The 144,179-nt window shown below is 35.5% G+C and overlaps 1 protein-coding gene and 1 long non-coding RNA gene across 9 annotated transcripts; both read left to right on the top strand.

Moving 5' to 3' along the window:
- The first annotated feature begins 25,791 nt into the window (after positions 1-25,791).
- On the top strand, positions 25,792-101,420 carry LOC131062389 (E3 SUMO-protein ligase SIZ1). 8 transcript variants are annotated; one of them, XM_057996032.2, is made up of 19 exons: positions 25,792-26,192; positions 26,461-26,555; positions 46,381-46,461; positions 48,894-48,936; positions 50,501-50,579; positions 54,325-54,487; positions 56,977-57,110; positions 57,840-57,908; positions 62,822-62,909; positions 67,779-67,854; positions 69,223-69,296; positions 69,561-69,668; positions 73,185-73,349; positions 84,797-84,901; positions 85,020-85,100; positions 85,194-86,508; positions 86,787-87,002; positions 87,104-87,172; positions 99,987-101,420. In XM_057996032.2, the coding sequence occupies exons 2-17, from the start codon at positions 26,529-26,531 to the stop codon at positions 86,942-86,944; spliced, it is 2,766 nt and encodes a 921-aa protein (XP_057852015.1). In that variant the 5' UTR covers positions 25,792-26,192; positions 26,461-26,528; the 3' UTR covers positions 86,945-87,002; positions 87,104-87,172; positions 99,987-101,420. The 8 variants fall into 8 exon arrangements, with proteins under 8 accessions (XP_057852015.1, XP_057852014.1, XP_057852008.1 ...); XM_057996031.2 differs by having other exon boundaries at positions 26,297-26,555; XM_057996025.2 differs by lacking the exons at positions 25,792-26,192; positions 26,461-26,555 and having other exon boundaries at positions 46,351-46,461.
- On the top strand, positions 50,587-54,313 carry LOC131062390 (uncharacterized). The gene is made up of 3 exons (XR_009110886.2): positions 50,587-50,869; positions 53,463-53,547; positions 53,671-54,313. It is a non-coding gene; the product is annotated as an uncharacterized LOC131062390 (long non-coding RNA).
- Positions 101,421-144,179: the final 42,759 nt, after the last annotated feature.

Below are 144,179 nucleotides of genomic sequence, written 5' to 3'. Positions count from 1 at the left end.
TGAAGTCACAAAAGGTGACTTAGGCAAGAAAACTTGAGGCTGTATGCAAACCGGAACCTCATTGGCAAACAGGGAAAGAGACTTGATGCTAGCACAACAAACCGACAATCAAAGGATGAACCGATAATATAGAACGTAGTGGTATACCGGTACACTGGTAAGGCAGAAGGTAGATAGGTGATCACCATAAATCTTGGAGTGGTGATCGGTTATTCAGTTGCGGTGGCAAAAGGTGAGTTGGTGAGCTTGTGTCTACGCCAAATTAAAAGTTAGTGAAGTCAACTTCACTTATCATGCAGTCAAACCATGATTACTTACAGATTTTTTGGTTCACACTTAAATGACTGAACTCGACCCAAAAGTCACTATATTTTAGGGGATGTGGTGGCAGAATTAGTTGAACAGTTGGTGGAATTGTTGCAGGGTGCGTAGAGAAAGAGTGAGAGATTTTGAATTTAAAATCTTCTGAAATCTGTGATTGCTTTGATTGAGGAAACATTTGAAGGTGATGGCAGAATGTATAAAGCATTTTTTTCATTCAAAAATTCAAGATCGTAAAATTTGCAAAAAGAAGATCATATAGAAGGCGATCCAAAGTGAAGAGTAGATTGAGAGGAAGTGCTAAAAATATTTAGTAGAGCAAAGAGTGTATGAGGTAGATCGACAAAGTGCAGAGACGAGGGACATAGGACAGAGAGAGTTCAAAGCCGAGGGAAAAAGGATCGGCAGAGTGCAGAGCCAAAGGTATAAGCAGAAAACCGGTGTTGTGCAAAGCAGACACAACTGGTGTGGATAGAGTATGATTCTCATTATGATTTGATCAAGTTATCAGTAGCTAATTCAGCAAATCATCTTTTTGTTGCTTTCTAACCATTGCAACTAAAATCCCTTAACCGGGTGGACTTTAACAGCTCCCTTTATAAAATCCCTTAACTGGGTGACATCTTAATTGATGTTCTTAAGTCCTTTAATCGGGATACCTTTAACAGGGTAAAGGCACTAACGGGCCTTAAATAAAATCCCTTAACCAGGTGGCACCTAACAGTGTCTTTGTAATCCCCTAACAAGGATGGCTCCTCACCGGGCGTACTCCAGAAGATAAATTTTTGTGAGTTCCTACTCACACCTTGGTTTTCTCCCATTTGGGTTTCCATGAGATATATCTTGGTGTCACTATATATCTTTTCATGCATGCATATTCTTCTATAGTAATTAAGTATATTGATGAATATTAAGTAAGTGTAGATTTGAGTTAAAAGTTTTAATTATGAAAAATTGATAAAGTGTTGATTCACCCCTCCCCTCTCAGCACCAGTTGGGACTAACAATTGGTATCAGAGCCCAGGTCCTTAGATTTAGAAGAAGCTTAAACAACTTAAGGAAAGATCCAAGATGATGTGAAAGGAGGGTCCTAAATTCTCTAAGGAGAATTACACCTTATTGTGTGGAAGAATGAAGCTTTATCTAAGATCCCTAGGAGAACATTACTGGAATCATGTAATCACAAAGTACAATGAACCTTTAGGGGTTCTCACTCCATATCAGATCAAGGAAAGGCAAGACAATACTATTGCTATGGATCTAATTGTTAGCACTCTTTCTGATAATGAATATGTCGAGGTTCAAGATTTGAAAACAACTTTTCATATGTGGAATAAGCTGAAAAAAGTCTATGGAGGAGATCCTCGTGTTCAAAAGGCTAAAGTAGACATCTTGAGAGGAAAATATGATGAGATGAGGATGCAGGAAGGAGAAAATATAGAGCAGTATAGCAAAAGAATAAAGGATGTAGTAAACTCCATTAAAAGTGTTGGAGGAAAGCTTGAAGAGGATGATGTGGTTAGCAAAATATTGTGATTCTGCCTACGAGATCTAATCCCCATTGTGAAAATGGCCATGGTGATGTGATGGGTTGAAGATCTTGTGTTGGTGCATGAATAAGGTCTCCATGCATTTGGCATTGTTTACACTTCTGTACATACTTGTAAGCATCTTTTTCCATGGTTGGCCAGTAATACTCTGTTCTCAGCAGTTTCTTTGACAATGGCAGACCGCTTTGGTGAGTCCCACAGATTCCATCATGGACTTCTTTTAAAGCAAGGTGTGCTTCATTCTCATCCAGACATTGGAGAAGAGTTCCATCGAAACCCTTTCTATACAGAGCATCAACTATGATGGTCTATCTAGATGTTTGATGAATAAAGGTCTTCTTTTGATTTCTGGACAAATCTGGTGACATGTATTGGGTATTCAAATATGTATATATTTCATTGTACCAAGGCAATTCTGGTCCCACAATTGCACATACTTAGTCTGATAGGGGGGTCTCATATGCAAGTAGCATTAACTATTCTATGATAAACTCAAACTGAGTTTCATTAGCAGGCATATTCAGAAGAGACCCTATTGTTGCCATTGCATCTGCTACCTTGTTTTGTATTCTAGGGATTTGTTCAAAGGTAATTTTGCTAAAGTGCTCCTTGTAATCTTCGACCAACTTCTTATAAGGCATGATTTTGTCATCCTTTGTATTGTAATCATCATTAACCTGGTTCACAATCAACTGCGAATCACCATAGACTTGTAACTCTTGTATTTTCCATTGCACAGTTGTACGAAGTCCTATGAGGAGAGCTTCATATTTTGCCATATTGTTGGTGCATTGGAAATTGATCCTAAATGACTTAGGTATAACATCCCCTTAAGGAGTAATGAAGACAATACCTACTCCGGATCCGTGATTTGTATATGATCCATCAAAGTACAACTTCCACATTATTGAGGTAGTTAGTGTAAACACGGATTCATCTGGAAAGTCTATCAGCAATGGGTGACTGTCTTGTATAGGAGCCTCTGCTAATTGATCTGCTATGATTTGTCCTTTGATAGCTTTTTTGTCTATGTATTCTATATCAAACTCGCTCAAGATCATAACCCACTTAGCCAATCGCCCGGTCAATGTTGCTCTGCTCAATAGGTATTTGAGTGGGTCAAACCGTGCAATGAGTTGTACCTTATGACTCAACATGTAGTGTCTGAGCTTTTGGGATGCAAAGATTACTGCTAAGCAAGCTCTCTCTATGGGGGTGTAATTAAGCTCATAGCCGATCAGAGTCCTACTTATATAATAAATGGCTCTTTCTTTTCCATTTTTGTCATGTTGTGCCAATAGAGCTCCCAAAGCTGAGTTTGTTGCTGATATGTACAACAATAGAGGTTGTCCTGGAATAGGGGATATTAACACTGGTGTGTTCAAAAGAAACTCTTTTAGAGCTTGGAAAGCTTCCTGGCATTGTTCTGTCCATTTAAAAATAACTCCTTTCCTGAGTAAACGTTGGAATGGGTGACACTTATCTGCCAATTGTGCTATGAATCTCCTTATGGATTGCAATCTCCCTTGTAACCCTCTGAGTTGTTTAAGTGTTGATGGAGGTTGCATATCAATGATTACCTTGACCTTGGCAGGGTCTATTTCAATTCCTTTGTTTGATACTATAAACCCTAATAGTTTACCTGTTGTTACGCCAAACACACGTTTCTTTGGGTTTAATTTGACATTATATTTGTTCCAACCGATCAAATATCTATGCAAGAACTGCAAGGTGACTTTCTTTGGTTTGCAATTTAGCCAATATGTCATCCACGTAATCTTCCATTATGTTATGGATCATGTCATGAAATAATGTTGTCATGGTTCTCTGGTATGTTGCGCCAGCATTTTTAAGACCAAATGGCATCACATTCCAGCAGTACGCTCCCCATGGGCATGTAAAGGTCATTTTATGTTGATCTTCTGGTGCAATTTTAATCTGGTTGTATCCTGAAAAACCATCCATTAAGGATAACATCTCATTTCCAGCTGTTAGGTCAACTAGCATGTCGATATTAGGTAGCGGGAATTCATCCTTAGGGCAAGCTTTATTTAGATCTCGAAAATCGGTATAGATTCTGATGCCTCCCGTGGGCTTAGTCACAGGTACCAGGTTTGATATCCATTCCACGTAGTCAATAGGTCTGATAAAACCTACTTCCAGCAACTTTTGTAATTCTTTTTTAACCAGTAATGCGATACTTGGATGCATTTTTCTCAATTTTTGCTTGTAAGGTTTAACTCCTGGTGTCAATGGTAAATGATGCAACACTAATTCAGAATCTAAGCCCGGCATGTCTAAATAGGATCAAGCAAAGTTGATAGGTCATTGTTTGAAAAAATGAATGAATCTATCTTTTTCTTCTTTGCTCAATGATTTTGCCAAATGGATGTTATGTACAACTTCCCCTTCTGCTATGTTTACTTCTTTTGTTTCCTCTGTAAGTAATGCCGAACTTTCTCTTTCCATAGGAAGATTACCCAAATCACTTTTGTCATTATGGGTAGTTTGATTCTTATCTTCTACTTGAGAAGTACTTTCTTCTCCAAAGTATGTCATTCTATTTAGGTTTATAGCAAACCCTGCTTTATGATCACCTTGCGGAAATCCTTCTCTGACTCCTAGAAATTCTGAAATTGCTTCGTTGTTTTCAAACCAATCCAGCGTTGGTTTTCCTTCTTACCCCCAATCAATCAAGTGTGAATGTACTAGGGGTAAATCATTATTCTCTTCTGTAGTAGAGTCTGATAACATGAAGACTTGATTGTTTGATATTACACTTTTGGGTGGGGTAGAATCATGGAGTGATAAGAATTCATAGTCATGAGAATCTATTTCATTGTCAATATATGTTTCATCATATGGGCTATCATCACTTATTTCTTCTTGTTCCTATCCCCGATTCCGTTGTAGATTGACTGGTCTTCTTTGTACATTAGTGACTCTTCTTAAGCTAGGTATAAGCCTTTGCAATCTTTCTTCATCTGTTTTGTTAGGTTGACCCTGAGTTGCCTCTCGTGGTAGAAGTAGTGACAATAACCATGGGTGGGATTCAGGTGGTGGGGGTAATCCTGCATCTGTTGCCACATTAGCTTGTATTGTCGTGTCAATAACTGCATCATTTTGTAACTTTGCGATAGGTTCTTGCAAGAGTTGTCTCATGTCTTCCCCATCTGATTCTGCACTAGGTGATGTAGGTGCCTGATTGCCTATTTGAGATGAAGATGGAAGAGCCTGTGTGGACAAATTCCTTTGTGATATGTAATCTGATGATTTGCTTGGTCGATTTAGTATATCAAGGGTACGCTATCTGGCTTGTGTGATATGTTGTACATGCTTGTATCCCAATCATTGATTTCCTGGATTATCATTAGGAACAACAGGTTCTAGTCTTCCTTGTTTTTGAAACCCCGGGCCTGTGGTACCATCATATCCATGTCTTTGGAGTATTTTGAATCCATTATCGTACTAGACTGTATGTATCCTGGGTGTTGTCATATGATCTTCTTCTCTATGTATCCAATGGTTAACATCTTCATTCAAGGATTCTTCCTCTAAGTCTCCCCATCTAATGAAAGAGCATGAGTGTGAGTATCTGACAATTTCTTTTCCTCTGTCTTTCTTTTGTATTGTAGTATGAGGTTTCCCAAAGGACTTAGGAGAAAGAGATAATTGTTTCCCATTTGAAGTGTTTGCAATAGAGTACTCTCCACAACCCATATCCTTTATTTGTAAGGAGGATGTCGTAGGCATATCTTTTTGTGTTTCTGTGATCTTTAACGTTTCCAACTGTGTAGTGAGAGGTGCAGTCTGATTGATAGGTACCTGATTATCTACACTGTCTTTTAGATAATTACAATGTTGGAATGGATTTGGATCATCCTTTATGGTAATTTCAATACCATTGTATGGGAATTTGACACACTAATGAAATGTGGATGGTATTGCTTGCATGGTGTGGATCCATGGGTGGCCCAGTAACATGTTATATCCCAGTTCTCTGTCCAAGACTTGAAAAGCGACCTTTGTCGTTATTGGTCCTACTTGTACAGGTAATGTTACAATGCCTTTAGATGGACGTTCTTCATCATCATAAGCCTTGATGTTTATCCTTTTGGAGGAATCAATGTGAAGTTCATAATATCCTAATGCTTTGACTAGCTTTAATATACAAATGTTCAGACTGGCTCCCCCATCTATAAGTACTCTTCTGATCCTTTTCTTGTGAATGTAAGCTTCCAGATGTAGTGGGTCATTATGAAGCATTTTATCACTAGGAATATCTTGCTCTGTAAATGCAATATGTGTACCTTGTGTCAAATTTCCTACCATAGACTAGAAGGCACGTTCATCTATATCTTTGTCTACTACTGAATCTTGGAGTGCTTTGTCCATTATAGCTCTATGATTGGGTGAAATACGCAGTAGTTCAAATAAGGATATTTGTGTCAGAGTTTTCTTAAGCTGGTCAACTACATTGTAAGTCCCTACTGCTGGTGGATGATTTTGTGGTATCCCTTGTAAGGTTACCTTTGACCTACAAGTAACGACTGCACAGTCTCTGTCTCTGGGAGTAATTGTGATTGTAGCAATTGTATCATTGGTATCACAAGCTGTTTTATCTAGATTTATATTAAATCCTTCTTCATAGTCCCAATGTGTATGTTTGACATTCATAATATGTTCAATGAGTCCATCTTCAAACCAATCCAAGTGAGATGGTTGATCCTACCCCCAGTCTTGGAGACAAATATTCGTATCCTCATCGTACTTTGGTCCTTCAGATATCATGAAAATTTGGTTGTCATCTTTATGAGTGTCTTGATATTGGTCTTCCTGATCAGATGTTTCTTATGAATCTTTGTTTGTCATATCTCCTAAACTAATGGCATGAATAGTGTAGTCGTATGAGACTTTCGTGTAGTTAGACATGTTGTCTTGGGTACCTGATGTGGTTGCTTTTCCCTTGTCATGCTTAACAAACAGATCCTTAAAAATTGTATGATTTGTGTTTGCTGAGGTCTTATCCGTATTAATTGTGATGTCCCCTCGGTCTATCATATCTTGGACCAAGTTTTTTAGTTTGTAGCAACTTGTCATTTTGTGGCCTTTAGTCCTATGATAATCGCAGAAATCATTGTCATTCCACCATGTGGGTTTGAACGAACCTAGTTCATATATTCTTACCTCAGATAGAGTGATCATGTTTGTATGTATTAATTTTTTGAGCGCCGACTCAATAGGTTCTCCTAAAGGTGTGTAATTTCTTCTTGGAGTGTTTACCCTAGGGTATCTTGTGTTCATATTTTTCGTAGCATTTACATTGGTGTTATTCCCAGTACGTGGATTTGTTGACTAACTTGTTCCAAATGATAAAACGGGTTGGGTTCTGTTTATAGTTCTAGCGTCTACAATACCATCATTGGTCACGTTTTTGTTTTTTGACCAAAACTTAGATTTGTCACTATTGTTTGTGTTGCCATACTTAATAAGACCTTGTTCTAGCAAGCCCTTGTCACATTTGAGAGCCTTTTCTATGATTTGTTTGAATGTGGTAAGGCACTGCATTTGTATTGGATACTTAATCTTTGGAATCAAGTTTTTTGTAAACATATCCACTTGCTCTGTTTCTGGGATAACTGTCTTGCATCTTCTGTAGAGAGCCCTCCATCATTGTATGAAGGTTGCAAATGTTTCATTCTCGTATTGCTTAGCTGCACATAAATCCATCAAAGTAACTGGGGTGTCAATGTTGTGTGAGAAGTTTGCAATAAATTGTTCAGCTAATTCTCCCCATGACATGATGGTTGGTGGTAGATGTGAAAACCACTCTAAAGTCGGACCTCCCAGACTTTTAGGGAATAGTCTCATTAGATAAGTATCTTTCGAGGCAAATTCTATACATGTAGTAAAAAATTCTCTGATATGATCTCTAGGGTCACCCTTCCCTCGATATCTATCAAATTTGGGTGTTTCAAAGTGTTGTGGGAAAGGTGGCATGTATACCGTGTGATCAAATGGATAAGGACGTAAGTCCTGCATTGTGTAGCTCTTTTTATCGATACCAATTTGCATGGTCGTCATCTATTGTTGCAAACTCTGTATTTGTTGTGTCAAAATATCGGTTGATGTCAAAGGTATACCTTGTGTGTTTATGTCCCACAAAAGGATTTGTGGTTGCATAACTAGAAGGTTGTTGGAATGTACCAAGATTATAACCTTGTGTGTTGTGTGTTCCCGTAGGTACTATAAAATAGGTGATATGTGAACCCATGTTTGGTTGACTTGTACCTATTGTATTGGTAGTACCTAGGTTTGGATTTTGATAACCATGTGTGGATCCCATAGAATAGGAAATTGAAGGTTGGTTTACACTTGTTGCTTGCATTTGAATAGGTGTTGAGATACTTGACATTATCGGTAGGCTCTATGATGGTATACTAGCATTGATCACTGAAGATGACACGCTTGTTTGAAAGTTTGCACTTGTGTTGACATTTGTTGGAAGAGGTACGTTTTGAGGAAGACTAGAGGTCATTGCTTGTATTTGCGTCAAGGGTAATGTTTGATTGTTATCTTGACCTAAAGTTTTTCCTGGTGGTAAAATCTTTGTGACATCAAAATCCTTAGGTAATTTTGCCCCATTTTATATTAACAGCGAAAGATACTTGTCCCTATCACTATGTATAAGTGCATCTAGGATCATGAGGACATGTGGGTCTTGTTGTGCAGACTCAATTTCTTCCTTTGTCAGATGTTGTTGTAATTCGTTTATGGTGGACATTGTCTACGTACCTGAGTGTTGACCTGTTGACATGTCCATGTTCCAAGTAGGGTTTATAGACTGTGTGTTGTTCGGGTCCATTATTCCTTTTGCTTTCTAGGACCTTGTGACGGGCATCTAAAAATGTCCTATATGATGATGGTTCTATGCAAGACGATGACCTAACACTAGACAGTAGACATAAATATAAGGTGTGCAATACTATACTAGACTCTCTATTGAGGATTTTGATGTGAGACCTTTTTAGCCTTTCTAGCTTTCTCTAATGCAAGTCTTTCTATTTGTTGACGAAGTTGTTCGGCCTCAATCTCTCTATCAATCTTACGGGCAATCCTAGACTCAATATCTATCTTGTATATAACTCCCATATACTGGGGTGTGCTTCTTCTTAAATCCCAAGCTAAGTTAGCTAGACCATCAATGGTTTCTTGTTGACCGCTGTTTGGAACTAGATTAGGTTGCTCGAAGGGTAGCAAGCCATCACCTGGGAGACCCATGAAGGCACATGCTATGGACCTATAAATGATAATGGACTTAGACGTATATGAGGTCTAGGTGCAGACGTGTATGAGGACGATAATGCAAAAAACTTAGGGCGATAATGAGGACGTAAAATGGGACTATGCAAAAGACTTAGGACGATAATGAGGACGTAAAATGGGACTATGGAAAAGGCTTAGGACGATAATGAGGACGTAAAATGGGACTATGCAAAAGACTTAGGACGATAATGAGGACGTAAATGGGACTATGCAAAAGACTTAGGACGATAATGAGGACGTAAATGGGACTATGCCTAAGATCACAAGTATGTAAGGACATTTTGAGAATCAGTTTCAAAATGGACTTTGTTTTTGGTAACTTCGTGTGTAGGACAATGTTTTGCAGTTTTCCAAATCTGAGAACAATGGTTGGCAGGTATGTATAGCTAACTGACTCAATTTTCAAACAATCTCAGAAAAATCGGAGATACGTGGGATAGGGCTTGAAATAGCCCAAGGGATTGACTCAATACTGGTCCAGTACAACGATACATAAAAAAGCACGGAAAATAGTCTTAGGCTGGATATTGGACACCATTCAGTGAGGCCCTTACAATAAAATACCGAAACAAAATGAACAGATAGAGAGTCTGGCAGCACTGGCTCCACTCCACGGCACACACTTCTCGGGCATGCCAGTCTCTCTTACCCCGAAGATCCGAAGATCTTTTAGTTGAGGGATTCCTGTATCATAGTGTAAGGTACATGAAGGGTATCTATGGGGTACGATACACACTCCCGAAACCACTAAATGTAGGATTTTTGGCAACTAATTTGGTTCTTAGTATTAGGTTTTGAGGGGTCCCAACCCAACGATGGATTCTCAGAGCAAGCCACTTAAGACTTTAATTGAGCTTATCGGTGCAAGGAAGGCCCCCACATATGTCGAATTCACTCAACACTCTAGCCGCTTGACCAGTATATTTATATAGTGGCTCGAAAAACCCGCTCGAGAGTACGTTGGGAGAGATGATATCCCCAACACATCCCAATTTGAAGTACCTCTGTGGGGTGATGAAATCCCTAGTCAAAGATACCCCTCACTACGTAGAACAAAAAGAAAATTTGGATGTCGTTGTCACCTTCCTTCTTTCTCCCATAGGCCCGATGGCGGGTAGAAAGGCAGTTAGTGCAACAGTAGGTCCACCCCAGACACAATAAAAAGTTCTTTTCCCTTAAGAAAATGAAAAATGATTTAATCTAATGCAGCCTGATTCATGTTCTTTTTATAACCCAAATTTAGGTGTTAGATACGCATGTGCATGTTAATTTTAAACACCAAATCCAAGAATGAAGGCATACATGTCAATTTTAACCATTTGTTGATTTTTTAAGCACCAAAAACCAAGTGTGAGATACACGCATGTCAATTTTAACTTTTGTTGATTTTAAGCACTGAAAATTGAAGTGTGAGGTGTGCATGCATGTCCTTTTTAATTGTTGTTGATTTTAAGCACTAAAAATTGAAGTGTGAGGTGTGCATGCATGTCCTTTTTAACTGTTGTTGATTTTAAGCACTAAAAATTGAAGTGTGAGGTGTGCATGCAAAATTACTAATCTAATCCTCTTTGCAAATCCACCACAGGCTGTAAACAGAAGATTAGTAGTAAAATTAAACCATCAAAAAATAGAAACCCAAAACTTGATAGAGGCGATTGCGTGATAATACCTGAGCGGATGCGTAATACTTACTGATCGAATGCGTAACCTTGACAGACCGAATGCGTGACGATATATGCGCGATTGCGTAGCAATGATAGCTCGATTCATGACAGAATGTAGACAGCAAAAAAAATTAAATAAATTAACCACTAGAGAAAATTAAACTCTATCAGGAATCTGCACAACCAATTGTGAAGCCCTAACCAAATCTCGCATCATCCACTCGATATTGATTAGATCATATTTAACTGTATAGGAAAGAACTAGGCTATTATATCTGTCTAAGGTCAGTTGTTCTTTTAAATCCTGTATCAATTTTTCTGCTTGGAGAAATTTTTGATATCGTTTAGCTTCCCTCCTTTGTTTTTTCGTCCTTCTCGCACCTGAAATTTTGAATTGAACTTTTCTTGCCATAAAATTTGTTAATCAAATCCTGAAGTAAAAAGAAATTTTGATTCCGGATTACCCAAATTTAAGATAGAATTATACAGAAGCACTGACAAACAGAAAAAAAATAAAACAACAATTAACCCAACGAATGCGTAACGCAGAAAGGTCGATTGCGTGATCTGGACAGGTCGATTGCGTGGCCCTGTCTGAGCGAATGCGTGACCTCGAAGGGTCGAATGCATATTTTTGTCTATGCGATTGCGTGACGATGTAAGTTTGATTGTGTGACGGAAAATCTTTTCTTGAAATTCGTGCAACCTGCAAAAAAAATAAAAATTCCATGCAATCTGCAAAAATCACACAGAACACAGAAAAAAAGGTTAAATTGTTGTTAGTTCACGTCGGGTTCACCAAAATGTAACGCATGCTAGAATTCATCTTCAAATAAACAAAGCTATCAATTAGAAACACCAGGGAAATCACGAATCCCTGTCTAATTAACAAATCTAACAAACTAGACAATGAAATAATGCAATCATCAAGCAAAACAAGAATTAAGAATGAAATCAATTCAAATAAAACTCCCTATTCAAAGATGTGCATATTGCTTCCATTGCTCTTCTTCTTTTTGTGGTATGATGACTCTCAGATATTGCGCTGGTAATCTGCAAGTGACACAATGATTCGAAGTTCGTGATTGTTGAAAATGGAGATTAGATGCTCAATTTATAGAAAATTGGAGAAGATTGATTGAAAGGTGGAACAAAATGATCAAGAGGTGTAAACTCAAGTGAGCTCAAATGCAATTTGATAGTTGAATTGTTGATTGTAGGAGTGGAACTCAATAGATTGAATAGATTAAAGGAGTCAACTGATTGATGAAAGAGTTAACTGAAGGAAAAAAAAGAATGATTGGAGGAAATAAAGAGGATTACACAGAGAGCTAAATTTAGAAAAAGTTAACTGAAGGATGGAAATAGAAGTTGGAGAGATAAATGATTTAATTGATTAATTGATTTAATTAATTAATTTAGCATGTGCTTGCATTTAGATTTAAATTATTAATTTAATCTTTGCATGAGATATTATTCAAATAATTGAATTTATTAATTCAATTTAGCCTTTGAATATATTTAGAACTTGACTTTGATTTTCAATTTGATTTTTGAAATCATGCACATGTGATGAATTTGGAAGAATTTAGAAGAATATGAAATTAAATGAAATTAGAATTTGGGAATTTGGAATTGGAAGAATTAATTAGCTAATTAAATAATTTAAAGAAACTATTGAATTATTTATAAATGGAATTTAATTAAATAATAAAGACTATTTAATTTGAAGGATTAAATCACAATTAATTAAATAATTAATATTTAAAAGAGGGTTGAATGATTAGATGATTAGAGATAGAAATTGAGTAATTAGTAATTTATTTAAATAATGAAGATTATTTAAATTGGGAAATTAATCAGAATTAATTAAATAATAAATATTTAATTAATATTTAGAAAATGATTAAATGATGAAATGATGATAGAATAGGAAATAGAATAATTAATACGGTGATGAGGAAATATGAAATTAGAAGAATTTAGAAGAATAAGTTTAATTGACTTAATTAAATAATAAAGATTATTTAATCAATTAGAAGAATAATTAGTACATGATCAATGAGACATTTTTAGGTGTCTATAGTGTTGTCATTGATGTCAATCGATATAGGCATGATACCGATATAAGAGATGTATGTGTTGCATTGTCATGGATGCATACAGAATGAGATATCTTTGATATCACTTTGTGTTGCAGTGCATCGGTAAGGTAAGGGAGAGAATGTCATTCAATAGAATGACCTTTGGGGTCATCGGTATACAAGTCAATGTTTGACTTGTGTGGAAGAGATGGGCAGGTTACCGGTATAGTCTGTCACTGTTAAGGAGAATATGTCAACTCGTAAATGATGTGTTGACATGGAGAAGATAAATCAACCAAGTGAGTGGTTGCCAATCGAAAAACTTATGACCAATGTACAAGCAGGATGAGGAAAATGTTGAACTGTTGATTATGATGAAGAAGCACAGTATTATCTAAATAACATCAACATAGGAGGAGAGGAATGTACAAGTCACTGGTATGTTGTGTGGATGTCAAACAACAAGACTCCCACCGAGATACAATCACCATGTGAAGATATGACTGATAGTGAGTGTGCCCCAACTGGATCACATGTACCTGTTTGAAGATATGTTGCGCAAAAAGGAAAGCCACATGATTGCATTGCAGGATGCAGATGACAAGGATCCACTCCCACTGGTAAGTAGAGCTTATCTTCTATTATGAATAGTGTGCATCATAGTTCAGTGAGATAAGGAAGAAGAGGTAAAGGCAGGTGTTTGAAGGGTCACACTAGATCTACCAATGAATCAAAGAGATGCCTCAGGTGCATGAAATCAAAGATGTGTGCTGGATCAAAAAGGATTGGCATATTGTGCCACCGGGACAGAAAAGGAAGATTAAAGAAGTGATGGGTTTGTCACCTTGACAAACCGACTGAGATGATGTCTGGTCTAATGATGAAGAAGGCAAAGTGGAGCAACTGCAGATGGAGAATGCAACCAACATGCAAATGCCTCAGATGGAAACAATTGAAGGTTGATGACATGGTGTCATCAAGGTGCCTACCGATAAGTATGAGAACCGGTAAGAGAGCAAAGAGGCTAAGTGATGAGCTCCTACCTGATGAGAATGTGCATGCTACGAATAAGCTTGTCTAGCGATCAATTAAAGTGTTCCACCAACAGATCAACAAAGTGTAGACATGAAGGATAACCGATAAAGTGTGAGATACCGACAAGGTTAGAGAACCGACAGAAAAGAAGGATCGGTCATGTGTTGATTGTCGGTGATCGAGTCTAGCCAACATAGAGATCTTTGTTGATGTGGATATCGATAAGGATGCCATGTGGAGTTAAATTGGCAAGCTCACAGAGGTTGGTGAAGTGTCGTGTCAGTGAGGTAGTTGGTCGACATTAAATGTTAACTGCGACAATCACGGAGGAGTTGCAGAGGGTTTGTGGCTCGATGCAAACCAAATATCTGAGTGATGCCATGATCGATGAAAGATATTCTACTGCAGATTAGATTTGGTAAAGGCAACTATGAGATCACTAAATGTGATTGGCAAAAGTAGGTCGAGGAACAGGACAATGTTTGCTAAATAGAGCAAACGTGTATTGGAAGGTACGTTAATGGTGGTGATGTGCAGGTAGTTATCTTGGAGATTAGATTGAATGAGATATGATTGGATTCAATGTGCCTTGTGATCAGTGGAAGAAACCCTAAAGGCGCCAAGTTCAAACTCACGTCTTGACGGGAAAATTTGGCTATAAGTATGCAAGCCAAAGATATTGTTTATGTTGTTGAATGACAGAGTGTTGTTGCTACGTGAGAGAGAAAATCAGCCAAGCACTCTATGAGAATCAAAAAAGAGACTGAGTGTGTGAGGGAGAAACGAGTTGAAGAGGTCAACCATCAACAGTGAGGCAACTGGTAGTCAACCATTAAGTCTGACAGAGGAGAGAACCGACAGAGTTCAGACCGACAAAGAAGAAGTGAAGAAGACTGCAGAGAAGGCAGACATAGAACTAGAAGAGTGTTGTATCGGTGGAGAGCAGGGGTGCAACATAGAGAGGAGAGAATCGACAGAGAAGAGAAGAGGCTGAACCAGCCAAGGTTGCAACAGTCTGTGGGTTAGTAGAGAACCGATAGTGAATTGGATAGAAGATCCAACAGAGAGATTTGTAGAAGAGTTATAAAATCCATTTGTAACTAGGTTATTAACTAGTAAATGATTATGTTTTGGATTCACTAAGTTGTAGCTCGATGTAGGGGTTGTAGCTCCTTGGGTTGGTGCCCTAAAATCAGGGGTTGTAGCTCCTTGGATTTCTGCCCTAAATTAGGGGTTGGTGGTCCTTGGGTTGGTGCCCTAAATATTGTAATTAGAGATTTACTGTTAGGCTGGATTGGAGAAGTAGACTCCAGCAACATTTCTCACCAAGGTTTTTCCCATCTTGGGGTTCCCTTGTATATGTTGGTGTTACGTGATGTCTCTTTATGTGTGAATGCATTTGTGATTAGTCTCCCCACTAACCGACAAGTTTGCATTGGTTAGATCTGATAACTAGTATACACACATAGGATAGTTAAAGGGAAAAGATTGAGAACCACTGATTCACCCCCCTCTCAGTGGTGCATTGAGTCTAACAATTGGTATCAGAGCCTAGGTTCCCGATTGATAAGCTTTCTCCAACTTGGGTAGATTCTGGTATTAGGACGCAATGGTTTGTTTAGTACAAAACCATGCTCATGTGTTTGATGGTTCAAACTATTCTATTTGGAGTCGTAGAATGGAAGTCTACCTGTCCTCCCTAGGGTTTGATGTTTGGATGTCGGTTGTAAATGGTGTCTCTCGTCATGTCAATCCTCCCACTAGTCCTGAGGCAGAAAGAAAATGCAGGTGCAATGATGTAGCAATGAAGGCTATATTTTGTGGGCTCTCAGAGGATATTTTCTCATAGGTGGACATATGTAAACCAACAAAGAGCTTATGGGATAGATTAAAGAAGCTCTATGGAAATGAACAACCGTAGGGTCAGTTTTGAGAATAAGACTAACAGTGCAACAAATTTATGTGTAAGTGTTGAAGGCAGATCTGTTAGCAGCTGTAGCAGTGATGATGATGAAACTCATCTCTTCATGGCACGAGAAACAGAAAGTGAAGTGCACACATCAGAAGGTGACAAGGCAGACAGATCCCACCAACGAGATGTGTGGCAGTGACAGTGAATGTGAAGAAGAAGATGAAGTTGCAGTAAATCTTGAAGCTGAACTAGTAAGTGCACTTTAGGAGCAGAGTAAGAAAATAATATAAGTTGTTTAAGAATGCTGCTATTGTGGAGCAAAACTGGTTGATCAAATGCCTTGAAGAATCTGAGAAATGTATCTCAGAGTTGAAGACTCATCAAGAAGACACCAAAGAATGCATGTGCAAAGATCTAGAATCTGAGCTTGAGGCCAAGGATAAAGAGTATCAGCAGCTAGAAGGAGAAATGGAGAATCTTTGAAATGACCTTGAGAAATGTCAGGATGAGCTCAAGGTAAGGATTCGGTATGATGGCAACACTGAGGCCTTGGATAAGATGTTAAGACAACAAAAACACTCCAAGAACACTGGTGGATTAGGATGTGGTACCGATGAATGCTCCACAAGCAAGGAGATCTCTCTCAAAGACATTCAATCTATGTCCTCTAATGGAAATGGTAAGGGTCATATCTTCAGGGTTAGGAATGCTCCAAGGAAGAAGATTGATTTGTCTACAACCGGTGAAGACATAGAGAGGAAGACCGGTGCTGCAAAGAGAAACAATTCACATCCTAAAGGAAAAGGGAAGCTAAGAGAAGATTGCTTCACCGGTAGCAAGGATATGAGAAGGCATAATAGAAGACGTCCTGCTGGCAGAAGACAAAAGAGAGATGCTTATGCCCAGCAAGATAAGTATGGAAGAAAAGAGGATCGGATGGAAGAACTATAGAGTGTGGACAATCCAAGATGCATCCCCGAAGAAGTAAAAATGGAGATAATAAACCGGTAAGATCTCCTCGTGTATGGCAAAATAAATTTGCAAGTCATATGTCATTCTTTACCGGTTACTACTTCTCTTGCAAAGATTATGGTCATAGGGCAAATGAATGCATAAAGAGGTCTAGAAATAAGAAATGCAAGTTATGAATATTATAATAGCAATGGATTTGGGCACAAAAGTCATGAATGTAGGAACAAGAAAGTTCGGTCACACGACAACAAGTATAGCGGCTATGCTCAACATGGAAATGGGTATATAACACATGAGAGACAAAGGGCTACATGGAACAAAAGGAAAAATGCCCTTGCAAAATCAAGAGGTCCATTGGTTTCAGTTGCAGGATACAACATCATGACCAGAAGAAGGTGGTCAAACTCGTATGTGAGAAGGTTTCCCAATCATGAGGTTGGGATGGATGTTGTGTGCTACTATAACACTGCTCCCGATCATGTGGGAGAGTCTAGTAGAGCAAGGACCAATCTGCAAAAGAAGACAAAACCTCCTCCCAAGACTAAAAATAGGAAGAAGAATGAGACCAAGCAGGTATGGAGGAAGAAGCAAGAGGATGCAACCATGGACCGACATTGTGCATTCAATGCACAGGTGATATCTCCTAAGGCTTAAAGGAAATGTAGGACCTTAGGGAGAGTAGTATACTAAACTTATCATTCACCCCCTCAGTGAAGAAGGACACATGGAAGAACAAGATGTTGTCGATATGAAGGATGGATATGAGAAGATAAGTGTGTGTGGAGGCTGCCTTGACTACACACCTACAGATGAAAGATGGGTCACTACTGATTTGTAAATTGATGGAGATTAACAATTGGACTCAAAAGCAAAGTGACACAAAATGACAGGAGTTACAAGAAGGTGCTCCAGTAGTGATGATGGACCGGTACAAGAAACTAGTATGTGCAGGATGTTACCGATATGATGCTAATAGGTACTTGCAAGTTATGTAAGACAATGAAGTTGGAGATCATTGCATTGGCCCTGGTAACATGGAATGGGGAAGTTATGTCTCAAGTGGTGTTGATGAAAACCTGAATGACATATGTTGGCTTGATTGTTGATCATGTAGGCATACATGTTTTTGGGCTAATCAATTTGATTTATGGCATGATGATGACATTGTATGGCATTGTGTACATCCAGGATCATGTCATAGGCTGTGGTGGATATAATGGAGCTGAAAGATCATTAGATGATCACAGTTGCGCAACTCAACCGGTATATGGAGATGATTGGTGCCTCGGTATTGGACCTGATTGACATTGTGGACCTGAGATGCATGACTCAGGGGGAGTTGACAGCCGTGTTTTCTGACTAATATCAAACTTGCTAGACATAGAGGGTGTGCAAGTGTCTATAGTTGTACTAATATGTTTGTGTCTTTGGAGGTATCCAGGATTGTGAGATATTTCAATGTCTATCCAATTGAAATCACACCAGACCACTAAGAGTGTTTCCTGCAAATAAGAAAGGTTACCTGCACAAGAGAACATGCATTTGGTATCAGTGTTAGCTTCAACACTTGGTATCAACATCTTGGGGTCAAAATAACTTCTGCATATCAAAGGGGAGATGATGCAGTCTGACCGACAGGTAAGCAGTGATTCATTGACACATCCTTCTGAAATTGAGTGCTTCAACAAATGGTATCAAATTTGCATACTCAATTGGTGTTAGTTGGTGGTTGAGTTCTCCATCTCAAGTGTTGTACCTTGAGAAGATGTAACAAGTGGCATCAAAAGAGGAGATGCATCTGATAAAGATAGAGGGGGAGAAACATTTCTGCCAATGCCTGTTAGATACAAGGAGGAGTGAAGACCCTAATAGTGCCCTTTGCCATTGTTGTCAAAGGGGGAGAAAGATTTTGTAGTATACTGCATACTACACAAAGGGGGAGAGGGACTATGTAGTATGCCGAATACTACGTGTGTTGACATCAATGCCAAAGGGGGACATTGTTGGCATTGTGTTGTCATTGATGTCGATTGGTATAGGTATGATACTGGTATAAGAGATGTATGTGTTGCACTGTCATGGATGCATACATAATGAGATATCTTTGATATCACCTTGTGTTGCAATTCACTAGTAAGGTAAGGTAAGGTAAGGGAGAGAATGTCATTCAGTAGAATGACCTTTGGGATCACCAGTATACAAGTCAGTGTTTGACTTGTGTGGAAGAGATGGATAGGTTATCGTTACGGTTTGTCACCGTTAAGGAGAATATGTCAACTAGTAAGTGATGTGTTGACATGGAGAAGATAAAACAACCAAGTGAGTGGTTTCCAACCGACAAACTTATGACTAGTGTACAAGCAGGATGAGAAAGATGTTGATTATGATGAAGAGTCAGAGTACTATCTAAATCAAATCAATACAGGAGGAGAAGGATGTACAAGTCACTAGTATGCTGTATGGATGCAGAACAACAGGACTCCCATCAGATAGAGATGTAGTCACCATGTGAAGAGATGATTGACAATGAGTGTGCCTCGACTGGATCACATGTGCCTGTTTGAAGATATGCTACACAAATAGGGAAGCCACATGAGTGCATTGCAGGATGCATATGACAAGGATCCACTCCCACTAGTAAGTGGAGCTTATCTCCTATTATGCATAGTGTGCATCATAGTTATGTGAGATAAGGAAGAAGAGGTAAAGGCAAGTGTTTGAAGGCTCACACTAGATCTATTGGTGAATCAAAGAGATGCCTCAGGTGCATAAAATCAGAGATGTGTACTGGATCAGAAAGGGTTGGCATATTGTGCCACCGGGACAAAAAAGGAAGAATAAATAAGTGATGGGTTTGTCACCTTGACAAATCGGCTGAGATGATGTTCGGTCTGATGATGAAGAAGGAAAAGTGGAGCAATTGCAGATAGAGAATGCAACCAGAATGTAGATGCCTCAGATGGAAATAGTTGAAGGTTGATGACATGGTGTCATCAAGGTGCCTACCGATAAGTATGCGAACCGGTAAGAGAGCAAAGAGGCTAAGTGATGAGCTCCTACCCGATGAGAATGTGCATGCTATGAATAGGCATGTTTGGTGACCGGTTAAGGTGTTCCATCGACAGATCATAAAAGTGTAGACATGAAGGGTAACCGGTAAAGTGTGAGATACCGGTAGGGTTAGAGAACCGACAAAAAAGAAGGACCGATTATGTGTTGATTGTCGGTGACCAAGTCTAGTCGACACAAAGATCTTTGTTGATGTGGATATTAATAAGGATGCCACGTGGAATTGAAGTGGCAAGCTCGTAGAGGTCGGTGAAGTGTCGTGTCAGTGAGGTAGATGGTTGTTGGTCGACATTAAATGTTGACTGTGATAATCACGGAGGAGTTGCATAGGGTTTGCGACTCGATGCAAACCAAATATCTGAGTGATGCCATGATCGATGTAAGATATTCTACTATAGATTAGATTTGGTAAAGGCAACTACGAGATCACAAAATGTGATTGACAGAAGTAGGTCGAGGAATAGGGTCGTGTTTGCTAAACAGAGCAAACGTGTATTGGAAGGCACATTAATGGCGGTGATGTGTAGGTAGTTGTCTTGGAGATCAGATCGAATGAGATCTGATTGGATTCGATGTGCCACGTGATTAGTGGTAAAAACCCTAAAGGTGCCAAGTTTAAACTCATGTCTTGGCAGTAAAATTTGGCTATAAGTATGTGAGCCAAAGATATTGTTTGTGTTGCTGAATGACAGAGTGTTGCTATTGCATGAGAGAGAAAATCAACCAAGTACTCTACGAGAATCATAAAAGAGACTAAGTGTGTGAGTGAGAAACGGGTTGAAGAGTTCAACCGTCAATAGTGAGGCAACCAGTAGTCAGCCATTGAGTTTGACAGAGGAGAGAACCGACAGAGTTTAGACCGACAAATAAGAAGTGAAGAAGACTGCAGAGAAGGAAGACATAGAACTAAAAGAGTGTTGTACCGGTGGAGAGCAGGAGCACAACAGAGAGAGAAGAGAGAACCGACAGAGAAGAGAAGAGGTTGAACTAGCCAAGGTTGCAACAGTGTGTGGGTTAGCAAAGAACTGGCAGTGAATTGGATAGAAGATCCAACAAAGAGATTTGCAGAAGAGTTACAAAATCTATTTGTAACAAGGTTATTAACTAGTAAATGATTATGTTTTGGATTCACTGAGTTGTAGCTCGGTGTAGGGGTTGTAGCTCCTTGGGTTGGTGCCCTAAATCAGGGGTTGGTGGTCCTTGGGTTCGTGCCCTAAAATCGAGGGTTGTAGCTCCTTGAGTTGGTGCCCTAAATATTATAAACAAAGATTTACTGTGAGGCTGGATTGGAGAATTAGACTCCAACAAAATTTCTCACCGAGGCTTTTCCCATCTTGGGTTTTTCTCATTTATGTTGGTGTTATGTGATGTCCCTTTATGTGTGAATGCATTTGTGATTAGTCTCCCCACTAACCAGCAAGTCTGCATTGAGTTAGATATGATAACCAGTATACACATATAGGATAGTTAAAGGGAAAAGATTGTGAACCACTGATTGACCCCCCTCTGAGTGGTGCATTGTGTCTAACATATATATATAACTTTATGAATATAGTTTGGTGATATGAGTTAATTTAAATGATAAATCATTTGGAGTTGCTATTTGATTATGTGTCAAGTTCAGTAAAACTAGTGAACAATAAAAAGACCCATATAAAGGTGCACTTTTACATGTCTTAGTGTTTTTCTTGGTTATTTTGTTTTTTTTGTTCTATCGTTTTACTAGTTAAAAGCATGATGCCAATATAAATAGTTGTGACTTGGAAGGGTGTGTCAAAATATTCATGGATATTTTCATAATTTATAGATGTAGGTATAGTTGTTTTAAGTTTTGTGGTTGAGTAATATTTGTATAGATTGACATGACCAGCTATTTCATGTATTTCATTATAAAATGATATTGAATGATATTTTGTAGTTCCTATATTTATAGAGATTTAATTATTTAGTAGTTGTATGTGCTTATTTTTCAAATGTAACAAAATATTTTGACACATGGAAATTCTTAGTAGGTGTAAAGAGATGGACAATACATTGTTAAGAATGATGATCTGTGTGGTCGAGAGGAAATATATGAAAGACTTGAGGTTATAAGGTTGAGAGACACCATAGAACCTAATCATGACTTAGGTATTCACATTCTCCAACAATATAGATCAGAAGGAATACAGTCTTTCACTTGGCAACCCATCATGACCATCTGTAAATGTCATCCGAAGTATTATAATGCACGAAAATGGTTGGAATTATTGTAGGAGCTACTATTGGTAGATCTTCTTATATTATAATTTGAGCAATACATCCCTACATTAAACTAACCGATGTTGGGGAAATGGGGACAAGGCAAAAACAAAGTTCAAATGTTAGTTTCCAATCATAAAACCAAGATAAATAACTAAAACCATTCCAAACATATCAAGAAAGATTAAAAAGCATGTAAGTAAAGCAAGATAAAAGAGGAGAAGGAAGAGAAATCTCCCTAAGATGCTTCCATGATGCTTTTTGACGCTTCTTCCTTGTTTCTCCCCTCTCGAAGTCCCAAATGAGTGTAGCTCTCAACTTTTAGCACTATCCATGGATGCCATATGGAGATTCAAGATGGTTGTAGATGATAAACAAATGTTATGCAAGTGTAAAAGGGTTGTTACGAGAAAGCTCCTAATGTCTATGTAAATTCCACCATAATAACAATGCTCTAATGCTCTCTAATGCCTTTTTTTTGCTTGAGGAATGAGGTCCCTTTATAGGGAAAAATGTTGATTGAATGACTAAGATTGAGTGAGCTTGTGAAGGGTCAAGATTGATGGGTTTAGGATCCATGTGATGGTTTTCAACCCAATCCCATGACGACAAGTGTCAACATGAGATGGCTTGAGAGGAGAGGGAAGGAGCATTTAATGCTTAAGGAGACATGATGGTAACCTCATATGGGTTGGGTTATTGGATAAATCTATTATCCAAGGGATAAACTCTTGTGCAAGAGTAAAAGGGATAACCATGGTCAATGAATGCTTGAAGAGACCCATGAACTAAAGGATGGTTGAGTTAGAGAGCAAGTGGATTTGTTGGGTGAGAGAAAATAGGAATTTATAATAAAATCTATTTATTTGTGCAACTTGCATTTGTAGGAAAATGCAAGTGGGGTGAGATTTTAAATAAATATTGATTTATTTAAAAAAGGGGAATTCGATTTGTGTTTTTAAATAAATGTTAAATTTATTTAAATGAGAGGAATGAGGGAAATTAAATAAATTAGATTTATTTAATAATTGGGTTATAGATAGAGATTTTTAATTTAAATAAATTTATGTAAATTATTTAATTAAAATAGCAGAATGGGGGTGGAAAGAATTAATTAAATGTGAATTTAATTAATAGAGGAATATTAGTACATTAAAATAAATATTAAATATTTATTTAATTAATAGACAAATTTATGTGTCTACACTAACCATATATTCCCATCACAAGCCATCAATATATTGGCAAAGGATATCGAGAAGATCATCATTGGTCTACCAAAACCATGAGCCAAGTCTTGGTCCAACTAGTCCAAGTTGGAGCCACGTGACCTCCTCTATAAATAACTACTCTTATAATACAATATAACTCCTTTTTTTTCCCATTGATTTATTTCTCCACTTTCTCCTCCCCCACTAATTTCACAAGTGTGTACCTTCAAATTAATATTATTTTTCCTCTCTCACTTTGGTGCATTAATCCACACCCTTTTAGTTTATCATTGTATCATTATCAAGCTTCCTCATTTTCCCTCTCTGGCATCTCATACCATTTATTGGTTAGGCAAAGCATTTCCACGTCATTTTTATGTTAATGCTGGATTATTATTGGGTAAGCCTCGCATTTCCATATTTTTTATGTTAATGATGGATTATAGAGAGCAATTTGTAAAATTACAATGTGTGATTTTTATCAAAAAAGTCACTCAATTTTGTGGATTAGAAAAACTTAATGTTCTTTATTGAGAATTTGTATCAAGCAATGTTTTTAGGTTCAAAAAAAGATTATATATTTCCATTGTACACTCAGTATACATTCTTGCATCATTTTCTTTTATGTATCTTGTTAAATTTTCAATCAAACCTTTATAGTGCACACAAACTCACGAGGGCATATTATTAATTATATTTTCAATTTATATGCATTTTTCATAAGTTTTTCCTTTTCCTTCAACGATATTTCAAGATGGAAGGATGCATGTTCCATATTGATTACAAAGTCTACAACATGCTTGTTCCCATTTGCTCAATTTTTGTAGTCTAAAAATTTCACATCCTTTCCATGGCTCCTTATTTCTTTCTAAATGTAAGAAATAAAAGTGCATGGCACACTTTTATCCCTTTGTTTACACTACTTTGTGTGGATGTTATAAATGCAGTCTTAACACTCAATTTGACTCATTTGATACACTAACCCTACAAATTTGTAGAGTTGTGCATCCTTGGACTAAACCACACTAGTGGTTTCGTAACTTGGACAAAACCAGATTTTAAATTTCCCACTTCCCAAAACTTCCACAAAATTTGACTATTAGTTGTCAACTTGCATGCCAAAGGTCTAGAAGTATATATCTACGAATTGTATTTGAGGACATTATTTTAGATCATTTTAGTCATCAATTCTCAGAACAATGCATTAATAAAAACATCCCTTCATAGTCACATCAATCAATCTTAGTCTCATATTAGTCCTATTTTATTCAATATGAGTTGCATTAGCATTCACTTTCTTTGCTTGTCAAGTTTTCAACCTTGTTACATCAAACTATAAAAGATAGTTGACGATATTTGCTTTACCTAATAGATCAATATGAGCTAGTTAGTTTGCTTCCTCAAGATTCCTCCTATTCTGTTTTGCCTTGGGTTTGGTTTAGAAGTCCCATCAATGTTTAGTTTATACCAATCTTTAGAGGTGGCTCTCAAGTATATTTGGAACCAATTAAGAAAGAAGTAAATGAGAAGCCCCATCAACGTTTAGCCTATACCAATCTTCTGAACCTAATGAACAGTAAGTTTGTATAATCCACCAAAATGAATGATTTTTTTTTGATAAAAATCACACATTATATTTTTATAAATTGCTTTCTATCATCTATCATTAACATAAAAACTATGAAAATATAACTTACCCAATAACAATCCATCGTTAACATAAAAATGATATGAAAATGTAGTGCCTAACCAATAAATGATATGAGATGCCAAGAAGGGAAAATGAGGAAGCACAATAATAATACAATAATAAACTAAAGGTATTAAATTTATTTAAAACAATATTTGAAATAAATTTCTAAATAAATTGATTTAGCTGGTTTTCCGGGCCCTCGTGGGGTGATTTTTTAATCTAACCCATTTTTTGTGAATAATATACTTTTAAATTATTAATGATAATACTCATTTAAAAAAATAAATACCCAAATCGCACTTTTATTCTTCAGCCATATTAAATAATAAATAATAATAAATAATAATTAAAACTTAATTCTTCGCGAAAATATAGCGCACAATTGTTCTTGTTGGCGGCAGACCGCGTTAGAGAGACTGGAAATTTGACTAATGGAAATGATTAATTGGGCACAAACACAATAGTTAGCAGTAATAGATTCACTTAATAAACGTATGGGCAGAATCTCCACAGCAATCACTCGTACATTTGTGCGATAAGGCCAAATGTACCAACACCGTCAAAAAAATCAAGAGAAAGGAAAAGCACCGCCATATGAAATGTTACGGTCTAGAATTTACAGTTACACACCATTTACGAACGGCTGGTTGTTTTTCAGCACAAAAATTCCAGCAGTTAACGGGAAACGAAGTTTATAGGCAAATTACATTCCTAACTACAGCTAAACGATAACATCAAAATCTGGGCAAAAAGTGGAAGAAAAAAAATTCACGGACCACACAGCACGCTAACCGCGGACTTGAAACCCCGTTCAATTCCAATTAATGGAAAGCATCTTTGTTGGCGTCTGTATTCTTCGTTCGGGGCGATGCTTGGAAAAATTTGGTCAATAATATTTTGTTTGGGAGAAGTAAGGGAGGAGAAGAGCAGAGTTTCTACGTCTCTCTGTGCGAAAAAATGAACGATCTGCTACTTTGAGGAGTTTCTGTGTTGGCAATTGGCGTCTGGTTAAGCTTCACCCTTGGTTCATCCAACCCTTAGGTGTCAGAATCGCTGAAAAGCCTCCCGCCGGGGTGTTGCATCGCTGCCCTTTGATCGAAGTCCGCCGTTCCAGGTACGGAATAGATCCTTTAGATTTTTTATTCTTCCTAGAACCTTCCAGGACATTGCAGAGTTACAAATGTTTTTTATAACCCTATCGTTTGGTCGTTCCATTAGGGTTTGATTGAGAGCCGTCCTGATGACTCGTTAAAATTTAGCGTTTAAAGCCTAAATTCAGGAGGTCTAGGGTTCAATTCTCATCGAGGGGACTTGCCGTAGAATTTTGCCTAGGGTTTTAAGGACTGCGGGCTACACTTAGCTTTATAATCGAGATTATGCAGAGCGGCTGGGGCGGCGGCGCAAGATAGCAGGAGGCTGGAGTGATTTTCGTTTCAAAACTGCCACGGCCATGGACAACTTAGTCTCTCGTTGCCAGGTATGTTGAAGTTTAGGTTATTACGTGATTATACCCTTATATTTAATTGATTTGGATGAAATCGTAGAGATTCAACCTGTTGAAAAGTGGAAATTGGCTGTAAAATTTCGTAAAAGGAAAATAATTTATGGTCGATCTTAATATTTGTGTCATCTTGTTGATCTCTATTCTCTCATAAATAGCTTTTTTCAGAAGATTTTTCTGAAGGAAATAGACTATGGAACGTTAAAGACTGTTTCTTAGAACGTTATAATTCATTCTATACTTATTCTTTTATAAGGGTATTTTTTTTCTCAACGATATGGACTGTGTAAACTTAAGAAGCCGTTAGAATTTTACTTGTAATTTGCTTTCTAAATCTGCTTTAGCCATGGACATTTTAGTCTCTCGCTGCTAGGTAAGTTAAAAGTAAAACCCGCCTCCGCTTTAGATTATTAACTTATTAGGTGACTGAGTGCTAATATTTCATAATTTTGGAAGACACCCTGGGGAATAAGCCCACCATATAAATAGGTTATAAAATTTGATAAATGGAAGACATTATATAATTGACATCAATTTGATGAGTTATCTTGCCTTGTTTTGTTTACGACTCTTATTTCATATATACGTTTTACATTATCTGGTAGAATAATATAGAAATTTATCATTTATGTTCATAATCTGCTATGACTGTGGACGGATTAGTTTCTCACTGCATCTTTGATCATGGGCATGGACAAATTAATCTCTCACTCCCTGGAGCTTAAATTACTCTTTCACTATAGGTTATTGCATGATTGGATGCAAGCATTTAATGAGTATTTGTGAAGCCTGGCAAAATGGTCCCTTTTTAAAGTAGGGACTGGTTATAAAAAATTCTACACGGAAAGCTTTACAAAGTTGATTTCATTTTCATGCTGAGGATGGATCACAAAGGTGCTGTGAAATATTGACTTTTTCTATTACACATTTTCTAGAAGCTTTTTTGATTTTCTTAGTTCTTGGCAGTATTGACTGTGGAAGCTTTTAAAGGTGTTATGATATTATAGCATTTTCTATTTTGTGTTCAAAATGTGCCATGGCCATGGCCAGATTAATGTTTTGCAGCCAGGTAAGTTAATCCCCTGTCCAACGTAAGTTATAAAATGACTGAATACTAATAACTAAATAGTTTCAGGAAAACTAATAACTAAACAGTTTTGGGTGAAATACTGACAATTAACTATTAAGTCCTTGTAAACACAGAAATTGAGTATAAACTTTATAAATGGAAGGTTTTAAACTTAATATTTTGTACACAAAATCTTCCACAGACACATGCACCTTAGTCTCTTGCTGCCAGGTAAGTTCAACCTTCCTTCCACTTTAAGGTTTTTACATGGCTCAATGCTAACACTTCATAATTTTGAGTGAATCCCCAGAAAAAGTACTTATAAACATATAAAATTATAAATTGATTTATATAAATACTATATTTTAATTAATGAAGAAATTTATGAAGCCAGTCTCAGTTCTATCCTGGTGATGTGTCATGTGGCTTAATGCTAATACTTATAATTTTGGGTGAAATCCCCAGAAATAAGTACTTATAAACATATAAATTGATTTATATAACTATTATATTTTAATTAATGAAAAAGTTCATGAAGTCAATCTCTGTTCTATCCTGGTGATTTGTCATGAAGGTGACACAAAATGTTGATCTCTCTCCTATACCCACTACCCAGTTTTTCCAGAAGATTTTTTCTAAATCTTATGGGCTCTGGTGTCTTGATGGCGGCCTGCAAACTTCGCGTGAAACAAAAGCAGCACTCACGCCCGTGATTTTACTGTTAAAACCCTCGGATGACTCTGCATGATCTTCCACAAGCTCAGACCTTCAAAAATCCTTCGATTAAAAGCCATGACCTTTGCGCAAAAAACCTTGATTTTTGTCTGCTGGAGAGACCTTCAAAAAACTTGATCAGAAAAAACAATGAAAAAAAACACCTGCCTTCTGCAGATAAGACCTTTTGATTTTTAAAAGAAAATATGATTTTATTTTTAAAAAATCACCAGAAATTTTCAGCTGGCTCTGATACCATGAAATGGTAATTTGATAATTAACCAATAAGATGAAAGGCTCCTTAAATAATAAATTACTTAACGATGTTTCTATAAGAAATAATTGTGAACAAAAGAGCAGAAATAGAAAGTTACTAAACTAACATACATGGCATAATTGACCGTTAAACAACTACAACAATATTACTTTAATATAATGTTGTTAAGACCAACAGAATATTTTAATTTGCGTTCAAAAGCCGACACACTCACTGATAGCTTAGTCTCTTGCTGCCAGGCAAGTTAAAGCTCCCTTCCATGTCAGGTTTAGTTACATGGCTTAATGGTTATCTTAATGAAATTTGGCTAAAGTTGTGATGAACAAGCCTTTTGTAAACACATGAATTTGGCATGAAGTTTTATGAAAGGAATTATTTTTAGGACAAAAATCTACATGATATTTTGATTTGAAAATCTTCATGCATTTAGTAGGTTATGGAATGGAACCCAAAGCTTTTTATGTGTAAACTGTCAGAGTTTTTTAGGTTCGCTCAACTGAGTTCTATAGACAGAAATTGTAGTTGCTCATCTTAAATTGCTGATATCCATTACATATAGTTGGAGCTGATCTGCATCACTCTATATTCTATACAGTACAGATAAGTTATTGGATGGTCACATCCAAAATATATAAACAGGTATTCATTACCAAGAGCTGCCATGAAACTAGTGTAGAGTCTTAAGCCTTTTCAAAATCAATGAAGGACAGTAGGAATTAGAGGTTTAATCACTACAATTTATGGGCAAAACCCTGATGGTGGAGCTCTTTCAAAGTTTTGAATTGACTATAGATGTCTTTGCAAATTTGTTGATTGCTATGAAATTTTCTTTATTATATGAGGAATACCACTATTCATCAGTTTGACTCCAAAGCTGATAAATGTGTACTTGTAATTACAGTTATCATATCTGATTCAGCCTGGACTTTTAAATCGCTGCAGAATGTTTTCTGAATCTTTTGAAAAATTCTGGATTTCTGAAACTATTTGGGCCTTTTGAATGAATAATATTTTTTGAACTCGATAGTGATGTTTATAAACTATTTCGCAAGGTTCGAGTTCAAGTTCAGCAAAGGTAAAGTTTGGATTTAGTTCAGCAAAGATAATATTTGAAAAAAATGTGATTAAATTTGATTAATATATATATTTGTGATTTTTTAATGTAAGAAAAAAATATAGTACAGTGAATTTTAAAATAAAAAAATATAAATAACTTCAATTTTTTTAATTTAAATATTGTAAATATGTAAAATATTATATATTAATACTTGAACATTTTAAATTATTAAAGTTTAATATAAGAAAAAAAAATAATATTATCACATTTTACATTCTAATTTATTAAATTTTTACTAAACCCCCCCCCCCCCCCCCAAAAAAAAAATCCTAAACAAAAAGAATAAATCTGGAAACAATTTTTTTTAAGGGTGGTAGAGCTTTGCCTCTTGTAGTTGTAGCTTCCCTGCATTAAATTATAATTAGTTCCTAATGATCTTTAGATGTGCAACATTTCAATTGATTCAAAGTAGGGAGGTATCCTAAATTTAATTGGAAAATGTTCGGCATAGAAAGGGTGGTTCAAAGAGGTATGGAAAAATTCTATGTAATAGGATCCTTGCATTGACATCACAAGGTTCACTAGTAGATGCCTTGATTGTCGGGGAGCTATTAGAGGTATAAGCAGCCAATGTTAAACTTACATTGTGAGCAACCGATAATCCAACAAATATCACATAAGTACTCATGATTTACTAGGGAAGCCCACAATATTTTTTTCATGTAGTCTGGACTCTTTTTATCAAAAATAATTAAAAGCCTTAATTTAAGATGTATTTTTAAAATATTATTTAAACTGGGCCCTTTTTTGTTCAAATTTCAGGGTGAACTAAAATGTGTTTTTAAAAAGTTCTGTTGGATTTTAGACTTTATGGTTGGAATACAGTGAACCTTGTGACATTGTATAAACATATGAATTAGATATAAAGCTTAAATGAATTATCCACTGATTTTTTTGTACATAATGTAAATCTAGCTCTCAAATAATAATTATTCTTCACTCTTTAGCAACTAATCATATCAAGTGGTAGGCGCTTGGACTAAAACATTGGATAGTACAATCATTTAGACATTTGATTCAATTTTCTTTTTATAATACATAGTTGCTCAATTTAGATTATGTTTACTAATTTTGAAAAATTGGCATTAAATTTGATGGTATGATTTCGTATTCAATAAAAATCAAACAATTCCATCTAAATAATCAACATACTTTGAGAAAGTCAATTAAATTATTTGTATAGCAAATTGTTTTTTATGATTATATTAGTTTATACATCCTTCCTAAGAGTGAGTGATTCTTTTGTTAGGAGGAAAATCGTTTTTGAGTTGAAGGTTACACACACCCATTTCATTGTGTAGGTTGTTTAATTTCATTGCCTTCCTTTTTTAATACATTGTCCTTAAATGATTTTGTATTAATATGAGCAAATGTTTGTTAGGAATCGTCCGATTTCTTTCCATTTTATTTTTGCTTTTATATTCAAAGCCATGGCCACAAATAAAAAATTTAGTTCTAAGTTCGTAGTGTGGAAGGTTGTAGATTAGAGCAAATGCACAACGTATATAGAAGTATAACTATATACATCTTCATTGAAGTTGACACTCCAAATAATCAACTTTGATGATCCAGGTTTTGTGTGATGAGATCTAGGAAGGTGTTGGGAAGAACATCTTGAACCCATAATCTAGTTAGTAAGCTATTGTATTATAATATGAACATACAACTAAAAATGCACAATAAACTATAGTCTATTACATTTTAATGAAGAAATTATAAAGCAGAATAATGGGCTGTTGTTTATTATTAGTGAGGTTGATATGCATGTTTTCATTGAACTAGAAGAGTGGGAATAAGAATTCCTATTGTCAAAATTGTGGTTAACATGCTCTAGTTGATTTATTTAGTCAAAGGACCCAAGAACATAGGATATGATCACTTGTTTCTTAGGGTTGAATACAAATGTGTAGAAAATTACCATAGAGATGCTTACAATCCAAATTGGGCATAAAGTAAGGGTTTTTTTGCCATTTTGGTGGTTTGCTTTCTTATAGATATGTTGGTTCATCTTTCATGGTTGGGTTGCGGGAGGTGGTCCTTTGTTGAGGTGCAAACCATGGAACCAATGTTTAGAGTGGCATCATGTGGTGCTCAGGTTTGATACTAAGGCATTACGTGTTGAAATCCTTCGTGCTATGTAAACTTATGTAAAACTAATTGATCAGGGTGTCAATTTGGTATTTATTGGAGGTGTGGTGTTCTTCTAAGATGATGCTACCAAGCTTTTGATACTAAGGCATTACGCGTTGAAATCCTTCGTGCTATGTAAACTTATGTAAAACTAATTGATCAGGGTGTCAGTTTGGTATTTATTGGAGGTGTGGTGTTCTTCTAAGATGATGCTACCAAGGTTTGACAATAAGCGATATTTTTGGGAATGTTGTTTGTATTGTGCATTGCCTCGAGTTATGTCAACCAAGTAGTGTGCCAACATTGAGGTTACACCTATCTAGGGAATCCATTTAAATAGCAAATGGTTGAATGTAGCCAACTAAGGTGGGCCAATGAAAGATAATATACATTGACTAGTTGCTTAGTTTGCACACTTTGTGAGTAATCTTTGAGTTGTTGAGTACTGTCTATTTTTTTTTTGCTCGTCGAGTTTTTACAAGTTTAATTCATGAGTTTTTATAGACACAAGAAAAATGTGGGTAAAATACTGGTTAAAACACATTTTTCGCACATTTTTTTAGCTATAAAATTATGCATTTTCTCTTTTGAGCTGTCAATTTTTAATTTAATACATTTTGTAATTGAATTTCCCTCCCCCAAAAAACTGTTTTTTTTAAGAAATTTGAAGTTTTAGTACTTTTTAAGCTGTGGAGTATTTGCCAAGTCCTTGTCGAGTTGTAAATTTTGGACTTGAGTACTCTTTGATTATGATTGTGTGAACTATGACTAGTTGGCATGACATTCATTCACGGTGATCCAATTGGAGTTCTATTAGTGTAGAGGTCAGTTTAGAGGGTGTTGATGTAAGGTGATTTGATTAGTGAACATAAAAGGAGCATTGAATTAAAGTGAGCTAATTTGTTAGGTGATGAGCTAGGGAGAGAAATTGTACTAGTGCCGGTTTAGAGTTTAAGCAATTAGGGTGGCATTGATTAAATGATTGCAGTCTAATTTGTGAATAGCCAATTAGATTGTATGGGATTTGAGATAACTAAGTGAGAGCGGAGCTAGTTGGGGATGTTGACCATGGAATACTAATAAGGTTGGTGCATTGTGGTGTATATGTTAGCACTATTTCTAGTTTGTCTTATTATTTGTTTAACAATGTTATTATTTTGTCTATGAGTATAACCATTAGAAACATCTTGCATGTCTAAGCGATGTAAGCAGGGAAGGGCCTTGATCCCCATACAGTTAACAACACAGAACAGCCAACCACAAAACAACGACTAGAACATAACAGCTAGCAGCACCGACCAACCATCAAACATACATAATAAAAAACAGATCAAGTACCATTAAAGATAGCTGCTAAAGTAATTAACTAATCATTGAAACATATAAACGACATGCAGGCCAAATAAGATCATAACCATAAGTCTTAGAGAAACCACCATATACTAAAGACAACCAACAGTTAATCACATCCAAAAAAGCAAGCAAACCTTGGATCAACAACCTATTTCTTTTGGTCTCTGATTAGACCCTGGTTCTTTTCCATAATGTGGAGGTTCTCCTTCCATTCTTCGGCATCAAGGACACAATTTCAGGAACTTTCCCTTTCTTTTGCTGTTTCTTCAACTTGCTCTGCCCCAAGACCACACCCATCACCGTTTTCCGCATAATTCTTTTAGCGATCAGGGTAAGGGAATTGACTACCTTCAATAGGAATTTTTTGTTAGCTTTGAGGCTCCCCATAATAGTTTCTAGGTCCTTCAGTCTCACTTGCATATCAGCAGGTTGGACTTTAAGATTAGCCATCATGTCATTAGTAGCCAAAGGGGAATTAACCTGTGCTTGAGCAATTTCATGCATATCTTGTTCTTTCAGAGTACCCATCTCCTGCACTACAACATCATCCTTGACCTCCTCTTCGTCCTCCTGAACAACAGTGGTTTCCTTAATTTCCTCTATATCCATTTCCTCATCGCTATACCTGGACTCTTTGTTGTCTTCATTAAACTCTGGGTGGAATTCTTCTTTGGAAGGTGTCTCAAGATCCTCATCTTCTTTAGGTTTTTCTTTATTTTTTATTTCTTTTTCTTTGAGTCTTGCGAACCTTCGACCCCCCTGCATAGCATCTTGTTTAGCAATGTCTTTTTGGAGAATCTCTTTGGCATCAGTCTCTTTCTCAGTAGTATCCAGGTCTATTATAACATTTTTAGCTTTAGAACGCACAACTGTTTTTTTGGATTTAGACCCCCCAGGTCTAGGGCTTGTAGATTTTCTTTTTTTGGGGGTCAGCTTGAGGAGTTCATCTTCGTTCGTCTCTATGCACCCTTAGTATTGTTGGAATGAGTATTGTTGGGAGGGTTATTCACCCCCAATATTCTTGGATAACTTGCCTTTTTACATATGAAAGTCTCATCTACATGCTAGGTTGTTATAGGAGCCAAATATTGATCTTTTTGACATTAATATTGTTTGTATTGTGTGAGTCCCTTCAACCTATCTTAGTTATTTATGGACATTTAAATATTTATTTCCTTTTCTTCTCCAAGCTCTACCTTTCGAGTCTAGTGTGGAATTTATTTTACCATCTTTATCAAGTCTTAGAAGAGTGGTAAGGGTACAACGTTGGCATCTGAGTTATATTGTTGTACTAGAATATTCCAAGGTTTGAACAACTTGAATAACCCTTGGTTATTGCTATCAATGTTAGGTGAGAGGAGGTGCAAAATGAAATCAATATTCTTGGATTAATTGGCCTTTCTACATATGGGAGTCTCATCTACATGCTAGGTAGTTATAGGAGCAATATATTGATCTTTTTGACATTAATATTGGTTGCATTGTTCGAGTCCCTTCAACATATTTTAGTTATTCACGGGCATTAAAATAGTTATTTCCTTTCCTTCTCTTAGCTGTACCATTTGTCTCTAACATGGAATTTATTTTACCATCTTTATTAAGTCATAGAAGAGTGTTAAGGGTAGCAATGTTGGATTCCAAGTTATGTTGCCATACTATAATATTCCAAGGTTTGAACAACTCGGATAACCCTCGATTATGCCATTAATGTTGGGTGAGAGGAGGTGGAAAATGAAATCAATTCACATGTATCAATTCCCACTATCTTTGCTTGTGGTTAGGGCTAGTTTTTAATACACACACACACACACATGGGGTTTTGGGGGCAACACACCTAGTGGGCTTGAGGTGCACACCAAGTTAAGGTCTTTGAAACAACATAGACCCTCATGACACAACTTTTTCTTAATTTTATAATTTAAGTGAAATTAGGAATTTGGCACTTTTTTGTTAAAATATATATAAAATAGATATTTTTTTCTTTTTTCTTTTGGACAGCCTTGGGTTCCCTTGGGTGTACCTGGATCTACTTCAAGCTTGCTCGGATTGCCTCAAGCTCATTTGGGCACCTATGTTCCTTGTGGGTCCTAATATGGGTCCTAGTTTCGGACTTGGCCTTGGCCTTGTGACAAGAGATACCGATAAGTAGTGGGGATACGGGAGTGGAGACCTTAAGGGGTTGAGGGTTAGCAACCCTCACAAGGGTTTAGGGGCAACACCTATAGTGGGGTTGAGGGGCACGCCAAATTAAGGCCTTTGAAACTACACAAATCTTCATGCTGTAGGCCATTTTCATAGTTTTATTACGTAAGATCACCTAGGGTTCGTCTGAGTTCCCCATGGGTACTTTTGTGGGTTCCAAACTTGGAACTGATATCAAATTGGATCCATACAAATATGGGAGGTTTTGTTGAACCCAACAACTTATTATTTATATATTTATATATATAGGGAACATGGCCTTGTAGAACACAAGCCTGCTACTGAGAGGTGGGGGGGGGAATCAGTAGTAGATATAAATTTTTAGTAAGAACTTCTGAAACTTTAAACTGAAATCTGAAAGTTATAGCAACTGAAACTGAAAGTAATGCAACCACAAAAAGCACAAAACAGAAGATTTTACGTGGAAATTCAACTTGGGAAAATCACGGTGAGGAACACTGCTAGGATCTACTGCCCTAATCCAGCCTCACAGTTAAAGAAGATTACAATATTTCTAGAGTATCAACCCTTCAATTTATTTCAGAGCACCAACTCTTCAATCATAGAGCACCGACTCAATTTATTTCAGAGCACCAGCTCTTCAATCATAGAGCACCAACTCTATTCAATCTAGTTACAAAATATGAATAATATTCTGAATCAACAAGTTTGTAACAATCTGAAGCAAAGTTTGGTCAATTATACAATGTTTAGACACCAAAAAGAAGACTCAATAAATCTTCAGAATTCTTAAGAACAACGGATGACAAAGTGACCGATTCTGATCTACACAGCTGTCTTTTCTGTCCAAGAACAATCCAAAGGCTTTTAAATGATAATTCACAGACGAACAATTCAGATTAAAAGCATAGAAGAAATACCAAATCTGTATTTAATTCTTCTAGTGATTTCTGAAATTAAGAAACAATCTGCACAAATTTTATACCTGAAGTGGATGAGGTAATTACAAAAGTCTTATCTACTGCTGTTCTGTACCTGTTCTGAATACACATATCCTTAAAGAACTGTTATTCTCCAATCAAACTTTCAGTCTTCACACGATTCACCCTTTTCTCAGAAGTATTAGTGTATCAAAGGGTGAAATATGCCAACAGGCCTTTGGATTTGTTTGGAATGCCCTAGGAATTCTGGCTGTTCGTGAAATTCAAGTGTTATCTTTTAGTTGTTTTGGGAGGTATGCTACAAATGATTCCCTCAAGGATCCATATCTATTTCTATATTGGGAACATGGAAAAGAAGAAATTGGTGGAGGTGTGCATTATTTCTTGAATCTGATTTTTCATTTCCATCTTGTAAATTCAAACACTTGCAAGGGGATCAATCATGCTGTTTTATACCACTTCATAGGTGCTTGTTGTTGTATCATTGTTTGCCCTCTAGGGGCTAGGTACCCTGTTCCAAGTCTAAGAGGAAGCAACAAATAGATCTTCATTTCATTTAGAGAATGGTTTGTATCTCAACCTTTTATTTTGTTTGGAAACCAAGGCACTTTTTACTTTTATTATATTAGCCAAGGCTAGATTCCTTAAAATCTTTTATTAGTAATTCCCTGTTAAATGATACCTCATAATATGGCAAGATTCAATATTATGAATGTGATAATTTTCTCATGATCTAATGTATTATTATGAGGTATGTTGACGCTTCCCATTTCTTCTTGAGGACGCTTTTTGATGAACCGAACAAATTTTTTGAGTTTTGGCATAAAAAAATTGGTTGGTTTGGGCATGAAGAATCTATGCCCATGCTTTCATATCCTTGATTTCGGAGTAAAAGTTTTGCGCAAATTCATTTTAAACTGACATTTTGGGTGTATTTTACTTAAAGTTGATCACACATGCCATTGAAATTAAGTATACATTTCACAAATGGAATTGCTTGTTTGCTTTGTATATGGAATGTGAATACATTACTGTTGTATTAGACTCAAAGTTGATCTCACATGCCATTTGAATCAAGTATACATTTCACAAATAGAATTGCTTTTTTGCTTTGAATATGGAATGTGAATTTCAGAGTCTTGTTTGAGATTACATTTTATTTCCAATCTTGAGCCTATCTTCATTTGTTGCTTCTATAATAGAGTTGAATGCTTGCGTAGTTGTGAGGAACAAACGTGGCATGATGAAACAAAGAAAGCAAGTGAATAAAAGGAAACACCAAAGCATTGGCTTATCAAATGAATTGAATTGATTGTTGTGAATGGATTTTACTATGACATCACTTCTAGTGAGTTCAAGGGACGAGTCACCCTAGACAATGATTGTCTCAAACAATCCATAATACAATGCATCAAGTAATCTAGAAGTCATCAAGTTTTTATTTTTTTACCACATAGCCAATATGTCATTTACATTTTCTTCTAAGGCATTAGATTTGATCTTGTTGGTTGCCACTGGTGAAAACTATAGTTAACATACTCGGCCTTACAAGCTATTTTTTGACTTACTCTCGAACTTGACATAAATCTGATGCTTCTAGAATAGTGCGATATACAATCATTTACAAAAAGCACAAGTTTTAGATAAAAGTAGCCTAGACTAACTTTTGCAATAGTCAATTAGGCTTGAATAAACACTAAATCTGTTGAGTCTTTGGGCCTTGTTTAGACTTGCTTGACTATGGACTCACTGGGTAATTGATGAGTTTGGTGACTTTGGTGGGAACTAATTTGGAGTCGTTAATAGGTTCTACCACTTAGCCTATTTGGTTTACTTTCCTTCCTTGATTACTCTAAATAGTTGATGTGTGCCATGACATGTGTGTGTGTCATGGAAGTTTTGATGATTTAATCCATAAGTTTTACATGTAAATGTTCAAGATTCAACTTGAAAGTATGCCAAATGATTGCTAGCTGAAGTGGAGGTAAAAGATATGGCTTAAGGAATTCCATGTTGAATACTAGATGTATATTTTAGTATAAGGATAGATCAAGAACAAATATGTTCTAGTTGCACATGATCTGATTTTAAGGGAAATTGTGAGAGGCTTCATCTTTTGGTGTGTGCTCCTTCTGAAGATGCAACTAGGCTTTCTCACCTACCTTAATATCATGAGGTGTGCATTGAGTGTAACATAGCACTTTATGTTTTTTTCTAGTATTAGCGAGAGAGTTGTTGAACATGTTGGATGTGTCACAGAAATTACTTGACTCAAACTCTTCCTTCTCCTAGTGGATATTGTGTTTGATGGTCCATGATTGGACATGTCAAGGGGTACAATTGACTAGGATTCAAAATAGTTTTGAAATGGACTATGCCTTGTAGAGTGATGTAAGGCTCTATCTTTGGCATGTTGTATGAATGAAAAATTGTCATCCTATTTATGTGTGTGTGCATGCATGCATGCATGCATTGTTGTATGGTACCAGCAAATGGATAATGGTATGATTGACTACTATGTTTGCCCATCTATCTTGGGTTGAAATGTTTTACTGTAATTTAACTGTGCATCTAAGATGTCTTACAAGGGCTGCCAAGAATTTCTATCTCCTTCATTTGTGGTCAAAATGTTGCTGTAATGTCCCTTTTCTGAGATCATCTTGTACCTTGCCCTAAATACACAAATCCAGAATGAGACAAGGGCAAAACATATTTAGAGATATAATCCTCACTCAAGAATAAGATTGAGGTAAGCCTGTTTTGGAATTCTGCAACCAGATTAGACAAGAATGTAGACATAATTCATGAAATACATCCAATTCTAGGTTAGGAAATATATATATCAGTCTACACAACAAATATCAACGATTATATGGAAGCTTAACCATACCAAGGGTTGTGTTGGGAGACTTGATGAGGTGCCCCAAGTATCCTCTACCCTAGGCCCAACAGCAGGACCTTATCCTCTGTGGCCTCATGTGGTCGTTAACCACAATCATGAGGTGATGTACCTAGTGAGGGCTTTACACCGTTCCCCTCCATCATATCAACCTCTCACCTCTTATGATGGATTCACTTCAACAATTGATCAATGTGGAGATAGTAGGGGAGCTGCAATAGGGTGCCCTTAACCCTCATCCCTAGGCCCAAGGTCAGGACCTTATCCTCCTTGGCCTCATGTGGTCCTTAACCGATGGTCCTTAACAGATCAGCTTGCTATAGACATGACTACATTTACTGATGCAGATGTAATTTTGGTTTGATTACTGCCATAATCCTTAAATTGTACTCACAAGTTTGCTATATATCTGCTCATAAGTCTGCTATAATGATCTTCAAATCTGCACATAAATCTCCTTCAGAAATCTGCTATAATTTACACTAAGATCCTGTCTAAACAGAAGTCTAAGATCTTTCCTTTATACTTTATTGGTGAAAGAGTCACCACCTTTCATAGGGATTGAGGCACCACCTTTTATGAGAATGGAGTCACCACTTTTCATTGCTGCCTTTGAGAATAATATATTATTCTACAAACTGATCTGCGTTGGATCCCTTCCTCAAATGAATGTTCTTCCCGTTATATCTCCCAATGTGACGGAGAGGTCACACCTCTTCATCATGTATGGCTTTTGGCAAGAGACACAACCTTTCATAATTAGCACCCTTCTGAGAGAATGCAGCCACTTCCTTATCTACTTCTCATTTCTTTTCTTCTTCCATTAATCCTTCCTTGATTTAAATGCTCCCTTCTTCCTTTCTCCTTCCTCTCCCTCTCAAATGAGGTTCTCTTCTCCCTTTTATATCTCATGTTTGAGGGAGTCACAACTTTTCATTTCACTTCTTTTGACCATTCATTAACTTAATTAAATTTTAATTATATTCTTTTATATTTTAAATTAAATTTTATTTATTATTTAATCACATTTCAAATTGAGGGCATTGCAGTTGCATGCTTCAAGTTTGAAATCTATCCACCATGGTTGAATAAGAGGCATATTTTGAATCAGGCATGCTGTTACTTTTTTATGTGTAATCATAATGGCTATTCTCTAGAATTGATCTAGATGAGAAGCATTTTCATTTTGATGTTATATTGTAGTAGATTAGATAGAGAATCCATGTTGATAGCTTACACAATTTAGTTGTTATAGACAATGGTATACATATTTTGAAGTTCTTTTTGATTTACTTGGCAGTGCAACACAATGTGGATGACTTGATGCAACATTAAATGTTGCTATGCATATGGGGTCAAATGAAATGCAGTTGGGGTGGAGTTAATGTTTTAGTTGCCCAAAAGTGTACTTGTCTTGAAATTGCGTGGATCCTAGATAATCCATTATCAAGGAGTGCTTGGAGGGTTTGCATAGATACCCAAGCTTATAGAAAAGATGGGCAACAATTTGTTCACCTATGTGAGAGTAGGATATGTTTGCATGAAGACAAGATTAGTTGTGTTGAGAGCAATCTAGTTTGATAAGTGGTGTGGCCTCTTGTGTCGGCCATCATGATGACCCTTTGTATCAGGTTGGTGAAACAATTTGTTTGCTTGGTACAACGAGGATTGGTGAGTAACAAAGTTCCCACTTGATCTTTTCAAAAGTACTTCCTTGTAGAGATGGTCATTGGAAAACACATCCTTCACTCAAGTGATTTGTAGAAATGCTCATTGGAAAACACATCCTTCGCTGAAGTGATTTGATTCAAATTCAGATGAATGTGGAAGTCCCAAGGATAAAATTGTGATAAAAGTTTGCAAACTAAGAAAGCTCCGAAGGTCTATGAGATTCTGCCCAATTAGCTGATCTTGCATTACCATTATTGTTTTTTGGATCACTCTTGGTTAAAGATCTAGGTCATGTACTTGGTTTGTGTGGCATTGAATGATATTTGCTTAAGTTGGATTGCAATTGGTGTTGGTGCAATGTTCTAGGGAAAATTTGTTGCATATGCTCCTCAAGGTATTTCTAGTGTTGAGGATATCATCTAAGTGGGTGATTGGAAAAGAGTTGGGAAGGGCCTGAGATGTCATTCATTAGGCTTACTGATATAGTGGGATTGACCATTCATACAATCCCTCTCTTGTGTTGAATGTTTTTTGTTGACGTTTTTAGGAATTGATAGGTAGTTGATGGTAATCAAACTTAAGAACAATCTTGGTGAAATAGCGTGCACCTTGGAGCTGGTCTTGAATATCATCGATATACTAGGAATACCAATTCTTCATCATTTTTTGCTAGGTGTATTTTATTTGTTGTAGAGATGCCCCAAACCATTTTTATTTATCACTAGGATTTTTTGACTACTATACGGGGAAGATCTTGACTTTAATATTTTACTAAAAGGGAGCTCCTATATATGTAGTTTGATCTTATAATTTTTTAAGGTGGACTTGAATAAATAATGGATTATTTAGAGAAGGGGATCCTTGCAAAAGGTCAATTTGATACTTCCATGTTAGAATGCCCTTGGTCTCAACAATATATCTTTGTATATATTTTTTCGTTTCATAGCCAATCCCATTTTTCTGTGGTTTGGAGTTGTTTTTGAGTGAACTATGAGTAGTAATTACATACTTTTGGGTGCGAGATATGAGCTTGTGACATTGCATATATGATTTCAATGATTTCATATTTTCAAACCAACTTTGGTTTTAGGAAGGGGTGTTAAATTCAATCGACTACAAAAAAACAAAACAAAAAAATAAGGAAGAAATCAAACGTTTGCCATGAAAAAAATTATTTCCTCAATGGAAGTCAGTACCAAAGGTGTTGGCACTTGGACACGTTGCATTTGGATAAATGTCTTAAGCTTGTGTGACACTTGATGGACATTGCATAAGCAACAATTGTTGTATGTGACATTCAAAATTGTTGTGGGTGCTTGTGTCACCATATATACACTTGTTTCCTTTTGCCTTTGATGTTAAAGCCTTTTGCAATATACCTTTCACTTGTGAAAACTAGTTGGCCTTTCATGGGGCACTCACAGAGATATTATACTATATATTTTGCCTTGAATATTTCAATTCAACTCTTTAATATTAGCTGTGATGTCCCCAACCTAGTCAGGGGCTTTAGAGTTGATGAGTTAGCTTATTTCCTGGACCCCCGTAGGCTAACAGGGTATGGACAGAGGATCACGGTGACAGTGGATGGAGGATGATGTTCTTCAGTTCAGTGTTGGGTTCAGTTTAGGCTTCGTTTGAGTAGTTTCTGACTCCATTTGAGGGATTTGCTATTTATAGATGGGAAGTTGGCTATTTTTAGATAGGCCCCTGGTCACATGGGTTTTGGGAGCTTTATCTCCAGCTTCTGACGGTTCATCTTTTGGAGTCATATTGAGAGATATATAAATTTTTTTAGTGAATTACAGGATATATTTAATTAATGACTTTTATTATAAAGTCACATTGACTTTTTAATAAAATATTTCACTTAAATTTATTTAACTGACTTTTAATTTTCTCTATAGTTGGGCGCCATATTAAAAAGTGTTTTAACACTAATGAGATATTTATAACCCTAAAATGCAACCCTAAATGCAAATTGTGGGTTTTTGCATAAAGCCGCCCCTTTGAGAAATCAAAGTCATTATTGTTGATTACTTGATATCTCATTCCTCTCTGGGTTTTGGAGCTTGAGGGTTTCAGACTGGATTCTTCATTGGAGAACGTGTATTCTTCAGTGCATGGTAATGGTGAGACTGTGAAAGATCAGTTGAGTTGTTGCAGCTGTGGTTGGCTTCATTCAGAAGTCAAATTGGTGATGATTGCATGCAGATTTGGCTTCTTATAGGGCAGATCTGTTGTAGGTTTTCTTATTTACTGTTACTGCTGTTAATTTTCTGTAGTTTGGAGGCCTCCTTTCCCAAACACACAGCTTGCTTCTTAAATTGGTGCCATCTTCTACTTTTTGGGCGTCTTATTATTAAAATAAGAGCAGATCTGAATTGTTTCCTGAATAAAATCAGAACTTTGTAAGTTGCTGGTTTAATCTTTTCATTTCAATAAATTGGCTAAGGACCTATGGGTATGCTTCTAAAATCCCCAATTTATTGTTTCAGCTGATTATTTCATGTATTATTTTCAATGTGTTGAAGCTTAAGAAATCCCTTCTGCAACTTGTTTATTTCTGAAAGACCATCTTTAATAATAAAAAATACAAAAAGAATTACAAAATTACAGCAGGTTGAAGAGTTGAACCAGCAAGGATTCATCACATTAGCACTGCCCCTTCAGCCACCGCTCCGTCGTCTTTCCTCTGTTGTCCCCTCACCGTCCCCAAATTTAGGCCCTTGGTCCCCTGGTCTCTGAAACCCATCCCCCCATCCTCTCATTAGGAAACTCCGTGGAACATTGGCAATATTTCTGGTGGTTCTCTTTGATGCAACATTTGTTGCATGTGGACAGGAGGGTTTTCTTTCCGAATCTTGCATGTGGCACAAGATAAAGAGGGAGTGAGTTTATTGCTTAGAACAAGAAGGAATTTCATTTAGGTGTGGAATTAAGGGTATAGTTATATGATGTATTTTTAACACCTTACTTTGTCCTTACTTTGTATTGTGTTTGCAACATGTCGTCATTGTGCAAGGTAGTCGTAAAACTTGTTTATATAACCTTGTAATGTTTGATTTTGTGTTGGTACAGTCGCTGGACTTTCATCTACTTCATCCCTAGTCTTTAAGAGGGTAGTATTCTTTGTGTACAATGTTGAACTTCTCTCATATGGTGACATGTATGAGATTTTGCTTGCAATGGTGTTGCAAGTATCCCAACAATGTGAATTTGATGTAGACATGTTCATTAGGTTGAAACTTGAAAGTTAATCATTTTTTATATAAAGAAAATGTTGATATAGATATACACTTCTGGTTGCTGTGTGTTCATTTGAATGAATACAGCAATGTCAATCTTGCCTTGGAACACATGAATGTTTGGATTCACTTCAATCTTTAATTGGTCAAGATACTAGAAAGGTGTGTGGCATGCCAATGGAAGGTTGTAGTGAAATTGGGGAAGCCAAATGCATCACGAGTTCATGAAATTATCTGAAGGACTGCAGTATGTTGCTAAAGAGCATCCTTGATGAGTGGTTGATGTTGTGAGAGTTATCATATTTTTTTCTTTTTCTTTTTCTAGCGACTAGCTATCGTGCTCTTTGATTGATGCTTGTATGATTACTGTGAGAAATTGATTTTATGCCTATCTATTAATATATACATGGGCAAAATTGATTTAGAAGTGCAAATCAAAAAACTTGCTTTGACACTGATGATATGGATCCAAGGGATTGTGGAAATCTAGATGTTTCAGTTTTATAGATGGAAGCAATATTGACAAATCAAGAACAATTAGAAGGAGATATGTTGGAAAAATTTTAGAATGAAAACAATGGACCATATGTATGTACCCTTTTTGACATTCATGATATGATGTGTTTGCTTTTACAATCTGTAGCATTGAGTAAGTGGACTAGTAGTGTAGTAGAAGAGCTTTTTGTTAGGATTGCAGTTACTTTTAGTTAGAGTAAGATAAATACAAAAATAAAGTGGATTAGTTGGCTACCAATCTGTGAATTAACAGACTGGGATTGCCATTGATTTAGGGTTGTGGTCAGTTAACAGTCACTAATTGATGGATGACGTGGTCAGTTAACTGCAATCAATTGAAGAATGGTCTTGGTAGTTAATTGCCATCGATTGAGGAATGGATTGCCTATGATTAAGGAACATAGAAAAAGGAGAAGCATGGAGTTATAGGATGAGTTGGTAAGAATGGGAAAGACGCTTATAAATTAGAAAACATAAATCAATTTTATCCTCAGGAATGTAAGATTGTTTATGGTAACTTCAGTGCCTGGAGATTAAATCCTTTAGGTATGGCAACTAGGCTATCTTGGGGATGGAAACCCTCAGGAAGTAGTCTGAGGTTCTGAGTGTTATAAGAATCATCAGAAGCATTCAAATTTGCATGCTGGGTGTGCCTTGAAGTAATGCTGACATAAACTTTTGTTTTAGCTTGTTCACCACCATTTTACCTATCACCAAGTTGGGACACCAAGCTGTTTTATTGGAACTGATTTTAAATGCCAATATATTTGCCTTTATACAAAATAAAAAACGTGAAATGCTCCTAATATTGATGTCCATAACCTTTACAAAGCAAGTGGAGGACCTTATCCAATAAATATTAAATAATGCATGGCAGTTTGAGTTCTTATATTCTGCGGGAGCCTTTGAGTTCTTATATTGATGCCTTAGCTCTCCAAGTTTTTTTTTTTTTTAATTTATTTCTACCTAGGCAACTTTGAAATAACACATTACTGAAAGTCTGACTTGTCTTGTAACTTCCGTTCATTTTTTGAATCTTATTAGTGTTTTAATGGTTTTTGTGGGGACTAGAATTTAATTTTTAGTTTTTGCAGCATACATCTGAGACATATTTAGATTTCTGATGCTTTTGGTGCTTTTTATATTTCTGTACTGTCTTCGATCTACATACTGAAAATCTTTTTTTATTTCATAACTTCTGGTCATGTCTTGAACCTTGGTGATCTTTCCATGGCTTTTATTGTTACTGGAAATTTGTATTTGCTTTTTCTGCATACAGAGACATGTTTAGCATATATGGTGCACGTGATGTTTTCAGTATCTTCTTTGAGTGTTTCCAATCTGGTCTTGACAAGTTGTTTGGACATATTTTTTCATTTTTGCTCTAGTCCCCTCCACCGCCGCTTAATGGATAAATTCTTAATTGAAAGGAATTTGACATTTGCTGTAATCCAGTGTCAAAAGTTCGACACTAAAGTTGTATAATCAAAGGAAAACACCCACGTCTTAGGTTGAATAAGATAAAATATAACTACCTCTCTAAACTCCCATGAATTTCTAGTCAATACTTAACAGCTTTTTTCAAGTATTTAAAGACTGTTGTGTTTTGGCTTTATTTCTTGATACATAGGTTGTGATTATCTTATTATGAACGATATTTTGTGCACATTATGATGAAGGTGGTACTGCTGGTATTTTTTCAGGATAAATTGACATTCTTTCGTCTTAAAGAATTAAAAGATGTTCTGAGCCGGCTTGGTTTGGCTAAACAAGGGAAGAAGCAGGTATGCACTTGCTGTGATTCTTTTGGTACACTTCATTTTTTTGTTTTGATTTGGTGACTTTGCAAGTTGAAGTGGTTGTGTCTATTACATGACATTATTGCAGTCAAAGTTACAAGATTCAAGTTTGGCAAGGCAAAATTATGTACACGTTTGTCAACTGATAAAGTTTCGTGAAAAAAATTGTGATTAGATATAAATAAAAGTGAATAAATGAATTTAAGATTTAGCAAAAATTCTAAAAAGCAGAACATCTTTACAAAAATTAAATATTAATAATTTCAAAATAGTCAAGATTAGTAAAAACTAAACATTATAATAAAACAATAAAATAAAGGTTCAAACAGAAAATAATAATATCATGTAAATTTGATTTAAGTTAAAAGTTATATTGAAAACAAAATTTATAAAATTATTAAAAAATTCAAATTAACAACTGTCTAGGTATAAACTATTTTAATGGTGATAATTGCATGATGCCCTTTTCTGTTATTTTTATGGACAGTGTTGTAAATGTAATAATTAGCTTACAAGTCCAATACTCGTGCATGAAATTTGGTCATACGTCTCACATCCCTGTCCTTTCTGATCCCAAATTTTGTATTTTTTGATCCCCAAACGTATTTGTTTTTATATGCATACGTGGATGTAGTTGTTTTTTAGGGTCTAAAAAACTCTAACAAACATAAAAACAAAAAACAAAAAATAAAAGAAATAAATAAACAAATTGATGAAATATAAAACTAAGTTCTAATATAGAAAATTGAAATTAATATGATATCAATAAAATTTAAATCTAAATAAAAATCTACAAAATAGAATTACACAAGTTTTACGAATAGTAAAAAATTTAAATCTAAAATTTAAATCAACCATTTATTTATTTTAACTAAAATAAAAATCTGATATTTGACCTTAAAGAAGAAATTCTATAGAAGCTTCATGATTAAAAAAGCTTGGTTAGTTGAGGAAATGAAAGCTATAGCAGGTTGATGGCACCCTTGCCTGGCAGCACTGTTGGCAGTCAATTAATGTTAAATTCGTCATAGAAACAGCAGCGAAGTTGCACTCTCCCTGTTGATCAAATAGCAGTAAACTTGTGATTAAACAACAGTTTGACATCAGATAGCAGCAAGCTTCTATGCAGTAAACAGCAAACAATAGCCACAACAAATAACAAAGAATGGGCATTATCAATTGCTGAACATGAGCTCTAATCTTCTTCTTTGGCATGACTGTACAGAGGCATAAAACATACAAAAGCAAGCAGAAAATTAAAAAATCCTAACAAACAAGCCAGCAAGCAACAAAATATAAATGTAATTAATGACTAGTCTTGACTTCAAATAATTCAAAAACCTTAGCAGATGCAAATTAATTTTTTTTTGAGAGGTAAGCTCGTTTTCAAGGGGAACATACTCCATACGATAACAATGCCACTGAGATTATGATGCAGCCGCAAAAAAGCCTCTCTTCCAGCATTATCCTGAAACAGCATCAACAAAGGGCCAAAATTCCACATAGCCGAGGGGGTTTGAAAAAGCATGAAAGAGGAATGCTGGTACCCAGGCCATCTTCACCAGATGGCACCCTTTAAATAGACATGGCCCAGGAAAAAGAAAGGATTCCCTGGCCCCAGAACTACCATGTAAGCCATCTCAAAATTTCCCATCTCCTCCATGAGACCCACTCTGGATACAGCATGTTCGATAACTTGTTCAAATCCCCCAGAAGACTAGCCCTTAAGATTTCCTCAATCAGAAACTCAAAATCTGAGTTATTCTCTCCCACGACTATGAGTGCAGCCGTGAACAAGGGTGGTATGTTTGAGTTTGCATGGTAATTGAGGCTATCTTACTAAAAAGCCTTAAAAATGATATCAGCCAAAAATATCATCTCTGAACAAATTCTGAACACCCACTTCAGACACTGTTATGCTATTTATTTATTTTCAATAGACGTTAAAGATCTAATATTAAAATCCTTACTTACAGATTCTGTGGAAATTTTGATTTTTTTTTTTATAATTGAAGTAGTTGAATTTTGAGTTTTTACAAAGAAATCTGGCAATCTCTGTGATTTAGATAGCAGTATGGACCAAGTTTGTTTGTAGAGCATAATATTTGAGCTGTAATGTTCTGTTTTGGATGGCATGATTTTCGTCACTGTCGAATTTGTACCTTTTGTTGTGCTTCCAAGATGTGTCTGCTTCATTCATTACTTGTACTTCTCATGCCTACACGTTTTTCCTTTTTGAACATCAATTTTTCTTTACAACAAATTGTCGGACCACTGAAATCTGAATAGCTTTTGTTGGTGTTGTTGGAATTATGTAGCATTCAAATACTTACATTTAAAGATATATCTTTCCTTTGGTTAATTGCTTTTTGAAACCTTTTCATCACTCATATTCATTATTTTACTTCTTTTATCAGGTTCTTCTGGACAGGATAATGGCCATGCTTTCTGATGATAAAGGTGAGGATTGCAATGGTCCCTATTGTCTGATGGTTGTTTGTACATCTTAAAATCTGCCATTAAAAAGGTCTTTAAATTTCTGTGTTTTGGCCAAATTAATTTTAGTGATCAGAATTAGTTAAACTCAGAATTTAACTAAAATGTAAACACACAAGAGATACAAAACACCAAAATACCCTGGGAAAACCTTCCTCTTGGAGGAAAAACCCAGCATCAAAGATCCAGATCAAAATCCTTTAATCATGAGCAAATTACAAGTACAATGAAGATCAGATCACTTATCTGATTAAGTCACCAACCTAGGGCAGAGCTTTGCCCAATCTAAATCACTGATGTACAGGCCCCAATTCGCTGATCCCACAAGTAGGGTTTTGGCACCACAGAAGAGGATGATCGCTGCTCTAAATTAGTGAGTTAGACAACTCAATATCACCCAGCATAGTTGCCCATAATTTGCACAAGTCTGCTCCACAATGGTGATCAGATTCGGGTCTGGAATGGATTTCAGAATGATCAATAGTTCGCTCAGATATAATGTAGATTCACAGCTCAGATTCCACACTAATTCTCCCAGCCACAAGAACAGATTCACATTAATTAGGATGACAAATTCGCTAGTAGAAGACCACGGATAGCAGAGCAAATATTCGCTGATGATGAGTTGTATTTGGTTGACAAGATTGAGTTTTGTTATATACAAGATGTAATCAATCCTTTGCTCAAGTGGGCTGGCCTAATTTGGCCGACTCAAATTCATATTTCCTTTTTCTATATTGGCGCCCAACCTTGGGATAATAAATTGATTACACGTTACATTGTTTTCCAGTTGGGCCCAGCCCAATACTTTATAAGTAATTTGCTCCTGATAATATTATGATTATTACAATATATATTTAAATTTTTAATTGCCACTTAGGCAACATGAAAAATTTAATCCACATAATCCGATTCTAGCTATCAAATTTCAACAGAAATAAGCTTTAAGTATATTTGTTATATCCTTTTGAGCAGTCTAATTTGGATCTGGACTGTTGATAATGGACTAGACTCTATATTTTTGTGTTGTGTTAGGCTGACTATGAGCATTGTATGCACAAGCTCTGTATTAAATAATTAAGTGTAAGGGTATTAAGCAGTTGATGTGATCATATTCACTTTTTAATTGGGCTAGTACATCTCCCCATTATCCCCACCTTTTTGTACACTTTTTAATTTTAATTTTTTGCTTTTTCTGTCAATCACTGCTAATTGTAGCTTGAAAATAGTAGTCTATCTTATTGAATATTTCATCTTAATTGTAGCTTGCTTTGTAATCACTCCATATTTGACCAGTGCTGCACTCATTTCCAACCTAGTGCAGTTCCTTTTATAAATTTTTTCTTTGCAACTGATGACAAAACCGTTGTAAGTATATATTTCAAGAAAAGTAAAAGAGTCTCAGGGTCAGATTCTAATGTCAAACTGGATATCTATATGCTCTGGACTCTGTTGCATTGAGACTTTAGTGCAATCAATATTAATGACTGTCATATATCTTAACGTGCAATATTCTCGTGCATGGCAGGGTCCAAGCTACATGGATGGGGCAACAAACATCTCATTGGAAAAGATGAGGTGGCGAAAATAATTGACGATATTTACAGGTAAATTGATCACTTTTGATTGGTGATAATCATGGGGAGTCCTCAATATTGAATTGAAAAAGCATGGGAAGTCTTTCTCGGTAGCCCGCTGGCAAATATTAGCCCCTTTAAACTAATTCTGTTTTTTATTTGTGCCTTGTCTTACACTTCTCTAATTGTTTTTAACAAAATTTCTACTTTTGTTTTTTGAGAGTCCATGATGAAATGAAAACAGGAACTGCAAAATGCTGTGATCAGAAGAAATTTTACTGATTGATATTTCTTTCCCATTTAAAGAAATATTTTAAAAGGTAATAATTGATTGAATGATGATTAATTAAAAGGGAATGTTCCTCATGCTTTGATTTTTAATTGAAACTTGAACCTATAATCTCTCAAAATCTCAACTCAAAGTTTACAGATGTTTTTAACTCCATCATTCACTACGTATTCACAGTATCATGGAATTTTTTTTGACTAGAGCTATGAACCAGTGAGGCCACATTTTTGAGGGACCTCATCCTTAGATGCTAGGATTAACCCCAGACTATTTTTGTGTCATCCTTTCCTCAATCACCTCCATCTCACCTCCTTATTTCTCCTCTCCTTATCGCTCCTTACTCCTTATCTTTTCTTTACCTCTCTCTCTCTCTCTCTCTCTCTCTCTCTCTCTCTCTCTCTCTCTCTCTATTTATCCTTCTCCTTATTTCTCCACTCTTTATCTCTCCTTTCTCCTTATCACTCCACTCCTTTATCTCTCCTTTTATTCCTTTTTCAACTCCTCATCTCTTCCACTCCTCCGGCAACCTTCCTCCACCTACCTTCTGCATGGATCTGTCGGTGAGGTCTTAACACCTCTTTTTTTGCATTTCTGTCTTTTCATTGTGCAGACGTGGCAACAACTGTGCAGGACTATTGCCGGTCAACCTTCCTTCTGTCTCCGATCTGCCTGCACGCCAACTTCCTCCATCACGTGCAGGTCTAATCACTCAGCTTGTATGCCTGCAGTGAGCCTCAAAACTGCCACCATCTGTATCAGCTACCTTTCTTTATCCACCACGAGTCAGGTGAGATTCGAATTAAGGAAGTAGTGTTGCAACTACCTTGCAACCACTGTTGCACTGAGTGGTCATCCCCAAAATCATGGAAAATTTACTTGAATAATAATAGCTAAAATTGTGCTGTCAGAGATTGTAAAAAAAAATGCAAAAAAGATATGGTTAATCAAGGAGTGAAATAAAATGAATGGTTGATTCAAGATTTCTATCTTTATGCAAGAAAATCTAGGAAATCAATTTCAAAATCCACTTTATGAAGACCAATAATGGTTCAACCAATAATAAAACAAGTGTGATCTTCAAAGGAATCTAGAGCCAAAGAAATATATTCATTAAACAAATTTAATGATAATTTCAATAATTCAAGAAAATAGATTTTCAATTTAAGTATTCTCAGTTCCTACAGAATTTTAAAACATAATGGATTGATCAGAGCACTAACATTCCAGAGACAAGCAACATTTAAAAAAGAAATACTATTTACTAATGCTGTCTTACAAAACAAATATCAGAAGAGACAAGCAACATTTAAAAAAGAAATACTATTTACTAATGCTGTCTTACAAAACAAATATCAGAAGAGCCAGCCCTTGTACAATCTTGGATACCTCTTTTTATAGAAAAAAGAAGGGCTAAATATATCCAATTATCATGAATTTTCTTGTAGTAAAGAGTTCCATGTAGATCTCCTAAACTTTAGATGACTTCCAAAAATAGTTCTCTAACTCGAACCCTTCACAAGTCTAGCTATGCGTTACATTGTACAAGTTCATCCATAAATCTAAAATAAAACATTCTAAAATATAGGAACCACTTAATAAGTTCAGTGACACCCATTTTACATTAAGTCTTTATTGAATTTCAAATAAGAGAATAAATTCAAATTTTTATTTTGCTGTTGTGCCTTCTGCTTCTGCTTGAAGGTTCAAACATTTGTCCAACATTGCACCATCATGATTAGGACACTCCAAAAAATCTACCCTGAATTTTGAATCTTCATACATTTTCTGTGAAATGGCTGATTACTTTTATCCATCAAATCTTTATCTAAACTTTTAAAGTCTGACTTGAGTTTAATCAGTTGATCTGATGAGTTTCCATTTGGTTTGTGTCACAATCCTTGAACTGTCTTTCACACCCTGTGAAATCTCCTGTGCAGACTTGACTTCATGTTTTTCCAAATTAACTAAGTCAGGACTGATTATTAAATTTACAAAGTCTATAAAATTGTCCTTGACTTTATCCAACTGTTCTCGTTCTTTAGGGATCCTTTGTATGCACCAGGCAATCAAATTCAGCTGGACTGCTATTACTTTTATAGTTTTTTCAATAAAATGAGTTTTCAAAATTTCATTGGTCACCAATTCCTTAGGAGACATTTTTTTAACCTCCCTTATCAAAGGAATATTCGTCTTATATGTATCATTATTTTTCCTCATCTAGGAATTGGCCCATTATTTGATCTAATTGATAAATCTGCATATGAAATTCACACCCATATTCTATCTGCTTACATGCTTTGATGAAAGATGTTTATTCAACCATCTAAAGCCCGTGCCTTTTTTTTCATTTCCTGCAATGAATCAACTTCAGCCTTACAAATCAAAACTGGTACATCAGTTGAGGTACCTTTCTGTGAGGCAACTGGAGTTGTCAGAATTTTTAGAAAATCTTTAAGCTGCTGTAACTGCATATTGAGCTCTTTCTTCGTTTTCTTATCTTTCGCTACCTGCAAGGGATTTGAGGTGGAGATGAATATTTACAGTTAAGTGGGCATCAATTATTTATATAGGCTTTGTTGGAGATTGATGGTGGTGACCAGGGAAATTTTTGTTGTGAACTGTAGAGTTTGTATAGCTTTTGAAAAGAGAGAGGAAGGGAGAAATCAATGACATATAAAAGTGCCATCAGATAACCAGAAAGGTTCACTGGTAATTGTAGTGTATAGCAATTAATGTTTAAAAGTTAAAACATAATGCAAGTCTCGACTGTCACTGAATTATAAGGGCTTTGTGGTGGAGATGTATGTTTACAGTTAAATTGGCATGTAACAGACACATTGATGATCTCTGTTACGTATATCTAAGAGTTTCAACTCTGGGCATGGTTCCTTTCTGCTGTATCCTGTGTGATAAAGATGTTGGTGTCCCATTGAGGTAGCCAAAAGCCTGCAGAGGTAGATGTTAGTATCAGAGCCTGCTTGAGGTTAATTTGTGTACTGTGTTAGAAAAAAATCATTGTAACATTGCTGTTGAATTATCTGGATATTCTACCTTTTCCTCTTCCTGCGAGGTAAGGTATGTCATCATGTAGCTCTTCCATCTGTCTATACTTAATATGCTATTGCTCTGGTTCATTTGAGACTCATGAGATGATAGAAGTGAATTTTTATTTAATTTTGTTACTGTGATTTACAAGTAACGATTGGCTAACTCAGCTATTTTGTGCTCCTTTTCATTGTTCAGCCACTTACCTTGTTTTTGTTCTGTTCAATATCCAATTTTATTTTGTCCATTTAAATTATGTGGATAGCCTATATGTGTTATGCATGCTAGATATCTATGAATCTGCATCTTATTATCTGTGAACAATTTTTAGAGCTCATTGATTAACACTTTTCTCAAACAGCGAGGTTTAAAGGTTATCTTGTATAGTATGCATTTGAAAGTTTCAAGTTTTATTATATTTTGCATTTATATTGTTTACAGAAAGATGAATGGCCACGAAGGTTCTGAGTTAGCTTCAAAAAATCGAAATGCCACAAGTATTAATGTTATAGCACGTTCAGAGGATATTCAGGAAATCAACCTACCAGAAGCGAAGACATGCTGCCCCTGTGGAAGTTCACAGGAGAATGGTCACATGATTCAGGTATCGTTTTTTTGTTTTTCTTTTTTAAATGATTCCATTTGATGCTTCTTCTGAAATTATACTGGTACATTTTAGAAATATTGTATACACCATTGTTTAGTTCTATGCATCGCCTGATAAGTGCACATAAACATAGAGGATTTATTCATCTACTACTTTATGCTTCGATGAAGATACTACAGACTGAAATCTATACCTTTCTATTCTATCTTCATCTTTCAAAATTGATCAAAATTTCTCCTTGAAATTACTGAAAGGTAGATTGGAATGTGTCTGTGTATTTTTAATCTAAGACACATGCTTCTAATATGTTTTAGTGGGTTCTAAGTATTTCTCTGTTTTCTCAACAGAAGAAAATGATGAATATTATCTTTAGAACTGCATAAATCTTGTAAGACATGCTTTTCTGCACAATATTGATACTGAAATCTTCTGTATACATTTTGCATGGAGAACATCATTTTTTATGAGGGCTCTCATGAAATCATGACCATGCTAATAATCACATTGTATTGTCCCCTACTGGGACTTAATCAAATCTGCCAAGAATTCTTCAATTAGGATTTAAATAATGCTTGGAAATGGAAATTGTATCTCAGTGTTCTGATATAGGGCCTGCAACCAGGTTAGCATCACAAAATAAATAAACACATAATACCAATATTTTACAAATACAATTCAGATTTACTGCCGTAATATCCTAGATGTACATATGGGATTCCCTTTGAAGTTCTATCCAACCAACTCATCATCACTAGGGAGCACCCCTGTTGGGAGACCATATAAGGCGCCTTGAGATGTTCCACCCAGCCCGGGTACACGGAATGACAATCTCCATTCTCGTCCCACTTGGGTTGTCTCTACTGGTGTGGCTTCCTAGTTGCTTGCAATCCTTCGTATGTACCATGTCTCTCCTCCAAAATGAGATGATCAATTGGATGAGAATTTTAGGGGAATCTTAATAACCATTCTATTATGCAGAATTATAACAAGAACAATAATATACATTGAAATAGATATACAGATTCAAAGTGTCGTTTATGCAATATTCTATATCATATCAATTGAAATATCAATAATAAATCAGTCAGATTATTATGCATTATACTTCATACCACACACTTATATAATTCTAAATGCTGTTGATTAATACATATTTACTGAGTTCTGCTACTGTCATAATATCGAATGCTTTTTAATTCCTTCCTTTATGATGCTCCTTTCTTCGCTTGGTATGATTCTTTTATACTCCATTGGGGGTGGAAGGTTGTGACTTTTCCCTAATCCACTGGAAAGAGAAGTGCCCCTTGACCATCACACAACTTTTTAGGATAAATCTCTTCCTTCATATTAGTGTTATTAACTCTTAACCAATCCTTAATGCCTTGGTGATATTGCTGTCCAAAGTGAAGAAGATAAGATCTACTCTTGTTATGTCTGATCTACAATATCCTTGATTACTGGAGATAGGAGATTGTAGCGTGTGAAGTCTCGTGGTTACTCAGTTTTGTTTGCTGTTCCTGTGATGTTAGATCCGGGGCATGACAATCTGCCCTTCCCAAGATTGCTTGTCCTCAAGCAATTTGAAATTTGGATGATTGAATATCTCTTCTCCTTCGTATGTAGCATCTTCCTCCAGAAACCTGATATTCCTTGTACCCAACTCAAAAATGAAGGATAAAATCTTAAAGGAAGGAATTAAAAAGCATTCGATTTGAGAACAGCGGTAGAACTCAGTAAATATATATTAATCAGCAGCATTTAGAATTCTATAACTGTGGTATGAAGTATATTGCATAATAATCTGCCTGATTTATTATTGATCTTTCAATTGATAAGATATAGAATATTGCATAAATAACACTTTGATGCTGTATATCTATTTCTATGTATATTATTGTTCTTGTTATAATTCTGCATAATAGAATGGTTATTAAGATTCACCTAAATTCTCATCCAATTGATCATCTCATTTTGGAGGGGAGACATGGTACATACGAAGGATTGCAAGCAACTAGGAAGCCATGCCGGTAGAGACACCCCAAGTGGGGCCGGGAGACGAGAATGGAAGTTGTCATTTCGTGCTCTTGGGCTGGGTGGAACAGCTCAAGGCGCTTTGTATTGTCTCCCAACTGGTGCTCACTAATGATGATGAGTTGGTTGGATAAACTTCAAAGGGAATCCCATATGTACATTTGGGATGTTACAGCAGTAAATCTGAATTATATTTGTACAATAGTGGTGTTATGTGTTTATTTATTTTGTGATACTAACCTGGTTGCAGGCCCTATATCAGAATACTGAGATACAATTTCCATTTCCAAGCATTATTTAAATCCTAATTGAAGAATTTCGGGAAGATTTGGTTCAGTCCCAGTAGGGTACATTACACATATCCTCAGCCTGTTCATTATGGTACTTAAATTGTTAGCACATATTTCTGGGGACTAAGAACTTACTAATTATTGCATTTGAATATAATAATGCAGTGCGATGATCCCAAATGTGGAGTTTGGCAGCATCTAGGATGTGTTATCATTCCAGAAAATCCTGTTGAAGGTTTTCAACCAGAGCCACCTCCTCAATTTTATTGTGACATCTGTCGTGTCAATCGTGGAGATCCGTATGTACTTTCTTCTGTTCTCAAATTTCTTTGAAAGTATTTAGGAATGATGTTTATATGTTGGGCACTTAATCTGAACAGTGCATCTCAATAATGTGATGCAAATTTGCTTTTGCTGATAAAAGGCTTTCAACTTGCACTTGGAAAGGTGGATTCTCTGTCTCCAATTTTAAGAAATAAGTTGTTCAAATGCATTTATTAGCTTAGAACCTGATCATTACTAGTCACTGTCTTACTTAAGAGACATTGAAAATGAGGTTTTTCCAAACATAAGTGAGATCTAATTAGTGCAGGTCTTATGTAGAATACCATGTATAAGTCATACATAAATTACCCATGCTGAGGACAGTCATGCCATACTTGCCTCATTCATCATTTATTGCTTCTTTATGATTGTATTGATTACAAACAATTGCTCAAAAAGGCTACTATTGAATCTTTATCTTGGTCAATTGGTCTTTGGCCTTTGAGCTTTTGTGCTCATTATGTTGTTTGATTGAAAATCTTGTGCAATGTAAAATTATATGCTAACTAAAGTAGAATTAAATTGTCAATGAAACATACTATATGTAAATTATGAAATTCGATCTGAATATTTATAATAAGGACCAGTCAAGATATTGTAATTGTTATTTCTTTCTATTTGACTTGTACTATAGTAGATTTTAGGTTTAATATGTTTCTAGTATATTTGATTTTTGACATTAAAATTATATTGATGTCTGGCAGGTTCTGGGTAACTTTGTCGCAACCTGTTATGCCAACAAAGCTCGTCACTTCCCCAATAACTGTTGATGGGTGGGTTTGTAATATTTATTGTGCTTTAAACCTAATTTGCAAAGTGTAGCTAATCTGAGTTCCTGTGATAAAATAAAATGGATGACAAAACAGTGAAATGAAAATTAAATTGTTACAACACATTCAGATTATGGATGGATTGCTTTTTTATGCTCACAAGTGATGGCAATGCCAGGTTTTGCATGTTTGGCTTGAAGCATGTCTCACATGTAAGCATTTGAGAATTTATACCAGTTCCAGCTGTATTCTATGTTGCTGAATTTGTTTCACAACAAGGCAAACTCATTTTGAGCCTAAACTTTCTTTTTTTCCAATTACAGTCTTGATATAACCAGTCAAGCTACACTGCATTTCAAAATCTTGATCTGTTTATTATTTTCTGAGTGAAGATTTCCTGCAAATTGTCTTTGCATTTGAAAATTCAAAGTTGGATTGTTTGGCAATGATGCTTGGATTAAGAAGCATCTGTGATTGCCTTAAAATTGCCATGGTTTTTGTTTTATGCTATTCCGTTCATTCAATTTAAATCAGAGCATAAGAGGATGCACACAAGGGCTAACTAATTTGGAAAATTAATTAATTGTCTGGTGCTTTTATTTGCACAATTGCAATTTGGTATGTTGGCAACATTTCGGTGAGGGAGTTTGTTAATAAGGCCTTTTGTTTAAGAACTTCATTTACAAAAGTTTCTAAAGCAAGACTAAGTAATGATGGGGATGTTGCATGGCTGGGAATAAAAGTGACATCAATAACTTTTTATTGTATCACTTATTAAATATTTTTATATTGAAGTAATCATATGGGGGAATATCTTTCTTACTATGGTGAACTTACACTGTGTACTTTTACTATGATATTTCTTCTCAGTTTAACATGTGGTATCAGTTATAAGTGTTTTGATATTTTTGAGTCATATTGAATGAAGTTGACATGCCCTTAAATACTGGCACAAGAAGAAACAAGATTCTTGTGTGAGACATCAGTAACATCTGACAGACCAATGTGGTAGACCATGGTCCCAAAGCTTATTTTTCTGGAGTTTTTAATGGCTGGAATTTGCTTTAGTGTGCAGTGTTAGAAATGTCGATGCCATGCTGAGTTCTAAAGAGGAAACAAAGAAAGTTGGACTGGTGACAGAAACTTACAGATTTGATAGGCACTCCCATGCCCTTGTATAGGACCAGAGATAATATAGGTAAAATTTGCTGGGGCTGTATTGATCGTGCATGCCAGTGTTGAGACTTTGAGATCAATTCAGCCTGACACCAGCATGAAAGAAGAATATGCACCTGCGTTCTTTGTATTTTATGAAAAGAGGGATCAAATAAAGAAATAACATTGAAGTTCTTGTATGACCAAAGTATGTCATGGGACTCCCAAGAGCGGAGAAAGTAACAACATTAAAACATTGAAAGATCCTAAATAAAAAAGAATGAACCTTGGGTAATGCTAGACAAGTTGGAAAAGTTAAAAGATATGATATGAGTATAAATAGCTGTGTGATATGAATGGTCCCCGGTAAACCAAGTGAAGGCAGCTGAGGCGGACCAAAGCTGGATGGTAAGTTTGGAGACGAAAGCTGGATCTATATTATATTAATGTCTGAAGCAAAAGTCCACTTCATTACCAATCACCATGAACAATCCAAATCCAAGATCTCATGACTCCCTTTAATGAAATACCCTTGGACAATGCTAAGAGGAAGTCGGGTGATTTGGATAAGCACTAAAATAGTAAATGAAAAAAGATAATGGGGATGTTTAGGCACAAGGGCAATTTAAGTCCATATCATACTCCCTTGACATAGACACAGATGCCTTAGGCCTGCTAGTTTCTGCATCATGACCACTCATTTGTGTAGCCATTAGCTTTTTGACCAGGAGGCCAACTAGATGGAGGTTACAAGTAACCAAAGTTGGTGCATTTAATACCAGTATAAATTCTTTCTTGTGAAAAGAGCATGGGATCAAAGAGTAATTAACAATTAAAATTATGTAAACACAGCTAGGAAAGTCAATCTTAAAGTGGGCAAACTCTTGCCACGTGAAGTACAGATCTGAATAACTCTCATTAGAGACAAGGAGCAGCAGAAGGCAAAATTAGAGGCTAGAGCATAATAAAAACTGACAACAATGAACACATACTCCATGATAGTGCTAATTCAAGATTAACAGGGTTCCATAGGAGAATGTTGTGGGCTAAGGTGGTGGCTAGGTCGGACACTCCTAGGGGGAAACAAGGTCCTCCTATAAGATCTCTTAACAACAAAAATCAACAACCTTTGTTTTGATTTAAGATGATAGTGGTTCTACAGGGTACAGGGATCCCATCCCTGCTTAACCCAGAATATGATGTAATACAGTGACAAGCTGAACACATTACCTACAATAAAACAGAAAAATGTGGAACGTCGCTAACTTAACCAGACTAATATCGACTATGACCAAGATAAGTAAACTTGGTAGCTATGGATATCGACCTAGGGATAATTTTAGGGATGTATATCTAGCAATGGAATCTTTCGATTTTTTTTATTGGCATATTTCTGTCAAGTATGTTCAGATTTTCATAACATTTGAAAGCAAAGATTTTCCCCAGTTTCTATGATAAAATATAATTTGTTAAATAGTTTGCCAATTTTGTATGTGAGAAACTTTTAGAATTTTATTGAAACACAAGAATGTTTTTAAGTAAATGTAAATTTGACAATTGAACATCAAAATTAACCATAATTATTACATTAATTGTTATTCCCAACTAACAAATGCTTAAAAGATATCTGTGTGCTAACTGCTAAGTGAGTTCCTCCCTTGCCTTGTAATTATTATACATGAGGAAAAATGTCATGAGTTGAGTCACTATTCATGGATATCATCTTGAGGTTTACTTAAAACACACGTGTGAAATCCCACAAAAAATTAAAAAGTTAGAAAGTCTAACTAAAAATAACCGGTGGATACCTTTAATTTTTCAAATGTGTATGATTAAGTTTATGATGAATGATATCATGTGGAGTGTAAAAAATTATTTGGCTCCTTCAAATTAACCCTAATCTTTTGTGTGAGACACATTACATCTAAGCAATCTCCCAAAGGAAAAGACTAAGCACCTATGGTTAGATTAACAGAAGAAAATTGATAGTAAACCTCCTAACTCTCTACACAAATTAATACTCTCCCTAAATCTCATACCACTGGAAAATTGAAAGTAAGGTGCTCATTTTCCATGTTTTGGAGCGAGCAAGATGGTGGATCCATTTAACCATTAGGAATATGGTGGTCTGACTCCCTTTGTAATTTGGTAACAGATTCTTAGCTGGCTAAGAGATCCTTGAGCCATGGTTAGTGGTCTTGGAGATTGTTGGGACAGATGCGTTTCAATTGTCTGTATTAAATATTTGGCATAAAATGACTGTTGGAACATAATAATATCAGGGGTCAATACTCTATAATATTATTTTATTTAATGCTCGCTTTCTTTAAAGCACCTTGTAACCATTAATAAATTAATGAGCTATTGAAAGTCATTAAATTAATAATTATTAAACAAAGCTAGTTTTGGAAAGTTATATGCAGATCCGTTAATTCCGCTCCTCATCAAGTACTTAGGGTGGAAAAAGGCAGGAGCAACATATAAGGATTATTTGATTAGAGTAGTCAATCATTAGAGACACTGATAGACAGATGGAGAAATATAGTCTTCGAACTTTGATGTTGATACTTAGAAGAATAAAGTGCCGATACACATCTCTGTCTTATCATGACACTGATTCGACATATGACCTTAGTTTGTGAAGATAGAGAATGGCATAAAAGACAATCTTGAGTTGAAGAGGCTGAGCAGAAAAGTCTGCTTAAACAATGCATCATGGAAACATGCTTATAAAAACATTCTTTGAAGATGAAGTAGACTGGGACAAAGTTTGACAAATCTTGATGTTTCCATTAAGTGATATAATCGATGGTTTTGATTGTTTCAGATTATGGAATCCTTTTGAATAAGGTAGAAAACCACACCAACAGGTAGAAATATCAGAGTTTATTACAATATTACTATTATTTACTCTCAAGTCTTTTACATAATTAACAAAATGCATTATATCTTTAATATGATTGTATTTTCCATTCAATTCTTTGACATTTTGGTGAGATAGGCTGCTAGGTGATATGTTTGAGAGTGGTGGTATGGCTACCATGGATTGGCTTAAGTGGTATTCCTCTTTTGTGTATCTTTGACTAGTGTTTATTTTGGGGACGGAACAAGTCCTTCAACAAGTTTCTTTTCTAGCGTAGTCATGGGCTGTGAGTAATTTTTATATATGCAAAACTTATGATTATTTTATTTTTGTCTGTTGGGGAAGAAGTTTTTCTTCCATGTTATTCTTTCGTCACTGATACACCATATATATCTTGGGTCAAGATTTGTCTAGTTTTCCTTCCTAGGTTGTGGAAACTAAGCAAGTTATGGAGGGCTTTTTAGAGAAGATCAAAACGTATGTGTGTTTTCCTCTTGAGCTGTTGCAAAGGACTAGATGAAAATTCAAAGATTGTGGCTAGCTGGTTTTGAAACATCTCTTAATTTTCATAGGATCTGTAATATCAAGCTTGCTAGCTTATCTACTATGTGGAACTCTTCTAGCATTAAATATTAATTCAACAGGCATCTTGGTATAACTTTTGAAGAAAAAATAACTTTGTGCAGAACTATATAATATAAGAATTGGGGAAATATTTGATGCAATTTATAACAGTTTGCTTGAATTGAACTGTAGAGTGGATAGTCTGGCATTTATGTAGATGTAGTTTTGAATTGGATTGGGTGTTTTCTTCCAGAATTGGGACGTGTTTTATGTGCTTTAATCAGTTTATTTAGAGTTGCAACTATATTTATTTTTAAATGGTGTTGTATTTCAGGACAAACCCTTCACAGACTTTGGATAAGACATTTTTATTGACAAGGGCAGATAGAGATCTATTACAGAAGACGGGGTGTGAGCTGCAGGTTAGTTGCAAGAGTAACAGGGAATTTTATTAAAAATATGTTAATTTGCAAGCATAAACACCACTTAATGTATGGCGTCTCTTTGTCTATGTGATTTTTTGAGCTTTATTTATGTATATATCATGATGGTTGAAATTGATCAATTTGGCCAGCTTATTTAGTTGCATGCTAGATAGCTGCAAGTACTGTGTAGGTTTCCTTTTATCAATTTGTAGATTGTTGCATTTTTTTGTTTGTTTTTTTACTTGGTCAACCAATATAGTATATTTCCCAAACACAAGAACATGGGAGGATTCAAGTTTAAGATTCTTCCTTATAAATAATCACTTATGCAAGATTCTAAATTTCTAATTATATTTTTTAGTGACAAAATCAAATTTAGTTGGAGCTGCAAATATGTTTTAGTGACAAAATCAAAGAAAGATTTTGCAATATGTTTTTGCATTCTGCAAGTTTTTAGTGCTCCGTTAGTCAAAATGAATACCACCGATACATATGCTTTTGGCTTGTTTGTATAGTAACTAATTTAAGAACAATACTTATGTAGATTGTTCTGATCTGTATCCATAAATATCGTTAGCTGACATTAATGAACATCAACTCGATGCACAGTGAAGACAGAAATCATAGGACTGGGCAGAAACTCAAGAATTGGGTTTTGATCCATGTTTAAAATGGTTTCTTTTCTTATGTAATATTACACTCGGTTTTAGGAAATGGCACAACTCCCTTTCCTATATCTGTTTGTATTTGGAGTTGAAATTGGCAAAGGATTCTCTTTGGAAACATTTCAGAATCTCCTGAAATGCTTTGAAGCTTTACTGATCTTAAAGTTGAAGACAGTTTCTTTCTTGAGAGTTTTGTTGCACGTGACAGACATGTTGGAAAACCTCAACAATTAGTATAATGGAGATCTTAGGTGTGCTTTTTGGAAGCTACAAGAAGTATGCAATTGTCAAAAGCAATGTCAAGTTGCTCTTCAAGCTGAGGTTTACATGATTATGCTTACGGAGCTTGATGCTAATGTTGCTAATATGGTACCAGAATCTTAGTAGGAAGAAATGCTAGATACTTAAAACCGACAAGCTTAAATTCTCATCATCCTATTGACTTTGATGAACTAGGATTGATAAATAAGGATGGCTTTGGAATAAATCAGTGAACAAAGTTCATAGGTATAAGTTGTTGAGGGGTAGAAATTGTCCGATGACCTATAGTCCACTCACATCCCCCACATGCCATCCTTCTTAGGAGCCGAGACTATAAGTACCCATTTCAGGTGAAATATGGTCCCATTTTGTTGAAGGATCCTCCATGTACCCATGATTTGCACGAGAGAGAAGATGAAGTGACTATGAATGTACACAAGGTTTTTTGCGTTCTTTGAACCTAATCGCTTCTTTAGTGAATGAATAAAACTACAAGTACTCCAATTTCTCTCACAAGATGAAGAGTTGGCTATTTATGAGAGCAATCTTATTGCAAATGATTGCAAGTCAGGGGTTTAACCTCCATGGTTCGACCACCACTCTAGGGCCTTTCTTTGCTTGCATATCATATAAAGCTTTCTTTGAAGAAAAAACACCATCCCCATGTGAAGACTTATTCTGTTAGATGTATCATAAAGCATCCTCACCTTGACCATGAATCTTTTAAATCCCTTCATTGCCTCGTTATCCTCACATGCAGCCCACTTGTTGGTCTCTTGTCTATTATACCATTCAGGATTTAAGGCAGCGATGAAGGTGTGTTAAGTTTGTTCCATATTTCATGTGTCTTTTCTTCTATTAAAAGATGTAAAGAAAGATCTATTCCATTTGTTATTTTCTTGACTCTTTTACACATTGAATCTATTTCTTAATAAATTTCTCCCAAACATGTCTTGTCTGAGTTTGCAAAGTTAATCACCTCACAAATGGGCCTAATAAAGTTCACAACAAATTTAACATCAGCCCAAAAACAGTCAAGGACCATACCTTTCACTGCAACTGCAATCTTTGATGTAGATTGTCTCCAAGTTGCTCATGCATCACTAACTACTATGGAACACAAAGCTCCTTTGACATCACAAAGGCGGTTGGGAAGAATAAAATAAGATGTGAAGTGTGTATAACCAGGTTTCAAAAGTTCAACCTTGGCAAAGTTTTGATAAATGGCTTGTGTGTGGTGATGGTTACATACAAACATTTGTATTTTTCTGCCTTTTTCTATGGGATGTGAAATCCATTGGAACTTGCTAATATCTCTGATTGCAATATTTAGTGAATGCACACAATATTGTGTCCAAAATATATGCTTGTACAATTTTGTACCAACTTTACTATTGCTTTACAAACAGGGGCAGCATCAGTAATAACTTGGACTACATGTGATACACCTACCTCTTGAATGCCGTCTTTTAGCTGGTTATGAAGGAATTTTGCCTTTTTTCTTGCCCTGAATAGTGTATTTATTGCTTTCAAAAAATAAGGCCCTTTGTTGCATGTTACCATGCTATTAAGTAGTGGAAGATTTCTAGTATCTGTTCACCCTTCCATCACAACACATCCTTCTATAGCCAACACTCTTTTCATTGGTTCAGTTTGTTGCTCTAATCAAATTTTTTCTTTATCAATTAGAGTAGTGCCAAGCTTTTCAGAACTAGGTGGTTTATACCCAGTCGGTCCATTATTGATAGCTTGGACCATCTTTTTATAGAAAGGTGAATGAGCAGCATTAAACGATATTCCATTTGCAATAAAAAGCATGCAATCGCTGCTTCAACTGCTTCTTGACCTTGCACAGCAGATAGTCTTCCAATGGGGTTTGAGCTGCCAATTTGTGGTCTCTTGTGAGAATGTTGTGTTGGTACACCTCTTGAAGACACATCTGCCTTTGTCTCTCTATTTTGATTTTGAGCTGCAGCAGTTGCCCCTGTTGTTGAAGCATAGGAGCTCAAATTAGAAATTCTCCCATAAGCCCTTTCTCAATCCCTTAATAGCATCATATTGTTGCACCTCATTTGGACAAGGATGAACACCTTTTCTAGGTATGTGAAGGAAATGAGCTCTCACCCTCGTGTTAGTACCTTGGTTGGACAAATCTTACATGAGATTGTGGCTGTTTGACTTGTATCATTTGGCCTTAGAACACGATCACAATACTTGCAGAATGGGTACAAATTTTGTTTTCACCACCTGACTTTATACATGAAAAAATAAAATAAAAATTAGCAACAAGTCTGCTAACCTCATTCTCAATGCTCATATTCATGCTGGCATGTTCAATATTTCCATGAAGAAAACTAAAGAAAATATTTCCATGAGTGAGCTAGCATGTTCAGTACAAGTTATGAATAAAATTCATTAAACTACAAGAATTTTTAAAATTTAATGAATATTTGCATTCTTGATAAAGGAATGAAAAATATTCAAGTCCAATGATGTGCATACCCTTGTATGTGTAGTAGTGCATATATGCTGAAGTTCAAAGTATTCAACAAACCAAAATACCTAAGAGTTACACATAGGATTTGGGGATAAAGCAATTTTGAATTTCCATGAAATAAATGTGGAATACATGGGGAGCTTAGAAAACTATGAAGTATAAACCTTTCTCATGTCTATTTTTTTGAGATAGTGTGAATTCACCTCCCTATAATGAAAAGATGCCACACGTTAAGTGTTCATTTCATCTTTTAGACTTATATCATTTATGTCTTAGAGTTTTTATTGCATTAAATTTAAAAATTAATAAATATCAAATGCCTTCCCTATGTTGAAGGCTCCTTTCCTACGTCAGAGGTTCTTTTCCTGTGCATATTTGTCTCCTGTGGTCAACTTCTCTTTCCTACAGCCTGTTTTGTTCTTTTGCCTTCAACTTTATTTCATTTAAACCCGTTATACGCTATTTTTTGTGGTGGGAGACAGTGGCCGAGCGTACCCTGCGATCTAAAGTGTCTCTAAAAACGTCTCAGGTATCGGAGACACATCCCATGGGGCGGAAGGTGCATTTCTTAGTAACCTTGGTTATACTATTAATTTTTTAATATGTTAAAAGTAACTAATATTTAATTTCAAATTTAAATATAAAGTATTATAAATTAAAAGTACACATTAATTCAAATCATTGTATTACAATTATTTTATAATATTTTAAATTTAAATGTAAAGTTTATAAATTACAAATAACTTTCGTAGTAGTAAAATATTTATTTTTTATATGTTTGAAATTTCACATTTTAAAAAAAATTCTGGCAAATTAAATACATTTTTCATCTCGAAGTAGTTGTATCCTCAATGTCGTTAGATTTCCACAATCCATTAATCAATATGTATAATGCTTCTGGATTTGATTGTGTGAGTTTTTTTTGCATCACACAATCAAATCCAGAAGCATTATACAGATAGTTGTATCCTATTTTAAAAAAGGTGTATAGTATTTGTATCTCGTGTTAATACTAGTCTCTTGGCAATGGCATTGGTATACTTCGATGTCATTTGGTTTCAATGTTTTTGCATGATTTATCTTTTTCTTTAAAATGGATTAGTTCACTACATTCTTTCGTATGGTTTATCTTTTTTCGTTTACCAAAGATCCTTTTCATCTTCTTCTCATGCATCTTATAAATTTTCAGAACTTTGCTAACAAAATTGTGCTTCCATATTTCTATGTTTTATTATTTATGGCTATCTGCCAGTATGTTGGATGTAGATATTTGCTAGTGAAGGAAATATATTTATCTAGTCTGCTGAATACATCTGGTGGAATTCTTTATAAGTGCATGAGTGAGACATTGCTAAGAACAAAGGGTTGTGCAAGATGATGAAATTTGTGTTTTTTTTGGAGGTATATTAAAAGAAATTATCTTATTGAATGATGTGTTCCTAGGTATGGTGCATTCTCCTAAATGATAAAGTACCTTTTAGGATGCATTGGCCACAAAATGCTGATCTTCGAGTAAATGGTATGATCTAACCCACCAATGCTGACCTTTTTTTTTTTTTGAGAACTTTGATTGTTAATCTTTCAGGCATATTAACTTGATGTCTTTTTATTATTACAAGTTCATTATGGTTTCCATAAGATGGTGCCTTCTGGAAAATTAAAATTGAACTTTACATGTAACTGTTTTCATGTCACTGGTCTTTTTAGCTTACATGTTAAAAAATATAATTCTTCTATTATTAGCAGTATAAACTATAATCTTATTGCTAATAATTGAAAAGATAATCAGAGGAAATTGTTTGTATTCACCACTCTTGAATTTTGTGGATGTGTGGAGTAATATCTGGTTTGATTTGATTTTTAAGGTGTTGGGAAAAGGGTGCATTAGAATTGTTTTTAATTTTGTTTTCCATTAAAAGTCTTGCATGGTCATCTGTATGTGTATGGTCTTTGGATGCCATGTTGTTTTGTGTTGCGGGGCACATATTTTAATTGATTTGGATTGGAGTTTGAAAATGATTGGGAGATGGAACAATACATTTTTGCAATCTGTGGGAAAAAATAAAGTCGTATATATTTAGAGGTGGTCATGCATTTGTATTCATTTTTTGTATTTAGGGCGAGATATTTTAAGTTATGCTAGTTTATTCATGCTTAAATACATAAGAGTGAACATGTAGATCTTCACATTATTTCGGTTATCGCATATATTGTGTTATGGGTTACAAATTTTTCTATCTGCAGTGTTGGAGTTTTGTATTTCTTACAATTTGGGTGTAATAGGATACTATATATTTTGAATTATTGTAAGTAATCTTCTCTTTAAGAAAGGAGGAGCAGAGATAAACTTAGGACATGAAAAAAGGAAAGAAAATAGAGATAATAGATTGTAGGAGGAGAGATGTATTTTGAACCGAGATTATCTTTACTATTTAGAAACTGAACTGGTTAGTAAAGTAGAAATTGCATGCCCAGGATTTACAGTCTATAAAATATTCAGTCTCTAGAAACATGCATGAATGCTAAGCTGGTGCTCTTTTGATGCTATATTGCAGATCAAGCATGAAATCTTAGGGTAGGGATTGAAAAATCTTGTCTACACGGATTATCTGAAGTAGTATCGAAGTCACTTTTATATGTTTATCTTGCTTCAAAAGTTTAGATACATTAACAGAGTTTGTATTTGGATGTTTGCCAATGTGTGAGATTGTTTTGTGGAAGCCCTCCTTTTAGTGTAGATGATCCAAGATTTTCACAAAGCTTTTGTTTGCTGACATTGTGGCTTTTCATATGTTTGAGAAGATGCAGAGTTAGGATATTAGTTTTTAGTTTTCTGTTCTTATATGGCTATGTCAAAGCCTTATTTGAGTTTCGTCTTTTGGTACAGGAATATCAATTAAGGTTACAAACAGACCGAGTGCTCAACTACTGGGAGCCAATGGTCGCGATGATGGTCCTGGGGTGGGTTTCTTTTAACATCTTAAAATGCTACATTTTACTAATTGTCTTTTGCTCATCTTATTTTCTAGCACTCTTAGCCACTAAAGCTCGGAGCAGTTTGTGTCCATTTTGCATACTCTTCATGGTACTGCATTGTGTGATACTTGGAGTCATTTTGTGTTCATTCTTAGCATATCTCTTGAAATGCCCAGTGCGGCAATTTTTTTTATATCAAATCTTTTTTTTTTTTCAATTTGTAACTTACTTCAGTTTAACCTGTTGCAGATTACAGCATGCATCAGAGAAGGAACAAATAGAATAGCATTGCAAGCATATGACCCTCGGTCTTTTGCTCTAGGTGTAAGAATTATGCGTCATCAGACAATTCCACAGGTATTATCATTTCATATGATTAAGATTATGTTTGTTTCTTTGATATACTCCCACATATCAACTGGATAAATTTTTATGCATCACAATATTCATAACAATTTAAAACCGTTGGTTCTATTATCAAGTTGATGCTTTACTGTTATATGGTATCTAACTTCTTAGATCGATTGTCGCCTGATATGTTTAGCACTGGGGTGAAGTCTGTTGTGAATCGTGCCCATATTTTCTTGGGCTCCTAGATGATTGCAAAAGTTAGGGAAATTGATACCATAGCAAGAGAGGATGAAAAGCTGTTGGCTAGGGTTTTCTGAGCTAGTTTAATTTCTATGGCTGCAGACACTGAAGAGCTGCTTGGGTTGGATTTGCTGTTCTTTCAATAGACAGTATTGAGGAGAGATTCAGATGCATTTCAATCTGTGTTTTAATTCTACCTTCCTTATTTTTGATTAACAATTTTTTTTTTCTTCCCGTTATGAGTGTATACCTAAAGCTGTTAGATTGACCGTAGATTACAACTGGAAGACATTATGTATTACAAGTACAATGATTACACGCTGAGAACCAAATTCAATGGGTTGATCCCTACAGTTAAGACAGAGATCTTGGATTAATAATTTAATAAGGTTTGACAATGCAGAATAAGAACTGATCATGTCAAACCATGGCTTTCTCACTTTCAGTCATACAGCTTCACAGACAGACTGCATTTTCCTTAAGTAGAGGATTAAGATTACTATTTTAAATTCTAATGGTAGTTGTAGACGGAGCAGCAACTATATTACAAAAATATTCCTTTTAAAAGTCATGAATTCTGTGTATGGACTTCTACTAATAAATGCTTAAGCATGAGTTCAGTCAAGTGGAAGTCTAGAGGTCAGTTCAAAAAGTATAAAGGTATGGAATATGACTATAAAAATTCCAAGGCCAGAAGTACTCATAGACAAGTCAGAATGATTGAACAATGTTGTGAGAAGTTTCAATACTTAAAAGATGACTTTGGAGAAGGGTCAACCAAGTAACATCAAGGGGCAGTGTGAGTAGTGGAGTCTAGTTGATGTGCTTAATATATTATATCTTAACTATAATTATAATGGGTCATAAATTATTGTTGAGGATTCAATTGGTAATCGTTAATGATGCCTTATGTTTGACTCTGATTTTCCAGTTGGGGCATGAGTGACAACTGTCATGTGTAGTGATCTGTGCTATCATATATATATGTGTGTGTGTGTGCTCACAGCACATTGTATCAATATAAGTTAGTGAAAATATGGTAGATATTCTACCTCATAATTTGTATATTTTCGTTGTGTGCTTCGCTTAGATTTTTCCATAAAGTTCTCTAGATGGTTCCTGATTTCTTGTTATATTTTTTATTTGAAGTTAAAAGTCAAGCACGGTAGGCTTCTTTGATGTTGAGTGTCTCAAATTAGTCATCTTGTGATGGTAATTGAATTTTTGTAAGGGTTCTGGTTGGTGGCCTGGTGCCTAACATCTCAGAGCTTGGGGCTGTATTGGATATTGGGCAATGTGTATTTTATCTGTCCATATACTGGAGAAGGTATGCAATGGATTCTGGACTGTATTATACTCAAACCTTGCTGCAATGAGTGTTTTGATTCTTCAACTTTCTAAAGTCCTTCCCATTAATCTAAGTATGTTGGATAGTGTTTCTAGAGTAAGGTTTCAATTCCTTTTTTCAATACACCTTCCGTAGATGACCCAGTTTTTCATGGGACTAATATTCCCTTGAAATGGGAATTCAGTTTTTATTGTTCTCCCTTCTATTTTCAATCATGTTGTGGACATTTAATCCTTGTGTCAGTAACCACCGGTTCTTTGACATCTAGTCTGTTGAATGAAATGAAATCTTTTGGTAAAATCTGTGTAGGAGATTTACACAAAAATTGTGCAAATTTTAATTTTCATTGTGTGTAGTTTTTACCAAAAGCTTTAGTACTATCTTACAGACTGAAAACTAGATGCTCGTAAATTTTTCAGTTGCTAAACTTTCTGATGCTGCTTTAAATAGAATTTTGGTCATCATACTACACTTGAAATGTGCTTTGGTATTCTTGCAATTGAGATTAAATGAGATTGTATATAATACCATCTGCACAAGCCAGTTTATTCAATGCAGATTTCGGTTATAGCTTGATTGGGTCTTTTCAACCTTAAAGTGTGCTTTCCAATGTATTGGTTGACAAGAGGTTTCCATCTTTGAATGAGATCACAGGAGTTTATTTGAGTATTAAGCACATCTTAAACGAATGTTATGAGTCTTTCACTAATGGATGGTGAGATGCTCAGGCAGAACAAAATCTTAAAGGAAAATATTATTTTCAGTAATGAGTTCATTTAACTCCAAGAAGTCATTTACAATGAAGAATACATATTACCTTCAACCAGGACTGGGGCCTTCTATGACATCTTTTACAATCAATATCAATGTGGTTTATCAGCTTTGGATGTAGCTTTTTTTCTATTTTTGTTACTTATTTTGCAACATGTCTTGTATGTTGTAATGTTCATCTATGATACAGGGCATATTAATTATTGCAATGTTAGCTTGTGCCTTTTTTCTATTTGTATTACTTGTTTTGCAAAATGTCTTATATGATGTAATGTTCATTTATAATACAGGGTGTATTATTTCCTCCAATGTCATTCTTATTCCTGTTGCCATGGGATCTAAATCACATTTATTTTGTTAGACAAAGTTGGTGTAATGTCACAAAAATGGAGCAATAAGAAAGTTATGTGACACTTTCTGAAATTGATGCTCATGAAATGGGCTAACACATTTAGGAGAATCTGTTGTACCATTCTGTAGATTCATGAAATGGATAATTTATCATATCTGGTGGTGTATATTTTCCAAGATGGCTTCTAAATTCAGCTCATATTTGTACACGCTTTTAAAATAAAGTTGGACACTTAATGGAAGGATGATTCAAAACAAGGTTACTACTTCAGTAGTTTTTTAACATTGTTAATGCAAGATGTGTACTGCTGCATCACTACTTAAGTTGGACAATATAGGAGAAGACTTCTATATTTGATAAAGTACCGAAGTTAACAATTGTGAAAGAAGGGGTGTTTCCAAAAATGTATGTCTTGTCAACATAAACATCACAATCACTGTTGTATAGGAGAAGACTACATCGATAATTGATATCACGTACCTAAGTTAACAATTGTGAGAGAAGGGGTGTTTCAAAACAGTGAAGACATGTTGTCTCTTCAACATAAGCATCACAATCACCGTTATGCAGGAGTTTCTCATATATGAAGTTCAATTTAATTTGTCTAATCTAACCAGCTTTTTCAGTTTACAACTGCAGAGTATATGATTCTTTTTATGTTTATATCTTTTAGTTTTACCAATAAATACATTATTATCTAGATCTATAAAGAATATGTAAATCTACAAATCTGCGATTGAAACCCAGTTCTTGTGCATTTGCAATATTATCATCAAAATTCCATAGTTGCTGAAATCAAAATCAATTGCAGGTGATGAGCAAGATCCCAAGTGAGTTAGAAGGGGAGCCTTTTAAAGAGGCCCTAGCTCGTGTTTGTCGATGTGTTGGTGGCGGTGCATCTTTTGGGAAGGCTGATGACAGTGACAGTGATTTGGAAGTTGTAGCTGAGTCAGTTACAGTCAATCTACGATGCCCTGTAAGAACTAAAGTTGTATTTTTATATTTGAAGGTTGTTTCTTTTCAGCTGTCATATATATATATATATATATATATATATATAGACACACACACACATATGTACACACACACACACACACACACACACACACACACACACACACACACATACATATATATACACAGACACACACATAGTTGAACTACTTGCGACTCGGCTCGACTCGCCAAGGCCCCGGGAAAAAAACTCGGGGAAAACTCGGGAAAAACTCGGAAAAACTCGGCAACTTAAAAACACGCTTAAACTTAGTAAAAATGCATTTTTTTTGCAAAATTTAATGAGAAGATGCATCCAATGAGTCAATAAATGATAACACAAAAGAAACAAGCTGATTCTAGATATATTTAAATGCAAAGTGTTTACAAAATCGCATCCTCATGAGGAATGTTGATGGCTGGAAGCCTGGAAGCAAAATAGTAAATTACTAAATAGTTTTTGTAAAAAGAAAAGTAATTACAATTACAACTTCCTCTTCCCAGCTCTAGCAAAAATTTGGGGAGAGGTAGAACTAGAGGGTCTAGACTGTCTAGTCGTATAAGTTTGCTGTGGGATTGGGCGTGATTGTGCCTCCTCGCTCGGTATGGCTGATTGAGACTCATCCTCCATCCTGGATGAAGCTATGTCTCCACCTGCTTCTGGCACTGGTAATGAATCCTCATCCTCATCCTCCTCAATGTCATCCAGCCTAAAACCAAATCCACCCCTCTCCTCCATAGCCTGCCTCTCCAAATCAGTGATGTCAGTGTTGGAAAACAATGGAAGCTGCTCCTGTGATGTCCAATCATTGTAAGGATCTATATCATCCAAGTCAATTAGATCACCTTCTAGTTCTTCTACCTTCCTTATGTGCAATCGAAGACTATATTGCACTTAGACAAGGCCATTGAGCCGTTTCTGCGCTAACTTGCTCCTCTTCTTCGTGTGGATTGCTTCAAACAAGCTCCAATTGCGCTCACAATTGGATGAACTGCAAGGCTGACATAAGACTGAGGGCAAATTTTTTGAGATGTGGGGTGTTTCCACCCCAATTTTACTACCAAGCATCTGCAAAATAAATAAAATGGAAAAGTTAGAAAGCAAAGAGAAAAGAGAAAACATAATTTATCAATCATTTGAGTCTTTAGATCCCAAAATCCAAATGGCAAATGTTATACCTAGGGTTTGAGTGGTTCTTCCTCTCCTAGCCAGCTCTGAAGAGAATAGCTTACCCCTTCCTCCCTCATAATTTTGGAGCTCACTCACAATGAGGTCTCTCTCCTCAACATCAGGTACCATCCTCTCAATGCATATACTGAGGCCCTCCATGACTTCTCCATTCAATTCTAAGTAAGAACCCCCGAACCTAAAATGAGGGTTGAGGAAGTACCCTGCTGCATGAATGGGTTGGTGGAGCTGATTGTTCCACCTCCTATCAACAATTTCCCAAATGGGATAAAATTTGAGCCTATCTCCCTTGTAGTAATTTTTGATAGACTCCTTGGCCCTATCCATGACCTCAAAAAGATATCCCATTGGGGTTTTATCCCCATCGACCAAGCGAAGAACTCGAACCCAGGGCTCTGAAACCTACAATTGAAAAATACAAATTACAAAAAGATTAAAATTTAAATAATGAAGTTACAAATTAGTAATGAGAGACTTGAATCAAGAATAACTAAAATCTAAAAATTAAAGTTTTGAAGTAACAACCTTCACAATCTCTGCAGCCCTTTGTGCAAATTGGCTGTCAAAGACTATGCATGCGACAACCTCTCCTTCAAGCTTCTTTGAATAAGGTGAGTTAAGCCATTCTCCACTCACAAACATTTGTTTCAAAGAAGTCAATGCAGCAAGAAGGCTTTGCAATGTCAAGAAAATGGTTGCAAACCTTGTGACACCAACTCTCACCAAATCTTTCCCTTGGGTGTGCGGTCTCATCAAATTTAGGACCCAAGGGTGATTGTAAATATATTTGGTGATCCTCCTTGCATCTTCCACAACTGGAGTCACCCACTCAAGTTTTCCTATGTCCTCCAAAAGAAGGTCAAGGACATGTGGTGCACAAGGTGTCCAAAAAAGAGTGGGGTGCCTCTCTTGGAGGATTCTTCCTGCAAAAGAAGAATTTATTCTTAAGAAATATGCAACCAAGTAAAACAAAGCCACAACAAATGAAAATATTGCTAATGCCTAAAGGTGATAATTCAAAAGGATTCTACCTGCTGACACATATGCTGCTGCATTATCTGTGATGATTTGCACCACATTCTCTACCCCCACCTCCATGACGACATGCTCCAACATTCCAGCCAATGTTTCTGCATTTTTCGCCTTGTTGGAGGCATCAACAGATTTCAAGAACACTACATTGTCCTTGCAAGCGACCAAAAAATTGATGATGGTGCGGTTCTTGCCAACTGCCTAGCCATCAGAAAGAATTGTGCAGCCATAATTTGCCCATTCAATTTTTTGACCCTCCTTCACTTCTCTTGCCATAGTAACTGCATTTGTGAGCAACTTGTAAATGCAAAGTGAAATTAGGTCTTAGTACACAATTTTGATTTAATAAACAAGAAATCTAAAAAATAATTAAAAATGAAATCAAGTGGACTATGTAGTAATTTACTAACCTCCCACTCAAATTCCTGTGAGAAGGGGCCTTATATCCCTTTCCTGAAACTGTCATAGCAGTCACCAAATTCAGCAAATAAGCATTCTCCGCCACATTGAATGCAATGTTGTTGAAGTACCAAAAATCAGCTACTGCAATGTCAGTTTTCTCATGTACCTCCTTCTTCCATCTAGTGGCCTCTAATGATGGTTGTGCTCCAGGTGTGTTCCTGGGCACAAAATAATCACCTATGGACCCTGGTTGTGGTGATGGAAGTGGAACAGTGCCAGGTATTCTACTAGAGGAAGTAGAAGCAATGGGTGAGGTGATGGTGGGTTTGCGGATACGTGGGCCATGTCGAGAGCCCACTATGCCCTCAAGTGCTTCTTGTTCCTCTTCAAGGTCAACAAAAACACCTTGAGATTCAGCTATGGTTGATCTCATGGCTAGCTTTGCCCTCTCCCTTTGCAATTTCTTCTCTTCCCTAGCTGCAAGTAGGGCATTCGTTTTTCTTTTTATTTCTTCATTGGTCCCAGGGCATGCTCTAGCATCATGCCTATCTATTCCTGCAAGGTGGTATTTGAGGCGTTTGATGCCTCCATGAAGTATTTTCTCACACTTTATGCATATAATTGACCTAGGATCGGGTCCCTCATAGGCATACCTTAATGCCCCATCTCTAGCACCTCTAGGACTGGTGCCTATATATCCAGATGGGCATGGATCTAGTGGCCATTGCTCCCTTGCCATGATTAATGCTTACTTAACCTACGCATACAAAGTGAAAAAAAATTTAACATTTTAGTTAAACAATTTAGCATTAAGCAAACTATCTACATTAGTTTAAATAAATTTAGACGTCATTTGAAGTTTTTTTTTTAAAAAGTAGGGTTTGATTTTTTTTTTAAAACTAGATTCTTAAAAAAAATTGTGAAAATTCAACAAAACTTGTCAAATCTAGTGTTAAATCTTGTGCAAATAACTTAGAAATGATTTAGACTACCTAGGAATCATTTTTAATCAATCTAAATGCAACAAAAAATAAACAAATTGTTTTAAAAAAGCATACAAAAAAAATAAAAAAACTTACTTGGGAATCTGATTTTCCCTTCAAATCCCCTTCGAATCCACTTGGAATCATTCAAAATCACTCCAAATCACCTTGCAAGTCCTTCCAAGTCAACTTCCCCCTTCTCAGCCCAAAACCCAATCAAAAAACAAAAAACTAATGCTGTTTTTGCTGTTTTCGGCTAATGAAGAAACGCGGGGGAGTTTTTGCCAAAAACTTGGCGAGTTTTCCTGGCGAGTAGAAGTCATAACTACTCGCTAGGCCCAAAAACTCGATGAGTTTTTGTCACTCGCCGAGTTTTCGGCGAGTGTGTCATCTATGGTCACACACACACACACACACACACACATATATATATATATATCTATATATCTCAAAGAAACATTAATCTTTTGGGGAATTAATCGGCAAACCAAAAGTAAAAGATTTTTGGAAAAAATTGGGAAAAAAATCAGATCTACAAAAAAATAAAAAATTTGAACAAAAAAAAAGTAATCGAAAAGTTAACTTTTTTTATTTTTTCTCTTTTGTATTTAAGTGTTTTTCCACAGTATAGAGATATTATAAGCAAATAAAACTAAGTTGCCAGTTGAGGTACCACAATTTTTCGTACAAAAAACATATAAAAGTAATAAATATATTCATTTTTACAACCTAAAAAGCAAGAATTAAAAAAATGTAATTATAATATAATTAATTTACATAATTTAATAAATTAATAATATAATAAGAAATATTTAATATAAATTAAAATATTATAATATAATATTAATATATGTTAATTTGAAGTAACAATATAATATCAATAATTAGTTATTATACTATAAATATAATTTATTCTGAACATGTATAATAATCATATTTTATTGAGCATTTATATTAATTATAATTTAAAATATAAAATATTAAACTATTATATTTATATTAATCATCTATATTTATTATAATTTAAATTATAAATTATAAAATTTTAAACTATTAATCTATTACAATGTATTTTTAATATTTTAAACGTTATAAATCAAATTTTGTATATTTTAATAATCATATTAATATATTAAAATTATGTATATAATAAAAAATAAAAAATATAAATTAAAATATTATATATATTTTTTTATATTATAAATCAAGAGACCAAAAAAAAGGGTTTTATACAAATGAGTTCAGGGGAGGTAGGGCCTCAACTGTTAAGCAGCGAAACCAAAAAGATTTAGACGAGTGTCATATACAGTGCACTACAAAAAAGCTCCAAAATAAAGTTTGTGTTTGCTGTCATAAGGCACTAGAGGAGGATTTCATCTTGGTCCTCTAGCCATGTGGTCCACCCCTGTGGTCCTTCCATCCAGACCATCTTCTTCCTTTCCATGATTTGTATGCACATGTCTACTCTGTTGAAGGGGGGAGCTCTGGTATCTTGAAGCTCTTTAATCAGTTTCTTTACTGCACTCTCAAAAGCGGTTTGATTTTCTGTGATCCTTGCCCATTCATACCCATCTTGCATCTCATATATAAACATTGTGGCTCGGCCTTCTTTGAGGAACCGCAGGAGTTTGTTTCGTTCAACATTCATCAGGAAGCAAACCTGTACAACAATTTTGTAATGTGTGAGTTTTTTAAAAAAACCAGTAAGTTCCCTAGCATTACCTTGGAACTTCTCCTCATTTTTGAGTTTCCAAATAAACCAAAGGATAAAAGAAGACAAAATTTGCCAAATTAAGTTAGCATCCTTTTTAAGATTATGGACGAAACCAGTAACTATATCATAAGTAAAGACATGCTCAGTAATAGTTATTCCAAATATTAACCAGCAAAAGGGCAGTCAAGGAAGATGTGCCGAGCGAACTTAGGTTTATTGCAAATAGAACAGAGATCATATGCAGCCATGTTATTCCTAATAGGCAATCTATCCAGTAAGAGTTGCCATCTGAAACACTTAATCTTAGGGGGGATGGGAGATTTCCAAAGGTTCTCAAAGATTTTATACCAAGCGGTGGGGCTGTGGTGAACATTCCACAGGGTGTTGACATAGTCGATCACGGAGGTGTCCTGGTTAAGCAAGTTGTAGATAACTTTGGATTTAATTTTGGGGAGGGGGGAGCCATCCTTCCATAGGAATGAGAGGTACCTATGGGCGTCAACCTGAGTGTTCCTAGGAAGGTTGAGGGTCTTACATGCATTCCTAATCATATTGTAGGTCCGCTTATGCGAAGCAGGGAGATTATATTTACTACTAAGGTCCTCCGAGGTGATGAGGTTGTCGTTATCCAGGATATCCATAAGATACTTGACCCCCTTGTTATGCTAGAATCTAGCAGAACAACCTTGGGTTAAGGCCAGTGGCTTAGAGTTATGGTAGAGGTTCCACCATATCGACCTTTCACAATGTAGAGTGTTATCATAGTCAATGCTAGAATTGCCAATAAGTCTACGCACACGCTCCCAGGCTTTCCAGATGGACTTAAAGACCCAGGTGCCTTGGACAAACACAAAGAAACTTCCAGCAAGTATATCACTGAGTGGGAGGGCTTTCCATGATTTGGCAACCTTGGGGAATCCATTTTGAATGTTGTTTCTGACAAGAATCTTGCAAGGTTCTTGCCCATCTAGTGCATGAAATATCCACTTGGCGGCAAGGGAGATTTCTTGCAACTTTAGATCCTTAAGGCCCAAGCCTCCAAGTTTTTTGTCTAAGTGGCACCAGGCCCATTTCATTGCATGGGCCTTTCTTTTGCCCTTACCATCAGACCAGAGGAAGCGTCTGATAGCCTTTTGGATTTCAAAAATTTGATAGTTGTTAAACATCCAAACCGAAGAGTAGTAGATACTGTACGAGGAGAGGATTTTTTGACATACTTGAACCCTACCTGCTAGGGAGAGGATCCTATTATCCCACTTGTTGAGCTTTCTATCTATTTTCCCTTTGACCCAGGTCCACATGTCTCGAAGAGAGGGAGATATAGAGAAGGGGATACCGAGATACCTGACTATCATATTGGGTCCTCCCCATGAGTATTCGAATTGCTGTAGCCAGTCTGGGGGTTCATCTTTCCAGCCAAGCAGGATAGATTTGGAGCTGGAGATCCTGGCTCCAGAGGCTTTACCAAAGGTGTCAATTTTTAGGTTGAGGGAATCGATGTTTTGCCTAGAGAGCTCCAGGAAGAGAGAGGTATCATCAGCAAACTGGATATTGAGCAATTCAGAGTCATCCGGCAACACGATACCATGGACTCTAGGAGATAGAGTGTCATCTCTAAGGAGATAGAAGAGGGCATCTGAGGCAATAACAAACCGAGCAGGGGCAAGAGGGCAGCCCTGCCTAATGGATCTAGAGAGAGGAATAGGTTGGGACAGGGTTCCATTAACTTCAATCATGGCGGAAGCATCTTTGAGGAGAATTCAGACAGTCACAGAATTCGTTAGGGAAGCCAAAAGCTTGGAGCATCATGAGGATGAAGTCCCACTCGACCCTGTCATAGGCTTTTTCAAAGTCAACAAGAAACATGGCAGCGTCCTGGTTAGAAGTTCTGGCCCATTCCATGGATTCCCAACTAGTGACAAGGTTTTCCAATATGTACCTGCCTTTAATGAATCCAGTTTGGGTAGAGAAAATGAATTTTGAAAGAATCTTTTCAAGGCGGGTAGCTAAGGCTTTGGCAAGAATTTTATAGGAGACGTTAAGGAGGGTGATTGGCCTCCAGTTTTTAATGAGCGCTTTGTCCCCTTCTTTAGGGATGAGTTTAACAATACCTTCATTTATGAATTCCCCCAGGGTGCCATTGTCAAGAGCTTCATTGTATATGTCATAGAGGTCATGTGTGACCCATTCAAGATTGGCTTTGTAGAACTCCGCAGGGAGACCATTGGGGCCTGGGGCCTTATTATCCTTGAGGGCCTTAATGGCATCGACAATTTCTTGTATAGAGACCCTGGCTCTGAGGAGGAGAGCATCATCCTCAGAGATTCTTTTAGGGATGATGGTACTACATTTGAGTCGAGCCTCTTTCGAGGCTTCATTATCTTCTGAGGTAAAGAGAGTTCTATAGAACATTTCGAAGGCCTCTTTGATATCATTGAGTCTAGGAGTTCCTTGTTGTCTATAGTTATTCTATCATTTTTTTCTCTATTCTGCTTCTGCTTAAGGAGGTTAAAGAAGATTTTGGAGCCTTTATCTCCAAATTGGAGCTAGTGGTTGCGAGCTCTAATGAAGGCTCCCCTGATTTTGACTTGTTGGTGCTTTCTGAGGATATCTCTGGCTTTAGAGACAAGCTTGGCCAAGGTAGGTGAGGAGGGATTAGTCTGGATATCTTGTTCTAAGGAGTGGAGGCGATGGGTGAGAGTTTTTTCCATGGCTCTAGAGTCCTTGGCTTTCTTTTGGCCAATAGTTTGGAGTATTTTCTGCCAGGAGGAGACATTCCTTGTCCATCGGAGGGTGCAGGATTGGGGAAGCTGAGGCTGAAGGTTGAAGAGCCTGACCACCTTAATGGCACCTAGGACATCTCTGTCTTTGAGGAGGGAGGTGTTGAGAATAAATTTCTTACTACAAGAGCTGCTGATGGGGATGGCGTTTCTAGTGTTAATGACCGCTAGGATAGGAAAATGGTTAGAAAGTTGGGGGAGAAGGAGAAGAAATATTATATATTATATAATATAATATTGATCTATGTTAATTTGACAATATAATATTAATAACTAGTTAATATTGATATATGTTAATTTGACAATATAATATTAATAACTAGTTATTATACTATAAATATAATTTATTTGAACATATATAATAATCATATATTATTAAACATTTATATTTATTATAATTTAAATTATAAAATATAAAATATTAAACTATTAATCTATTACAATGTATATTAATATTTTAAACATTTATTAAACATGATAAATTAAATTATGTATATTATAATACTTATATTAATAAGTTAAAATTATATATTCTAATTAACAAATAAACTTTTTTAAATCTAAAACTATTAAATAAAAATAGTCTATTTAAAATAATTAAATCGAATCTTAAAATCAGTCAAATAAATTAAAAAAACAAACTATTGCCCGCAAGCATAAACATTGTTTGCTTGCCGTGAAATCCTTTGTTAAGTAAAACTGAATAAATCATCATTTCTTTTCTCAAATTAATTATTAATAATAATAATAATAAAAATGAAAATGTCCTGGAAACCCCACCCTACTTCAAAAAAAACCCGTCGATTTTTAATTCTTTCATTTCGATTTTGCCTTCTTTCTCCTCTGCAACGACTGAAATTTGTGCAGTTTCGTGGCTTATTTCTGCATTTGTGCGGGCATTTTAGGGTTTTCGCGGGCTGTTTAGGGATACCTGATATGTTCACGATTTTTTTTCCGATTAGACGTGTGATTTTTTCGCAGGTAAAACACACCAAAAATTGTTGACGATCGTATATATATATATATATTTGAAATGATTCTGAAACTACCACTCAATGATGAAACATTGGTTGTGTCAGCCAATATGATCACAGTGATTCAACAAATTTAAAAAGAAATGTAAGAATATAACAAGGGGTGACGATGAAACAAAAGTAGCACTGAAACATCAAAACAGAACGACTACTATGCAGCAGTCCTAATTCTCTGAGATTACAAAGCCAAGTCCAAGCCTACTCTACTAGTAAACAAAAATAATTTAATAATTGCATAGAACAAACAAAAAATATATATGTAATTTTAAAATTATTTTTGTTTTACTAGTACAGTAGGCTCGGACTCGGCTTTGTAATCTCTGAGAGTTAAGACTGCTGCATAGTAGTCATTCTGTTTTGATGTTTCAGTGCTACTTTTGTTTCATTGTCGCCCCTTGTTATATTCTTACATTTCTTTTTAAATTTGTTGAATCACTGTTATTATATTGACTGACACAACCAATGTTTCATCATTGAGTGGTAGTTTTAGAATCATTTCAAATTGATATCAAAAGAAATCACATGCTGAGTGGTGTTTTCTTTTGATAGATGAAGAGCTTAAAGCTATATATATAGACTCCCTTTTCGACAAAATATACTTGGAACAATACAAGAGTGCAGATAGATATGACTTAATTCTGCTGCATTAAACTTCTATTAAGAGAGGCTACTCTATTTTTACCAGCTCCTATAACAGAATATGAAATCCTCCTACCCTTAAAAATAGGTTGCCAATCGCCATTACATTGAGTGATTTGTTCTTTTTTGTGTTTTTCTGCTGACTTTCAGTGGATTTTTAAATCTTTAATTTGATTAAGGTCCAAGCACATTGAAATCTACTTGATTATTTTTGACTGTATGCAGTCAATTCCTGACATTGTAAAATATGAGTCTTATTCCGAGCATCGACTTATATTTTTCTTAAGCCATTTCTTTTGAAAATCATGCACCAGATACTGCGTCACATAACTTCGACATCTATGCTGGCATTTCTCTTGTCCTCTATGCTGGCAGGGTCTGGAATCATGGATTCAGTCATTTTATAAGAAGAACTACATTTCACAGCTTGAGCATCTCATTCAAAATTCAATTGAGTTGAAATTAAAAGCCACTGATGAGTTTCATGGTGACCAAATTTCATCCTCAAGTAGTCATGTAATCTTGCTTTAGGAACAGCAGTAAAGTCACTGTCAGATACATGCATTCTTCAAAAAGATCTTGATTGGCTGATATTTATATGAAATTGCCTTCCTGCATTGCAACCTTTCCAACCATGTTTCCTTTAATGTTACATTTGTCACCCATCTCTTTTTTTCCAGCAACACAGATATGAAGTCTTGAGGCCAGCCGAACCCCTAAGTCATAAGCTAGAGGCCATGAGGCTTAGTCAGGGAGGCTGGAAAATTTGGTCGAAAGTTAGATAGCTATAACAGTAACCATTACCACCATGGTCTATGGTTGAGAAACTAAACATCGATAGTAAATGAGGAGAAAATCTGCTTGAGATTTTGCAGCTGCAGACAAAATCTAAATTAAAAACACAGAGATGAAGCAAGTCAACCACAAATTTAAGGACTCCTCACACATCCTTTACACCTCATAGCAGGATATTGAAAACATTCTCCGATATGATGAGTCACATTCTTCCCAATATTGTCAACAGAAAACTAGACATCTCTTTAGTCACATCTAGAGCCAAGTAAAATTTGATAGTGATGGAGGAGGCATTCTTTCACTTGAACTAAGGCTTAAGTACCCAAAATTACCAGACACCTTTAATCCATCTATTAAAATATAAGACAGCTTGATTGGATACTCACTTGTTCTCTAAGATATTTGCTGCCTGGTTTCCCCCTTCATAAAAACATGACAGGATGCGGCACCTGATGACCCCCTGGAAACCTACAAACTCATCAGCATTGAATGTTTATTAGTTATACATTATGGAAATTTCATTACAAATCTATATTTTGCACATTCAGAAAAACTAGACAAGTGAATTTAAATTAATTCTCTTTGCCCATTTATTATAAGTGTTCAGAACAGGGTCTGGAGTCATATTAATTTATTGAAAATTTAAATCTTGATTACACGATTGTTTGCATCTCCATTTATGGCTTTCATGAATATTTGATTTTGTGGTAGCGAGACTTAAATGGGAACACTGTCACTTATGAATTAGGCTTTAGTTTAAATATTACAAATTGTATCCTTTTTGCCTTTCTGTTAGCTGTCTGTTGCATTACTCATTTCAGCATTCGGTATATGGTTTTCATGTAATGGTTGGTTTTGACAGATGACTGGATCTCGTATGAAAGTTGCTGGGAGATTCAAACCTTGTGTTCATATGGGTTGTTTTGATCTAAAAGCATTTGTAGAGCTCAACCAACGTGCAAGAAAGGTTACCTAAATTAGAATATTCAGTATATATTTAATCTTGGCTTGTAATTATTTTCTGTGCCATAGATCAGTTTATTTTAAATTGAGAGTGCATTAAGTAACTTTGTTTCTGCATGCAGTGGCAGTGTCCTATATGCTTGAAGAATTATTCACTCGAGAACATTATTATTGACCCGTATTTCAATAAAATTACTGCTTTTGTAAGTTATTTGTTGCAACTTGCGTCTTCTTTAGAGTTGGTGTCAGGATGGGATGTGGTTGCCTCAGGATTGTGCTAACCGTTTATATGGCAGATGGAAGGCTACTCTGAGGATGTAACCGAAGTTGAGGTGAAGCCAGAAGGTTCTTGGCGTCCAAAGCTAGAAGGCAAGATTGCACTTGCTGAAAGATGGCATCTGCCGGATGGAACTATTGCTCCAATAAATGGAGAATTTTCTCCTCGAAAGGAGCTTCCTGTCAAAGTTAAGATAGAGAAAGAGGGTACATCAGGTCACATGTCATTAAAGATTGGAATCAAAAGGAATCATGATGGCTGTTGGCAAGTGAGTGGAGCTAAAGACATGTTGTCGTCTGGTGTGAATGGCTCTGGTAAGCGTGGAAAACTGAATCAAAAAGTTGTGCCAGCAAGTAGTAGTGCAACATCTACAAACAGAGATGATGAAGATCCTAGTGTCAACCAAGAAGGAAGTGAGAACCCTGATTTCTCAGTAACCAATGATGCTGGCTTTGAATCTCCATTTCTTGATTTTAATAATTTGGACACAGGTGTCAGGCATGGTAGTTCTGAACTTCCAAAGGAACCAGAAGTAATTGTTGTAAGCGATTCGGAGGAAGACAATGTTGATACAATAAACATTAGTTCATCGGCCAGGCAAGCTTTTGGTGTCTCTGATGCTTTTGCTCAAGGGATATCAGTACCATTAAATTCTTCTGAAGTATTACATGATATGGTGAACACTGATTGTGATGGTGTTCCCTTTATACCTACCAATTCGACTCCAGTTCTGGGGTCCTTCTCGGAACCAATCCCACCACAGAGTAGCATTAACTCTTCGCTTGGTTTTTTCGGTGCTACTGGTGCTGAATTCAGCGAGTTTCCAATGCCTAAGTGGTTATCAAGACCTCAGAACTCAACATTTCGTTTGTTTGGTGCTGATGCTGATGTTTCAGATGGTACTGCAAATGCTCATTGTACATCTGTAGTACGACCTACACCTGTCAGCAGTTATGGATTTGATTTGGGGGCAAGAGAGCAGCAGGAAAACACATTAGTGGAATCAATGATGCCTGACTACAACCAGTTACAGGATTGTCCATTCTCTTCTTTGAATACAGAAGGAAATGGCGATTTAGATAATTCTCTGAGAGGTGAAACTGAAGACGCTCCATTGCAGTACTTTCTTCCACCTCAGCCAGCTCGAGCAACTATTCAGACTGATTATAGAGACCGTGTAATCACATCTGATGATGTACAGACTGATTGGATTTCACTTAGTTTAGGTGGTGGCACCAATATAGATAAAACAAATTACAAGGAATCTACTTCAGCAGCATGCAGTAGACAGCAGTCCACACCTGAGGGGGATGGACTCGAATCATTAGCTACAGGTATGAAATGTTGGGGCATTGTATGATTCCTGTTTGTTGTCTAAAGCAGGTCTACACACACACACCCACACCCACATTTTGGTTAACTGGTTAGCATTCATGTATATTTGGTGTGCTTCTCTGCAGCCTTCTTCCAATCTATATTCTCTTCCAAGCCTTAAGCACAGCAGTGGCCTTGGTTTCTCTCTCTTCCTCTCTACAGACACACACACACATATTGACAGCTTTTCAAAACAAATGTAGAGTGGCAAGCTAACTGTTTCTGATTCTTATTGCAGCTTCTGTACTCTTAAATATGAGCGATAGTAGAGCTGAAGTAGCATCAGATGATAATCAGGATTCTGAAAGTCCATTCTCATATCACCAACGCCCTCGTTCAGCTAGGCCTCGACAGAGGCATCGCATTTATTTTTCTGTTAATTCAGATTCTGATTAGCTAGTAGTGTTCAGCATCAGCTCTGTTGCCAGTTGTGCGTGCAGGCTGGAAATTTTCTGTATGTAATAGCAAGGTGTTTATTTTCTTTTTTTGATTGAAAAGTTAAGTTTTACACAGTTTGTACATGGACATGAGATAAGAGATATTTATTTTTAGCAGGCTCCTGGAGAACTTTGGCAGCCATAGTAGCCAGATTAATATTCGGGATGGACTCGGCTTGGCCGAAGAGTAAGAATATTACCCTTTGATTTTTTTTGGAAATATGTCTGCTATTAAAAATATAGAGAAACAAAATATTAATCAAATCTTTAGAAAAACATCACAGCAATTATGCTTTATAGAGATGCATACAAACATAGATCTTGAATGCAATGGGTAAATTTTAATGCTAATTTTCATTAATAGCATCATGTTGTTAAATCGTGTAAACGTCAAACCCAATTTGTATCTCTTTAAAGTTCTTCAAATTCTAAATATAATGGCTGTATTTCAGTGGTTATAATTTGCACTCTAGGATATAGAATGATAGACCCAAGCATAGATACAGAAACTGCAAACATATCACGAACATACAGAAATCCTTAGTTTGTATTTTTCCGCATATTGAATTGCTATTTCTTGAATAAATTGCAGTCAATATACCTTTACTGAAATATTCTGCATAATCATGAAAAAATCATGATAATTATAAAAAAATGTCAATCATGAGAAAATCATGATTTCTAATGATTTTTGACTGTTATTTCCAATTTTCACTTTCATCTGTGAGTTTTTGTCCAGCTAGAGTTTTACACAATTTATATTGGCAAAATCAGAAGTTGAATCTGATTTGCAGTGTTGCAGTTGCTAGGGCACACAACAGAAGGTAGGGCAGTTCTTTCCCGTTGGCTTGCCAAATTTTTTACCAAAAGATTTTTGCTGCTATGGTTGTAACTTGTAAGTACAGAGAGCACAAGAAAAATAGGAATGTTCTAGGGTTTATATGCTCCTACTTATGTGCTAATCCAAAATCTTTGTGCTACTTAAGTCAGTCATACTTTAGGTTGAAATTGATGGTTGCTACAGAATATGGCTGCCATCTACATCTTGTATTCATATGCAACTGCGTACATCTTCACTTGCATGCCTAGAATGCTTATATGGCATATTCCACTCCTTTTATCGTCCTTCCAACATGTAATCGTTCCAATGCACAATACAATGGTACATTGGTTCTTTAGATTCAATATGAGTAAAATATGCTCTCATTTGATATGAAAAAGTGCAATGCTTGTAATTAGCTTAACATGCCAATTATATGCGTGCTGTGCTTGAATTAGTGAAGTAGTTGTGCAAAATGAAAGTAAGTAAATGAATCAAATGCAAATGAAAAGAGAGATTTACCCAAGAAGATACCTTTGAGAGCCCAGTGTGGTGAATTCCACAAGAGCGGGGCTGTATCTTCTCATCTCCATTATCATCTTGTAAGATTCACTAGCCACTTGCTCAATTTGAGCCTTAAAATGCATAATGGCCGTTCTCTAGCAGTTCTATGTGCTGATGCGACTTTGTGGGCTTCCTTTGGCACATCCATAGTGCTACAATCTTACCTTCCTTTGGATTGCTTACTATTCATCATGCTTGACACACTCAGATATAACATCACCTTTTATGACTATAACTCTGTCAAGTCATTGTTGAAATCGCCCAAACTCGGCGAGTCCGAGTCCGAGTCAGGCCAAACGAGTCCCAGGGGCTCGGACTCGGACTCGGCCGAGTTTGGAGAGTAAACTCGCCAGACTCGCCGAGTTGGCGATTTTGGCTCAAAATCGCCAGACTCGCCGAGTCCTGAGCCCCAGACTCGGCTACTGGCTGGGTTAATAAAATGACCAAAAAAAAAAACATTTTAAAAAGTTTTTTTGGAAGGGCGAAATTTGACATTTTGGTCTCTCCGTCAGGATTATTTTATGGAATATAACATTTAAGTATAAGAGACTTATACTTTAAGTTATATTCCATATATACTGTCAGGATGTTTGAGAGTGGTTTCGGGCCTCCAGGAGTTATATTGCAAAATCTAGTTTTTGGAGGATTCTTCAGTTTTCCAGACTTAGTCAAATTTCAGGATCAGGACATTCCAGACTTAGCCAAATTTCAGGGCATTTGAAGATCAGGATGACATTCCAGACTTTATCACTCACCAACTTGACCTAGCTTGGACCTTCAAGAATGATACTCACTCACCAAGCAAGACCCAATTAGCAACAAGAGCAAAACCAGGCCCTAAGGAAGACTCTCAAAGAAACCCTAATTCAGACTTGTAATAAGCATTTTTGGCCTCGCGGGGCGCTGCCCCTCGACCTCGCCCTGTATCGCGACAGGGAGTGCGCAAGGGGCGCTGCCCCTTGACCCCACCTTGGGGGCGCTGCCCCCAAACCCCCGTCGAAAAATATGAGGGAAACTGCGTCGATAGAAGTAGAGAAAATTTAACCTCCGAGTCTGACATTGATTGGATCGACCAAGTAGATATAGAGGTTGAGACTGTAGCCATGGCAGAGGAGGAGTGGAGAGCACGAGCACAGACAGGAGATTCAGAGGCAGATAGTGACACGGATGTTCCTGATGTTGGTGAGTATGGCATGGTGTCACGGGGAGCGGCTATGGCAGTCGAATCATCCAGGACCTACCTTAGATGCCTTCGCAGGGGGCTGGGGCCGGAGAGTGCAGGCTCCTCTGAGCCATAGACTTGTAGTTGTATTTACCTGGTATTTGTATGAAACATTTGATGATGATCATATGATGACATGGATTTTTTATTCCATGAGTTTTGTAATATTGTATACATTTGACAATATTTATATATCTATGTTTGTTATTTTCTTCAGCTACAATTTGCGTTTATGCTTATGTGATTGATGTATACTTGTGTATGTAATCAAATGAGCCGAGTTTGATGATGTTATTGTGTCTTTAAGGTGTATTCAATAAAGGGTGTCTGAAACAAGTTTTAAATATTTAAAAATCTCTAAATTTCTTGAGTTTTTCACTATCCCGAGTCCAGCTGAGTCTGGAGCTGAGTCTGACGCCGAGTCCGAGCCGAGTCCGAGTCCCGTTTCTTTGGTTGAATGCCTTTACATGAGCTCTGAGAGGTATATTTATGCCAAGCTATGAACAGATGGATTATATAGAGGATTTCTAATGCCTACCACATGAATAGATGGAAGAGAAATTGTTTCAATTTTGTTTTGGATGCTTGCTTTTGCTATTTTATCACATGTGCAGTGAGTTCTGCTGCAATCAAATCCATCTGTGTAAGCCTGTTTTCTGCTTGTATGGTTTCATGCCTCTAAAGGTGTGGGTGGGCCCCAAGATGTGATGCAAGGCAAAGTCAAAGAACTCAATGAAGGGGGTCAAACCAAGCATCTTGGTTTGACACATTCTGTGATGCAAAATACATGGAGTGAGAAATAAACTACCGCAGAGCTTTACTGATTCCTAGTGGCAAAGATCATATATAAAGGTGCATAGGCTGATTTGCAACTAACAACGGTGATCTTATACCAAATTTCCAAAAGATGGAATAAATCTTAGGAACTAGAGAGATGCCTACAATGAATTTTAGGATGTACAGGTATACACATCGGTGAGTTTAACAATAGCCCACTACAATCTCCATAAGACAGGGACAACCCTCTAAGCTGGGTGTACTGTTGAAATTACAGCCTATTTGCTAAAGATGGTTCAATTCAGCTGTGGCTTGTTTGAGACATGCTAGGAATTGATTTATGCCAACCAAGATCCACAGTTCTAGTTGGTCAATGGTCCCAAGGCTTGACATGGAGGCATACAATGAATTTAAATTTCAAAACAGAGCAAAAGTAGGGATACCGTCCACATGGTTGAACCTTTACCCTTTTAATCTTTGAAACTGACAAAGAAAAATGAATCTGCCAATACCAAACAAATCTGGCTGAAGGTACATGCAAAAAGAGCTTAAATACCTCTCTATGACTAAGTGTGGCAAGAAAACCACTTCATAGACTATTCTCACCACCACAGAACCATCATAAAGTCCATAGAATCCCATAGAAGTTAGCACAAATTGTATAATAAAATGTCCATGAAACCTTGAAAACAAATGAAATTATAAAAGACAGAATATGTTTGATTAATGCAAGCATAATTTGTGGTTATATAGATCTCTTGTAGTAAGGAAAGGCGACACGTGTTGAAATTGCTTTGTAAACTATAGTTTTGTGGTTATATTATTTTGCAACTCTTGTTATAAATTACTTTGTAAACTATAGTTTTGTATAAGAGCACACATGAATTAAGTAAAAGCACTTAATGATATTATTTTGCAACTCTTGTAAACACTTGGTACTGTTGCTTTTATGAAGTCGGGCAGAAAAAATATGGCCATATATACAATACAGTTAGTGCAGGAACCAGTGGAATCTAATCAACAAATAGAGGACAATCTTACTAAAGACTTGGTATAATAATGGGATACATCTATAAACTAAAATGCATGTAAGGAACTTGAAAGAAGGCAAGCTCCATAGTATACAATCTGGAATAAGTTAGAAGTGAGTGAAAAAGTAGATATATTCAACCACTTGTCCAGACTCCTCACATGACATTTTATAATATTACAAGATTTGGGCGCCAAACAAAACTGTGTGGTATGCAAACAAGTGATTCAACATACGAGGACAAAAGATGACATGAAGAAGAGGAACAAAGCATGGATTTGCATTTTACTTTTTAAAATTAATGGCCTTATACCTTAACAAACAATGGGAAGAGACCATAAAGTAAGACAGTCTAAGACTCAATAGTGAAGCAAGAGGTTAGAGGATCTCTAAGGCTCATAGAATCAAGGGAGTGGAGGAGACAACAATGAGAAATAATCAAAGAATCCATGGTGGTACAAATTCAAAGTCCATCTTGAAGCAGAAGTAATAGGGGGGTGAGTTGTACTTATATTGGGAAAACCAATATCGAATTGTTTCCACTATAAATAATCATATGAAATAATAGTGGGAGGAAATAGCAAGGTACCTTCCATTACTAGACAAAGCGTAAGTCGAAAGATCCCTTCACAAATTGAGGAGAAGTGTATTAGAGCAATCTTTGAGGCATAAAGGGGTCAATCAAAGGAGAAGAAATCAAGCCAAAAAATTGAGGGCTAAGGGTGTGTAAAAAAGAACTAAGAGAACTTAAATGCAAATTATTTTTGCAGAATGTTGAAGCTGCAAAAAGAGTAAAGATTCTCACGTGGTTGAGAGCGCAAGACGAGCACTGGATTTTTCAAATTAAAACTCCTTGACTAATAGGTTCTAAGCACTAGGATTGCACAATCATAAAACCATGGGTGACTCAGCCATCAAGCCCAATGTAGAAAGGAAAATGTTTTCCAAGTTTACAAGCAATGGATCAAAGGATCTTGCAAGGTTTTGTAAGAACATTGAGATTATTTGGACCGCATGTGGTCAAGGTGATAGAGCATATTGACTACAATCTTTTCCAACCACTCTAAAGAGGTATATCTATTAATTTGTATACAAAAAATTGAAGCAGACTCCTAAACTATGAGGTAGAGATTAAAGGCCTATGAAAAATAATTGAGTTGCTTCAAAGCAACAATGAAGATGTGGTAGAATTCTATAATACAAAACGAAATAAACATGGAAATGTAATAGTTTATAATCGTAGGATCAAAGAATTGCTTGTAAAACTAGAAAAGGAACCTATTGATAGTTTAAAGAAAAGATGGTTTATTGAAGGCCATAGTCTTTTACTTGAGGAAGCTCCAGTTAAACGGCTTGTTCCTTTTAGAACACTGTCATGTAATTCTCTATATATACGTTGTATGTTCATGAATAAGATAATTCACTTATTTGAGCAATTAATTTTTCATGGTATTAGAGTGGGTCGATGGGATTTAAGATTTGGCAAATTTTTTAATAAAAATTCTTGGAGGCGCTACTTGGAAGAATTTTCCAGAAATTTTTTTAAGTGATTTTTTGTAATGAAAAAATCTGACTGCTGATTCCAGATTCAAAGGTTTTGGTTTGAGGCAGATTGTTGATTTTTTTGTGGAGGATTTTTTTTTCTATTTGAAGTTTTATTTTTAACCTGTGTTTGCTACTGATGTTTGCGGATTTTGTCTTAAGCTATAAAATCGTGAGGCATTTTTGCTGGGTTTTTTCGTGGAGTGCGTTGTTGTTTTTTTGCAGATTTTGTCCCCACGTTTGTTTTCCCTGGGCAACAAATGTATTTTTTTCGCTACCTGTGTTTTATTTCTGCCTGCAACTTGTTTCTGCGCTGCATGTGCAACCCTTTTCTTGTGTTTTCCGTTTGTGGGTGCCATGTTTTTTTTTTGCTGTGCCGGGTTTTTTTGTGGCGGTCTTGAAGGTTGGTGTTCGGGATTTTTTTTTTGTGTGCGTGTGATTTTCGACAACGACGCGACATGTTCTGCTCAGGTGATTGAGCATTTAGGAGTCATTGTTTTCGTTTTGTGGATTTTTTAAAACTAATGGTTTTCAGTGTGCAGCTAATAGTGGCTAGGGCATGATGTCTTGTGCTTTTTGGGTACTTTGATTTTTTTGCCCTTAATTGCACTCACGACCTAGGGTTTCAGATTTGCAGATTTTGTTAGTGATGGGTTTTTCTAACTTTTTTTGCCGCAAAAAATTAGTGATGGTTTTAATTATTTTGTCCTCAAAAAATTAATTTAGGGTATTATAGTTTTTCACCTCAAAAAATTATTTTTCGGGTTTTATAATTTTTTGTCCTAAAAAATTATTCATTGGTTTTTTATAATTTTTTTGAGGAAAAAAATTATTTTTGGGTTTTTTACAATTTGTTTTCTCAAAAAATATATATTTTGGGTTTTTTATAATTTTTAAAAAATTATTTGTTGGGTTTTAATAATTTTTTCTCAAAAATTATTTGTATGGGTTTTTATAATTTTTCCTAAATGTTTTTTTGTATGGGTTTTATAATTTTTTCCAGAAAAAATTATTTTGGGTTTTCACGATTTTTTCCTAAAAATTGCTTGTGGGTTTTCATGATTTTTCCCTAAAAAGTTGTTTGTAATCGTGTATCATTTGTAATTTGTGATGTTCGTGTGGGATTTTGTTATTCTTAGGTTTTACTTTTTTTTCCACAAAAGCAATGGTTTGTAACCTCAACTTTCAAGGTTTGACTGTCTTTTCCAAAAAAATCATGGTTTTGTGCACTCTGGTTTTGTGTCGCACTTGGAGTTGCTAGTGCAAACATCTGCAAACGTGGCATCTTGCAGTTTGTTTTGAAGTTGCTGGAGCGAACAGTGCTCAGTGCTCATCTGCAAAAGTTATTGCGGTTTTTGTCAAAATTGTGTTTGTTGTTCTTTGGAGGGTTTCTGATTGGGTTTTCCATGTAAATCTGGTGTTCATGTGTTGATGGTTGATGTTTTTAGTGGTGTTATTAAATATTGTTTAGTATTAGTTAGATCAGATTTGAAGTGTTCTAGATTGATTCACCCTCCCCCTCTTAGTCTTGCCATAACAATATCTCAAGTCAATTTTGGATGTGGTCCTTCAAATGCATGTTGAGAGGGTTTTCCCCACAAGCATGAAGCTATTGGAGAAAAGAGTATTGGGGACGATGAGGTAGTACCCTGCTGTATGAATGGGTTGGTGGAGTACTTGTGTGCTATGTCACAAGGTTTGGTGAATTTGATCCATGAAATTCGATATCCAGCAAAAAATTTCAGTCAGCCCTAAAATTTAATGGCTTAGAGTTTTTTTAATAAAAAATGTATTTTATGTATTTAGAAAATGTTAAAATAATATTATATCTATTCTATAATGGTCATCTTAGTTGTCGACTTAGTTAGCTTTTTAGTTTGTTTAGTGTTTTAAGTTCAAGTATTGCTTATTTTATTAGAAGAGAGTTAGCTTTTTAGTTTTTAGCTAAGTTACCGGTTTGGGTTCAGATTCGGCAATTTTTTTTTTCTTGGGTACAGGTTCGTCCGTACACACACATATATATTTTAATTATATATATATTATATATACGTATGTCATATATTATATATATGTTCAAACATCAAAATTATATATGTTCACAGTTCAAACATACAAATATGAAACATACAATGTAACTTTCCCATACAATGATGCATAAATGATAATAGATTTATCATAAATCATAAATCCATAATTGCCAATGTTAATAAATATTTTGATATTCATATATTGTAAATGTAATATCATATTCATAATTTGCAAAAAAGATGATATTCAAGTTTCAAAATGTGAAAATGTCATGACACAATAAAGTATAAAGTTAAACATTCAAATTACAAGCCATCTATGGGATTTAAATTCCATGTTTATCTTCATCTGAAGCATCCAACCCAAGCCCAAGGTCATCAAGTGGTTCAAATTCAGCATTAGTTGAACCAATATTGAATGGAATGCCAATGTCTCTCTCAAATTCCATAGCTGCTTCGTCTATAGAGACTTGGGCAAGTTGTGCAACTGTAGCATCTGAATCAGCACACTCAGGGGCTAGATCCCAATTCCTTGTTACACCCTCACTATATCTAGGGTCCTTATGTGACAACAAACGAAGGTTGGAGTGTACCTAGACCAAATCCTCAGCTTTCTTTGCACCCAAACAATTACGTTTAACTAAGTGGATGAAGGAGTATGTACTCCAATTCCGCTCAGCTGAAGAACAACTTGCAACTTGTTAAAAGTTAAAACATAATTAGAAATTTATAAATTATAAAATATAAATATGATAGCATCAAATGGAATTGGAAAACTATAAAAATAAAAAAGATACATACTTGGGAGTTAACTTTAATTGCAAGAGGCTGCAACTAAACGAAGCCTTGACCATGTACGTACCACCACTCATCAGTATCCATCCCATATCTAGCACTAAGAGCTACAACATCATGATTTTTTGTGGATACAAATTGGCCAAACTCCCTCAAGACAATATTTCTCGTCTCCTCATCTTGATATATCTTTTTAAAGGCAGCCCTATAGCCAGAAGCAACCTCTGCATCTCTATATGGTGGCACCCTCCTTGGTGTTGCAAGCATCTCTGCACTATAAAATTTTGGCCTCAAAGCAAATGCTAAGAGATGTAAGGGGGTGGTCATCTTGTTCCAACGGTTAACAACAATTTTCTGCACAAGTTTGAAATTTTTTTCCGTTGGGTCATTTTCTTTTCTATTTATTACTTCTTTTATTTTTTCCACCATGCAATCCATGCCATCATAAATCTCACCCAAACATGGGTGATCAGTATCAACATACCTGATCATGCTCATGATGGGCTTAGTGGAATTCAAAACATATTCCACATCATCCCACCATTTCTCACTAAGGATCAATGCTCTTACTTTTAGAGCTCTTTTTGTGTGGGACTGCTTCCATACACTCCACAAGGTGTTGATGACCATAGAACTCAAGGCGTCTTGCACCTTCACAAGTTGTCTTACGACGAGTGTGTGAGATACAAATCGTGTTTCAGCAACCTAACATGACATAACAAAATACACAACATACATCAACTGTAAGTCTATAAAAAATGAATTTAGAACTAAAAAATTAAAAAATAAAATTAGTAATTAGTAAATATAATTACCTTTTCAACAACTCCAACTTGGAGAAGGTCCTAAAAATGTCTTGTGACATATGATGATTAGTCACAAACATTTGAATCTCCTCACCCTTCGCATATAGTTTTTTCACCCAATCAATTTGTGTGCCAAGCTTTTGCATGATTAAATTGAGTCCAAAAGATGTGACCATATGTAGCCTCCACTATATCCTTTGCTGCCCTACAATTTTTAGCATTGTCCGTTACAATTTGGACAACATTTTGAGGCCCCACCATATCAATGCATTCTGTCAGGATATTGGCAATGAAACTTGTATCTTTCACTTGCTCCTCACAATCCACTGCTTTCAAAAACATTGCCCCTTTAGGACACGTTGCTATAACATTGATCAATGGCCTATTTTTACAATCTTTCCATCCATCAGAAACAATGGTCACACCTGTTTCCTGCCATTTATCTTTGTTGACCTTCAACTGTGACTCTACGGATGCTTTCTCCTTTGCCAATAAGGTGGTTCTCACCTTTTCATACCCTGGACAAACATAATCAGAAGGTGTATTGCAAAGAGTATGCACCATGTCCCGAAAGTAAGGTGATCTAACAAGGTTGAAAGCAAGCCCATTGCCATAAAGGCAACGTCCAATTTTGGAATCTGCAATCTCTCTTAGTTCATTTTTGAAGGCAAAATCCAATGGGCCTCTTTTTCGTGAAGCCACAACATTCTGATTCTGTACTGCATCAACTGGTGAGTTTTGCATGAAAGGATGTGAACCAACTGGTCTTGTGGAGCCAATGCTACTAGAAGACCTCTTAGACGTCGAGCTTGGATGGACGAGAGGATGATCAGTCTTTGCTTTGCTACTTCTCCTATCAGCTTCCTCTTGTTCTCTAATATATCCCAAAACTAGAGCTTTTGACAGCCCCCTGCCATATGATCCTTTACAAAATTTTATTCCACGCCTAGGGATGAAACAAAGGTGGCCTTTCACTCGAAAGTATGAGCTGGTATACTCAGTGCCACAATGGTCACATTGCCAAACAAAAACCCCCACCACCAGACACTTGCTTGAACATTGTTGTATAATGCCAAAGTGGTGAATCTTGATCAATTTTGAAGGGGTAATTAGTTCGGATGTTTGCAACTGAACTAGAGCTTGCACTTGCACTTCCAGTTCCAGCCATTATGTATGATTATATGAATAATACACCTAAAATAAAAAGAGAAAGCACAACATATTGAAAAAAAATATTAAAATTTTTGCATTATAACTTCGTACTATGCATACAAAGTGTAAAAAAATATACAAGACTTCTACAAAAAAATTTAAAAAAACTTAAAAAAACTTAAAAAAACTTAAAAACAAATTTAAAAAATTTGAAACAAACTTGAAAAAATTCTTGAAAATTTGAAAAAATTCAGATTCACTTACCTTTGATGGCTTAATCTTCCTTCTCCAGTGATTCCTACGCCTTTGATGCGTGTCTCACACCTTCGTAGTCGTCACCTTCGAAGAAAAATGCAAAAACTAAGAAACCTAACTGTAGAGAAAAAATCTTCAAAAATGCAAGTAGAATGAGTTGAATGAATGTTTTGATGCATGAAATGCATCATTAAGAGGCGGATGAGGGTTTAGATGTTAAAATAGGATTAAAAAAGCTGATTTTTATTTGTTTTCTGACCCATGGGCCCCGTTTTTGGGAACCCACGGGCTTGGGTTCACTTGGGTCTTCCTAGGTTCGGCCTGGGTCCCACCCGGGTCCTGCCCAGGCGGCTGGGCAGGAACCAGGTGAGACCCAGGTCGAACAAGGCTCGGACCATGACCGGGCATGAACTACGACTAGGACCTGGGCATTTTATGGAAGAACTGGTATCTGAGGTTTTTTAGCTTTTTTTTTTAAAGTGTTTTTAGCTTTTTAGCTTTAGTTTAACAGTTCGTTCTTTTTAGAACAGTCTTGTAAGTCCCCTGGGCAGGACCCGGGTGGGACCCAGGTCGAACAAGGCTCGGACCATGACCGGGCATGAAATACGACTAGGACCTGGGCATTTTATGGAAGAACCGGTATCTGAGGTTTTTTAGCTTTTTTTTTAAAAGTGTTTTTAGCTTTTTAGCTTTAGTTTAACAGTTCGTTCTTTTTAGAACAGTCTTGTAAGTACTTTATATATGTTGTATATTCATAAATGAATCATTCAAATATTCTTCAGAAAACTTGTTTTCAACCACAGATTTTTTGCAGCATAAAACATGAGTTTCATTGCGGGCTTTACTTTTTTTCTTCGAATATTCGCTGCAAAACAACATTGACCAACTCTTTTTTGTGGCCATCTTTGGTGGGTTTTTCTGTTCGCTGATGCTGTATCCACTTGTGATGGGTTCAGGAACTCGCTCGAAATCTGCAAGTTGCAGGACATGCGTGGCAGGGTTTTGTTTTATCTTTCATTTGTTTTCATAGTTTGTTTGTTTGTTTTTATTTTTTATTTTAATTTTAAATTGTTGTTTTAGTTTTTCTTTTTCGTTTTTTTTTAATACAATTTAACATATTAAAAATGTTTCAACCCTTCCATCACTAAAGCACAATTCTACCTTTCCCTTACCAACAATTGTTTAGTATTGTATCATGATTTTTTAAAAATTTTATGTAATCTTTAATATCTCATATTCAAGAAAAAAAAAAGGTGTAAAATATTTAATTTAAATTATTAATTATCAATATATTAAGCTGAATTTTTTTAGTTTTCAAATAATCTGCTATTATTAATAATAGTACTTCGATGATTGTATGACTATTATTAAAATTGTTATACAATATAATATTTTGTGACTACTTGAAACTAATAATGAAGTCTTTATTAAATTGTGATTATTGTATTAATTAGTTATTATTTAATATTCTAAAATATTTAATTTAGGTTTATTTAATTTAGGTGAATTATTAATATATTAAATTGAATATATTTAATATTAATACACTGAATAAGCTTGCATTAAAGAGCTTGTTTTTCAAGTTAATAGTAGAAATTGGCTGGATGATGTGTGCAAGTGCCTAGGCATTTTGGAATGATTCATGAAGGCTACCAACAAGATTGTTTCCTACTGATATATCATGGATTTGGTGTATGCGTAGGAACCAATGCGAATGGATGCCACGTTCCTGTTGGAACTGTGTTGATGTATAGGGTTTATAAATTGGTGATGTTTTATACCAAGGGATAATCTGCAATAGTGGTTTTTTCTCAAGCATTCTGGTAGCTTAATAGTTTAGCAAATTAATTTTTAGGTTAATTTTCTTGTGAAATATTTTGCGATATGTTTCCTATATTTTCTTCATAACTTAAAGCAGATTGCTTATTGGAAGTGCAGTATTGCTATTCAAACAAATCATGCTGGGCTGAATCTGATGGTATCACTGATAAGAGTTTTGTTTGTTTAACAGGTTTCTAACATAATTCTTTGGACTGACTTTGCGGCTTCAACATGCAGTTAATTGTAAAATAGTTTTGAAAATGCACCAGGTTGTTCCAAATTGTATACGCTACAACTCAGACAATGGTGCTGTGTAGTTTATATTGTTCATTACCATTGTAGATTAAACAAATGTAAAATTTATCCCAATTGTTTGGTTCACTTGGGAGTCTGTGATTGATATTTTTTCTTTTCTACAGTTAATCTTAATGTCTTGGGTTGTAAGAGAGCAAATTTCCAGCTTAAAATACTTGTACTGTTTTACCAATGAATGCCCACCACTCGGGGATTCTTTTTAAGCCTGTAACAACTTGAAGGCAGGGTTTGCAATGATCAAAAGTTAGAAGGTAAGGAAGGAGCTGCTAAGAAAATTATACAGCATGAGCTATCTTGATGATAATGAATAGGATGGTCATGGGCCAGTTTGTGGCCACAAATTTTCACTACTGAGGAAGTTTCTGAGTGTAATTGGATCTTGGAAGCCAAGATGTTCTTGTTATACATGCAGGAAAATTCCAGATTTTGACTCAGTTACGGAATTTTACAAACATTGCTTTACATGCAAGGATCATTTTTGGTTGTCTTGAACTGAAAATTCTGAATCAATATCTCTGCTCTTTTCTCTGTAGAAACATAAATGTAAGATGCTCAAGAGAGGCAAGTAACATCACTTTGCCATGTGGATTCTCTACGGTGAGGATAAGCCTTAGCAATCACAATTGTAGGGTCAAGATAAATAGCTGCAAGTGGGAGCAAATTTGAGCGCTGCAAGATGAAGGGAGCTTATCAGTTTTTAACATGCCTTTTAGCCAAAAGTTCTACAATGGGCTTTCTTCCTGGTGGTATTTTTTTCACGAGGCTTGTGGGTGTATCGAAGTTTCCGGTGGTTTTGTATGTAATTTTATCTTTGTAAAGATGAAATATATAGAATGTAATGATCGAGTCAGCATGATTGCACTTAGCAGCATTTCAATTGTACATTGAATGAAGCTTACAATGATCTTGTCAGCCTGTGTCTTAGTATTCTTAGAAACGCTGACATTATTTTTGGCAGTGTCAGGACTGGTATAAAGAATCTGCAGAGAGCAGTGATGACGTACAGGTGGCTTATATTTGATTAATCAATTTATAGTTATGCAGCACATTCTGACATGCATTTCATAACAATGCTTGGAGTTTATACATTCTTGGAATTGGTTTAAGATGAGGATGTAAAAAGGTGCCCTTTATCATTGACATTTCTCTCGACTTTGTTTTTATGCTACAAAATGCACCTACAGACAGAAGGAAGTCAATGAGCTCCTCAAGCAGAGTAAGAAATGTGAAAACAAACATCCTTGTAGGCAAGTTTTTGGGCTTTATATTTGAATAAGATCAAACATTATTGTTTGGTGTTTTGAAGGGATCTTTTGCATCAAATTTGAACGTTGATTTGTGTTGCAAAGTGATGCAAGCTTATGAGAAGTCTGACGGAATTTTGCCAAAAAACATCATTGAAGAAAATCTTTTAGTTAATTCAAGGTAAGAAAACGTTTTACATGTTTGTGTGGCCTCAACTTTGAGGTGCAATGGTTAGTACTTTCAATGGGGTATTTTATTTTTTGGGACATGTTTTTAAGTGACTGAACAGGGCAACCCATGCAGGAGGGAAAAAGATCATCATAAAGGAAGCAATGGTGGTCTTAGATGCCATAATTGCGAGAAGCTCTTTTCCTTTGTAGCAAAGATCTAGATTTTCCCCCTTTAGAATGTTTGAGAATAGCCACATGGGAATTTATTAACTACACAAATATTGAAGAGCTTGTATAACAGATTTTGCCGAGGTTTCAATATGATGCCTGTGCTAATTTAATGTTTTCTAGATTATTATGGTAGGTGTCAATATGCTACTTATGTTGATTAACGGTAACTAGATTATTATTGCTAGAAGTGTTGTTTTTTTATTTTTATTTATTTATTTATTTTATTTATTTGGTTTATATTAAGGTAAGGTATTAGAACAGTTTGTTTGAGAGACATCGGAAAACAGGTTATTCGGCCCAATACAAACCATATTTACTTGTATTGATTGCTGGATTTTCATGGGGTTTGTGCGAAAGCCCATGTTCTCAAATCTTGAGGAAATCTTGATCACCATGTATAGAGTTATTGGGAAGCATTATGTGGTGAAGGTAAGTAATGTTTCGTCTATTGCAAAAAGAAAAGAAAAAAGTTTAATCATATGGATAATTACTTTGGGCAGGCTTTATTCTGTTTTTAGATGTGAGCACACTACGTTTTCAACTTGTAAAACGTTGAAGGCACTAAAGCGTGATCTGGCATGGGCTTTTATGCAGCTGAGCCTAATTTTGTTAGAAACCTAGCAAAGTCGGTGCAAGCTTTATATTTCCATCTCGACATCTTGGATTAACAATAATAATCATTGAAAACATTTTCGCTTCAGAAGGTTAAAGTAAAAATTTGCATTGGTTCAATAACCTTGTGGGGTTATTTTGGGGCTGAGATCTATTTATTCGGATGTATTAGAGTTGACCTTTAAGCCTACTAATACTGTTACGTTTTTTTACGCGTAATGTTCACCCACGAGGAGTATAAATATTAAAGTTGATCTTTACTATTTGGAAAGATCTATCATTATCAATTTACTTAAAAGACTTGCAATTGACGACACTAAGGTAAATACGTAACCATATTGATGCAGATGCTTTATAGAAGGTAAATTCAGTTGACCGTATGCTTTTGTTGATGCTATGATTTGAAACCCCTTATGTAATCAGTTCAGAGTTGTGTCTCCTGTATAGGCCAATACTTCCAATCATGATGCTTTTATGGGGATGCTAATTTGCTCGTCAAATATGTAAGTGTGACAACAGGAAAAAGAATGTTTAAGACAATGAGAGGTCAGTTGTTTTTCATTCACAATCAGAAATAGAATTACTCATCTTTTGGAGAGCAAAGAAATTGAACATTTTGGTTTAAACTTAAATTGAAACACAAGGGTGACAACAGGAAAAAGAATGTTTAAAACAATAAGAGGTAAGTTGTTTTTCATTCACAATCAGAAATAGAATTACTCATCTTTTGGAGAACAAAGAAATTGAACATTTTGGTTTAAACTTAAATTGAAACATATTGGTTTAAACTTCATAAGTGATCGATTGACGATGTTAAGATAATAATTGAATTAATGTAATGTGGTAATGTGTGGGAGGATGATGGTGGTTAGCATTGGGTAAACCACATTATGTCTATGCAAGAGGTATGCAATTTGAGAATGTAATTTTTTTATTTAAATTTACTTCAACTTTTTATTATTAAGCTAGTTTTGTTATTGTAAATGAGATTATACTAGGTTGTAGGGTTTGACATAGAATCAACCCTATTGGAAATCTAAAATTTAATATCAAAGGATGATCGAAATTTGGGAGCACGCTTTGATGTAAAGACATGTTAAATACACGCGTGCATGAACATGAACATTCTAGCATTATATGCATGCGTTTTAAAAAATATAATAGAAGATGACATATGGTAGAACAAGTCAACAACTATACATAAGTTTCCAAAAAATTTGAATGTTAGATTTTCCAATTCTTAGATTGGAGCTGAAGTTGAGCAAAAGTAACCCATAATAGAATGTAAGGAATTAAAACACTAATATATAAGTCCCTATATGTAAATGTTAAATATTGAATCTTTCCAACTTTGATTTAAATTAATTACAAAATTATTGAGAATTTGCTACAACATTTTGTAGGGATTTGTGTAGGGGGAGAGTTCAATAGTTGTACACCCACTATATGCTTATAATATTCAATCTTACTCATATTTATACTATATATCGTAAATAAATAGGTCACATGTAAGTAAAAACAAGTCATATGTTGGCCAAAGTGAGTGCATGCATGAATATGTGAGAACTTAAGAATATTATATTTAAGACCATAAGTTTATTAATTAACAATTGAAAGAGATAATTTGTTGTTTCAAATAAAATATTATAACTATCCACATTAAGTTTGCTCTTTATAAAATAAGATGTTCATTCAATAAAATAAGATGCTCATTTAAATATGTTTCTTAGTGTGATAAATGTTTTTTCTATGTTTACAACTACTGGGGCAACAATGTATATGTATTGGAGTATTTCATATTGATAATGACTTATCACAAGTATAAAAGGTGAGCACAAAATGCTTTGCATTTTTAATGAATTGTAAAGGATTGTCAAAAGGTTTTAGTGTTCAACTATTGGTCCATTTGAAATTGTATTTTATATAATGATGTGTTGTTTTTGTAACAACAAATAGGTTTGTGTTCAATTATGGCTCCATTTGTGTTAGATATAATAATTAGAGTTAACAAAGATTTATGGTTGCTAATAGGTATTTGGCCCATTTAGGTTGCATATAAGCTATATTTTACATATAAATACTGTTGGTGTAAATAATTATTCATCATGGATATTATTACACCTTACTTAAGTTTACTTAGGAAATGCATTTCATAGTAGCTTGGGTATGAGACACTTGGGTGTTTGTGCCACATTGGGATAGTGTGTGGATTATTATATTGTTTCTCCTCCATACCCACACCTATTTCTTACCTACCCTTGTTTTTTATTGAGCCACATGTCATGTTTGTGTACTCACATATCCATATAGCCTTGCCTATATAAGCAGGCTCATATTCATTGTATATAAACATCGATTGATGATCCAGTTGATCAGTATTTTCTCTTGATAGAATACAGTTTATTCCTATCATCTATTTTGTTCTCTCTTATTTGTGCTTTCCATTGCTTCTTGATCTTGGCAAAATCTCACATGGTATCAGAGATGGTCCATGTCTCACATGGTATCAGAGCCATTAGAGTGTCATTGGTTTGCTAATTGAGAGAAATTTGATGCTATTTGGGGTTTGCATTTTGGATATTTCTATTGCAGGTTTTTATTGAAGCTTGATGGGTCAAATCTGAGGTTACCATTGGATTGAGGAGGACCAAGAAAGTGAGTTTTGCCTTTTGTTTCATTCAAATCGAACTTCGGAGGCCAAATCTAAAGGCATTTGAAGTTTGACGCTGCGGCGGAAATTTTCCAGAAATTATAATTTTGCAGACATTTTTCAAATAGCGATATTTCATTTATCCGGACTCGGTTTTTCAAGCAATTTTTTTTTGTTTTGGAGTAGAATTTCGCGATCTGTACAATGGTGCGGGAGTTTTCTGATTTTTGGATACAGATTTTACGAAAATCGTGAAATCCTGATTTTTACAACTTTGGAGGCTTCATTTGGGTTCATATGGACTCATTTTCAGGTGCCATTTTTTTTGAAAGTGCATATTTTTTCATCTATTTTCATAATCTGCCATATGTTTGCAGTGATTTTAAGTAGAAACTATACATTCACTATTTGGCCATTTTTGGCATATTTGGTACTTGCATTTTGCTTGGATCTCAGTTTAGATCACTAGCAGTATTTGTTGAAGTCTCTTAGATCTCATTTTGAAAAGTTGTAAATTGAAATCAAAAGTTCACTTTGTCTTGTTTTGAAAGTGGCCCATTGTATATGCACTAAGTATAAAGTGTCAAAATCACCATTTTGGGGGGATTTCTTGATTGAGTATTTTGGGGGGGTGTCTTGTGTGATTGTGCCTCTCTCTATCTTGTGTTTTTTCATTTTGGTGCTATGGGTTCTCCTAAATTTTCACTTTTAACTCCTTATATTATGCATCATGGAAGATTAAGGCATGGAGTAAACTAATGGAAAAATGACTCATTCATTATGTAAATGAAACTATTACAGCACCACCTGATCCTAAGGCTGATCCTAATGTTCAAATTGAATGATTTACTAAGAATGCTATGGCATTTGGAACTCTTAGAAAGTGTATCAGATGACCTCATTTTTCACATTGATAAGTGTACAACAATTAAAGAGGCTTGGGATATTTTTAAGAAATTGTATGGTCAAGTTGATGAGATTAAGGGTTACAAGCTTGATAGTGAACTCAAAACTTTGGATCTCAAGGATTTTGATACAATCCAAGATTATGTCGCAAAAGCAACTGAGTTAAAAGCAAAGCTAAAGGATTGTGGAATTGACAAAAAGGATGCTCAATTGATTTATAACTTGTTGGACAAACTTCCCTTAGAGTATGCAGCCTTTGTATCTAGCTTTCACACCCATAGGTTAGCTCAAGGTTCCTCATACACTTCTCTCTCATTTGATTCATTCACGGAGATGTTGATACTTGAGCAATATAAGTTGACCACGATGGGGATTCTCAAATCTTCAAAGTCACAAGCTTTGGTGGCTAACAAAGGGAATCAAAGTAATCAAGGAAAATGCAAGAATCAAAAGCAACCTAAGTCAAAACCACAACAAGATGGAGCACAATCTTCCTCTCCACAACAAGGTGATTCACTATTCTCACCTAAGAGGAAATCATATAAAGAAAATCTTTTTTGTGGATATTGTAAGAAGTCAAGACATGATGAACATCATTGTTATAAGAAGGATATTGATGAGTTGAAGAATCTTCTTGAGAAGAATAGAATCAACCTACCTTCTAGAATGTCTACATCGGCTTCTTCTTCTAAGGATAAAGGAAATGATCACTCTTTTGGGACAGATAAAGGAAAGGGACAAGCTCTTTGTGCTGCTACAAGTCACGATTCAGGGAGATGGCTTCTAGATTCAGGGGCTTCTCATCATATGGCATCTTCGCAGTCTATGTTTTCTACATTTGAGCCTTGCCACATGCCGCAGATTTTGATGGGCAATCATACATACATGGATGTGATTGGGAAATGATCTATTTCCATTGGGGATAACTCCTTCAATGATGTGTTGTGTGTACCCCACTTGACAAATAATCTTCTTTCCATCTATCAAATCACGCATGGGGCAACTAGGAAAACTGTGGAGTTCACACCTGATTCAGTTATCATTAGAGACTTGGAGAGTGGAGCTATCATTGCGACAAGGGTGGTTGATCATGCATCTCCGTTGTACTCTTTTTCAGATTTTGGTCCTATTGTTAAGGTTGGTTCTTCCTATGTTGATGATTCAGATTTTGAGGAGAACTTTGGGCATTTGAACTTGGGGATTCTCACATGTGACCCCGTTCTTGAGCCTTGCATTTCATCTCCTTCTATTGATATCACACCACCTATTGCACCTGATGATGTAGCTAGTGCGACAATTTTGCCTTCTTATGATTCAGTCCAACAGAATATTTCATGTCTTCCAGCTTCAGTTGATTGGGATGCCTACTTGACAGACATTGCAGGTTTGTTTGTGGACTCCTACATTGCAGATTTGGGAGACACCATTCATGACATTCATCTTCTCTTTGATGAAGATGATCCTTCTTTGATTGTTGCGAGAGATCAGTCTGACCCTCTTGTGCATTCTCTACATGATCAATCTTTAGAGGTTGACATGATTGTGGATACTTTTGTACAACACTTGGAGGAGGTCTCTTTATCTTTTGAGGAGACATATGAGTCTTTGGATAATGTTCTACATTCATCTCCACTAGATCTTGGAGTGCCTTTTTCAGCAGTGTGGCACAGTTTACCACCTTTGGAGGGGGTACCTTTCAGCATCAACATGGGGACACTTGAGCAGTTTTCAGAGATTCCTTTCATCATGAGTATTTTTGCTTCATCTTCCCTTCATGGTTGGGGAGACTTCATGGATACACCTTTGGTTTTGTTTCTTCCTAAGGGGAGGAATGTTGTTTGACGTTCATGGAGCAGTTTCTTCATTCATCTTCGAGCTTCTATCATTGGTGCAGATTCCAGATTGAGGAGGGGCTTCCCAGTCTCTCTTCTTCTTCTCTCATATGGGGGGGACTTTTTCCTCACACGAGGTTTTGTCCTTCACATACTTCTATGAGAGTTCTTTATACATTGTTTTCATCTCTCTTTTGGGGGAGGGTTTTTTCCCATTGGGTTTTTCTCTCTTTCCCCGCTTTGTGAGAGATTTCCTTGCATTTTTTTTTGCATGCATTTGCATTTGTACATGGGTACCTAACATGGCCTCGTAGTCGGGACCCATCTTGCATTGTAGACTTTAGTGCATTCCCCTAAGTTGCAATTAAGGGGGGGTGTTGGTGTAAATAATTATTCATCATGGATATTATTACACCTTACTTAAGTTTACTTAGGAAATGCATTTCATAGTAGTTTGGGTATGAGACACTTGGGTGTTTGTGCCACATAGGGATAGTGTGAGTGGACTATTATATTGTTTCTCCTACCTACCCACACCTATTTCCTACCTACCCTTGTTTCTTATTGAGCCACATGCCATGTTTGTGTGCTCACATATCCATATAGCCTTGCCTATATAAGCAGACTCATATTCATTGTATAAAAACATCGATTGATGATCCAGTTGATCAGTATTTTCTCTTGATAGAATACAATTTATTCCTATCATCTATTTTGTTCTCTCTTATTTGTGCTTTCCATTGCCTCTTGATCTTGACAAAATCTCACATGGTATCAGAGATGGTCCATGCCTCACAAATACGATATTCTATCAACAAAAAATGATTTTTTTTTAACTAATAGAGATTTTTAGATTGTTTTGATAATCATTTTTAGATTATTTCACAAACATGCTATTTTGATGAGTTGCATGATGAGTCAGATTTCCAAACCTTAGTTGTAGATAGACAAGTGGTTATTTTACATTAAAAAAATAAAAATAGAGGTCTTACAATATTCTATGTAACAACTACATGTTGACGAAGTTAACCCATACAACTATTGGTCTCTCCCCTAAAGTATGCACATACAATTGAGAATTTGTTGCAACATTTTGTGGGAAATTTTGTGTACATTGTTAAGAGATGTAAATAGTGTGATCAAAAAATGAATTAATTATGATATTTTGATGTTAGGGTTTGAATACAAAGCAATGAGATGAGTGGCAACAATGCCTCATTAATGGGTGAGGGAATTGCCATTGTTGAACAATCTTTAAATATGGTTGGATTTTCCATGAATTTGTAATGTGTTATTAAATATTATGAGTACTTTTTAAGAAACAAAACGATTAGAAGTCAAAGGTTGTAACATAAGGATTCAACTTGTTGATTGTTTGCCAAATAGATTAGCAATATGCATATGTTGGATTTTCTAGGTGCTATCTGTAGGTGAGAAAATCTGATCTGAGATCTTATAAGTGAAGATTCAGAGAGATCAATCACCCAACAATGAAGTACCTGCAGTGAACACACATGCAAACCAAATATTTAAAATTAAAACACACATGCATGCTACACAATCTACTCCATTGCACTCCTATTTCTCAAGATTTCATGTTTTAAAATTATTGCTCTCAGGTGCACTTCTATGAAAAGCTATGAGAAAATCGAGACTCAAGATGGAAGATAAAAAAAATAAAGATAACAAGATCAAGATATGCAAGATGAAAACTAGCTAATGGATGCTAAGAGTGCTCAAGAATGCATAAACAATGAATGGATGCCCAAAATCCCAAGACAATTGATTTTGAATGCATCGTCATAGATCCCCAAAATGGGAGACGAGCTTTGCTTTTATATGTGTTCTCTCGGTGAATCCATGTTGTTGTGCAAATGTGGAATAAAGAATAGGGTTTGAAAGTTTTAATCCCACATGCGTAAGGTGGATTCAAGTGGTTAGAGGAGAAATGATAAATGAATGATGCAAATGCTTATGCATGTATTTGTGAAAATGGATAGATAATATTACCATTAAATATATGGGTGATAGATGATAAATAGGTGATAGAATAATAATATTATTAAATAAATGGATTATGAGAATAATTATGTTTTTAATGGATACACAATAATATAAATAATATTGATGATCATTTGACGGTTCATGCTTTTGAGTCTACTTCTGCTGACTCCTCCCTCGAGGATGTTGTCTCCTCCCGAGATGAGGTTCCCTTTACTGTTGATGAAGCCTTTGTTGATGCTGTGGACTCTTGTGCTCCTTTGGCTCCATCTTCTGTTGCTCCTACTCCTCTGCCTCATTCTTCTCTTGGTGATTATGCTCTTGTTGATGTTCCACAACAACAGTTTGTTGTTGTTTTGCAGCAACATCCTGGCAGTGTTTCTTCGGGGTCCCCCCGCTTGATTTTTCTTTCAATTTTCCTAATGACAGTGTTGCCTGGATGGTGGTTTGTCGCAAGCGGAAGGGAAAATCTGCCTCCCTTTCCCAACCCCCCCTTTGTCAAGTTTTGGGTGTTTCTCCTCACTTCTGAGTTGGGGTGGGTTGTTGTAGGTTTGATAGGTGTTTGACTGTCTGACTTGTTAGTTTGGGGTTTGTACCCCTGCTTTTTCTGTTGCCACCTTTGGGCTGTTTTTAATCAAAAACAATATTAATGGATAAATGATAAATACTAATAATATTAACGATAATATTAATAATGGATAAATGATGATAATATATTATTGATGATGAATTGATAATATTAATGGATAATATTGATGATGAATAATAGATGAAATAATGCATGAAAAAAATGAAGTGGACTCACCTGGGATTAAGATGACAAATTTTATGTCTCTACACTATCCAATATAAAGAGAGCAATTTTTAAGAAACACATGCATTAGAAGTCAAAGGTAAATTGTTGATTATTTGCCAAATAGATTAGTAATGTGCATTTATTGCATTTTCTTGAAAACTTTTAGCGGTTTAGTTTGGTTCAAATCAAAGTTTTGCAAAATAGAGGAGTTGCATGATTTAGATAGTACAATTTGTGTGCACTTACTAATTATTTATGTCTACACAAAATTAGTTTTGTACTAGTATTCTATTTGTTGTTGTAGTGATTGAATCACTTGCTTCACATGAATAAAGAGAACACATCCTAAAAAGATGGTTTAGAGATGTTTCTTATCTTGTAAGGAAGAGTGATAAATGATAACTTCTTGTCTGTAAGGGAATTTATCAAGGAGATGAAGATTAGGTTGTGTTATGCCTTGTGACATAAAAGATGTTGCAGTTGTGCTAATACTAGTAGAAGCAATAAAGTTGTTGGAAGAATATGTTGATGTTGTACTTGATGAACCATTGGATGGTTTTTGACTAATAAAAGGTATTCAACATAACATTTATTTAATTCCAAGATCAATCTCATGATTAAGCAACTATAGGCTAAGTCAAATGAAACATGCGTAATTGAATTGTAGGTGATTGAGTTTGTAAGGAAGAGTGTAGGAAGGGATAGTATGTGTCCTTGCATATACCTTCATTGGTAATTCTAAATAACAAAGGAGCATGAAGGATGTATGATGATGGCAAGATAATAAACAAAATAGCAATCAAATTTAGAGTTCTTATAACCTGGATAAAAGATGCAATGGATGTGCTTGCAAGAGCTTCATATTTTAGTAAAATTGACCTATGGGGTGGCTACTACCACATTTTGATTTGGAATGTAATGAATGAAAACCAACGTTTAAGACTAGGGATGACTTATGAGTGGTTTGTGATACCATTTAGATTCTCCAATGCTCTTGATGCATTTATGAGGTTGATGAATAAAGTGTACGTTATATCATTAAGTATGTGGTAGTTTGTTTTGATATTTAGTAAGATTAAAGAAGAGCACTTGATGCCTTCGAGAATGATAATAGAATGGTTAACAAAGTAAACCTTTGAAAATTCAAAGAAATGCAAGTTTGTGTATACGAGTTTGGTATTATTTGAATTTGTCATTTCAAAGGATGGAGTTAGAATGTATGAAGACAATGTTAATGAAATTGTTGAGTGGCCTACCTTGAGACACATATTAGAGGTGAAGAATTTATGCCTTAGAAACCTTTCATAGAAAATTAATTAAAAAATTTAGCATTATTTTTGTACAAACTTAGAAACCTTTTATGAAAAATTCATCAAGAATTTTAGCAATATTGTTTTACCAATAATATATTGCATGGGAGATATAATTTGTGGACAAGAGTAGTAACACAATTTTTTTAGTTGAAAAAATATATGATAATTTAGATGGTTTTGTCTACAAAACCTAGATTTACTAAAATTTATTATGCCCCTGTTTAGGGCTGCAATTGTTGGTGAAGGCACATGTGCTACTAAATAATCCTCATTGGTGGGGTTTTGCCCCCACATTGTTTTGGGTGTAGATGTGTACTTACTTATTGCGTCTGTCTATATTTTCATAGACCTCTTGGGGATTGTTGTGGGATCCACTAGATGATTTAGGGTTTGTTTGTTGTGTTTAGCTTGGTGCTTCTAGGTTTGGTTATGTTTTTTATGCAAATATTGTTGGTTCAATGGTTCATACCCAATCACCATTGTGAGGAGAAATTGTCCTTCTCCTTGTTTACAATTCTCTCCTATTATGGTTTGTGGATAGAGAATGATAGAAAAGGAAGACTTTTATTGTTTTTAGGCCTTGGTTTGTAGATTCAATAACATGTGACCTTGTATTTCTAACTTATACAAGTGGGTTATGAAATCTCGAAAGCCTCTTAATGGTGGCAAAATTGAGCTATATCCTTGTGTCAAATAATTCTTCATTATGTGTTTTGAATGCAAGTGATGTTTTGTCATTGGCCTCTTGGCATTATATTGTTCAGTCTCTCAACACTAGTGCATTACTACATGGTGTTAGAATGCACACAAGGATTAGCTGACTATCAATGATTTTGATGACAAGTTTTTTAGGATGTCAAATCTATTTCTCGTCTACCCTTGAAATCACACGACCAAGAGGTTTTTTCATAAGGGTGGAGTAGTTGTGATTCTTGCTATTACAACTCCATGACTCTAATTGTGGAGTCCCACTTTGCTCATGCTTTTATTGTCAACCTCTCATTTCTATTGTTATTATTATTCCTTTAGTATTAATGTGGAATATGTTTTCTCTTGAGGTGGTTGTTTGGTGGTCAACATCTATTGTTTAACATTTCTTTGTAGTGTTACACCCATGGTTGCGTCCTTTGAGGGGTTGCCTACTCCCTAGACTTGAGGATTTAGATGATAATATCTCTAGTATAATTTTTTAAAGATGGAATATTTGTATCCTAGTCACACACTTACGAGTTTGAGGTTGGATAGGAAAGAATCTTATATTGTTTAGGTTGGCTCCTTGGGGTCAATTTTATGCTTGACAACTTGGTTGCACTTATGTGTTTTGGTTTGGTAGATTGGCTATACTTTTATCAATTTTGTCTCATCTATGGACTTCTTGTGTTGGTATTAAGTTTAGTTCCACTTTTGTATTGGGCTTATGGTCCCATCAAAAGCCAACTTACCTTGATCAAAACATTGAATTTTTAATTATTATTATAAATAATTGTGAGACAAGCTCCTATTTTCGCATTACTAGACTTCAACATGATATTTTAGGTAGATTGTGATGTTTCAAATGTAGGAGTTAGAACAATATTGAGCTATGAAACAAAGCTAATAAAATTTTAGGTTAAGAAATTAAGTGAGGTCAAGAAGAAGAATTTTACCTATGATGTTGAGCTCTATGCCAATGTATAAGAACTTAGATTTTAGAGGCATTACATGGTGTCTAAGTATTTATTGTGTACAGATTATGAGATGATAAGGTATGTGAACATCCAAAATACGATAAATGACCCACACAGAAAGGGATTCTTTCTTGTAGGGATATACTCTTATTTTGAAGCATTAGTCATAAAAGAAAAAACCAAGTATTCAATGTTTTGAGTATGTGTGTGGTGTTGCTAAGATGATTTGTTCTTGCATGCAAAATATAAATGATGTCACTAGAGTGGAAAACATATTTTAAAAAAAGTTGTTAGATTGTATACTGTTCCAAAGACAATTACTTCAAACAAAAATACACAATTTTGAGGCCATTTTTGAAGGTCTCTACAAAAGAAGTTGGAAATTGAATTGTAATTTAGTAGTGCATACCACACTCAAATAAATGATTATCTACCAAGGTAGTCAATGAGAGTTTGGGAAACTTATTGAGTTGCATTATTGAAGAGAAGCTTGAGAAATGTGACTTGGCTTTATCATAAGTTGAGTTTGTGTATACTAATTTAGCAAATAGATCAACAAAGAGATCATCATTCCAAATTATTATGATAGAGATCCTAAGGGTGTTTTAGACTTGGTATAGTTACCAATCACAAAACAAGTTAGTAATGATGGAGAAGCATTTGATGAACACATACAATAGTTGTAGGATGAATTGAGGAGAAAGCTACATGACAAAAACAAGAAATATAAGACAACAATTGATATAACAGGGAGGCCAAAGGTATTCAAAGAGTGATATTTAGTGATGATATACTTGAGGTGAGAGAGTTTTTTCAAGGGATATAAAAGCCTAACGTTTTAGAAGATTGGAATATGCAAAACTTTGAAGAAGATAAATGACAATGCTTATGAGGTAAAAAAATGTCACAATTTGATATTTTTAGTATTAAATGTAAATTTATAAGCATTCCATGTGGAAGATAATGATGTAGTGGATTGAGATAAGTGGGTATAATAAAGATGAGAGAAAATGTAGATCATTGCATGTTCTATTAATGATAAATTCCTACTAAATTGATTATAATGATTAATGGTGGCTCTTTGATTATGCGAGTCTTAAGTAAACTAGGCAGGGATTTTAATTAATGTGTCCCATTATGAATCTTATTAATGATTTGGCTTAGAGTTTTATTATTAGTATTGTCTTCATGAATCTTAGGATTAGTTGGAGGTAATCTTATCTACAAAATATAATTTTGAATTATTTATTAGAATAAACTTATACCCAATTTGGATACTCAATTATAATTATTTTAATAAATTTTATATTAATTATGCATGGGCAAATGAGAATGGAATTAGTAGGTTAAAAAGGAAAAAAGTTTCTTGAAATTTTTTTTCCTCTAAAAAACATGCATAATAAATAGGATATAATTACATATTGTACAAGAGTAGAAAATGATGTTAGCACTAAGTACTCTTTTTTAATGTCATTTCATCTTTTTGTAAGTAATAATGTCTTAATATAAATTTGTGATTTTTTTTGGAAATTTTGAATTTTCTACCCACACAAACCAATAAGAATACAAATAAATGATATTTTTATAATCATATAAAATAAAAATTGAATTAAAACTATAGAGATTATATCATACTAGCATAATCTTCATTTTAATCTCATAATCTTGCACCATATCATAGCTTTTCATATCCATATCATGCTAAGATCTTAGTTGCACTTGTATTTAGATCTTTTATCATATATCCCTCATTCTTTAGGTAGTCATCCTAGAGATCAAGTGCTCTTCCAAGTTGAGAGCCACCTTGATTTGAAGGATCCTTGAAGATAGAGAACAATGAGACGTGCTTAGAGATTTTGTTTCATTTACTTATGTTTTATGTTTCATTGATCTCTAACATAATGTTTCATTGGTGTGCTTGAGTTGTTTGTGTCTTGTTTAGTAGATTCCACACTTTTTACCATACAGTAATTAATAGAATGCACAACAGTATGCATAACCAAAAAATTCATTACTGGAATGTAGGAGGTAATCAACACAATAAAACTTAGAGTTTTGCACCTATTAGGCAACCTTTAGGAATTGAAAGGTGTAGGCTATTAGACCCTTTCAAGATCCATGGTCCTATACATTCCAATTCCTAGTGACATCAAAGATAAGGTCTCAAAGTGGCAAGGTGACAACACTATAAATGAGAAGAAAATTTGAGATAATTCATCAATATTACTGATGATTTTGAAATTGAAGATGAAGATGTGATGATAAAATTATGTGTGCATTTCTTGGAGGAAATTGTTAGGTGTGGTTTAGGAACCTACCTAATAACAATATCTTCTCATGGGAATAATTCCTTATCATTTTTATAATGAAATATGAGAACATTATTGATCCTTAGTTTACCATCCTTGAACTCACCACCATTAAGAAAAGTTTCAATGAGTCAGAGATAAATTTCAACAATAGGTCCATCTTCAACATGAGAAAGTACCTTAGCAACGTACTACCAATGAATGTATCTCACATTTTATTGTGGTGCCTTGATTCTTAAATAGGATATTTCTTAAGAGTAAAAAACCATCAAACACTTAAATAAACATATGTTATTGCTATTAATATTATGAGTAACATGAGGGCATTTGAAAATCAATTGAAGAGAGTTGATGTGAAATTATCACAACCAAACATGACAAATATAAGTAAGTCCCTCTCAGTTGAGGATAAACTAGATAAGCTAATTGGTGCCATGAAGGACTTATGTTACAAGGTGGTACATAGTGAAAATAGATTATCGCCTCAGGAAGCATTCACACACTTCAATGAACGATGTATGATTGCTTAATTGAATATATAATATTGATAAGTCTAAGATACCACAACAATATAATAGAAGGCGTAATTAGAAAAATAGAAATTTCAAACAACAAGCCTTTTAAGGGGCTTGTTCGAATTGATCCGAGAAATCAAGGTTCGTGTGAAGTTGATTGGATGCCACCATACCTAGGTTGGATCAAATTTAACTTTGATGGTGCATCTAGAAGAAATCCAGGACCTTCGAGTGCAGGATATGTGGCTAAGAACAGTCAAGGACATTGAGTGGCGATAGGGAGGCAATGTCTACCATCCGGGACTAATAATGAAGCTAAAGTGAAAGCAACTTTTCTTGCCATTCAGCTGGTGAAAAACATTGGAGTAGAGAAGTTACATTTGGAAGGTAATTCCCAATTGATCATCAATGCCATTATTCATGGAGGCTCTCAATGTTGGAAGGTGAATTGAGATATAAAAGACATCAAATCGAAGATTTCCTCCTTTGAAGATTTTAAGATTTCTCATGTGTATCGAAGTGGCAACAGGGAAGCGGACAAGTGTGCGAGTAAAGCTTTGGATTTACAAAATGGAGAAATAAGGATTATGGTGAATGAATACCCTTTTTGATTCAAATCAATGTAACTGTTGCATATGCCTGTTGGGGAAGATGGTAGGTGTGAGTAATTGAGGACAATTGGCTTAGTTTTGGCGGTAGTATGGGGTGGCAGGGAGGATATCTTCCCATATCCTTTGTTTTCACAAAATGACTCCTTAGGTAGGATGATGGGAATATTTGGTTCATCCTGGAGGTTGCCGATTGGGAAGGTACTAACATTTATGGTGCCATGGCTCTCTATGCATTCTAACACCCTGGCTTGTATTATCTCATTAATGTGAGGATGGTATCCTTGGCTTCCTTGTTAAGAATCCAATTGGTCTCATTATCAGACAAAGTTTCATTTTATTCTCTTAGAAAGTTGGTGTTTTGGCTGAGAGGGTGTGGGAGGGCTCAGTGTGGCCATGGAAGCAAACTTTTCATTGCGAGCATTGAGGCCAATGGTGGCCTTTTGGGGTGCCATCTCGGATGAATGTCTATCAAATGTTTTTCATTTCGAAGACCAAGACTTCCTTACTCAAGTGAAGATTGTGTTGGGAGAACAATACATGAGAGCGACGTATAAGTATCGTATGAATACGAAGATTGCTTCAATGTTCACTGCATGGTGTTTCGAATTTGTGGGGGTGGATAATGTTCAATGGGCAGTCACAAACAATGTGTGGGAGGATTGGATGAGAGGGTTAGAGAGTTTTATCAGGATGGCTAGGGATGGCAAAGGGTTTGTGTGCCCGAATGGAGTATGACTCTACTCCAATGAATTTCGCCCTCCAATGTGTCTATTCCTATTGTGGGGTACCGACTGTAGCAAGGAATTTCAGAGGGCCTCGACTCAGATTGGAATGCATGGTGTGCAAGAATACATCCACTTGTGGGAGAAGAGGGAGATATGCAAGGAATTGGAGAAATGGGACCCATCGAATGCAAAATCGATTGAGGAAGACTCTAGTTTGGGTTCTTCCACAAGAAAAAAGAGAGGGCGTCCTAGAGGATCAAAGATGCAATTGCGAAGTTGATCCTTGTGGATTGGCTTTCCACCATAAGTCCATGATGATCAAGATGACGATGCAGATCAGCAGGACGACTCCAAAGGCAGGGGAGGAAAAGGCAAGGAGTTGATCATTGCTAGTGGGTCTTAGTCTGGGTTTTTTTGCAAATTATTGTTTAGCTATGTTTATTAGTCTCGGGGGGTAAGCTAAAAACATTTTATATGCATAGGAGGTATTTTGTATATGTGGATATTCTGTTGATTTATGGACTATACAGATAGCAGTAACTCTTTTAATATATGTAATCTTTTGAATATCAATACAAATCATCAAATTACCGATCAAAAAAAAAATTCAAACAACAAGATAAGGATGTGCCCAATCCCATGACTAAGGAAACTATTAACTATCAATATGATGATATATGGTTTGATTCATGTTTCTTTCCACATGATCTTATCAATTATGTTGCACTTTCTTTTTGAAGAGATGAGGAGTTCCCAAATGAAGGCAATTCAGAGTATTATAAGGATAACACTAACTATTTTTATGAGTTAGTTCATTAACATACATTGGACACAACATATCACAGTAGCTCTACTATGAGATTAAATCTTTTCAAGTTGATGTCAATCTTGGTACTCAACCATATCTACTACCAACTCATGTTTTTGAGCAAATGGGATCTCTATCCAACATAGGTATAAGATGACTAGACCTTCAAGCAAGGATATAAAAGCCATCATTGACATAATTATAGTGCAGGTCCAAAATGGTATACAATTTAGGAATAAGACTATTACCATGCAACCATAGAAGGCTAGTAAGTTAAATTTTGTGACAAAAAGTTGATACTAGGAAATAAAAATGAATGTTGATAATAGACAACATGTTCTAGATAAGAAGGTTGCTGATAGTAGAAAAAGTGTAGAGAAACAAAATAAAAATAAAATTATTTGTGATGCTTAGTGTACACCTATGTAGGAAAACGATACCATTGATTATGTAGAGAAGATTGCAAAAATAAGGGAAGCTAGGAAAGAAAAGGCGTTAACACATCAAATGCCTATAGATGCCCAAGATGGAAAGGAGGAAGAGAAACCCATTGATTTGTTTTCCTGGTCAAGTAGTTTCATGCATACCAAATGAATTTGACCATAGCACCAATCACTCCTTTTCCACAATATACCTCAATTGACATGGGATTGATTCAAAGTCAGGTAAGAATTTATATGATTTTTACTAAAGCTCTTACAATCCTAAAACATAGCTCGCCTAGGGTATGCATTTAATTTTAGAGGCCATGAAAGAACCACAAGCTAATCCCTTTGAAGAAGAGAAGAAGATTTAAGATTCCATGGAGGTATAGCTTGGTGTATCAATTGTGAACAACTAGTTGATAGTTGATCCTTTTATGCCACTTTGATCATTGATGATTGGGTTCTCTATAATTGAATGCTTGATTCAAGTGTATCTAGAAATGTCATGCCATTGGAGATAATGAATGAAATTTATTTGCAAGTGACAAAGTCCTATGGTAAGTGCTTTGACGTGGAATCTAGAGAAGTGAATGTTAGTAGATTGGTAAGAGATGTAGAAGTTTGATTGGTTGCTTAACCATACAAGGTCTTAAATAACATGGATGTTATCATGGTGGACTACCATCCTAAATGGGGAATGTTCTTATCATGTAAATATGTATCTTCAATTGGTGGACGCATACAAATGGAGTTGTCGTATGCCACCATTCTTTTACATGGTGATAACGTGAAATTGGATATGGAACAAAGATTTAAGAACAACATTGAAGACAAGTATAGGTCTCTTGATCAGATAATTGTATATGATATTGAAATTGACCATATAGTTACATTTTAAGATGATATTGATTCCCTTTATCCAATAAATTTTATTGTCAAATAAAGATAGGTTTCATCGTGGTGAAATGTCCTCTTAAGTGAAGAATGTTGTTATCGCATAAATGGGTAACTTCCATTGGTGGAAGCATACATATGGACTTGTCTTATGCCACCATACCTTTGCAAGGTGATAATGTGAAATTGGATAGGGAAAATAGATTTAGGAACAACATTGAGAAAATGTATTAGTCCCCTAATTAGATAAAATTATTTGATATTAGAATTGATCATATGATTGGAATTTGTGATGAAATTTATTCCCTTAATCCAATAAATGCTAATAAAGAATTGAAAGATGGTCTTTGGACCATATCTTTGATGGATCTTTCTTGAGGGAAGGTAATGGTTTTGGTGTAGTTCTAATATCTTTACATGATGAGAATCACAAATTATATTTTAGGTTAACCCTATAATGCTCTGATAATGTTACAAAAACTGAATTTTCTTATTGGCAAAGTTAAATATTGCTTATAAGAATGAGCTAAAATGCTCGAAGATTCATGGAGATTCTAAAATTATAGTTCAAAAAGTCAAAGTTGCATATGCAACTAAGGTATAAAACTCATAATATATATGAATATTTTTTGGGACATAGTAGGATTTTTTGATGCTTTTGGAATTCAATGGATAGATAAAAGTGACAATTTTGAGGTTGATGCTCTTGCTATCATAGTGTCAAGGTATAGTTTGAATGAAGATCTTCCTTTTTTTTCAATAGAGCATTGGAGTTTTAACAAGGCTTACCATACTAGACAACACATATAAATAGTAGCTATTTGATGACAATCAACATATTTATAGGTTTATTAATATTATGGATGTTTTTGATAATAAATTCATTTATTAGAAACCATTGATGGAGAACAAATATGAAAAAGCAACTCTATTTCAAAATGAGCTAGTAAAACTCAAAATAAACACTATTCCCAAAGGATGGTTTCCTTAGAGAAGATGTTTGATAGTGAAAATTGCTACAATAATAACATTAAATAAATTCATGAAGATGATGTTGAAGGAGTGAATTTGGGGATAGATGAAAACTCCAAGATGTTCTAAATTGGCAAGAAGCTAAAAGCTCATGAAAAGATGTTATTATCCTTGTTACACAAATTCAAAAAATGCTTTGCATGGTCATATGATGAACTCAAGGCATACAAGGAGGATTTGTTTCAAGACACTATTTCTCTTTAGCATGATGTTAAACCATTTAGGTAGAAGCAAAGGCCTAATAGTCCTATCATGGCTACCCAAATGGAAAAAATAGTTGATGAAGATGAAAGAAGTTAGAATCATCAAAGCTTTTAGAAATTTTAAGTGGGTGCTTAATATTGTCTTGACGAGAAAGAAGAATGGGTAGATAAGGCCATGCATTGAATTTAGTGTTAATCTCAACCTTAGATCTCTAAAAGATAATTGCCCCCTTGCAAGCATAGACCACTAGATGCAATAAGTAACATGATAAGAACTAATGTACATAATGGATGGATTTTCAAGCTACAACCAAGTGGTTATAAAAGAGCTTGAACAACACAAGACAATATTCACAAATTTGTGGGCCACATATGTGTATGTGAGAATATTATTTGGTTTGAAGAATGAAGGGTCAAATTTTCAAATAGAAATGAATATTACTTTTGTTGGCCTTATTGATTGGATCATGGTGGTCAAACAAGATGACTTGACCACATTTTCAAAGGAAAGAGGTGAGCATTTCAAACACCTTGTTTTGATTTTTTCAAATATTTTTGGAGATTGAGATCTCTTTAAATCTCAAAAAGTATAAATTTGTGTTGAGGAAGGTGAACTTATAGGACACATTGGGATAAGGATGGAACAAAATAATTAGGGCAATCAACCTTATCCCTTAGCCCAAATCAGTCCAAGGATTTTAGTCCCAATTTGCTCAAGAAATGATAGTTAATTGAATGGAGTGTTGAGCTAGATGAACAATCAAGGGTGTCAAGAAAGCTATATTTTAGGCCCTTGTTCTAGAAGGTACAAATTATTCTAATCCTTCAAGAATTGGATTGTTTTGATTCATTGAACATATTATAGATGTTGTGTTGTTTCAAAAGACAAAATATGAGTATGAACAACCAATATCTTTCTTTTTTAATTCATTTCAAGTAACTAAACTCAAGGATTCAACAATGGAAAAGTATGCTTAATATTTGCTTAGAGCTACAAGATCTAGGAATACAACATGGAAAGGTTGTTGCAACTAAGAAATATAATTTCATGTAGAAGGATGTCCTCGAGAAAAATATTTTGTTAGATAAACAAGATCTAGGAATACAACATGGACATTTAGACCACTAAGCTTGTTAGACATAAAGGTTTGACCAAGTTGATGACTAATTCTAAGTTGGAGGTAGAAGAAGTAAATTAAGTAAACACTAGTGCTATAGTTATGTGTATTTTATGTGATGATCCATGGTACAAGAACATTTTTTCTATTTGGTAAACATGAGTTGTTCATCTTTCATGAATGAGGACTTAAAGAGAGAATCTCAAGTTGAAATCACAAAGGTGTTTGCTGGTCCAAGGTCAGATGATGTGGAAAAATCATGGAGCCTTTTTCAAGTGATTGGACTATAAGAAGGGTGATAAAGTGATGACATAATTCCATCATAGTTTATGTGGTGGGCATTTAAAGGCCAAGACTAATGTGTATAAAATACTAAGATTATATTTTTGGTGTCTTGTCATGTTTAGGGATGTTGTGTAGTTGATAAGAAAATGTGATGCTTGTTAAAGGTTTTCTAGAATGTTGAAGTTTGTTGGTGCTCTTACTCTATAAATTTCATCAATTGAGACCTCCTTTTAGTAGTGGGGGTTGATTTCATTAGAAATATCAAGAAAAATCTAGTAATAGGTATAAGTGGGTTCTAGTGGCCACAAAATACTTTACTAAGTGGGTTGAGGCTATCCCAATCTATAATTCAACTTCTAAGGTGGTGATTGAATTCTTGATCAACAACATTTTAACTATGTTTAGAGTTTTAAATAGAATTATTATTGATAATGCTATGTGTTTTAGGTCAATATATATGTAAGATTGGTGTTTTGAATTTGGTATTGACCTAGTGCATTCTTCTCCTTACCATCCCTAGAGTAATGGATAGGCCGAGTCTAGTAGCAAGAGCTTGCTTTTTGGTTGATATAATTACTATCTAACAAGCCATTTGATGTATCCCATTTGAGTTGGCTTATGGAGTAGAAGACAAGATGCACCTATCAATGTGAGGCTACAAGTATACCAATTATTGTAGGATATGGATAATGATCAATGCGACACAAATTCCCATTAGGTCATGGTATTGGTTGAGATGGATGAGAAATAAAGAAAAGCTCATGAAAAGAATATTTAGCATAAATAGATCATGAGGAATCTTCCTAATAAGGCATCACCCAGAGAATTCTAGGTTGGTGATTTATTTTTTGTGGAATTTCAAGTCCAAGGATAAGGGAAGCATGAGCAATTTGACCCCTTATGGCTTGGACATTATGGAGTAGCTGAGAGGTATCAACTTAACATGTTCTATGCAATGGATTTTGAAGGAGAACTATTGGAGCTTGAAGCATTACTTCTTATAAGTAATGGAGCTCAAACAAATTGACTGGTTAGTGCATTGTTATATCTTTCATATTTTGATCATGTCTTTGAGTAGTATTGATTTGAGTTTTTTCAAGGCAATGTCTTGTTTTAGTTTGTTAAATTTTTATGGTCTAATTGAAGACTTTAGATCCTTGCTGTACTTGCATGAGACACACATCTTCAGTTAGAGCCATTGTTGGAACTTAAATTCCCAATTGTAAGTTTCTTGAGTCCCTTCCCTCCATATATGATGTTCCATCATAGATAATTGGTTTGAGATATGTCATTAAGGTTACCATGTTTTCTTCGTTTAGTTGAATGTTCCCCTCCATTGTCAACCATTTACGCAATATTTAAAAAAATTGGTTAAGTGTGCGATTTGTTTCTCCCCTCTACATTGTAAAACAACAAAATGGGTATCCATGCTGAAATTTGGGAAAGTTTTTAGAAAAATAAGAGTTATGGTTGGTTGAAGATTTTCCTAGTTTTGGGAACCTTTGTTAGCACCAACAATGGTTTTAGGAACTATTAGAATTGTTGACACATTCTTGGTTCCTTCTCTACATTTGATCATAGACCCTTCTCATATCTTAGCTATTTTTTAAAGGGATTTTTCATGTTCATAATGAGTGCACCAATAAGAAAGAAGACGAATTTCAAGTATTGAAGTCGATAATTTTTGTTTGTTTCAAAACCTACATCATCCCTCGACTTGGTTCCTAGAACCGCCTCCTACATCAATTTTTTCCTATTGGAGTTTTAATCACCAAATTGGATTAAGGGTGGAAGATAATGTGGAAAGAAGTGTAGTGTCCCTCTCTTATTTATCTTTTCCTTTTGTTCTTCGATAGACTATTTTGTCATAGCATAGACCATCTCGTGATGCTTAGATTAGGCTATTGTGGATTTATATGTGGTTTAGATGCTTTATTATGGATATTGGACATATTATATTGCATTTGACATTACTATTCCATTAGGGTGATGACATTAAGGTTGTGATGTCATGGAAATGGGGACAAGGCAACAACAAAGTTCAATGTTAATAAGTTAGTTTCAACCATAAAAACAAAACAAAGAACTAAAAACCATTCCAAACATATCAAGAGAGATTTCAAAAAGCATGAAAGAAGTTTAACAAAATAAAAGAAAGGAGAAGAGCCTCCCTAAGATGCTTCCATGATGCCTTTTGATGCTTCTCCCTTGTTTCTCTCCTCTCCAAGTCCCAAATGAGTGTAGCTCTCAGCTTTTAGCACTAGCCATGGATGCCATATGGAGATTCAAGATGGTTGAATATGATAAGCAAATACTATGCAAGAGTAGATAGTGATGCTATGAAAAAGCTCTATGCTAATGCCAGTATAACAACAATACTCTAAAATGCTTCTCCTTTGCTTGAGGAGAAGGGTTCTATTTATAGAAGAAATAGGGAAATGAAGGGTTAAGATTGAGCAATCTTAACAAGGGTTAGGATTGAAAGTTGGGGATCCATGTGCACAATTGGCACCAATAAAATGGTGACAAGTTTCAACATAGGATTGGGTTGAGAGAAGAGGTTGGAGGCATTAAAGGCCTGAGAAGACCTCATGGTTATCTAGAAGGTAAGGGTCAAGTCTAAATTAAGATTACCCATTGGATTAAGAGTTAATCCAAGGATAAACCTTTGTGCAAATGTTTAAGAGATAATCATGGTCAAAGCATTAATGGCCTGATGAGACCTTTGGGTTGGGTAGAGGTTGAGTCAAAACAAATGTTTTAACCATGTGGGAGGGTTGAATTAACCATTAATGGTTATTGGAGACTTTGGGGATTAAGTGGTTGAAGGTTGGAAGCTTTCAAAGGTTATCCAAGACTTTGAGGGTTAATTTGTTGAACACACAAAGCATTAATTGCTTTTCAAAGACTTTGGAGTCTTTGAGAAGTGACTCCAATTTGCTTAGGAATGTGACAATATTTAGGGGATGGATTAGGCTAATTAGGAAGGGTTTAGAAGAATCTAGAAGGGGTTTAGGCATACAAGTGGATTTTGTAGGAAAATGCAAGTGGGAGAAATTTTGGTATTTTCAATTAAAATAAAATCATTTATTTCAATTAAATGGTGTAAGTTGAATTTGAATAAATATTTAAATAAATATTAATTTATTTAAATGAGAAAAAGAAGATAAAGCATTTAAAATGCTTGAAGACTTTGAGGGAAACCATTAAAGGCTTGAAGACTTTAAGGAAAACCATTAAAGTCTTTAAGAAGACTATAGAAGGAAGCCATCAAGTTTGAAGACTTTAAAGCCATCAAGTTTGAATACTTTAAGGGAAACCATTAAAGGTTTCAAGTGGGTGAGGATAAATAGGATTTTAAATAAATAATTTATTTAAAATAGTTGTGCAACTTGCTTTTGTAGGAAAATACAAGTGGGTGGAGGATAAAGGTGATTTAAATAAATTATTTATTTAAAATAATTGTGCAACTTGCTTTTGTAGGAAAATACAAGTGGGTGGAGGATAAAGGTGATTTAAATAAATGATTTATTTATTTAAATGTGAGAGGTGGGATTTTGGGGGATTTAAATAAATATTAATTTATTTAAATGTGAGAGAAGATTTAATTAAACAAATATGATTTATTTATTTAATTAATGGTATGAATTTGGTTAAGTGAATTAAATCAAATAAATTGAATAATTTATTTAATTAATAGGAGAAGAGCGTTAAGATGAATTAATTAAATATTAATTTAATTAATTATTAATTGATGGTTAAATAATCAAATAAATACTAAGTATTCATTTAATTAAGTGGACAGATTTATGTGACTACAGGTTGTTATATGGGTTATTATGATGATAGGTGTTCATTTGATGACTTATAAGTATCTCCTCCTATGTGTTGTTTATACTCTTTTATGATGATTTGATGATAATTTATGATGTGCTAACTCTAATTCATGATATGAGATTGATTATGATATTACTTGATTGTTTGTGAGTGTCTTCTATTGTCTTCGTGATAGGGATGATGTCACATCACTCATTGCGAGCGGGATATGCCATTGCGATTCTCTATCACTTGCATGTATTATATATTATATATGTTATATCGTGGCTTTTGGATGCAGGATTTGCAAGTACCAGACATCGACTCCACCTAGCTTCACAGGTCTGAGCTTGTCTTATCCCAATGACAAGTTGATTGGAGATGACATAAAATCCTATTCTACACTCTAGGTTTATGATTGATTACCCTTGTCAGTCTTGCGTGAGTTGTAGTTTAGTGTTGAGTGATCTCTCGAGTTGTCTCTTGTTGGTATGTTTGGAGTCTATATGTATTGATTTGGTTTAATTATTAATTTATTAAGTAATTTATTTAGTTTAATAATGTTAAATTAAATTAATAGATTTATATAGTTTATTATAATAAAATAAATAAATATAATTGGCAATAATAAAATAAACAAATAAATATTTGGTAAATGATTTTATAGTCATTAGATGTTTATCGTTTATTATTTTTGGGTTTTTGAAATTATTATGGATATTACTATTAATATGGCTTTGCAATAATAAGGCTTTGATATTTAATTAAATAGCCTTTGATTATATGTTATTGTGGCTTTAATTTATTTATAGCCCTTGGTTAATTATATTTATTTATTGGGCTTTATAGTTAATTGTGCCCATGAGTATTATTTTAATTGATTGATTTATTGTTTACCTTTTGGGTCGATTAAATATTATTCTACCTACCCTTTCGCGTGATTGGTTGAATTATTGGGTAAATAAATTAAATATTATTTTATTCATATTTACCTTGGAGTTTGATATGGGTTGGTAAGGAATATTATTTTGTCTATTATTTTTATTGGCCGACATATTCTATGGTTTTTTTTTGGTTTTCTATTTAATTGCTTTCCTGTGATTTCACGGGGGTTGGCTCCCGAAGTATTTTCATTATCAACTTTTACCATGTCGGAGGATTTATTAATTTTGCATTTTCAGATTTGAAAAGATTGTCTTCTCTGTGCTTTCTCGGGAGTTTTGGGAAAAATATCTTATTTATATAGTTTTGTATAGTTGTATAATTTTATTTATGAAATTTATTGTATAGTTTAACTATATTTGGGGAAACAAATTATTGTTTGCGATTTTATCCATAGCCGTGAATGGCCGACACTGTGAATATATATTGTCTGTATGCTGTTGGCTCCCTGTATGATGATTTTTGTTTAAGTATGAAGGTTTGGTCTTTGTTTTGAGCCTCTTTATTGTGTAATAGAAGTCATAAGCCTATGTCAATTTATCTGTGAGTTTTCATGTCTGGATAATGCCGGAAGTAGTTTTCTCAAATCTTGGTTGAGCCTTATATGCTTGCTATTTGAGCTTGATACTTGATTCTTTAGGTTTGTATGGTGTTTGCGTTCCTCTTGATTGTATTTTTGGGTCTTTTGGTTAAGCCTTTGAATTTATTTTATTCTCGTAAGTTTAATGTTTCCGTCTGAGTATTTGGGTATTTGTGCTAAAACGGCATAAGCGCTAACTCATTGATCATTTGCGCTGTCTTATTTATCATATGCACTGTTTTATCTATCGAAAGAGCTATCTTAATCGCCAAATGTGTTGTTTCAGTTTGAAAGTGCTAATTTGCATCACAAAAGCACTGTCCTATTTGTCATAAGCGCTAAATAGCAAGGTATATGCACTGTTTTATTTGTCATAAGCGCTAAACTGTAGAGTAAAAGTGTTGTTCTGGCTTTTCTTTTGTATTTTGTGTCTTTTCCATTTTTTTTGAATTTAGTTTGGATTTTCCAACTGCTAGTCTTTTTCAAGGGTCTGTCCAGAGGCCGTGTTGTGATTTTTGAATACTCTTGGATGTCCGGTTTAATATTTTGATGCATTATTTGATCAATTGTATTGTTGCAAGAGGAGTGATACCTTGCTATGGATTCTTTGCTCTATGATGTTGTGTGGTTTATGTGATCTATATGGTATACTATATTATTTCTTGTGCTTATATGATGTTCTATCTTGGTTAGCCAGATTTCGTGTTTGTGAGCCCTTTTTATTTGAATAGGAGGAGTGGGCTTCCATGAGTTCGCCGAGGTCACGAGGAATAGACTGCTAGGATTCTTGAGTAAGAGAGCTAGGGTCTAGACTGTTTGGATAACTCATTGGAGGTTTTCCATTATAATTGATAAGTGATAACATAATAATTAATACTAGGTGGGTTAGGTAGAGTAACTCATCTAAGTAAGATAATAAATGCGTTTGTGGTACCCATCTCATGGATCGAAAAACCAGAGTGAGTTGGTAGATTTGGTAACCGGGTAAACCGTATTACCTTGATTTTCTCAAAGGTTGAGACGATTCCGCATGTGTATCCTATGTGGTAGCATGTGATTACACTCTTTGCCTACGTGTTGGTCCTAGTTCCTTATGTCTTGTTGTTGAGTCGCCTCTGGAGATTTCTAAGTTGTTTGGTATGTGTTCCTTGGTTGTGTTAGAGTTGTTTCCTCTTTGGTTGTTAGGTGTCAGTTTAGATCTAGAGTGTGTGTGGGTTCTTGTGTCATCTCCTAGCACAGGGGGTGGTTCCTTTGGTTCCACATGGTCGAGTGGTTGGTGCCTTTCTTCCATTGGGATGTTCTTCAATGGATGCATTTCTTGGATGCTTTGTGTGGATGTGGATCTCTTATCTCTCCAACTCGTGGATGGATATTTGTAGCAGCTTAGTGATTATGATTCATTAGACATGTATATGTAATTGCATTTGAGAGCTATGCTCATTATTGTAAAAGACATTGTACTCATGTATCTTATAGATATTATTAGGGAAAATAATGTGTTAAATATATCTTGAGAATGATTCATTAGTTGGGATTATTGACATTGAAATATAGATGTGTACCTTGTATTTAGATGATGTAATTAGTTCATATTCCTATGGTTATTGAATGGTAATTGGTATCGAAATGTATATTTGATGCTTAAGGAAATGATTGGTTGGGTTTAGGAATATTTGGTATTGGTGCTTAAAAATGAACTTAATGGGAATGTTAGAATATACATAGATCATTCTAGGATAACGTAATAAATTCATGTATGGTTGTGTGAAAGGAATTAATGATAGTAAGTCAGTTTGCATTTGGATTATGGAAGTAAATATGCTATCATGTTTAGAAATGGATAAGTGGTTAGATAAGTAATGTCATTGAGATACCCTAGGGAAGATAGATGATTATTGATGTAATGTGTTTTATTTCCGCTTGCGTATCATGATTGGTGATTATGTTTGTGATGAGTAATTGTATATCATGTTAATGGGTGTTAGATGCATATGAATATGATTATATATGTTGTGTTAGCTTATATGATGTATTTAAAAAAAAATGTTATCTCTATTTTGCATGTTAGATAGTGTATTTCTCTAGGGTATTTTGGCGGGCATTACAAGAAGAGTAAGATAAAGGCACTTGAGGTTTTGGTGGCTTTTGGAACCATTAGAACCTCTGACTTGGTTCTATGTTTTTCCTAAAGGTTTGATCGTTGATGTAGAGGGACCTATTTTGGCATGTGATCATGAGGTAGACTAATGACTTGACCCTAGATAGCTCCTCTTGTTGGGGGTTGATAATATTTAATGCATGTTTCCTTTTGAGGCTAGTTTTGGAATGAGAATATTTTTAATGAACTTTTTTGGGACAATTGAGATGCAATTAAAATTTTAAGTGTTTTTGTAGGTTGATGACTTGCCAACTATGTCTAAAACACATTTTCTTCTCAACCAAACCATTAATTCCTTCCACCGTTGGTGTTCATCTAATTTCTTTTAATGACATCATTTCTTCATCTACCAAATATAATTGTAGATGTTAGTGTTACGTGCAAGGTAAAAGCACAAAGTTGTGTCACACTTTTATAAAGGAAATGGGCAATGTTGATTCAACTTTTTAAATTGAATCAATACAAAGTAAAATATATGTTTCAAATTTTGAAATGATGTAAACTAATAAAATGTATTATTTTTTGTGTATTTATGTTTGTAATTTTTTAAAAAATTAATTTTTTTTTGAATATACTTTCTTATAAAGTAAACACTATAATTTAGTTGTTGATAAAATGCTGAAATTGAAGTTACATGAGGCATCACACTTTATATAGAAAATTTTACGTATTCTTCTTCAATTTTTTTGTGTATATTGATAACTTGCAACTTTAGTGCAAAAATATATTTTTAACTATTTTTTATGTATATATATTTTTCAATAAATTTGAAAAGTTGCTTGTACTAAAATATAACTCTTTCCATTTGACGTCACATTTTTTCTTAATTATTTATCCAAATTAGAAAAGAATTATATCATCTTGACATAGACTCTTTTCTCTAGCGCATCATTTTTTTTTCAAAATTTTAAAACAAATCTTAGCATTTTTCCTTTACAAGATAATCGATCTTATATTTTAGTGATGATGACCTACTTTCAATAAAAATAAAATATAAAATATAAAAAACTAATTAAAATATTAAAAGATAGATATTTTAGAAAATCCACTCATAGATATATAATAGGGTATTTTAACATTTCAATTTTTTTTATTTTTATAAAATTAGGAGTTGTTGAAACATCAAGTTAAAAAATAAATAAAAAAATTGGTAATTAGAATCGAAGTGGTATAAAATATACATTTAGTGGACAATTCCAATTGCAAAAGTTGTAGCCCATATATAAGATAGCTTTAATGAATCTCTATAGACCATATGTTTGATTAAAATTAATTTTTAGTTAGAATTACTTAAATTCACTTGTGCTGATAAGTTAGCCTGAAACATGACACAATTTTATGCTTTTACACTTGTTGGTTAACAGATTTATCACCCAACTCTATATTCCCACGTCCACAAAGGTGACAAATGTAATCACAGTTGAACCAGTTGTAGCATCCTAAAATTGCGACACTTGCAATTTCGACTGCATTTGGGTCTTCACGATGGCAATGCAACACTGAACCTGAATGGAGACCCCGAAACTTGTTCACGACACCAAAAACTGCATTTTTCCAGCACCCTGCTTGATCCCTCCTTGCACCCTGCTGTCCCGGGAGGTGGGACCAGAGCGCCCAGCGCCCTGGTCCTTCAGGACGAGGGTGCCCAGTGCCCTGGTCCCCCGGGACCATGGCGCCCAGCACCCTGGTCCCTGGCCCTATTTTGGGCCCGGTCTCCTATGGGACTTCGGGCCTTTTTGTTTGCAAATTGGAAAATAACATTTCCTGGTCGGCCTAAGGTCGGGAAAATCAGTCTATCAACCCTAATTGGCAAGTATATAAACTACATTTCCTCTCCCATTTTGAGGAAGGAAGGACATATGTGTACAAGATGTGGAAACGATATTCAAACATTCAAGCATTCAAGCATTCCTTCAAGCAATTGATCATTCTAAGTCTCCATTCAAGGCTAGGTGTTGCATTCAAGACAAGGATTCAACCATTGAAGAGGAGATCACATACTACAACATACAACATACAACATACAACAACATCTATACCTTCGCATATAAGGATACAAACATCCTTACAACAAGGTACTAGTACTTGTTTTACATTACAGTCATTTACATTTACAACATTTCTCACTTCTTGGTTAATTCCAAAACCGGGGTTTGACCTAAGGGCAAACCCCTAATCCCTAACCCCCCAATCGTCTTCGCTTTTCTGTGTGTAGGTTGCAGGTACGCGACTGAAATTGAAGATCTGGAATCCTTGTGCAGAGACGAACAAATCCCCCTTCGTTTCGCGGATTTTTCGGAGGACCGTGTGCACGCCGGGCGCCATCGTCCTGTCAACTTTTGCTCAAATTTGCAGGACAGCGCCGTCTCGACATTTTACTGCTAATTCCAGGTCCGCAGCTTCATGTCATATCCCTATCTCTATTTATAAGTAAATCTTTCTTGCTTCTACATGCATTCCTAGTTCAATATTTCTATCTACATTCTTTACAAAAGAGGGTATCCTTGCTATCACAACCCTTGAAACTCATATAGAATCCAATCTTGCATTGCGTGGGATTGGATCTTGTGGGTTTCAACCCCTCTTTTGAATGTAAAGTCCCTCCTAAGTGAAAACCATCAACCCTAGTGACTCTCCCTTCTCTCTCCTTGGAGTTGGGGAGGGGAGAACGACTAGGGTTCGATTTTTCCGCTTTACATTTTGGTGAACCCGACGTGAACATCCTTTCTGATTATTCATAGTTAGATCTGAAAATTGGATTCCTTGATTACATTTCCATGTTTGATCTTTTGCAAAATTTTAGAGGTTGATTGCATAAAAACCCTAAAATTTTTCTTTTTAAGTAATTAAACTTGTGAAATGTTTAATTGTTAATGCTTGTTTCAGATCTGCCCTTCTATTACAAATTATCAATTCATATTTGTGCGTTAATTTTGAAAATTAAGTGGTTAAGTGTCAAAACCCTAATTTTTGAAACCCTCTTGATTCAACCTTTGTCCGACAATTTCACTGATCAAAACATCTCCAAATCGGCTGTAACTTTGGATTCCGCAATAAAATCACAATATTTTTCATCCCTGAAAATTTGGAAAAAAGTTGCGAGGACCGTGTGCACCCCGAGCGCCATCGTCCCCGACATTTTTTCTGAAATTTCGGGAGCTAGATCTTACTGTATTTTTCTGCTAAAATCCAGAATTTTGGCTGATTTTATCAATTTTAACACCTTCAAAATTACAGTCAAAGTTGGTCTAGCGATTGCTTGGATTGAGGCTTCTAATCATTCAAAAATTGTTGAAATTGAAATTTGTGTCAAAATTGTGTTTCTTACAGTCCTAAATTTGAAAAGTGTGTTATCATTCATTCGAAATTTCAGTGATTTATCCAAATTTTTGCAATTTGTGACTTTTGAAATTAAGTGCTTAATTACAACAACTTTGATTTCCGCTTTCAAAATTGAATTTTGCATGAAATTGAGTCAACTTTCAAATTTCAAAACTTGCATTGCTTTTGGTATTCCCTCTAAAATCATAAAATTCAAAATTTCAGGTTCCCTCTCTTTTTCAAAATTCAAATTTTGCATTTTTCGACAATCTTGGTAGGGTTCAATTTTGAGATTGCAACTTTAATTTGGCCTATCTATAGATCGCAAAATCACTCAATTTTTTCAGGTTAGCTGTAAAATCATCATAACTTTCATCCCTGCAAATTTCGAAAAAAGTTGCGAGGACCGTGTGCACCCCGAGCGCCACGGTCCCGGACATTTTTTCTGAAATTTCGGGAGATTGTCCTGATTGTATTTAACAGCTTAAATCTAGAAGATTGGCTGGTTTTACTGAAATTTGCTACCTCTAAAATTCAAAATCTTCTCTCTCTCTTTAGTGCATGAGTTTTACAACAATAAGCCCTACTTACACTATTCCCGTTAGACGAAGCCTTAGAATTAAGTCCTTCCAAGGTTTAATTACTGAGGAGATGGAACATAATTTGAATGGTCTTTTTAACGAGGACATGGGTAATTCCTCTAATCCTCTTAATGATGAAGAAGCTCTCCATGAGGTTTCTGTAGAACAACTTTCAAAATTGGATAACCAATTTGATGATTTTCGACAATGGATGTCTCAAGAATACCCTGATAGTCAAGCTCTTCCTTTAATTGAGGGTCTAAAACATATGCTTCAAAGTGATAAGAATGGAATTGATATTTTGCGTGGTATTGCACACATTGTGGATTCAAATGTGATGCCTATGAAGAGTTGTGTTGAAACCTTAGGTTATACACAACCTCCTACTCAAGACAATCATTCTATTCCTTTGACGACTCCTATTGCTAGTATACCTACTTTTACATCAAACATAATGACTACTTCAACACAAGACATTCCCCCTATGATCACCAGTCATGGGGGCAATCCCTCTTCTTCAATTAACCCTCTTCCTTCATTCAATCCAACTTCTTCATTCATTCCTTCAATGAGTGTTCCTATTATATCACCACAAATGAACATGACGCAAGGGGGCAATTCATTTAACCATTCCATTCCTCCTTGTAGTGTTCCTCCTATCCAATCATCTCCTATGACTAACTATCATAGTGTCCCACCACCTTACTCTCTACCTTCTTTCAATAACATAACACCTCCATCACAATCTAACACGTCTAGTATGAACTCTTCGACTGAAGCGACCATTAACAATCTTGCACAAATTGTCTCTTCTTTACAGCAACAAATTGCCTCTATGAATCAATCTAAGTTTAGTGTGCCCACATTTGATGTTGCGAGTCCACTCTCTTTTGACATTGTTCGAGCTATTCCCCCTAAACATGTTGAAATTCCGCATTTGGAGCTTTATAATGGTAAGGGTGATCCTCTAACACATGTTAAGACCTTTCAAACAATATGTACTGATTTTGCTTATGACCAAAGGTTGCTTGCAAAACTGTTTACTAGAACATTAAGAGACAAAGCCCTACAATGGTATTGCTCGTTGCCTTCCTATTCTATTACTTCTTTCGAACAACTTGCAAATGCTTTCATTCAACAATTTCAAAACAATATAAGTCCTAAAGTTACTTTGATTGATTTAATGCATTGTAAACAAGGTGTTAAAGAAAAAGTGACTGATTTCATTGGTAGATATAAGCATTTGTATGCTCAAATTTCCTTTCCAGTGCCTGACAATGATATTCAAAGAATTTTTATTTCTAATTTACAAAAAGACATTAGAGAAAAACTCCTGTTTTCTGAGTTTACTTCTTTCCAACAGTTGTGCGCAACTCTTCACAATTATCAACTGACTATGAGTCAAATGGAACAATCACATCCTATGGCTCCGAGTGATAAGGGTGATAGTAGTCAACAACCATTTGGGAAGTTTAAACCGAACAGAGAGTCCATTAAATTCAATGAAAACATCATCAACAACAATGTGAATGCAGCATCAGGTGTGTCTCCTATTTCTAAGTTTTTTCAGGAAAGAAAGAAAGTTTACTCCTTTGAATGAATCATTGCATAGTATTATGAATAAGTTATTGGAACAAAATGTGCTTACTCTTCCTCCTATAAGGCAAATAGATCTTGCAAAGATTAATTCACCCTATTTTGATAACAAATCTTTTTGTCAATTTCATCGTCAACCTGGGCATGATACTGAAAAATGTTTTGCTTTAAAGGGTAAAATTCAAGATTTGATTGATAATAATACTATCTCTGTTTCTGGAGTGAATGATAAAGGCAATACATCTGTAGCTCCTCCCAACCAAAATCTTCAGATTTTCACTGATCCATTGCCTTCTCATACCTCTAATGCGATTGATACTACTGATCCCTCTGTCTCACCTGATGATCTTGTGTCTATGACTCCGAATGTGATTAACTTTGTGGAGCAACAGAAAATCCCTAAAGAACCTTCCATCACATTTGATTCCAGTGAAACTATCAGGGCACCTGATGGTCCTTTATATATAGTTGCAAAAGTCAAGAATACACCTTGCCGTGGAGTGCTTATTGATCCTTCTTGTATGGTTAATGTCATTACTAAAGAACTTCTTTTTACTTTGCAATTGAATCAAGTGATCTATGACGAAACAAATGTGGTTGTGAAACTATTTGATGCATTTTCTTCTCCTGCAATTGGTTCTATTACATTACCTATTGAGGTCCATAACAAATCCCTTGATGTGGACTTTGCTATTATTCCATCATCCGAACAATTTCGTGTGAAGCTAGGCTATCCTTGGCTATCTTCCATGAAAGCTATTGCTTCTCCTATTCACAAGTGTTTGAAATTTCCCCATAATGGTGAAGTTGTTACTGTCAATCATAGTCTCTTTAAACCAGCTGAAAGAACTTCTAGTGTTCCTATTGATTACTTTTGGCCTAAACAATTCCAATCTCTTCCTCTGCGAAGTGATCATCTTTTCAAATCTTATCAAAAGTGGAAAAAAGATATGATCCTTTCTCTAAGTGAACCTAGAACACCCAAACTTGACATTCCTATCATTCTTGAGAAGGAAGTTCTTCCTTTGAAAGATAAAACTAATGTCTTTCCTCAAGAAGATTCCCAACCTATTCCTATGGATGTGACTATGCCTATATCTAATAAACCTCCTAAGAGTAGACCTATACCTCCTCGTCATGATGGACTTGGTCTCCTTCCTAAACCAAATATTCCTCCCTTATATGGAGCAGTTCCTCCTCCTTCCTCTTATGGAGAGAAGAGACCTTCCTCTTCTCCTATTATTCAACCTAAGAGACCACAACCTAAACACCCAAGTGATAAGGATGAGAACATTCCTCCTCCTCAATCTTCTCAACTTCCTACTAAGTCTAGACGAAATCGTTCTGCATGTGAACGCCGACGAAAGCGTCGTCTTAGAGCTCAGGCAGCTGCCTCTCAAACTTTGCAATCCCCAAAAACACCTTCAACAAGCATTATTCCATTTTCTCCTCAGCCGACGATTGAGCTGAAATCTCCTAAACATAAGATGCATGATGGTCTTGATCCTATGCGAGTTAAAGATCCTATTTTTATAAATCTTGATGATGATATAGATGAAAATGTTATTCATGATGAAAATGCTACTTCTCCTGTTCATTCTGATAGTGAATATGAACTTGTTGATATTGATAACCATTTATCTAATGAATTTTCTAAAGCACTTATCCTAGCTCCTAGACAAGAACAACGTGGCTCGGAACATGAACATAGCCCTTGTTTGGATCTTGTGATAGCTCCATCTGCTGTGTTGGATGTTCCTCCTCTAGCGTGTTTCCTGCCTTCCCGAAATATTGATCAGCAAGATCGGGGGGTAGATGACGTGCTAGACTAGTTCATTAGCATAGCAGACTCTCTCCTCCTCTCTTTTGTTATTTCTTCTATGTGTTATTCTCATTCTTCTATTTGTTGTCCTTAGTGTTGTCTACTTGAGGACGATGCAAAACATTGAGATCTCTTTTGGTCTCTCTCATGTTGACTCAAAAGACACATGTGTTCCCTTCTTCTAGGTGACCTTCCTTGATTGGGGAATGAAGAACAATTATGCATACATACATATGATATACATGAATTATCATACAGCATACTAACCCCGAGGAAAGCGAAGTCACCTTGTGCTTTGTGTTTTGTGCCTATTATCCTTGGGCTTATCTCACACTTGGGGGCTAAATCCTTGTGATAACGTGCTCCTTTCTCATTTCTTATATGTATCACTACCTTAAAGAAATCACCCCCGGTGAGGCGTGTGCGATCGCTTTAACGTAGGGGGGCATACATCCCGTTCATATCTTTTCAAGATACTTGAAAATTTCTTGGCAAATTTAGCCTTGCCTTGAAAATTTTTGATATCTTTCTTGCATGACTCATAGTGAGGGAACCTTACTACTGACAGTCATGGTTCTCCCTCGTGATCTTCCCTTTTACTTTGTCAATCGAAGTCGTAAGATCCTTAGTCCACTGGGGGCTTGGTGTATCTTGCCTCCTTGACGTGGTGAAAGTTTTTCAATATTGTTTCCTTGTACTTTACCGGAAGTATGAGCGTACGCTTATACTCCCGCTAAAGTGGGGGCTAAATGTAGCGTCCTAAAATTGCGACACTTGTAATTTCGACTGCATTTGGGTCTTCACGATGGTGATGCAACACTGAACCTGAATGGAGACCCCGAAACTTGTTCACGACACCAAAAACTGCATTTTTCCAGCACCCTGCTTGATCCCTCCTTGCACCCTGCTGTCCCGGGAGGTGGGACCAGAGCGCCCAGCGCCATGGTCCTTCAGGACTAGGGTGCCCAGCGCCCTAGTCCCTGGCCTTATTTTGGGCCCGGTCTCCTATGGGACTTCGGGCCTTTTTGTTTGCAAATTGGAAAATAACATTTCCTGGTCGGCCTAAGGTCGGGAAAATCAGTCTATCAACCCTAATTGGCAAGTATATAAACTACATTTCCTCTCCCATTTTGAGGAAGGAAGGACATATGTGTACAAGACGTGGAAATGATATTCAAACATTCAAGCATTCAAGCATTCCTTCAAGCAATTGATCATTCTAAGTCTCCATTCAAGGCTAGGTGTTGCATTCAAGACAAGGATTCAACCATTGAAGAGGAGATCACATACTACAACATACAACATACAACATACAACAACATCTATACCTTTGCATATAAGGATACAAACATCCTTACAACAAGGTACTAGTACTTGTTTTACATTACAGTCATTTACATTTACAGCATTTCTCACTTCTTAGTTAATTCCAAAACCGGGGTTTGACCTAAGGGCAAACCCCTAATCCCTAACCCCCCAATCATCTTCGCTTTTCTGTGTGTAGGTTGCAGGTACGCGACTGAAATTGAAGATCTGGAATCCTTGAGCAGAGACGAACAGATCCCCCTTCGTTTCGCGGATTTTTCGGAGGACCGTGTGCACGCCGGGCGCCATCGTCCTGTCAACTTTTGCTCAAATTTGCAGGACAGCGCCGTCTCGACATTTTACTGCTAATTCCAGGTCCGCAGCTTCATATCATATCCCTATCTCTATTTATAAGTAAATCTTTCTTGCTTCTACATGCATTCCTAGTTCAATCTTTCTATCTACATTCTTTACAAAAGAGGGTATCCTTGCTATCACAACCCTTGAAACTGATATAGAATCCAATCTTGCATTGCGTGGGATTGGATCTTGTGGGTTTCAACCCCTCTTTTGAATGTAAAGTCCCTCCTAAGTGAAAACCATCAACCCTAGTGACTCTCCCTTCTCTCTCCTTGGAGTTGGGGAGGGGAGAACGACTAGGGTTCGATTTTTCCGCTTTACACCATTTTGAACAAACTATCTAATGACTGATTCTCTTCTTATTTTACAAGGTGATAGCTACCTTTAGATGATATTGAATGAATGAGAATTAACTGAAATGCTTTTAACTAGAAAGCAAATAAGGAAAGAGCTTTTAACCAAAAAGATTTGAAAAGGCATGCATAAAATACAAACACTTTTTTAGATTTTACAAGATTTTGAATCAACTAGATCACCACAAAATACCATTCACATATAATATCTTTGTAGCAACAAAAAACAGAAACCATTCACCATCTCAAATATAAATTCATTCACTGATAACCATCCAAAAGAATAGAAAGCATGCACACATCATAATTCAAAGATTACGAATATCTGAAGCCACCAACAAATTTTCTATATTCAAAACTATGTAGGGGAAAAAGTGAGACTAAGCAAACAAACCCTAATCCCACTCTCATGTACAGACTGTGGAATACGAAAGAGCCTAGGGAGGTAACACACTTTGGCTACTTCTTGTGAGGAAGAGAGAGCCAAGGATTGCCTCTTAGGGTTTCTATTCCTTTGCTGTAAATGAGAAGTAGAAGTGATGCAAAGTACAGATTTGAATGATCAACCTAGAATGCAAGTATACACAAGCAACCCTAATCTGAAAATGCAAAACTAAAACCAACTGATGTGCAGCTGAAAAGTGTAGATCAGGAAGTGAATTTAGGGGTGCACCTATACCAAAAATTTGAGTCAAAATGTCCGGGACAGGGGTGCCACGCCCCTGTCCCGATTCTGCAAACAGGAAGCTGCAATTGATAGGTTGGAATCTGAGGGTTCTACATTGTTGCCTTGCCAAAATCCAAAAAATAGGAGGAACAGGGCGCCACGCCCCTGTCCCAGTGATTTTTGCTCAAATTTGACCCTCGGGACTATATCTATGTGCTTTGTCGGTCCAGAAAGTTGCAACGACGATCGAATCCCGTACCTACATTTGTAACTCAAAATAGGGTTTTGGGTGGCTATATGGAGTTTTGCCTTAGTCAAACCCCTATTTTGGTGATTTCCACGTCAACAAATAGCCAATTTGTATAATAAAATAGTGTGTGCAAGACCCTAAATTGATGAATGCAAATAATCTAGAGTAACCCTATGCTTTGAAGAGTAAATCCTAAATGCTTGTAATTGACAAAGTAAATGCTCTAAAATAATGATGCTAAGTTATCTAAAACATAATGTACATCTGCAAATTGATGTAACAAAGCTCATACAAAGACATGAAAACAACGTGAAATCATACCCAACCCCAAGGGAGGGGTACAAGCCAATCTTCAGTAGGTCTCTCCTATTGCTTTTCTACATCTTAAAAAGCCCCCAATTGATGAAAACATTCTTGATGAATGCTTGATGGATGTTGTTTAATGTTGTTGAAGACTCTAAAAGACCTCCTCTTTCACTGCATAGAAGGCTCCTTGTGATCGCTAGTTCTTTCGCCAAAAACTACTTAGGCCTTCAAATGAAGAAAGAGAGATCTTATGTATGAAACCCTAGATATTAATTTAATCTTTAGGCCAATATAGGATTTGAATTTTCCACCAATTTCTTGGGGTTAAGCATTATAATATCATAGAATTATGCTCCCCAAATTTCGGGAAAAATATCGGGGACCGTGCATAACTTGCACACGGTCTGACCAAATTCTCACCAAATTTTCAGGGCCATTAGATATGATGATATTGGATTGAATCTCAGAGTTACAACTAATTTTGAGATGTTTTGACATGCAAAATCGGGCGTTAAAGGTCAAAATAAGACATAATTAGGGTTTATGATTTAATGATTTATTGGAAGAGTAAAATAAAAAGGGGCACACTTAGGGTAAAGGGCCCAACTTTATAATGTATGAAGTGATGAAATATGAATTTAGATTAAACTAAATTAATTAATTAAATTCTTAAAGGGGATTAGAAATACAAGACGCAAAATACACTAAGGCGATTGCTAAACCAAGCGTGGAATTGTACCACCCTAGAAAGGGTGTACAATTTACGATGCTGCAAAAATAGTTAACAAAAATATACTTAAAGAATTTTTTGTTCTTAAGAGTAACACTGAGTTTTCCCAAAAGATCCCTAAAGATCTACTAATCTACTTATTTATAACTATTACCCCCTGTCTTTTTCGATTTCAAGAAAAGGTTTTTTAAATATAACGGTTTTGAAAACAATAGTTAAAACATGCTTTAAAGAAAATAAAAATCACTCAACAAACCCTATTCATGAACTAATAACTTCATACTCATTCCTCTTCATCAGGCACTGGGTTCTGTCCTGCAATTTGACTATCAATCCTGTCTGCCTTCATTTCTTCTTCAATCAACACCCCTAGGACTTTGTTAACTTTATCTTCATTAAATATAGTTGCCTGAACTTAGTCAATCATGTCAAGAAGAACATCATGCAACAAATGTTCGACATCTGGATGGATCAAGAGACCTTTCTTAGCCTTGAGCACCATCTTGTTGAACGTGATTATCCGGGTTTCTTCCTGCTACAAGCTCGCCCTGCAAGCGTTGTTCATGGTTTTCAACTTGCTTTGCAATCTTATCCATTATGGTGAAATTCCTATATTCACTGAAACCAATTCATGCTTTCCATGCAAAAGACCATAACTGTTAGACTATATCCTCCCGCTCCTTCTTTGGCCAATTCAAATCTGGGTTATGAAACGATATCTCACCATCATAAGGAATCTGACAATTCATGGCAACTTTGTCTTTTTAGCTAACTTTAATGTTTTCTGCAAAAATGACAACATCAAATGTAGTAACGCATGCTGCCACCTTTTTCATGTCCTTATTTGCTTAAATGCCATTAATGACGGTACTTTGTAAATCTTCCCTTGATTTGTTCCTTGGAAGTAGTGCATGACTTGGCAGAAAGAGGAACGACAAGAAGTAGTTATTCTCCCGTCCTGAAAGACTCATTTAATCCCAACGATGTTTGAGTATGATTCTATCCTTTTCCCACTTGTGTGGCCACTCGAACAGGTTTATAGAAGCAGCTTGAGGTTACATCATCAAAATGTCCTTACTTTGGAATCAAACATGTCTCTTAAAGCCTCAAGGAATCCCAACCTTAATCACAACACAAAGGATGTCAAAAAGTCGAAAGATCGGACAAGTTCGCAACCATCAAACTCTTTCAAAGGCAACCACAAGTCCGACTTTCTAGTTGCGTCGACTTCATGCAAAATTCCCTAAGCATGCCAAGTGATCGGATAATTCTATAAGTCTGGAACTTCGTGACTGAAGTTAGGAATTTCAGAAAGGCCATGACAAGAGCGAATGGGAAAATAGCAGACAAAAATGACTGAGTAAAAGTTCAAAAATTTATAGGTAACAACCTTGCAGATCAATATATAGCATTCATTTTGAAGGGATTTTCACTCATTCATTGATTTTGAATTTGTTATAGTGTGGTTCCAATCTAAGATTTTCTTTTTTGGGCAATGTGGGTTCATTTTTCATTATTAGACAATGTAGGAAGATGAGAGATTAGAAAAATAATATTTAGAAAGGGGAGGATAAAAATCGATTGCAAATCAATTGTAAGGAGGCAATGAATATTTTTTTTGACTGTAGAAGAATGTTGTAATATCACTTGTCAATTTTATGTCTCTGTTGGTATTTTTAGATTGTTGGCCTTTTGCATATAGATTGCATTAATGATATGTTGTCATTGATGTCAATTGAACCGGTGAATGGTATTCATAATATCGCTGATGTTATTGTTGATATTGCTTTTGTATTGTAACCGATATGATAAATTTTGTGGAAGATGTTGTAAACCGGTATATGGTAGTTTGTAAGTTGAACTGGTGTATAAGGTTAAACCTTTCTATGTTTTGTAAACCGGTAAACCCTATCAGTTGTTTTGTGTTAAACCCTAACCGATCAAGTTTGTTGGTTTAAGATCTGATGTTGAGCAGTAATGATGGAGACACGTGTGATCATTGTATGAGGATAAGTTCAGATTGATTTGGCGCATTTGATTGTCTTAGAAAGGAGCAAAGTGGATTGCATCAAATGCATAACACGTGATGAGTTACAAGTCCGATGAAGTGGTGATCATGGAGCGGTTGGAATTTTCTTGATTAATGTGAAGAGATTGTTATGATTTCTAACGGTCAAGATTGTACCAACTTGTTTATAATCTCGATGATGAGAATTAGGTTTTTGTTGTGTTACCTACCTAGTTGATTTGTATTTAAGGTCGATGAAGTTGTTTGTAAAGGAGTTGGAAAAGTTGGCAGAAATTAGTTGAGTGTGTGGTTGCCAAACCGGTGGATGGATCTGTAGTTTGTGTAAAGGCAGGTTGAAGCTTAAGAAGGATCTGATCAAGCAGATGTAATGCTATTCAGACAGATCAAGAAAACTTGTTCTTTTCTAACAATTACAACAGAAATCAAAATCCCCTAATCGGGTAAGCTCTAACAAGCTTGGTTACTTTGTAAATCCTCTAACAAGGTGGTCCATTAGTTTGGATTCTCAAATCCTCCAGTGAGGTTACTCCTAACATGGTATTGTGCTTTTCATCAAGGCATATTTGTAAATCCCTTAACCGGGTGATTCCTAACCGGAATTAGTTGTTAACATGACTTATTGTAAAGATTTAATAGGCTTGGCTCCTAATAGGGAAAACTTTAGAAGAGTTCAGATAGCTATTCTTTTGAGTCTCATCCCATCGTGGTTTTTACCTATTTGGGTTTTCCACGTCTAAATATTTGTGTCAAGTGGTGAATGCTTTTGTGGTTATGATCTTATTTGTTGATTTGATTAACTACTTAACTAGTCTTATATGGCATGATAACTGGAAGCATTGAGAGATGAATATGTTGATATTTGATTAAGCATAGTTGATGTTTACAAGATTGAAGTTGTTTACTG

Source organism: Cryptomeria japonica, chromosome 7, assembly GCF_030272615.1.
Source record: "Cryptomeria japonica chromosome 7, Sugi_1.0, whole genome shotgun sequence".
Taxonomy (NCBI): domain Eukaryota; kingdom Viridiplantae; phylum Streptophyta; class Pinopsida; order Cupressales; family Cupressaceae; genus Cryptomeria; species Cryptomeria japonica.
The sequence above is the reverse complement of the archived record's forward strand: the minus strand, read 5'-3'. Positions and strand labels throughout refer to the sequence as shown.

Coding starts and splice junctions, on each gene's coding strand:
- LOC131062389 (XM_057996025.2), top strand. CDS start 46,351: ATGAAGGTGGTACTGCTGGTATTTTTTCAGGATAAATTGACATTCTTT. Junction 50,580..54,324: donor ATAATTGACGATATTTACAG/GTAAATTGATCA, acceptor TATTGTTTACAG/AAAGATGAATGGCCACGAAG. Junction 57,909..62,821: donor TCCCCAATAACTGTTGATGG/GTGGGTTTGTAA, acceptor GTTGTATTTCAG/GACAAACCCTTCACAGACTT.